The sequence below is a fragment of the Parasteatoda tepidariorum genome, chromosome 2 (genome assembly GCF_982258835.1).
Source record: "Parasteatoda tepidariorum strain Cologne lab strain chromosome 2, Ptep-v5.0, whole genome shotgun sequence".
Lineage (NCBI taxonomy): Eukaryota > Metazoa > Arthropoda > Arachnida > Araneae > Theridiidae > Parasteatoda > Parasteatoda tepidariorum.
In genome coordinates this window covers 123,714,443-123,836,338 of record NC_141756.1, presented here as the reverse complement: position 1 = coordinate 123,836,338, position 121,896 = coordinate 123,714,443, and the positions used below count along the sequence as shown (strand labels likewise).

General features: G+C 31.1%; 1 protein-coding gene across 2 annotated transcripts; it reads left to right on the top strand.

Annotated features, from left to right (window-relative positions):
- Positions 1–7,495: 7,495 nt before the first annotated feature.
- Positions 7,496–72,850, top strand: LOC107443859 (potassium voltage-gated channel protein Shal). Of its 2 annotated transcripts, XM_043054855.3 has the most exons (6): positions 7,496–8,889; positions 57,293–57,455; positions 60,294–60,476; positions 63,802–63,945; positions 66,449–66,512; positions 71,714–72,850. In XM_043054855.3, the coding sequence occupies exons 1-6, from the start codon at positions 7,772–7,774 to the stop codon at positions 71,731–71,733; spliced, it is 1,692 nt and encodes a 563-aa protein (XP_042910789.1). In that variant the 5' UTR covers positions 7,496–7,771; the 3' UTR covers positions 71,734–72,850. The 2 variants fall into 2 exon arrangements, with proteins under 2 accessions (XP_042910789.1, XP_042910788.1); XM_043054854.3 differs by lacking the exon at positions 66,449–66,512 and having other exon boundaries at positions 7,518–8,889.
- The last annotated feature ends 49,046 nt before the right edge of the window (positions 72,851–121,896 follow it).

Sequence of the window (121,896 nt, the reverse complement as noted above, 5' to 3'; positions counted from 1 at the left end):
GGTAGAAGTAGGTATACGACAAGTAATATTCGAAACAAACAAAATGCAAAATAATAATAATAGATTATTAACTGCATAGAATTGTTAGAGAAAGTCATGATAAGATGATAAACGCATTTTCGATGCAAAAGTTCTTAAACGGTTATGCTTGCAAAAGATTTGTCCGGTTTAGCGTGATTAACAAGCTTGCAAAATATTTACCTTCAGTTGAAATTGATGTGATTGACTTTCAGATACATTTATCAAGAGTGTCTCAGTAACTAACTCTGATTTCAGTTAATTCTTTCTTAGGTCTATAAAGAAAATTTTTTATTTTACTTATTTTTTGCTAAATACAGTGAATTCGCGATAACTCGAATCTGATAGGACTGACGAAAAACTTCGACATATCGGAAGTTCGACTTACCGTTCGTTTCGGTTTTGGACTTTCAAAATATTGTCGGATTATTTAATTAATGCTTATTAATTACAAATCTTCCAAATGCTTACAATATTTAAGATCATTTTTCTGACAAGCCATTTACGATAAGACTGTTTTAAGCACTTTATGATACCCTGGTCCATCGGCTGCAACTTTGCTGTCGTGTTTGGTGGGAGAAACTGCAAGTTTACTGCTTTCAAATTAGGTTGATCACTATGTTCTGTGCCTTTATCCATGAAGAGTATCACTTTTCTTTTTTTAGCGAATAATTTCCGATCCAATTTTCTTACATAGTTTTCAAATAAAACTGATGTCATCCAAAACTTTTTGTTAGACTTGTAATCCAAAGGATACGTTTTTACATTCTTGAAACATTGGGGATTTCGCTTTTTTTCCGATAACAAGTAGGGGCAATTTCTCTGTCCCAGACGCATTTCCTCCAACTAGGACAGTCAAACGTTCGTTGCTCATTTTACCCCCTGAGCAGTTTTCATCCTTAAACATCATCGTCTTATTTGGAAGACATTTAAAAAATAAACCCATTTCATCAATATTGAAAACATCATTTTAACTGTATCCTTGAAGTAAATTTAGTAACGTTTCACTTAACCACTGTTCACATACTTCAGGAGGGACAGCTTTATCTTCTCCATGAAGAGTGCGAAAGACATTGTGTGTGTGTGTTGCAAAGGAAGGGGCAAGATATCAGCTCCTAGGTTTTTTTTCTTGCTTTAAAAGATCCAAAAAAAAATCGAGTTAAAGGGAGTGAAATTCGAGAATAATTAACATGTAATTGAAGATAAAAGGGTCTGGACCTCATAAAAAAATCGAGTTATATTAATATTCGAGTTATCGTACTTCGAGTTATAGCGAATTGACTGTAATTACAATTTTATCTCTCTCATATAAAAATAAAGTAAATTAATTAAATTCAATAAATGAATTAATATTTGAAAATACTGCATTCACTATAAGTTTTAAAAAAAATTTATTTGAAGTTGAGTGGTTGGTAGTTGGTTGGTAGTTCATTTACGTCGCACTAGAGCTGCACAATGAGCTATTGGCGACGGTCTGGGAAACATCCCTGAGGATGATCCGAAGACATGCCATCACAATTTTGATCCTCTGCAGAGGGGAGTTGAGTGGGTGAATAAAAATAGGAAGGGAGTGAACTAATAGTAAGAATAGAATAAAAGAAGTACTATCTCCTAAAGAAATTGGGTTTAGTTTAGATGGAATTAAATTCGATTTTACGCTATCTATTAAAATATTCCAGGGAAATCTTATTGCTGCATTTATTCTGCTATTTATGTGCTTTACTGTTATAGTATAAGAAATTTAAAATGTCTCTGAAGCAATTAAATAACAACTGCTTCCCTAAGATAATTTTTAAGATGATTGAAATTGATTTGCAGAAAACATATTTATAAATCCTTATTTTAAGCTGTCTTTAATTTTTACTATTATTTTTAATTCATTTCTTACCAGTATCTATATATATATTTCTCTTACACGGCGATAAAAAAAGCCTCATTACAACTCCCCGAATGGCAACGCTAGAAAATAGACCAATGATTACCGCTAAAAATGTCACATGCCAAATCTAGCTAAGATGGCTCAACATATAGCGCTTTTAAAAACGGAAACTGAAATAACCAGGGAGAGCATAAGCTAGGCAGAAGTCTTTGTCGATAGATCTCTATTTTGGTTTTTTGTCGAAAGCGTTTTTTTTTCACGAATTTAAGTATTACGAATTTATTTGACAATTTTTGATTTATATCACGAATTTATTTGTTTTACTAGAATTTATTTGTTTATGCAGGTTTTTCCATTGCAATTCACTTATTTAAATTTTTAATAGACTTAATTATAGCCGAAATTTTAATCTTTTTAAAGAGATATCAGTTTTAGAAATTTTATCTTAAGATTTTATACTATAGCACATTTCTAATAGATTTAACGAATTACATGTCATTTATTTGAATTCAAATTTATTTTAAGGACTCAGTATTTACTAAAAAGATGTAATTTTTTTTAGAAAAAAAAAATGTTATATGGATTTGAATGATTGTTTTGAATTCTTAGAATTTTGTGCATTTGCAATGTACCTAAGTTAGTAGCGAGCGAAGCGAGCTTGGTTTGCGGAGCAAACCATATAACATTGCGTAGCAATTTTCGGGGGTTGGCGAGCGTTAGCGAGCAGGGGGTGCAGCCCACTAGTATATAAAAATTTAACGATGGTGTCGTAGTTTTCCATTGTTGCCGACAGATTTTTATTGGCTGGAAAATCACGTGGTAGGATCCAGTTTGGCCACATTCTTTTCTCTTATTGGCTTGGTTGTCATCAGCATGAAATTGATATAAGTTATAAAGTCATTGTTTTCCAATAAATATTTCTCCCTCCGCAGAGGATCAAAATTGTGATGGCATGTCTTCGGATCATCCTCCGGGATTTTCCCCAGACCGTCGCCAATAGCCCATTGTGCAGCTCTAACGTGACGTAAATTAACAAACAACAACAATAAATATTTTTTTTCTCCTTTATTTACCTTAATCTAATTAATTTACCTTAGCTTCCTTAATAATTACCTATTAAGTTTTTGATTTTGCTTGATTTCTAAGTAAAGAGTTTAGGAGGATTGTTTTTATTATTATTATTTATTAATAGTAATGTAACGCAACGTTACATTTTAAGAAAAAGTTATTTAAGTCTGTAGCTGATCTTATTTACCGTTTAACAATTATTATTTTTTGATGCAAATTACATTAATATACTATCAAGAATTAGGGTTAAAGTGATTCGTTAAATGAATTAGTATTTAATTTTTAGCTTCATGCACAAAGTGATAAATGTAAAAATTGAATTTAAAAATACATCCGTCCGTTTCGTGAGAAAAAATATTAAATTACAGTCGCGAATTTACCGAATTTCTTGTAACAATATAATTTTAATTTTAAATGTTATTTGCAAAAAGGATTCCTTAGAAAAATGTGAATTATGTTTACTTAATAAGTGTCACAAGGGAAATATTTGGAGGACGTATTTTTTTTAATACATATATTTTAAGTTGAACTGCTAAGAAAGAGCAATTAAAGCGAAGAGCGACAGAGAACAGGGGTCCACGTAAGATATACATAAAGATACAAAACCCGTGGGAATGTCATGTGATTGGTTTATTTTTTTTTTATAACCGTCGTTGAACAGCCGACCCAATTTCATGGGTTTACGACTACTTACGTTCAACTCCGTAGCCTTGTAATTTTGAACCAATCCAGAAGACAAGGAAACTCCTGGATCAGTACCCCCAGAGGTATTGATTTGTTGTGGGAACATGGAGGACTTTGAGACTCGACAGATTTAACGTGCATCAGTCACCATTTACTACACGGGGAGTCTTCGGCCGGCGAGGATCGAACCCACGACCTCTTGGATATGGGCCCAGCGCCCTACCGACCAGGCTATCCCGGCCCCCATGTGATTGGTTGGCATCAGCTTAAAAATTAAAAATTTTATCCCTAACTTTAATTGCCCACAATACTTAGAGCTATAAGCGATAAGCAGAGAGCTCGCCGCACTTAACTATACTCAATACTTATTTATTATCCACTCATAGTATTCATTATGTTTTTGATTTGATTATTATTCAACGCTTCAAACTAGAAGGGGGGGGGTAATTAATTTATTTTTTATTAAAAAGTGCGTAATATTACCTTATTAGGCAACATTTAAACCGGCATCTAAACTTATAAATCGTTTTAAACTTAGTAGACAGCAAATAAGTTATGTTTACTTTTATTACAAGTTTCGAGGAAAACTGTCAACATATGCTATTAAAATAATAAAGGCAAAAATTGTAAAACATTATTCGGAATAAGCACTTTTGCGGAAAGATCTCTTCAACGAAAAACATTGAACTATTAATTAATTCTTAAGTTATCAACAAATAAATGGGAGCATGAAAAGTAAATTTGCATATAAAGTTGCAAATGAGATAAATTATTTTGCTGAAATTTTATTACAAAAGATATTCGGTAACCACTTCCCTGAATATCCCGAGTAAATTCGGACACAGCAGAATTGGTTAATGAATTTACATAGAAAGAAGCATTAAAAAAATGGCGAGAAAAAGTGAAAATAATGCAGATGATTTTTAAGATTATGAAGATGTGAACCTATACAAGGACGAATATTTCATTTCTTTTTTGTTTGTTTGCCCGAGATAGTTTGAAATAGTAAACTGAGGGTAAATTAAATATTTTTTTACACGTAAAAAATTAAAATTTCAACTTAGAATTTGCGTATTATGTTTTGTTTTAGTTCCTTGTATTTATTAATGAAATTAAAAAATGTATGTCGATTTTTTGAGTTTTTGTTTTCGAAAAGATTGGTAAAGGAAGTGGTTAAACTCTTTCAATTAAATATTTTTTTTTTTAAATTTTAAGGTATCAATCTATTGAGCGTCAAAAAGAGAGAAAAATGGCGAGCGAGCAAGAGTTGGGAGTAGATTCATGAGTATTATTTGAATAGTAGAGTTTATTGCATCGGATTGTGATCTGCAGTTTACAGTACCTTTAAAAAAACATATCAGGAAAGATGTTTAATGCGTAATCATTTCTAACTTAATGCCAGAAGGAACGCATCGTTCTTTGCGTCGTAACGTTATTTTTAGAGCAAATACTGATAAAATTGTTATTTCTCATTTATTTTGAATCCTGTTTATTAAATCATAAACAAATATATGAAACAATTTTAGAATATGAGTTTTTTGTCATTAAATTATAAATATGGGAATATCAATGCAATAATGTTAGGCAAATTATTATTAACCAGGAGGCTCCGCCCCCAGCTCGCTAACGCTCGCCAACCCCCGAGAATTGCTACCCATTCCTATGTGGTTCACGCCGTGAACCATGGCTCGCTGCCCTCTCTCGCCAATGAACACAATGTTCTAGCACAAAGACATAGTATATTATCATCAAAGACATAGCACTTTATCATTAAAGACATAGTATTGTACTTATGTAGAAGAATTCTATCAATGTTCTTATTGGCTTTTAAAAAAGTATATTAGCTATTTAGATTGTACATGGTGAAAAAATCAAAACATTAGCTAAATGAGAAACATATTAGCAAAATAAATTATCAAATATTGCAGTTACTCACCTAAATTCAACTAAATGTGTATAATAAATTAGTGAATGCTAGAAATTCTGAAAGTTTTAGAAAAAAATTTTATTATTTAAAAATATAAACTTTAAACCCTAACTTTTCCTTGTGAGATAATAACCCTCAAGAAGTCTCTCATTTTCAAGAACACAAAAATTTGTTTTATCGCCAAATGAAATATTTTTTGGTGATCAGCATTATTGAAATCAGTTTCTATATTAATTAACATTTGTGATAAAGTAAATAACATTTTAGAACAAAATAAGGATGTTTTACATACAATAAATTAAAATGCATGGCTGTTAGCATTAACCGAGAAATATCACGTGGAGGTCGCCATGCTGCATTTCTAATCGGGGAGTTTTGATTTTTGCAGTTCCCCTTGCCTACTGCCAATAGAAGTTTCAATTAAATTTTTTCCAAAAAACATTTTTTTCTGCAAAGCTCTAAGAAATTAACACTAAGCATTTAGAATTTCTTTGAAAACACAATTACAGATTTGGCATCTTGGAGCAATAACTGAAAGGCTGTCAAATGACTTAACTCTTGACAGGCCAACATAAAGTTGTCCATGACTAAAAACTTGTTTAATCAATACTAAACAGATTTTCTCAAAAGTCTGACCTTGTGACTTATTTATAGTCATGGAGAAGGCCAGCCTAATTAATTCCTAATTGAGTTTAAATTAAATATTATCATGTTTTTAGGGCATGAATCTGAATTGAACATCCTGATAATGCTGACTCTGGTTATTGTTTCCGTTTTTGAAAGCGCTATATGTTGAGCCACCTCATGTGACATTTGCCATGTGACATTTTTAGCAGCAATCATTGGTCGATTTTCTAACGTTGCCATTCGGGGAGTTGTAATGAGGCTTTTTTTTGGTGCCGTGTAAGAGAAATATATATATAGATATTTAGCAAAATTGGTTAAAAATAGAATTTATATGAAGCATGAATGGGAGAATTATTTAATTTTCGATTATTAATTTGAATAAGGAAAAAAATAATATCAGAAAATTTAAAAATACTTTAACGTGAACTTTAATTACTTATTTCTGTAATTTTTCCTTTTATTGTAACGTTATTTAATTTATTATTTGTAACGAAATTGTTCCTTACATTGTAACGTTATTTTAAGTGCAAATACTGATAAAAATTATTATTTCTCACTTATTTTGAATCCTGTTTATTAAATCATAAACAAATATATGAAACATTTGTAGAATGTGAGTTTTTTTTAATTAAATTATAAATATGGGAATATCAATGCAATAATGATAAGTAAATTATTATTAATATTTAGGAAAATTGGTTAAAAATAGAATTTATATGAAGCATGAATGAAGGAATTATTTAATTTTCGATTATCAGTTAGAATAAGGAAAAAAAAACAATATCAGAAAATTTAAAAATACTTTAATGACTTATTTCATTTTATTTTATTTGGAAATATTTTTAATGACTTTAAATTAATTGTGAGATGATTTGTTCAGAACTTCTATTATCAACGCCTATTTAACATATTTTTTCTCTCTCATTGCATTGCGTACTTATCTGCATTTCGTATCAGAATATAAATAACGGGATTTAAAGTTACAACTTCAGCTTTAAATTTACATTTCTCTTTTCCCCATTTCTTTCTTTTTTCTTTTTTTTTTCTTGACAATTATATTCTGTTCTTATTTTAACTTTCGTCAATTTAAACATACTTTAATGATCTCTGTTTTAGAATAAATGAAGATACATGATTTTTGAGTGATCAAAAATAACGTTTGGAATTGGAGGAATAATGAACAACGGAGAAAGGAAGAAATTGAGTTGTGAGCAGTGAAGAAACAGGAGTTTCGGATTCCGATGACGTCACAAAGTTACCTAGGTAACGCCGGGATGAAAACGCGGATGGATGCTGGGGGCTGTTGCAGATGACGGGAGAGCGCATGCGTCACTTTCCCTGTGTGGAATAGAGGTGATCTTCTCCGTTTCCAAATGATAACAAAGATGGCTTCTTCTCGCGGAACCAAAGTCGTGTGGCTGTCATGAAAGAGCCGCCCTTGCATCGGGGAAGGTCGTCGTCACGTGGCCCCCAGAGTCACCGGTCACCACCAGTGTTGTGTGAGCCAGCCATGAAATGTGCCTGTTGCTGGAAGGTGTTGGCACCACTCCAAAAGTGTGCCGCTTGAGATGGCTTCGGTGGCTGCCTGGCTGCCCTTCGCGAGGGCGGCAGCCATCGGATGGGTGCCCATCGCCAACAGTCCCTTACCCGCACCACCCGTGACTCGAGAAGAAGAACGGAAGAAAGAAGACGAGAAATTTGTGATCAACGTGAGCGGACGTCGCTTTGAGACGTGGCGGAACACCGTCGAGAGGTATCCGGACACGTTGCTCGGTTCGAACGAGCGCGAATTCTTCTACGACGAGGCGTGCAAGGAGTACTTCTTCGACCGCGATCCGGACATCTTCCGTCACATCCTCAACTATTACCGGACGGGTAAGTTGCACTACCCGAAACACGAATGCCTGCTCGCTTACGACGACGAGCTTGCCTTTTTCGGCATCGTGCCGGATGTGATTGGGGATTGCTGCTACGAGGACTACAGGGACAGGAAGAGGGAGAACGCGGAGAGATTGATGGACGACAGGATGTCAGAAGTGGACAATCATTTTGACCTGATACACGCGACCATGCGACAGAAAATGTGGCGAGCCTTCGAGAATCCACACACGGGTACGGCTGCCCTAGTCTTCTACTACGTGACTGGATTCTTCATCGCCGTCTCTGTCATGGCCAATGTGGTGGAGACGCTACCCTGTGCTTTGGACTACGCAACCGGCGAACGCCGATCGTGTGGCTCCAACTATAAGGTGGCTTTCTTCTGCTTGGACACGGCATGTGTCATGATTTTCACAGCTGAGTACCTACTCAGGTTGTACGCTGCCCCCGACCGATGGAAGTTCATGCGAAGTGTGATGTGCATCATTGACGTAGTGGCCATTTTACCCTACTACATCGGTCTGGGTATCAAAGACAACGATGATGTGTCCGGCGCTTTTGTCACCCTCCGTGTTTTTCGCGTCTTCCGAATATTCAAGTTTTCCCGTCATTCGCAGGGTCTTCGCATTCTTGGATACACGTTGAAAAGTTGTGCTTCTGAATTGGGATTTCTTGTTTTCTCGCTGGCCATGGCTATCATTATTTTCGCCACAGTCATGTTCTATGCCGAGAAGAACGTTGAGGGAACCACCTTCACATCCATTCCGGCCGCCTTTTGGTACACAATAGTCACCATGACAACTCTTGGGTGAGTAACACTTTATTTGTCCCATTCTTAGACGCCACTGTAAGATTCTCTGCTTTACGAGACATTGTTTACGTTCGTTTTGTTAAATCAGACGATATATAATCAAGTCAGTTAATCAGACGATATATAAATCAGACGATCGTCAATTTGTTAAATCAGACGATATATAATATAAATTGGATAAATATAGAATAATTATTATATTATATGAATATATTATAATAATTAGACCCAATGATTAGACGCACTGTAGTTTTTTAATAACGACATGTTTTGCACGAGTCTGTATGCAATATTTTTATATTTAAACATACATGTAATGGGTTTTTATTCAGGAGACTTCTTATAGACTTCCTATATGTATTTATTTTCAACGTATTGCATTACAATGTTAACCCACTCATACACGAACGTAAACAAGTGCAAACCGGTTTCGTCCGAGTAAAACAGTATCCCCTGATAATTATAATTTTATGTAGAATCTTTATACTGAGTTTTATAATATCGCCAGGGACAGTATGTATTAATTTTTCGATTCAACTAGACAATTTCCAGTCAATATTCAGCCAAGAAAAAGACATTTATTTCTTCCGAGTAGAAATCACCCATATGAAGGGGTCATCTACTGTTTTTCTGCCCCTAACCACATAATTGTCTCTTTTATTCGTTCATAGTTAGATATTCTAGAGAGGGCCTTCAAGGTAAATTTTTCTGTGACTATTTAACCTAATTTAGGTTATGAATTATTTCTGACCTTGCTCCCCTTTCTTAAAATTAACCCGGAACAACCATTGAATATACTAAGCACGTGTATAGGGCACCAATGAAAAAAAAAATTCTAGAAATACTTTTTTGCACATTTTTATTCCGTTATAAGTTTTAACATACATTCATGGTTTGAACTGAATTACTATTGTGTTAAATTTATTTCAATCCCGCGGAAAACGAAAAAAAAAATATTTGTGTATTGCCATTTTCCTATCACAAAATGACCTATGCTTTTTTCATAACAGACCACCACCTACTTAGTCGGTAAATAGCTGAAAATTTTTAAATTTTTCAGCTTTTTTTTTTCACTTTATTTTCATGATTAAGTTTTTAACTGCATTCCGTTAACAAAGAAAAAAGTTCGAATTCTACATTACTTTTTAACTTAAAATATCCACGAGAGCAGTATTTTGAGTATAAGTAAAACCAGTTTAGTATAAACTGTAAAAAAATTTGCTCAAAGTCTACTAGTTTAACAAGCTGATAATTTTTCCGCGTTTTAAAGACTTTCATTTTATAGTTTTTATTTTAATAACTTAATATTTTATTAACTTTATAGTTTAATAACTTTATATTTTAATACCTTTTTCAATTACTTTGATAGTGATGCTTTCTGAATTCCTGTTTTATTTAATTACAAAGCATAGGAAACAGATAAAAAAATTTTAATTTTGAATACGGAGTGTTAAAATAAAATTTAATAACCGATTTTAGTTCAATATATAAAACAACACATTAAATTAATGCATTAGCTTTATGTATAAAAACATTTCTAATCTTTCCTTGAAATCATAATTAAATATATATATATATATATATATATATATATATATATAAAACTTCAAAAAATATTAGATTATTTATGTACATCTAAAATACTGTAGATAATAAAAAATACTAGTTAAATTATTTATTTTAACTACTGATTAATATTGAAATTGATTAGTAACAGTGCAATTGTTTGGTAACAGTCGTTTTTCAACTTTAACTGATTTAAAAGTTTTATTACAGTGAGAAAAAGGCAATTTTTCGAATTGATTAGAATAAAATTTCCTGCCATTCGCGTGTGGTCTGTCACAATATTTGCGAGTTGCCCTGCTGTCAGACAAACAGGCCAATACCAATCGTTTTAGACAAGCCAACAGATCAAGCAAATTAAGTTTTTAAAAAAAAATTTTTGAAAGAAATAAAATTAATTTAATTCACTTTTATATAAATTAAATTTAAAAAGAATAAAAACAAATGAAACTGATAGATTTTTTTTTCGTCAGGCTTCTTCTCAGACTAATTGGGTATACTATAGCCTACGTCACAGGTTGTGTTATTCCTACTAAATTTAACCCATGAACGGCATTTTCTGCGAGCCTAACTTCAAACCACAAATAAACAAACGAAGTGTTTGATCGTTTAAATAGCTGCTCGCCAGATTTTATTGCATTATAAAGAAAAGTAATTGACATTCGATTTTTGATTAATAATTGATTTATGTGGATAGTGGCATTTATGTGGATAGTGGCATAGAATTTAGCATTGCGTCATGGTAAATGTTATTCCTACTAAGTGGAAGCAGTTGTGTTTTTTTTTATATTATACCCAGTTGTGCATTTGCGGTAAAACTAGTGCTCAATACAATACAATATGAAAACATATTATACGTCATGAAATAATCGCTCTATCACTCATCTATGAAACCCACTTTCTTTTCACAATTTTTACAGAAAAGAAAACAAAGCAACATACAATCCCTGGCCGAATTCTTAAACTTACAATAATATTCTATGTAAAATCTTAATTATCAGGTCATACTATACAGCTCTATTGGTTTTATGCCACTGAAACCAGTTTGCACTTGCTTACGTTAGTGTATCAATTGGCTAAATTAGACGATATAAATATAGAAGATTTATTATATCTAGCATTATATTAGTATATTATAATAATTAGATCAAATTATTAGACGCAGTGTAGTTTTTTTAATAATGACATGATTTGCACGAGTTTATACGCAATACTTTTATATTTAAACATACATGTAAAGGGTTTTTATGCAGGATATTTTTCGTAGACTTCCTATTTGTATTTATTTTTAACGTATTGTATTACAATGTTAACCCATTGACACACGAACGTAAACAGGTGCAAACCGGTTTAAGTCGTGTAAAAATAATAAAACCTGATAATTATAATTTTACACAGAGTCTTAGAGTGCTTCTCATAATATGGTCAGGTATAGTGAACATGATATACTTTTTTAGAAACGCAAAACAGGTTCATATTACCACTTCTTGCACTTTGTCTCATTCTAATGCATTCATAACATGGGTTTCTTTTACACATGTTCTTAGATAAACTCCCATATTCATTATAGCCCACTAAGTAGAAAAGTAATTACTATATTCAGAAATTTTTTATTTTTATTTTCTTATAGGCTATACTATAAACTTTTATATTTTTAATTATACAAATTATAGAGAGTATATAAATAAATGATTGCATTCGTAAAAAAATAGAAATTAGTAATATTCATGAAAATTAAAAAACTAATAATGTTCATACCTACTTTTTTATGTTTGACTGTTATAAAAGTTCTATTATTCATAATTACTCAAATTCTAGCCAAAAATTAGAAGAAAAAAAACTTATTAGATTAATAAATACTTCTTTATATGTTAGCATTCTCATATTTATTCAAACCATGGACTTCAAATAGTTTTCAATTTCATTTTGAAAATAAAAAATCAATATTCAAATAACAGCTAGTACTGTTTTTTAGTGACTTCTCATAAAACAGCTTTAAAGCTAGGAATTGGACTTAATTATTCTTGGTTGAGTCATTAAATTATTCATGAACGTAGTTTATGACAGGCGTGATGCAGTTGCTATGGGAACGGCGTCAATTCCTAAATAGTGATATGGTAGATTGTCTATTGCTGTTTCGAAAACTAGGAGAATGTTCAGAATTACCTACTTTTTTTCTGAAAGAAATTTCTTTTTATCATAATTATTTTCGAATCGTGCAAAAGTTTTAAAATTAAAATTTAAACAAAAAAGATACTAAATATTTTTATTTGAAAAAAATTGTCTTTCCAACTATCAATTTTAAAATTGACAATTGCATTTGTTTTAAATCTTATTTGTGATTAAAACTTAAAACTATTTAAACTATTCAAAACAATTTATATAATTTTTTTTTCATAAACTACAATTTAGAAATTTTGTAATTAATATCTCAATCCATTAATTTCCAATCATTAATTTTCAGCTATTTATTTTTCATGAATTTTGGCATTTGAGGTACTGACACAAACAGTTAAGGCTTCTAACCGCTATACACATATAATATTACTATCGTCTTCAAAAATTATATGTTTTTTTTTGAAAATGTCAAATTAATTAATTGAAAAACATGAGCTTTACAATGATTTGATAAAACTTAAACCCTACATTGTATATATATATATATTCAAAAAGTTCTATTGAACTGATCAAATTTTTCTATAAAGGATATTTTTGTACTGCTTTCTTAGATTTTATTTATGCTCTCAAAAGTAAACAATTTTATTTCAAAAGAGCTTTCACTACTTGATAATGAAAAAGTTAAAGACTAATGTGTTATTAACCTTCCCTATTTGTTAGATATTTTCTTCCAAGATTGCTCCAAATGTATCTTAATCATGGTTCCAAATTTCGGCCGGCTTCAGTTTTGCTTTAATTCTATGTATAGGCATTTCTTATCAAATTAAACTAGATTTAACCAACAATAATAATGTTTGCTGCAAAAGCTGGGAAATTGAATAGATAAATTTTTATGATTCATTGATTTATGCGGCATTAAAATAGTTAATTCCTAATTATACTTCCATGAAGATGAAAAAAAAAATGTATTATTTTCCTTATAATGATTTCATAATTATTTTGCTTTTATTTAAATTATTTCGAAAATGCCCCACGTTGCTCAATTGGAACTCAATCATTAATTGTTAACTTTTGACAATTAATTAAATTATATCTCATTTCAACACATTTTTTAAAAATATTTTTTATCGTTTCTTATATATATTTTTTTAACTATCTTCCTTTTTTTAAAAAAAAGGAGGGCTTCATTTTTTTATTTTAGCAGGATAAAAGAATGTTTTTCTTTTTTAATTTGGCTAAAATTCCATTATCTCGACTACCCATAAAGCTTGTATTTTTTAATTTTTCAATCAAAATACTTTGCGACAAATGTTTCTAGCAACAAATTATTGCTTTAGTGAAAAAAATAAGAATATAAAAAAAATTTAAAGTCTACTCCAACTTAGGTCGATAAAGAAAAATTTTATTTTAGTTACTTTTTACTAAATAATTAAATTTCTTTTTCTCCTATAAAAAATAAATTAAATTTGATGAATGAATTAATATTTGAAAATACTGCATTAACATCATCCACGACAAGTTTATGATTTTATAAAGCTCTTGCAAATGGGTGTAAACATTACAAACCATGGTAATAGTGTCGGCTGCGTTCTTCTGGAAATTACGGCAGCATTTAATTTTATAACGACCTTGAACTATGGTAATACACTTGTAGTTTTCCTCTCTGTGTAACGCAAATACTGGAATTTTCCTGTCTCATGGATTAAGTTCAAAGTTAGACAGCTACAGAGTTGAAGTAGTTGTAAACCTAAAATTGGATCGGTTGTTCCATGAAATAAAATATTTCTTGCTGAGTGCTATGGAGATAGAGTCTGCCAATGAAGTGACCCGGGTTCGAATCCCAGTGATGGCTGATCGCACCAGCCACTGCGCTGGCGTAAAATATCCTCAGGGGTAGATGGATCATGGTTAAAAGTCCTCTTGTCATCAGGCTAACCGTGGGAGGGGTTCGTGATTTTTCTCTCCATGTAAGGCATATGTGGGTTAATTCCGCAAAAACACTCTCCACGAAAACAAAGTCCAAATATTCGAATTACAAGAATACTGAGTTGAACAGTTTAGTAGTAGTAGTTTAGTAGTAGTAGTTTATTAATAGTGGTAGTTTATTAGTAGTCGTAAACTCGAAATTGGGTCGGCTGTTCAACGATGGTTATTAAAAAAATATTTCTTGTTGACTGAGTTGAACATTATTAGTCGTAAACTCAAAGATTGGGTCAGCTGTGCAACGGCGGTTATAGATACATTTCTTCTAGAGAGTCATGGTGGCTCAGTGGATAGAGCGCTTGCCTCTCCGAGTTCAAATCCCAGCACCCACCATAGTGCTGACCCTAAGTTGTAGACGAGTAATGGGTTAGAGTCTTCTGGATAACTTTGGAAAGTTTTCCCCTTCATGTAACGTAAATGCGGGTAAGTTCCATCAAAAAGTTCCCCACGAAGGCTAGCATCCTCAAATGCTTTATTAAGGAGTTCCATTGTCTTCTGGGTTGGGCTCAAAACAATAAGGCTGCGGAGTTGAGCATTTGTAGTCGTAAACCCAAAAATTGGGTCGGCTCTTCAACTACGGTTATAAAATTATTAAAAATTACCGATACTACAGCTTGAATTTTCCATGAAAATGTTTAGAAATGAAATGATTAAATTAGAATTATTGGAACACAGTTTTCAATAAATCAGAGGTCTAAATGTAAGGACTTTGAAGAATAAGAAATATTTCGGTTCAAATTCATAAGAATGAAAATCATTTCAATGCATTGAATATTTTACTTTAAAAAAAATGAAATAGAAGTAAGAGCTACGAAAGAAGATATTTTAAAAGAAAGCAAAACAAACTATGTTCTGTTTTTTCTCAAATGATAGTTTAAACCGTTTCTTGAGTTGGATCTTTCATTTTTGTTACAGTAACATCATGAGTTAGTTGGCTAAACAATCATTTAGAAAGAATATCATCACATAACGGAAGTCAGGTGGAAAAAAAGAGGTTTGAATTATTTTTTAAGTTTCTGCGTTTTATTGTAAACAAATTCCGTCACAATCTGAGGTTGTCTGAGTTTAGAAACTTTGTTGAAATACAAATTGCGTATTAATTATAATCATCATTTCACACAAGCGTTGCCGATTGAATATGACGGCTTCGTTTAATAAATTTGATGTTCTCTATCATCATAAATGTCTAATTAATTTAAACATTCTATCTAACAATCTTTGAAGTGATTCCATAGTGCTGATGAAATTTCTGCTTATGCGATTTTTAGTGTTGCAGTTTTTATTTCATTACCACTACAATGGTAGAAATATCTCGGGAAAAATGGTTAAATAGCAATTTATTTAATAGTTATTTTGCCATAGTCAAACAAAACAGTTAAATAACCCTAAATAAGATGGCTTTAAAATTTCGTCTTTTATAGAAACTCGATGGATACCTGGCCGTAATATTAGATGCCAGAGTTGGCCGTCGATTACAGTAATCGATTACAACTGTAAATGATTATAGATAATCACAGCTATGTAATCAAATACTTGTAATCACGATTACAAGTAATCAAATACTTGTAATCACGATTACAAGTAATCAAATCTACTCTGATGTAATCAAAATTTGTAATCAAAATTTTTGATTACATCAGAGTAGAGCAAAAATGTAATCGATTACATTTTTAAATTACGGTAATCAATTACTTGTAATCATGATTACAAATTTTGATTGCATCTGTAATCGTGATTTCAATACTCGATTGCAGTAATCAATTACTTGTAATCATGATTATAAACATTCATAATTTTGATTACAACTGTAATCGTGATTACATAACAAATTACTGTAATCAATTACTTGTAATCGTGATTACAAATGAATACAAAGTAATCACGATTACTTGTAATCGTGATTACAAGTAATCATAATATATGATTACATGTAATCTAAATACACGATTACAAGACTATTGTATTCTTATAAATTATTATATTTTACAGTAGGTAGTATAATGTACCTTATAATGATACATTTTGTACGTATTTACATATAGATATATTTGTACAATATTGTCACGTAAGTAGTATGTACAATATATGTATGCATACATGTACATGATATGCATGTCCAATGTATGGATGTACATATACACAAAATGTTTATGTTCAATGTATGTATCCAAATATGCATAATACATTTGTGTACGATTGTACGTACATTGGGCGTACTTCTATTTACGTAGATTCATGCATACTTTCAACCTGCATATATTGTACAGATGTACATGCATACATTGGATATGCATTACGTATGCTCATACACACATTCGAGATGCCAATTAGCATACCAATACCAATTAGCATATATTGTACAGATGTATATACATATAGTGTACAGATGTACATTCATATAATGTACATATGATGTAATAAACATATAATGTTCATATAATGTACATATGTGTGTACATATACTGTACCTATGTGCATAAATATATTGGACCTAATTCTTTCGTACAAATTTTACATGTGTACATATACATGCTATCCCCATCTATGCATATTTGCAATGTATATGTGTCCAATGAATGTATCCACACATGTACAATGCACGTATGTTCCATGTATGCATCTCCATAGGTACTATCTATGCACGTACAATGCATGAATGTATGTACATACATTGTACATATTATACATACATTGTACATACATTGTACATACATTACACGTATACATATGTACATACATTACACGTATACATATGTACATTACATTTATCTCTAAATATGTGTTAACTTATAATGATTCAAGCAAGCTAAATGACAAAATCAAACGATATTTAGTTTTCAGCTTTAACTGTTCTATGTCATTTTAAAATTCGTTGAATAAAAAATTATTTTCAGGTATTTCTATGAAATGTTTGACAATACAGATTTATTTTTTTATAACATATTGCATGGTTCATAGAAATTTTTTAAATGGTGCAAAATTTTTAATGGCTTGGTGCGGTATATTTTATCAACCGTCACATAAAAATGTTTGTGATATTATTTTTTTTAAATGTGTTATCGATCATGATGTTTTCCTTTTTGATATCATTATAATCTGATACACCTCAGAAGGAGGGGAAATCACGATCTGTGATTTACTAAAGATTTTAATTATTCCGTCATATTTATGAAATTTCATTTTGCCTTATTTCAAATAAAATTATTCAATATTTTACCTTCATTTAAACTGCAATGATAAAAATGTCATTTCGGACATCCATTCCACAGTTTAATAAAATGCCCTTTTTTTTCTTCTATTTATTCCCCCCCCCCCGAGCTTATCTTAGCCAATACCAATTAGTTTATCTTAAAAAATAAATACTCGCACCTTTATTATATGAAAAAGAGTGTAACAGTGAGTAGGTAAATACAGTTTGATTAGCAAAATAGCCAAATGTTGCCGGGAGTTGCAAAAAAAAAAAATTGCTCAAATCTAATTAAACACTGCAGAAACCTACCTTAATTTTTAAATAAATTTCTACGATAAAATATTACATAAACTGCACTGGAATATGGAGCCAGTGTTTGCGTGTTCGATTCCCGACGTCGGCATGGATGTAACTTTCTCTTTCTGTGTATGTTTCTTCTGTGTGGATGTAACCCACCCTATTAACGGGTTGTGTGGTTGTATGACGTGGACAACGCTATTCCACAGTCGTGGCTTAACCACGGGAGGCCAATAGGAAAAGTGCCCGACATTAAAAAGAATGCACAAACAACACAAAGTTGTTAACTTGTGGAAATATTTTTTGATTGTCTGGATTAAAAAAAAAAAGTTATTGTCGTCGTCACCACTATTTCAGAAAATTTCGCTAAGCCTACCTCTCACTAGCGAATGAGCTAGTCTCACTCTAGAGCTATCAGGGGTTCCTACTTATTTTGATATTAGATTTCTTTTATTCACCATATATCCTAAAAAAAAAAAAAAACACTACCGGAAGTCTTGAGGTCCTCTTCTGACGTCCTAACATTACAGTGACTATTTCTTTTTTTGACAATCCGGATTTGGACTCGGAATACTTAGTTTTTCTTAATTTAATTTTGTGCCGTATTTTTGTGAGAAAATGTGTTCTTTATGTTTTAAAATATCATATAAAGATATAAAAAAAGTTCTTTGGGAAATTTTCCTAAATTGATATGCAATTACACGATAGTTAAGATGCAGATTTACGCAATTTGGTTTACACCAGCAGAAATTCTTATACCGGAAGTTGAAACAACCTCTATACCCCCTACCGTGGAAAACATGAAACGCGGTCGAGAATAAGGTGAATATTTCAAGTAGTCAAATTTGACATTATAAATAATGAAAAAAATAAATATGATGTATGTTTGATACAACATTTTATTATTTAATATATATACAATAAATTTTACTTTAATCTACAGTGTAATATATTTTTGTCAGGCCTATTAACTTTTTCCTATTTATAATATGCAGTTGCTTACAGGGCTCGAAAAACCGCCCGTCTTCGGCTGTCCAAAATTCCCAGCGGGCAACGAATTTCTCGAATCCGAAGTCAGCACGGATGGCCATTTTCCCGTTAATGTTTGTGATACATTTTCAATATTTGTTATCTTACAAGAGTTCAGCGCCTCACTTCTAAAATGACCTTCTAATCTAGAAATACAGCAATATACTGCGCATGGTGGAATTGATGTTTTCTCTGTCTGGGAGTACTGTAGCGGTTGAAAGTTGCTTTTCAGCAATGAACTTACAAAAAAACACATTACGTACTGGTCTTAAACAGAAGCGTTAAACGCAATTATGATCATCTACCTAAATGAAAAACCCTTTTCAGATTTCTGTGCAGAAACCTACGCAAATCATTAGATTGATTGTGGAACTGGCGAACGTCATATTTGATTCAGTTAAAAAACGCAGTACCCTCGGATAAATTTACATTCCAGATAGCTTGACCTTCGTCATTTAAATTATTTCATAATAGAAATACTAGGTTTTACTATTAGTAACCTAGTATTTCTTTTATTACTGTATAATGTAATACTAGTAACTACTAATTCATTGTGCAATTTATATAAATGTTTGTAATAAATAAGAGAAAATTATATTTTTATTTATTTAGAAGCGACGGGTTAGTTTCAAAGGAGTTGTTGAACTCTGGGACGGGTAAAATTTCTGAGTTTCTTCGAGCCCTGTCATTTCCTCACTGTCTCATTTAAGTATGACGAGCTTTGAGAATTAATGTTTATTTCTGAGGGCTCGAAATGTGCCAAATTTATAATTTTTTAAGAAAATGAAGTTTTTACGATACATCTTTCCACTCCTGTTTCTCGAAATTATTCATTTAGTTAAACATATGATTAATTTACCATGATCATTTTTTTTTAATTTACTTCTTTTTTCTTTTACAAAGTCCATTTTAGTTAGTAATTCTTTAGAATATTTTTTTCTTTTACAAAAATTGTTTTATATATTAATTCTTTCAAATAAAGTTTAGAGCGAGCACTTTCATAAACCATTAGACGCCATAATGTGAGATTTTGCATATTTTTCGACAAATGGATCAAAACAGTAATGAACATTTTGATATAAAAATTTTACGGGTTAACAAAGGTTTTCAAGACCTCCTGTTTTGTGATTTTTGTCTAAGAGCAGGTGTGATTTTTGGTGGTTTCGCTGCAGCGTGAAAGGGAAGAGGGGTGAGGTTGTTTATTTTTAGAAGAGAAACATTTTGTTTTGTCTTGCTTTTGATTTATTATTTTAGTCGTATGTTTTGTTGTAAGTTGATATTTTTTCACCCTACCAATTATTATTTCTTTTTTTTTTATTATTCGATGGCACTGCAACAATATCAAGGTTTTATAAACAACTGTATAAAACTTAGTATTTTTTTGGTTCGCAACAATAAAATTTATTCGAGCATTTGAAAGATATATTATGTAACTGATTCATAACTTAAGTACTGAAAAGTTCCTAAACAATAGCTTGAAGCGTAATCGATTTATAAGCTATAAAACACCTATCTATAAACAAACACTCTATTTCAATTATAAGCAATAAAGTACTAAGAAATGCTAAGCTATAAAATACAAAGAAATGTTAAGCTCTTCTCAGTTTTGTTGCGTGCAATTAAGTATTCAATCCATGTCTAATCAAATTAGTCTTTCAATTAATTAAATTTTGCATTTGCTCGTGACAGAACACCGCATAGTAAAATATTTGTTTTTCTTAATTTCCCAGTAGAAAATTCTTTAGTTAGAGAGTTTTGTGAGAGATTGCAGCAATAATGTTCCATGTGATTTAATAATGTGAAAAATATCGTAAATTATTTTAACATGTATGGACTAGCTAAGAATATATCAGTTCTAGAAATTGTCAGTTGATATTGTCTTATCAACAAAATTCTTGGAATTCAAAAATTTAACTTTAGTAATCGGCCTGCATAGTGTACTATAATTAGTATACTTAAAATACTATTGTATAGATGTGAGTAAATACTTACTTTTTTCGTATCCGTTATACTGATTGGTTGCGCAGGAATATCTGATTAAATCTGATCCTTTTGGTAAGTGTAAAATATTAATTTCATTATAGAAATTTACTTGAAATATTCGAAGTAAGAATTCATTAACTTTTTATTCCATGGCTTTTTTTTTATTTCTTAAATCTATAGTTTAATTTTTAAAAAACTAAATGCTGAGATAATGACAATTTCGTCCTTAAAATAAAAAAAAAGCGACTCAAATAGAATATAAAATTAAAAAATATTTCGTTTCCGATAATGCTAACATATTTTAATATATATTCAGTAGGATTCCAATTTATGACTAAAAAAAATAATAGAATTTGACTATTACAAATAATCACTACTGATTAATAAACTAAAAGCAAACTTAAACGAAAAAAATTTTAATCAGTTGTCAATTTTACATTCAAAAAAAGAAAAAGGAAAAAAAGAATAGAAACATTCCGAGAATCAAATTAAAGTGAATTCTCGTCGTGAAATTGTGTTCAGGTATATATCAACTCCTTTGTATTAATTAGAAAACCTTGACACGAGTCCAAAAGTCGAATCCGAAAATGCAATGAAGAAAATTCCTTCTTGAATTCATTTGGCTGGGGTGATTATTATAATTCAACTCGCTCATACCAGCATTAATCATTTATCTAGAATCATTTATCAAGAAATAAAGTCGTTTGTGCAAACGAAAATTTAGCACTCTATCCTAAATATCGTTCAAAATTACGTCTGAAAGAAGAATTTTCGCATAGGTTTGGCATTATGCATTTTTACAAATTAAACTGCAGACGCTTTTTCTTTATTAGTTATTTCAAAGCTCGCCCCTTGTTTAATCAGTTCACCAACTTCCATGGTTGCTTTGTATGCATCATTTTTCCCCATTTAAAATCAATATCAGGTCGCCGGGCTACCGAAGAGGGGGTTGCCATCCCCTGTGCAGAGAATCAAAATTGTGATGGCATGTCTTCGGATCATCCTCAAAGATGCTTCCCAGACCGTCGCCAATAGCCCATTGTGCAGCTCTAGTGCGACGTAAATGAATTTCAATTACAACAACATTAAAGTCAATATTTAAAATAAAAAAATCATTTTGCTTGTAAAACATATTATTATTCTTTTTGCAAGCAAATTTTATTAATCTGTTAATCGTAACTAAATGAACAATTACCTAGATTTGAAACCTAGATTCAACTGCATTTGAGAAAACCATTTACCTTAAGGAATGCAGATTTTGAAACTTCATGAGAAATAATAAAGAGAAGTAATTTTACTTATTAACAATCTACCGACGGTAACCTTCAAATTGGAAACGTTTTTGAGTTTATATTAATTTATATTAACATTGAGAATTAATATTTTATGATTAACTTTCTTTCAGTTAAATGATAATTTTATAAATTTTCAGTTTTTAAAATGCAATATTAATCAAAAAGTTTAATAATCATACTGTTTTCTTTTATTTTATCAGTATATTATTTGTTAACAATGCTTTATTTAAGTTTTTGAGAAAATTTTCAAAATGATTAAATTGTTTCCCTTTTAATTACTATAAAATAATTTTAGATTAGTATTATTTTTTTTAATTAGTTATTAAATTAGTTCAATTTCATTACGTTTACCATTATTTTTGTACGATTTAAAATTTTTCCAAATTAAGTTCAAATCATTAGTTAATTATCCTGTAATCTCATAATTTCATACGCGAGACATGTTAAAGCAGACTTCCAAAAAATCTATATATATATTTCTCTCACACGGCGACAAAAAAAGGCCTCATTACAACTCCCCGAATGGCAACGTTAGAAAATAGACCAATGATTGCCGCTAAAAATGTCACATGCCAAATCTAGCTGAGGTGGCTCATCATATAGCGCTTTTAAATAAGCGCTCATCATATAGCGCTGAAATAACCTTAAGCTAGCAGAAGTGAGTAGTCTTTGTCGATAGATCTCTATTTTAGTATTTTGTCGAAAGCGCCATTTTTCACGAATTTATACATTACGAATTTATTTGACGAATTTTGATTTATATCACGAATTTATTTGTTTTATTATTGTTATTAGTTATTCATTGAAAAATGAGTCTCAGTCGTGCTGTTACGTTTTAAGATTTTATAATATAGAACATTTCTTATAGGTTTAACGAATTGCATGTCATTTATTTGAATTCAAATTTATTTTAATGACTTAGTATTAACTAAAAAGATGTAATTTTTTTAAAAAAAAAAATTTTGTTATATGGATTTGAATGATTGTTTTGAATTCTTCTAATTTTGTGTATTTGCAATGTGCCTAAGTTAGTAGCGAACGAAGCGATCTTGGTTTGCGAAGCAAACCATATAAGATTGCGTAGCAATTTTCGGGGGTTGGCGAGCGTTAGCGAGCAGGGGACGCAGCCCACTAGTAATATATATTATCATTTTATTAATTTAATATTGATTTTTTCTTCAGATTTCAAGTTTTTATATTTTCTAAATTTTGTGACTTAAGTTTCCTTTTTTGTAATTTTCACAAAATTGAACTTCAAATTATGTCAAATAAAATTAAAAATAATATTGTTTGTTAACCTCTCCTATAAATTATTATCCTAAATATATAATATTATTTTCCCCATTTTAAAATTCAATGATTGTATTTATATTTAAGTTTGCTTATTTTCGCTTATTAAATGTTTTTATTTAGAGAGTAATATTTTTAAAATTTCTTATATATTTTTCAATGAGAAATTATATTACTGTCTTTAGATGTTGTTTTTTTTTCTAATAACCTATTAAAATTTTTTAAGAAGTGGAGAATTGTTGCTTTCATTCTTAAGACGTCAAGAGATTTATCGCGTTAATATTTTTATTTTTAAGTTTTAGTGATTCATTAAATTTTAAAGATCAATCGGTTATTTTATCGTCGTTTTTTATAACATTTTTTATTTTAAGTTTTATTTTAATCAATGACGTAAATTATTACATTTAAAAAATTCATTAATATTGGTGCAAATTAAGTAAATTTTTTTATGTTTAAGATAGATAGATAATGGATTGCAATATGAATTTGCACTTTTATTTGGATATAGTTTCTTGAGTGAAAAAACAGGTTATTATTGAATTTCATAAGTAAACAAATTAAGGCCGAAAATAGTGTAAAAAGTAATTAAATTAAGGTGAATGGGATCGTTAAGGTAGTACAAAGCTATCGTGCGATCACCCAATAGATTCAAAAGTTCATGAAGTGTTAGGTTTGAGCAAATTGGATAAATTAGTATCACCAAATTTGAAAGAAGAGTGGAACTGAAAGAAATCAAAGAGATGATGAAGACCTGCTACATCCAAGTACAAACTTAACATTTAATAGATGATGTTCCTAATTAAAAGAACGAACGTATGCCCAAACAAGAAAATGACAAACATGTACTCACCACAGACAGGATAATTTGATTTAAAAAAAAATAACACTAACAACAGAAGTCTTTTAATTCATTTTCTAACTCGCACACAAAAGCAGATAATTGAATATGCACTCTAAAAACTGTACCTCTGATTTCAGAGGCACATTTGAATCATTTGTGCCTCTGAATTTTAAGGGCACAACGTACCTTTAAAAATGAAAGGCACAATGTACCTCTGATTTCAGAGGCAAAATCAGATGTACCTCTTAACTTGGAAGATACATTGTACCTTAGATTTTGCTTTTATGTACCGCTCATTGAAACAAGCATTTAGTGGTACCAAAACCTGTTATTTACCAGATTTGAACACATTTTTTTTTACCTATTTGTAATTTGCTAGCACTTTATATAAAAAGGGACTATCTGTTTGGTTTGCACCATTACCAAGATATTAATTATAATAATTCTTAATGAAAAATATTTCTCAATTCTTTGAATATTGGCCACTTGAAAGTGATCATTTCAAAGGATTCCGTCTAAGGCTTTTTCATAGACAATTATAAAATATGTAAATTTATACCATTTCTTTAATTATGTAGCGCTTAATGATACTTCAACAACTACAATGATGCTTTTCTAATCAGATATAGGAACAAAAAGATAATATTTATTTCTGTTAAGTCAAGTCAATATAATTCATGAATTTTTTTTCTTTTCCAAAAAGCATCCTCAAAATGGAAATTTATTATAAATTTAGATATTTTTTTAAATATTTAAGGATTTCATAAAATAGTTTTATAAGGATCAAAAATTAAACACTAAATATCATGAAATCTAATATCTTTTATTTTCACGCATAAAGAACAATTTTACATAATTTAGTAACAGTTGCAATATGCAATTTAGTAACAGTTGCACAAATTTGGAAAAACATAGAATATTTTAAAATGATAGATGTAGATTTTGACAACTTGGATATTTTATAACATGAAATATGCTTAAACAAATGACTTAAAAAGTGTAAAATGAAAGATTTCTTTCCATTGAAATGAATTTTTTTAAAATCCAGATTTTGGCGAAACATATTAACCCGTTAGGCGCCATCATTCCCATTTTGGGAACATTAGCTTTCAATTTTTTTAGAACTAACTGTACTTAATATTATTTAATCGATGATTTTATTTGAGCTCAGAATATATGAAAAGCCTTCTGCAATTTTTTTGGAAAGCTTGTTTCAGAATTTTTTTTTTTAATTGTATTTTAAAAAACGTGAAATTCTGCATTTTTGCCCCAATCATTAAACATGCATTTGTTTTATAAATATTATTAAAATAAAAATTACTTTCGTGCTTAAACTTGATTACAACAATCGGATATAATTCTCTTTTCTATAATCCGAATTTCGATGTCTACAGTATTTCTTAAAATGTCCTATTTCACCACAATAGAAACATTCACGTTCAGATCTTGGCGAATTCCATTTCTCATTAAAATGTTCTTTCTGGCGATCGTTATTTCACGGAATAGCTTGTGGATCATACTGAAAATTGGCAATGAGATTTTCTTTAAAGTAATAATAATTATCATCATAAATTTCTGACCTTTCAGCAGGAATAAGCTGTAAAGCACACGAAAACCAAAGATCGAAATTCACACTAAATCTCTTCGCTTTCTGTTCAAAGAGTTCGAAGTACCGTCGAATTCCACACTTCTTGGCATCAATTTTAAACATCTCATTCACTAATTTTTTCTAAAGTAGGAAATCCTAAATAACAATAATATTTGTCACTAATTCTTTCAAAAACTTAATAAAACATTTCTGGAACGGATCCCACCGCTGCCACCAATTAATACATAGCGGTAGCGTATCAAGCTATATTAAAGAACTGTTCAGTTTTTTTATAAAAACATTTATTTCACACCACAACAAATACAATAACAAATATAAAGTACCCGTCACGGGATAGTTAAATCTTATAAAGCAAACTAAAAAAAGTGCCCGTAGCGGGATATATGAAAACTCACCCGTAACGGGATAGATAAAATATCATAAAACAAACTAGATAAACCCGTAACGGGTAATATGAAAACTCAAATTCCACACAAAACTAATACTAAAAAATCAACAACTTTCTGGTGTTCTAATTTTATCGTCTGCTTGTATTATTTGTATTTCGTCATAAAATATTTCATTGATGTGCGCATGCGCTTCTTCTCCGTTACATCGTACCGAAGAAAAAAAAGGGGAAGCCCATTTGAGAGGCACAGGGAACCGGTAAAATCCTTTCGTACCGCGCATTGACTCGCGTTTGCTTTGATGCCTTTCATTTCTTGTGGTGCCTCTCATTTTTAAAGGCACATTAGTTATGTGCCTCTAACGCGAGAAAATAAAGGGTACATTTAGCTCGTGCCTTTTATTTAAGAGGTACAGTTTTTAGAGTGTGAAGTTGGGGAAATTATTTTTAACAATTGCTAAGGTTTTTTGCAGAGAAATGGGCAACAAAAGCGTCATTTAGAAAAATTATGCAATCACAGGTATAACATTATATAGATACAGAAGAAAGAAATTTGAAGGGTTTTAAGAAGATAAATACAAGAGAATAATTTAAAGAAAAAAATAAGGATTTTCAAAGAAAATTCTAAGGTACAAAAGGGTAGACATTAATTCTATGATTTGATTATTATTTTAAGTCAAAAAGTAGGGAAAAAGAATTAATTCCGCATCTCGAGGAAAGGTGTCACCATACGAATGTGTTAAAGTATCGGAAGAAAAATTCGTAATAGCCGATTAAATTTCAAGAGTTTGAAAGTCACATGAGAGAGATGGGTTAAGTTAAAAAAGAAAGGCTAATTTAGAGGGGAGTACAGGAAGTGCAATGACCGCGTTGACCATCGCGGAAGGTTGAGCAGAAAGTTAAAACAAATTTAAACCGCTATTTAAAAAAAGAAGGTAAGGTGTAAGAAAATTAAAAAATTAGAAATTAAAAAAGAGTAAAATATTATGTTACGCAAAGTGACAATGCATGATATCAGAAATTTTTCGCCTACAATATTAAAATGCTGGATTGATAAAAATCATTTGTGTTTTTGAACACTTTGGAAACCTCATCAGAGTGTTTGGAAATCAGGTGATGTGAGACTTTATTTATTAAATTTTTCGAGATGACTTGAATTTGTGAATGAAATAAAAACAAATGTACTGATATTTATAATAAATATTTATCATTGGATGCACATAATCAAGAAAAGAAACTTTAGAATGAAAAGTCTGTTTTCATATGAATAATCCAATGTGTATACATTGAAGCAATTTTGAATTTTTCACAATATTTCGTTCCTATTTTTTATTTTGAAATACTAAAGTATGAAGCAATACAAATTGTTATACCTTATTATCTATTTTTTTTTAACATTTATCCTTTTTTTTATTATATATCTATATTTTTTTTGTATCATTGTTAAATAAAATAAGTGTAAAACAGAAAAAGGCAGAATTTATAATTCTACGCAAAAACAATACTTTCTGTTCATCTGAAAATACCAAGCATGAATGATGCGTAGTTAAATATGAAAATAAAATGTAGATATCTAATATTTTGATTGCTCTTCTGAAATTGATTAGGATGCAATAATTTTATTTTTTTTTTGCGTTATTTAAATTTAGAAAAAAAAACGGTATATAAGTAGTTTGTACTGCATTTTCATATTAAAAAAAATTAAATAAATAAAATTTGTTGCAGACTTTGATTTATTTTTAAAATTAAGAATAAAATTTATTTTTACCCGCACATATTTAATATTATCTTTAATGTTGGGGGGGGGGTGCTCCAAAAATATTTTTGCTTGCACTTAAAAATTGATACGAACCGTTCCTGCATTTCAGTGCATTGTAGATCAACCCGTATAGTATTTTTTTTTTTTTTACTAAAAGTTTAACAGCTGATAATTAACAAACTAATAATCGATGATGCATAAAGTTGTTAACATTTGTACAAATCGTAAATGCGTCGCATAATGGTCGTAATAATTATACGTTAAACTTATACACTGTTGCGAAATCATTTAAAATACCAAGAGTTTCCTCATGGTAGAAAAAAAACTATATTATCTTCATACTCAGGGTGAGACCACTAATTCAGTTCATAACAATTATTGTATGGAATTAAATCGTTAAAGAAATAATTAAATTTAAAAAGGGCATTTTAACGCATATAATTACATGTACAGTCCCTGGGGCCATATTATTAGACAATCTATAGGATTCTATGTAAAATTATAATTATCAGGGATTATAGTATTGGGAGTACACATTAGTTCGGTCCGTTTTCAAAAGATAGCTCTGGCTGATATGAATGTTTCATAGTGACAGCTGGTTTCGGTGGTTTCAAAGAGGTTAGACACCTGTCAATAATATTCAGTTTATATCACTTTGAGTTTCATACAAAATCCCTGTTTTTTACTTTGTGGAATATGTCAAATTTTCTGCTTTAATTGCAAGAAATGTGCAGCTGAAGAGCATCGAATGCTTGTGGAAGTTTTTGGTGACAATGATCCAACTGATAAATCATGTAGGGAAGGATTTCGGCTTTTCAAGAATGGTGAATGGTGTTGTGTACTATGAGCTACTACAACCTGGCTATTCCATTACGGGCGATCGGTATAGCCTACAATTGTTTCGTTTGAGCTGTGCATCGCGAGAAAAACGGCCTTAATACGAGCAAAGACGTGACAAAGTTATTCTTCAGCATGATAATAGTCGGTCTCATGTCGCAAAAGTCGTAAAAAATTATTTGGAAGAGCTCAAGTGGGATATTTCACTTCACCCGCCGTATTCACCGAACATTGCTTCTTCTGATTACTGGTTATTCCGACTCGTACAGCATGATTTGGCAGGTCACCGGTTCACTTCTTTCGCAGAAATTGAAAATTGGCCCCTAACTTGGATCGCCTCAAAAGACGAGACATTTTTTCGAGATGGAATTCGAAAATTGCCCGAGAGGTGGGTAAAAGTAGAAGATTAATTTGTCCATTCATTTTGTTCAAAAATAAATGTATTTTTGACCACAAAAAAACGAACCGAACTAATTTGTGCTCCCAATATATAAAAAATCTTCCGAATAAAAACCCATTACATGTATGTTTAAGCATAAAAATATTGCATATAAACTCGTGCAAATCATGTCATTATTAAAACACTATAGTGCGTCTAAAAATTTGGTCTCATAATTATAATATACTAATATAATGCTTGATATAATAAATATTCTATATTTGTATAATATATCGTCTGATTTATTGCATCGTCGAATTTATATTAAATCTATCGGCTCATTTAACCACCAATTGATACACGGGCAAACCTGTTTCAGTTGCATAAAAAGAATAAAGCTGTATCACCTGATATAATTATATTTTTACATAGAATCTTAGAGTGCGAGTCTAATAATATGGGAGTGCAGATATTTTTCTGCGGAATATCCCAGATTTGTTGACGCTACTTGATTCCACGGGAGGAATTGTACAAAAGCCAAGAACTGAAAAACATCAGCTTTCAATGAGAATGCAAGAGTGATTATTTTACGATTTCTCACCTATTTTCTTTTAAAGACTTTAATTGTCTAGGTGCTTTCTGGCAACTAGCCCACACCTTTCCCATTATTTCTTCTTCCTCCATATCTGAATTCATGTGCGCGGATAAAATCCATTGTGTTTCAACTTGGAATAAATCATAGGGTCCCCAACCTTTTTTTTTTTTTTAATTTTTTTTTAGCTCATCACCCACTTTGCTAGTCAAAAATGTTTCAATGCCCTCAATGTTAACAAACGTTTATTAAACAATTTTTAACAAGTATTGTAAAAAAAAATCTATTATAAAATAAAATAAAATCAGCAAAGAAAAATTTTGTTTTAGTTACGTTTGGCGAAGTAATTATAATTTTTCACCCATATAAAAATAAAATGAATTGATTAAATTTAATGAATGAATTTATATTTGAAAAAACTGTATTAACATGCAAGTTTAAAAAAAATGTGTGTTGAACTTGAAAAGATGTGTAAAAAGTATTCGATTGAAAATTTGTACAAGATATATAAATATACATAGGAAAAGTATAAACTAATAGTAGGATAATAGGCGCGTGGTATCACACTACTACAAAAGTATAAATTGGGTGACGTGGACCACACGTCATGTTCCTTATTGCATTTATCTGACGCAGCGAATAATTAAATGTGCGCAATAAACTGTTTTTTTATTGTTCCAATAGAGCTAAAAGTAAAAAATGATCACTGATGTTATCTTCAAAATGAGGGAAACACTGAATCACTTAGAGTAAAATTTATAACAATGCCTAACGCTTCACCCATCAGAAAATTCCATTTCGTTTTTCGCTCATCCCTATTTCATGAATGAATTAATATTTGAGTAAACTGTATTACCATCAAGTGTTACAACTACACGTTACAAAAATGTATACATTTACAAGTTACAAAAAAATGTATTTGAAGTTGAGTGGGCGAATAAAAGTATTTTAGTAACAATTAAAAATTGGAACAGGATGTAGGAAGAGTGTGAACTAATAATAAGAATTGAATAAAAGAAGAACTATTTTTTAACATTTTTGATAGGATTGCGTATTTAATCTCATCCTTATTTTATTGAATATTCTTATTGACCCATGAATTTATTTTTTAGCCTTTATTTTGTCATTTTTAAATAAAAAAAAAGACCAACATGTGAAAATCAGATGTAAATTATATCTATGCATTACCTTCCTATTTGAATAAAACAATACCCATTAAATATTATCAATTTCAACATTAAATTACATATTCTTTATAGGTTTGGGGAGAATAAGGAATAGAATTAGGTAAAACTGTGATCTTTCAATGTTTCCGGTAAATGTTGTACTCGGTGAAACATTTTTAACCTTTCAAAAGTTTTTAATTGTAATTTTAAGATATTCGATTTTTTTAGAAAAAATAAAAAATGATGAACTTTTAAATGCCCTAAATCTCTTTAAAAATTTAATTTGATTCATTTTGAAAGAATAAAACATGTTTAATTAAACTAAAGAGTATAACAGCTGACACCAAGTTGACAACCAAACAAATTGAAAAAATTTTATAAGAATTTTACCCTTCAGCAAAAAGTGAGTACTAAAAATTTCAAATTCTAAAAAGTAGAAACTCCAGAATAATGAATTACTAATCTAATAACTTCTACCACGGACGTATATAAGGGGGATGTCCATGAGGTCCGGACCCTTAGCTTGAGTTTTTTTTAATATCCATATTTCCAAATATCGCATAGAACTTCTTATAATATACGTCTTGCCTTGAAAAATAATTTTTTAAGAAATATTAGGAAAAAAAATTTCGTTTGCACCTTACATAAGCTGAGGAATGAAGGCTTTGCATGTTTCATTGAGCGAAAGAAACGAAAGTTTCATCGAGAAAGTTCCGACGAAATTGTAAATAAGTTATCAACAAGGCGCAAAAGATTAAATTTATTACTTTAAGTAATTAACATTTTTCTATACTCTTTGATCATTGTTTTCCTTACAATAAGCAAATATTTTACACACTGTATGATTACTGAAATATTAGTAGCTTATATTACATATATATATATATATATATATATATATATATATATATATATATATATATATATTGGAAATTCTCGACCCCCCCCCCTGTAAAAGCTATAGCTACGTCCGTGACTTCTACAATATTTACAGAATTTATTGCAAAATTTAAGTGAATTAATGAAATTAATATAGAGTTGCGACAGTACAATTTATATGAAGAGTATATAGAAACAACGCAAATATATATCGTTATATTATTCAATTATAGACATTTTTTGCTAATTAATAGATGATGCATAAAAAACAACAGAGAAATGCACGGAAATCTGATGTCCTGAACAAGAAACTCTTGCAATATTTTACAGAATAAATATTACAAAATTGAGAATTTCTTTAAAAAGACTAATAATATAGATAACGATGTGAACAAGACTATAATTGAATATTTTATAAAGGGAAATAATTGTTTGCTGCGAACATTATTTTAAAAATCCAAAACGATTGTAGCGTTTTGTTCATGGTAAATGAAAAAAAATATCGAAATAATTTGCTAAAAATTTATGAGAAAAAAAAACTGTTATGAAGAAGAACAAAAGAGAATCATGGAAGTTTAGTGTTGCTCTAAGCATAAAATTTTTTTTTCACAATAAATTAATAATTACTCGAACAATATTTAATGAGTCCAGAAATAAATATATTGTGGTTTTTCATTCTATATTTAAAATACTGTACGTTATACAAAACGTGGTTTTATAATAGGGTTACGAGTAGGTGGACTGTCTTTCCACTGAATTCCATAAAAACTGGGAGAAATGTGTATGATTTTACGACCGTCGTTGAACTATTTTGGGTTTACGACTACCAATGCTCAACTCCATAGCCTAGTCATTTTGAACTACATCAAGAAGACAAGGGAACTCCTTGATCAAGTATTGAGAGAAATTTGCCTTCGTTTGCGACTTTTTGATGGAACTAACCCACATTTGTGTTACATGGAAAGGAAAACCAGGAAAACCTCCCATGGTTAACCTGACGGCATGGCCACTACGGCTGCCACTGTGCACGGTTTTTTATTTTATTTCATAACCGTCGTTAAAAAGCTAACACAATTTTTGCATTTATATTATATATCGTCTAAGGTAACAAATTGATACACTTAGTGGTGTATCAATTTGTTACGTGACAATTTGTTACGTAATTTGTTACGTAACATCAATTTGTTACGTAAACAAGTGCAAACCGTGTAAAAACAACGCAGCTGTATAGAGTATCACGTGATAATTACGATTTTACACATAATCTAATAATTTAGACAGGGTCTGTAAGGATTATATGCATATCATATGAAATTTCTTACACCCGAAAAATTTGATATATTGGAACGGAAGATTTAGGGGAGGGGATTTTTTTTCTACAGTTTTGTGAAAAAAAATCGGAAAGGATAAATGAGAGCAAAGAATAACACTAAAATGTAAATCAAAACTGTTACAGAATTGTTTAAGTCTGAACTTGATTGTAAAATAGAAATTGAAAAATCTTATTATTGGTTTAAAAAAAAAAATGAAATAAAAGCTTTAAGTAACTTCCTTAAAGGAGATCCGCTTTCATGCTTTGATTGTCTTCGTATTAAGGTTTAAGTATAATTGGGATTTAAAAGACTGAGGAGAAAAGTACAGCGACTGAATTACAAAAAGAACTGTTTCAAAATGAGTTTGTCTCTGTTTGAAAAATTGATGTGAAAAAGACAGGAAGTAAGACAACAAAGAAGATCGGAAGGAAGGTGAGGTGAAAGCGTTTATAAAAATTCGTCTCCTTTTTGAGAACAGATGATTCACCTGGTTTTCTCCACGGAATCACTGGGCTGCTATTTTTAGAAATTATTCCGACGGTATCGACCAGCTGCAGCCCTCCCATAAACACTTCTACTGCCCACCCACCCACTTTGAGAGACGGACTTTTAAAAAGAGAATTCACCTGTTCCAGACAAATGACCTAATGTAGAGTATCTGTTGATGCGAAGACACCGGATTAACTCTTGTAACCTCTAAGGACAGTTCATTTATTATGAAGCTTAAAATGGTTTTTCTAAGCTTTTTCCCGGGGATAATAAAGTCTAAATAACTCGAAGTAAAGTTTAGTTTTTTTTATACATTATGTATTTGATGTCAATTTATTTTACTAGAACGCATTTTTTTTATTATTTATTATTATTGCTTTTTTTCGACATTTTTTTAAAACGCAAAAAAACATTTTATTCGAACACATTGCCATTATAATTTTTTCAGAGAATATTTTGATAATCGTTTAAAAAACAATCAACTGTAATTGAAAAAAAAAGACGAATTTAAAAAAAAACTACTTAATCAAATCCTAGTACTTAGTTAATCTTAATATTAGTTCTGCTAAATCAATAACAGCGGAAACTTGTATTTGCGTTTGGTACCAGATGGTCAAATTTGAACTCATAACAAATTCGGACATCCTGGAATTCAAAAAAATAATAAAAATGATAATTTACTTACTACTGTTTATTATTAGGAAATTATTACTTTATATATTACAAATTTAAATAAACATAGCCATACTTGTCAAATAAATAAAAAATCTAGATGAATTGGTTTGATTCAGGAAATGCTCCCAGTTGCCAAATCTTTTGAAGCAATTGCAATAGATAGTGTAGGTGGATTTAATTATTATAATTCCACTAAAAAATATTTAACTTTAATAGTTGAACACCACACTCGATATACTGGATAAATTATTAGACTCAGTATAAGATTCTGGGTAAAATCTTAATTATTGCTATACAATAAGTGATGCTACACAGCTTTATTATTTTTACTCGGCTGATTGCTCTTGTCTACGTTCGTGTATCAATTGGTTAACATAATAATGCTATTCCTTAAAAATAAATACAAATAGAAAGTATATAATAAATCTCCTGAATAAAAACCCATTGCATATATGTTTAAATATAAAAGTACTAGGAGGCTTCGCCCCCTGCTCGCTGGCGCTCACCAACTCCCGGAACTGCTTTCGCAGTTCATTTCGGATTGCTTCGCAATCCAAAGCTCGCTTTGCTCGCTCATTGGATACCTTCTTAACGTCTAGTTTTTGTATACTTTTTTGACTACTGAAGTTCCGAAAACTTTTCACTGTAGAAAATTCTAAACCTGTACATTTCAATCTTAATTTGAAATTGCAAACAGTTAATATATTTTTCTTAATCACACTATTCTAAATTTCAGTTGTTGAGAAAAGTAACTGTTGCAAGTTTTGTTTTAAAATCTTTCCCAACAGAGGGCTAAAGCCATGTGTTGTAAAACAATATGAAATAGTAGTCTGCCACTGAACGCCGGATGTAAAGCATCGGCTTTGAGGAAGATAATTTTGTATTTTTAATTCTCTGAAGGGCGCCACCTTAATAATATGGAAATTGTACAATAAATGAATATATTTTTGATTGTTGATGAAGCCCATCATTTTGTGTTTTCATCAGTGTTCAGAAGCAGAACAACTATAAGTTTTTAATTTTATCACAAAAATATAAAATGTATAAAAAACAAAAAAAGAGTAAGAAAATGAGTATAGTCATAGAAAAAGTAAAAATTATAATATAGTATTTGTCAGTTAAAATAAAACTTTTTGTTTAAGTCATTGCTAACAATTCAAATTTCTCCGAAGCAATTCTAAAGTATGAATTAAGGTAGTACTGTTAAGTTGAAACACAATATTTTTAGTTTTGATGTCAACAATACAAAACAATGGAAACAATCGTTTTTGTGAAAAATTGAAAAGTTCAATGTCAACAATTCAAATTTTTCTGAGGCAACTCTTAACCTCTAAATATTATTTTTTTTATGCACACATTTCTAAATGTCAGTATTCAACCACAAAACAACTTAAAGTCCTCAAATTTAGCATGAAGTTGTAAAATGTAATGAAAGAGGGTCATAGCAATAATGAAAGTAGAAGTAAAGTTTGTACTATAAAATTAAAACAATATTTTTAATCAATGAGCCAAGTTCTTCAAGAAGCAGTTGTAGAAGTAGGTTGTTTATTTAAAACTTTTTATAGAATTTCTTTAAGAACACAATTGTTTATTTGGGCATTTGGCGATACAACACTTTTAGAATTGAAGGATTTGTTACGTTAAGCGCTCAGGTATCATAATTTTGATCTAGTTGCGCTTCTATGTCATTTTGATTTATGTTGCTAAGTTAACTTTCAAAAAATTCTATGGCTGGCAACAGCATTTTTATTTTAAGTTGTTTATTTTTATTTCTTTTAGAATTCGTTCTTTTTTTAGCGAAATGTGTTTTAACCTAACAGAATTCTTTGCCGACCATTTTCTCTATAAATGAAGAAAAGAAAGTAAATATTTAACTGTTGTGAAAAGAATCTTATTTAGTTGTACGAAGTACTTCAGTCAAAATTTGGGAGCCGCGTAAGAGAATTATATATATTAGATCAGAAACACATCATTAAAAGGCAGAATGCTTTGGTGTTTTCAAAACGTAAACAAAACAAAGCAAACGTTGCCACCGGCGGAAAAGAAATACAGCCAAAATTTGGGAGCCACGTAAGAGAATTATATATAAAAGTATCACAGATAAACTCGTGCAAATCATGTCATTATTAAAAAAAACTACAGCGCTTCTAATAATTTGATCTAATTATCACAATAGACTAATATAATGCTTGATATAATAAATATTCTACATTTATATAATATGTCGTCTCATTTATACAATTGATACGTAAACATCTGATAATTAAGATTTCACTTAAGGCTTGGTTTCTTAGGACAGGACGCCGTCAGCTGGAAATCAGCGCTAACCTTTGATTGGTCCATTTGTGAGCTTGATAGTATACGTCATCGAACGCTCATCTTGAACTAGAATTGCCGTCCAACTCAACTGCAGTTGGATTACAACGTGACGTTAACCACAGAAGCAATGGCGGACAACATCCAACAGCACATTGAAATCAGCCAAGATTTTGATTTTGATATTAAACATAGCTTCTTCATTAAGCATAACACTCTTCATTTAGCTCAGCTATAATGTGTTTCTTCTTGGACAAAGTCATTATTTGCTCTCTAAAACACTGGTCGACAATAACAAAATCAATATAAATTCAAAATAAATATTTGTTTACGTTATCAACGCATGCGCAATGAGAGATAATGTCTGCGTTGGACGAACTGCTCACGCTGAGCTAACAAAAAATTTTTTTTTGGCGTCAGCTCTACGTCAACTTTCCGCTGACGCCCAGATAAGGCGCTAGTTCTAAGAAACCAGGCCTTGAGCTAACAAACCAGTATTTTGTTGGCGTCAGCGTGACGTTGACGTCACGCCGACGCCCAGATAAGGCGCTTGTATTAAGAAACCAGACCTTTAGAATTTTATAGTGCGTCTAATAATTTAGCCAAAGACTGTATGTGGTCTTTTGCATCTAAATCAATAGCAGCAGAAACTTATGTTTACTTTTGATGGTCAAATTCAAACTCTTGAAAAAGTTTGAAGTGATCGAAATGCAGCATTTACTTCTTCTCAGTTTAGTAGATGTCTGAAACATTGAAAAATCAAACAATTATTGACTACAGCGCATAGACCGGAAGGTTGAATGCTTAGAACAAACCATAGTAACGAGTTTGAAATGTAAAATTAATGATTCTTCCAAAAAAATTCTTTAAACTCACTTGAAAAACAAAGTTTGTTTAATTATATAGTCAAACCTCTCTATAGTGAACTTTCAAGGAACCGAAATTTCGGTTCACTATATCCGGGAGTTCGCTCTGTCCGTACTGCGAACAATTTTAACTCATTATACCGAAGTACTAAATTTCATGACACATTATTTAAATCAATGACCCATAAAAAGAAATACAAAAATGATTAAAAAACAATATGTCGCAACAGAAAATGTGTTGACTTTTATTTTTTATTATTCTTCGTCTGGAGTACAAAAGAATTTAGGGATGGTTTTTATTTAGGAATGGAAAAGTGTGATAAAAGAAGCAAACAAGAATAAATGCTTTATGGCTACATTCAACTCAATAGATGGATTTAAAAATCAGTACAGTGCACTCCCGATTATCCGGGTTAATCACCGGGACAGGTCGCACGGACAATCGAAAAACACGGATAATCCGAAAGCTCATTTTATTAAAGAAAAAATCAATACCAATACAAAAAATATAAAAATTAATGACATTTGCTTGCTGTATAACATTAGACTAGGAATTTTCCTTTTAAAAAAATGTGCAATGCGCCATATATTGTCGCATATTTTACGAACCGCATTAATGTCACCGTAATCAAATACTACTCCCATATAAACTAATAAAGTTTCCACAGAGCAGCAGAATGAGAAATTGTATTTCCCTCATTTACTACATCTTCTGCACCAGTTACTATCAACATTATTTGATTTAACAGCATAACGATGTCCTCATCTGTCAAATACTGGAAGCCAGGCTCACATGCATCACTTTGAAATCAATCTTCTAAATTTTCTTCATCAAGAATTTCGAAACCTTCGATTTCTGCTTGTTCAAGAATACTATTATTATATTCTTCTTGAATATCCGAAGAAGATTGTTCAACAAGAGGTACCATCTTTCTCCACGATCGTGATAACGTAGACGATTTTACCTTTGGCCATGCTGCTGATATTCCATATACAAGCAATCCAATAACGAATATTGTTTCCAAAAATTGGGTAGTGTTATAACTTCATGTATCAAATTTTTTTAATCTTGAAAAAGTTTCTCTTAAAATATTTTGTTGAGTCCGGAATGAGCACTGATAATCCACAAACCGGATAATCCACGCACGGATAATCGAGAGTGCACTGTATATGCATTTTACAAAGAAATTTTAAAATTAACAAAAAAATGCAGAAACAAAATCAGTTGAAGGCAAAAAAAAGTTCATCCAATTTCCTCTCTTGTAATGGTTCACTATAACAGCAAAAAATAGTATTACACGTGTTATAATAATATTATACGTATACAAGGCAAGGGAGCGAGCATTTCGTTCATTATATCCGGGAGTTCATTATAAACCATGTTCACTATAACGGGGTTTGACTGTAATAAAAAAGTAAGTGAAGAAAATTATTTGTCTCCACATTCGGTATCTAAATTTTCCATTTATTAACTCTTTATCAGATGAAATTTATCCTCCAATAGAACAAGCTAAAAAAATTGCTGTTGAAAGAACAATACAATGTCATGAAAAAAAAAAAAATTATTATAATCCAAGATTCGCTCCTATCGAATTTTTTCTTAACGATACTGTAACGTATGAAGATTTTAAACACCATAATGCTAATAAACCTACCTTTAGTGGTCCATACAAAATTCTTGAAAAGATTTCTGAAGTTAATTACAAAATAAATAAAAAGAAAGTACAGAAGTATCAAAATTGCTAAGGTACCAACCACCTGACAAACTAAAATTGTCTCATAAGTACTAAACAAATGTAATAATCTGAATACTAACATGGCTACACCCAAAATTGTAAAAATCCCTTGAAAAATCGCTTTTCTAATGTTGACCATTTTATATTAATTAAATGATGCACATGCAAAAAGAATTTTTCGTATTTGAGCATTTACGAGCAAGTTAATTACGCTTTCTCATGCCACTCCTCTTTGTTTACATTTCTACTGTTACCTGAAACCTTATAATTTTTAGTACTTATATTCATTATTACTAGAGCCCGGATTTTGATGACCTAAAAAATCTCAACTAATGCCCTTAAAAAGTGCAAAAAATGCCCTTAAAAAGGGCAAAAAATGTCCTTAAAAATCCAAAAATTGTGCAAAAAATGCCTTAAATAAAGTAAAAATATTGAATTAAAAAATGTTTTGCTCTTTAAAATTATTATGAGTCATTTAAAAAATATAAAGCAATGCAATACTTGTTCTACGTTCATTAAAGTTTGAAAAATTTGTTTTATATCCTAAAATAACAAAAAAAGGAAAATATATTGACACCAAAATATTTTTATTTTGTATAGAAACTTTAATGGATATAACAACTTCCATCTCATAATATTACTAAATATCAGAATTACATTGGATTATTAAATGTTTTTTGATAATTTGAAATGTAAACGAGCGTCTCTTGTCTGAAAGTAAATTTTCATTCCTGCAGAAGCTTCTTTCAACGTCTACTGATGTTATAGGTGCGTACTTGAAAAAGACGGTCTCACTTAATTACAATTCTTCTTCAATTTGAAAAGATTTTGCTTCACCTGTTAATATTCTATAGATTTTCCTCATTGTTTGGAAGCCAGTGTAATAATGGAAATTGATAAAAAATAATACAAATTGGAAAAAATTAACAAAAAACTTTAAAAAATGCATTAAAATGCAAAATACGCCCCAAAATTTAAAGAAAAATGCCCTATAAATCTAAAAAAATGCTCTAAAAGACAAAAAAATGTCCAAAAATGCAAAAAAATGCAAATGTCATCAAAATCCGGGCCTTAATTATTACTTATAATTTAGTGTTTATTACTCATAATTCTTTAATTCCTTACGATTAGATATATCAATTTTGTTTGTATGTTATCAAAGTTCAAAATTTCAATGAGCAAATTTATGAAAAATAAAATAATTGTGTATTTTTTGGCAATTTTTCTGATTCTTTTTATTGTAATACCGTATTGGCTTCCACCTTAGTTTCTGAATATCTACTACCTAAATTTGCTAAATTTATATAAAAGTAGTTGGTTCTGATATAAAAATACATATTAATTATTAAAACCATAAGAATTTGTAAAACATTTTACAATATTCGTGTTATTTTGCTTTTGTATGACAAAAACTTTCTTTTTTACATGGAACTGGAAATTGAAATAGTTCCATGCGCTATGATTTTGTTGACTATCCCACGAAACTTTTTTGACACACTCTCTAGATCAATAAAAAAAACTTGTTGAGAGAAAATTTCAAAATAGGGTGTCACATCATATTTAAGAGTCATTTCAATGTTCCAAAAGGTTCATAGAGGGACGATTTTCATGTTATTGTTTTTGTGTGTGTGTGCTGAAACTTGCTTTTTCTACTCTATACGGAAATTAGTAGTAAAATGTGTAAATTTCTTTCCTACAATTTGAAGATAAATGTAAATAGAGGTGAAATTAACAAATAATTTTTGAATTTAAGGAAAAAGTTTGTGCAATGAGCTTATTTAAACTTAATATCTTAACATTAATAAAACTTAATTTTAATAAAACTTAATATTAATAAATCGACTATCTTTTTAAAAAAATATTCAAATTTTTCATGTTATAGCATGAAAAATGTATAATTTTTTTTTATATTCTCTATTTAAATTTAAACAATCTCTGCAAGTTACAGCAATGTAACATTATTTTTGAAGAAAAACTTATTAAGAGCCCCTTGTAGCCTTAATAATAGAATCTATTTAAAATTTAATCTTTTAATGTATATTTTATATTAAATTTAATGCTTCAATGGTTTTTCATTGTTATATAATAAATCAAATTCTAAAAAAAATTTATATATATACCGAATATGACCTGCCAAAACATGACCTGTCAAGAGCTTAGTGTTTACCCTTATTTGATAAAAAAATGTTATGGGATAATGAATTTCATTCCTTCTCTATTAATCATTAGCACCACAAATAGATAAATTTCTATTATGTATATCTTATAATGTAACCATTGCCCGGTATACATTTGCCCGATATACCCTACACTGATGTTTTTTGAGGTCAAGTATCATTGCCCGGTATATATTTGCCCGGTATACCCTACACTGATGGTTTTTCAAGGTCAAGGGCCACTGCCCGGTATTTGCTCGTATCTGCCCGATACTCCAAGCACTGATGTTTCTTCTAATCTATCGTCAGTAAGTATTAAAATATCGAATAAATGTATTTATATCCACGAATAAATTAATATCAAATCGGATGTCATAAATATTTCGCACATTCACCAAAGCGACTGTGTGATTGTCAAAATTCACCGGTGAAAGTCAACAACCACCGATTTCGGTCATTCACAGTAACATGCACATCATTTACATAAATAACCTCACCAGGACGTTTATTTTCATACTTTGCCTAAATAGCATCCGGCATTATATATAATGCCTAGGCAAAGTATGTAATACTTCTCATATTTCATACTTTGACTAAAAACATCAGGCATTATATATAATGCCGGCATTTCATACTTCTCCGGTCGCATATATATTTCAAGTTTTTGAAGAAGTTTTACATTTTTCAAGAGGATTTTCATTTTTTTCTATTTTGACCGAAAGATTTATTTGAATTGTAATGATATTTCTCAATATTTCTCAGAAATAATATTTCTCAGTGAAAAACTTTATCGTGAACTGTAAGAAAGGCTTACAAACGAAGATTAAGTTGTTCAAGCACTAATTAGTAGCACTAGGATAAAAGAAAAAAAATTCTGCAGCATTTTAATTGGGTAAAATTTTTATCATTTTTGGAAAAGAAGTGCTTAAGTACATTTCTTAATAATTTTATGCATTGATTGTATGTTAATAGTATATTATAGTTTTTTGTCTTTTCGTGAGAATTGCGTTTCTCATATAAGAAAGTTGTTGCAAGTAACTTACAATTTTTTTCATTTAAATTTTTTGTTCTTAACTTTTAAAGATAAACAAAAAGGAGAGATTTCCATTCATTTTCAAGAGTCATTTAAACTTTGTATCTCTGTGCTAAACCGAAGAACTGGTTAGTTATTTTATTTTATAACCGTCGTTGAACAGCCGACCCAATTTTTATGTGTTTACAACTACTAACGTTCAACTCCGTAGCCTTGTCATTTTGAACCCAATACAGAAGACAAAGGAACTCCAGGATCAAGCATTGGGAGAAATTTTACCTTCGTAGTGAACTTGCCGATGGAACTATCCCGTATTTGCTTTATATGAAGAGGAAAACCACGAAAACCATCCATGGTTAGTCTGATAGCAAGGTGATTTTAACCCATGTTCCATCTACCACTGAGGGTATTTTACGTCAGCACTGTGGTTGGTGCGAGCCGGGTGCGGAATTCGTATCCACCAGCTATCGCTAGGATTCAAACTCGGTTCACCTCAATGGGAGGTGAGCACTCTATCCCCTGAGCCTCTACTGCTCACTGGGTTAGTTATTAACTGAGGGAAGCAAGTTGTAAGTAACCATCCTCAAGATTCTCTCACTGTGTCATGGGGAAAGGAAAATCCAACCATTGCTGAGATGGCAATTTTATTTTATATTATAACTGTCGTTGAACAGCCGACCCAATTTTTATGGGTTTACAACTACTAACGTTCAACTCCGTAGCCTTGTCATTTTGAACCCAATCCAGAAGACAAAGGAACTCCAGGATCAAGCATTGGGAGAAATTTGCCTGCGTGGAAGACTTTGAGGATGGAATTGTTGGCAGTACAAGTATTTCTGTCATGCTGTATTTAAATCAAACGAATGCCACCGACTCGCCTCCTTCCACAGCCTCAAATATCCATAAATAATAGAAGAGACAGAAAGAATGAATTGGGTCAAAGCACATGTGGGTAACTACGCGGGTGGACGAGAAAATGCCGCAGGAAAAAGGCCAAACGAAAACAACACTGGAGAGACATGAAACTTTGGAAAATTATTGGCAAAGTCAGTAAGAGTGGCAGGAGGACTTTTTTTTTAAATATCCACACTTGAAAAGTTCAATTTCTACTTGAATCAACTAAGAATGGTAACGGGTTGTTCAGTACTTCAAAAATATTTTAAAAAGCTTGCTCGTATTGTGGAACATTTGAGAAGATAATGTTTCAGATACCACGTGACTGTTTCATGGAAAATAATACCGATGAGCTGCTATGGCATGTGTGGGAAGAGTTGTAATCGACGATGTCAACCTTCACCTATAAAAAAGTAACTCATCATGGAATTAACGTCTTATATGCTTTTGAGAATTGTAATTATAATTTTGCAGACACACTACAGTACTGCCCAGCCAGAAATATAGCTGTGATCGAATTCGGTGAATGAATACCACTAGTTGAGTCATTGCTGTCCTGTGAGAAGACGGGAGAGCTGTATTAAGATCACCGGACTTTTTGAGTGCTGATAGAGAGAGCTGTATTAAGTACACGGTCGTGGTCGCTACTGTGCTGCCTTTAGCAGTCGAGTAAATACGTTGTGCGTGATCGAGACTGAGTAGCAACAGCGCGAGGAGGTGGATCATGTCGTAGTCACAAGTCAACTTTTCATTGAGTACCATCCCTCGAGGTAGGCGTGTTCAAATCGTAGTCTGTCAAGATAGGCACGATCGCATCATGTCCGAAGTGGGGTTATCGACATTGTCAAGCTTCGTCTATGAAAAGTTAGCCCACCATAGAAGCGAGTTAACATGTCTTATATACTAGTGAATGTTGTAGTGGTAGTCACACTACAGTATGCAATTTTGGTCTACAAAATGGTTGTTATAATACATCAAACATTAAAAGATCTTCTTGATCTCATAACTCCGTTACCTCCAATTATTTTTACATCTACTATCTGCTTTAAATTGTTCCTTAGACTCTGAAAGTTTTACTGTGGGATTTTAACAGGAATCTATGATTTTTTAAAAGAACTTTTACTATTTAACTAAGCTCTTACCGTGAAATTTTACACGAACTTTTATTTACTTAACTCTAGTTTATTTACTTAAAAACTTTTAAATGTCATCTTAACACAATGATTTTAAATTCTTTTTTTAAAACTTGCTTACTATTTTGAATGTCTATTTACTTATAATGTTGAACTACTTTTAATGTGTTTTGGGGACTGTTAATGCGAGAGATAATAATAGTTGAAAGTCACATGCGTCAGGAATGCAAATGTGTGTGCAAATAATTTCAGAAATATTGTGAATATTATGCTAAGAAATCATCAGGGAATCCTTTTTTTCAGAACCCTCAGAACCCTTTCAAAAATTAAAAACAGTTTCTTAATATATATATATATATATTATCAATGACTTTGCACTACTTTATATAATTAAAGTATTTGTTTTGATGTAGAAATACCTGTTTGAGAGTAATCAAAAATACTTGTACCATATTATTTGTATGTAAATGTTATTAATATTTCAAAATCTTACATAGCAGACTTACATTGCATGACTTTTATAAAAGAAACTTTTGTTCAGCTTGTACGCAGGGTAAATTTAATTTTGAAATTCAATAACATGATGTACTTCCAATGATGTTCCCAAGTTAATAAATCTTTGTTGTAATATAATATTACTATTCCTTAAATTCTTTGCTTAATCTTTGTTTAGTTTGTTTTGAAATTGTTATTAATTGATAATTCTATATATACATACTAATAAAAAAGTTTAATTTTTTTTATGCAAAGCATGAGTCTGTATATAACTTATTACCCATTGGCAAAAGGAGTCTCGGTTTGGATTTGAGGGTATCCTCAAATTCTTCAACTACAATAATCAAGAGTAATAGTAAACAGTGCACATGCGTCATCATTGCATACGTTGCTATGGCGACCGCTGCTGTTTGATAATATTTTTAGAATTCTTTTTTTCACTTTTAATATTGCTATGCATTAAGTTGGTGAGTTTATTTTTGATATATGGGACCAGAGAGATCCCATAAATACTCCTTGAGTTGCGAATAAAAGAGAATTTCATCATTTGAGCAATATTTTTGTTTTAATTAAGAATCAGAAATTCTATCCTACGGTTCAAACTGGATCGTTTTCAATACTAATTCAGGTGAATATAACAAATTAAGAAGGTCCAAATTGATTGACACGGTCCCAAAAGTTAGAGTTGAAACAAGAAAAAAACAATGCCAAGGCCTAAACTTACCGAGGCTGGAAAAAACCAAAGAACGTAGACGGGAATACACACACAAACGGAAAAAACGAAAGGATTCCGTTCAGAAAGGTAAGCAAGAAGCCCGTCCCTCACTAAAGTATCAAAGTAGTTGAGAGAATTGAATCCTACTGAAGAGCGAATGGTGCCTCTCCGAACCCCTTTCGAGAAAATACGAGAGCTGGGTGTTGATCACCAGTTAGGGATAAAAGAATCCATTGTCAACGTACCCAATAACTTGCACAAGACCGTAGACTGTCTCCCAAACAATATAAATGATTCATTCACTATTTATGTAAAATTGAACCTTATATTCATCTTAAATCCATAAAATAAAAATATATTATACAGAAGCGTGAAAACAAAATATATTTTAAACAAAAATATAAGGATAAAATTTAAAGTAAACTAGATATCAATAAATGTGTTATTAACATTGACGACGCTATTTTAATTTCTGTAAAATATATCTGACTTAAAACGAAGAATTGATTTATTTTTGAACAAATTGAGGAGAATTATATTATTAAACATTAAAAATTGAGGAGAATTATAAATATTAAATTAATAATTGTTTTATAGCCGTCGTTAAACAGCTGACCCAATATTGGGTTTGCGACTGCTAATGTTCAACTCCGAAGCCTTGTTATTTTGAGCCAATCCAGAAAACAAGTAAACTCCTGGATCAGTGCCCCCAGAGGTATGATTTGCCGTGGGAACATGGAGGACTTTATGAGTCGACAGATTTGACGTCACCATTTACTACACGGAGAGTCTTCGGTCGGCGGGAATCGAACCCACGACCTCAGGTGGATTATTTTTCTAGGACATGGGCCCAGTGCCCTTCCAACCAGGCTATCCCGGCCCGGAGAAACGGGGAGGAGCTACAAAAAGAAGAGAAATTCCATTCAAAACACAATCTGTAGTTGGTTACAAGTATGAGGAATGTTTCAATGCACCTTTTATTTGGTCCTAGTGTGTTAAAAGGAATGTCTGCTCTTTGCCAATCAGAATTCTCTTTGATTTTTTAAATTTCGTCCCTTTGTTAAGCGCTTCCCTGATTATCCCGAGTTAACTCGGGTATCTATATATTGCAAACATTTATTATCCCGAGAAAACTCGGGCTTAGCAGAATTTGTCAGTCCATTTTGTTTTATCCCGTTTTAACTCAACCCGAAAGAAAAAATAATCTGCCGTGATTGGTTTGACAAGTTTTGTTCGGAAGATTTGCTGTAGGATTGTGGGATTGCACACGTGTTCTGTACGATTGTACACACGATGGTTGCCGAATTTAAATAGAAAAAAAAATGGCTTGTCCCTTCTCCGGTGTTTGAAAAGTATCACTTTGTGTTCTTCCTTGCTTTAAGAACTATTATACAAACTAACTTATTTCATTTGCCCCGAGATAACTCGGAATAGTAAACTGATGGTGAATTAAATGTTTTTTTACGCATTTAAAAATGTGAATTTCAAGATTGCGTATTATGCTTTGTTTTGGTCCCTTGTATTTATTAATGAAATAAAAAAATATGGTGATCTTTTACATTTTATTTTAACAACAAAAAAATGGTGAGGGAAAGGGTTAAACGAGTCTCTTGCATGTCAACATCCATTCACAGTCGCGTTTCCAAATCGGAAGTTCTTCCAGTGCTGATTATTATGTGAACTCCATCCAAAATCCTCTTCAACGTTTGCCAACTATTATATATTTTTTTTTAAAGATGAATTGTTTTGTGGATTTACTTGGACGATTAACAAGAGAGAGAGAGAGAGAACAAAGATATTTTCTGAAGTTTATGAGATAAAAACAACAGAGTGTTTTTTTTATTGTAGGAAAACATTTTATTCCGGGGTTTCTTTTTGTTCTATGTTATTTAACTCTTTGTTCCCGAAGTTAATATATTGAATCAAGAGCAAAGGATGTTCTACATTCCAATCGTGTTTATTAATTCTTTTTGTTCGTCTGTTCTGAGTTATTTAACTCCTTGTTCCCGAAGTTAATATATTGAATCAAGAGCAAAGGATGTTCTATATTTTAATCGTGTATATTAATTCTTTTTGTTCGTCTGTTCTATGTTATTTAACTCGTTGTTCCCGAAATTAATATATTGATTCAAGAGCAAGAATGTTCTATAGTTTAATCGAGTTTATTAATTCTTTTTGCTCGCATGTTCTGTAGTATTTAACTCTTTGTTCCCGAAAATAATATGTTGATTAAAGAGCAAGGGTGCTCTATTTTAATCGTGTTTATTAATTTAGATCCAGATATTTTTTATTTTAAAGGATGCTTCAGAATTAAGGGCTACTTGACAACAAAGATCTCTTTTTTTTAAATTCTTTTCCTTGGTTCATTTTTCGAATTTATGTTAGTATAAAGGGCAAGAATAGTGATGTCGAATATATATTGTGTCTTCAAATACTAAATTTTAATATTTAGCATAGAAAAAAGAGCATTTTACATCAATTGAAAGAGATGTTTATAGGTTTCATATAAACATTCATATTATAAGATTTATATTTTTAGAGCTTCATTTAAAAAAAAAAAGAATATCATCATACTTACAAAGTTCGATTAAAACAAACACAGAATCCAATGAACGAACGAAGTGAGCTTGATGCTAGTCTTAGATCAAACACTTAAGCGTATTTCCTCAAACAGATGAAGTTACTTTTCTCATTCACAACAAAGAACTGAAATATCAAGCGAGTGAACTGTCATGAGAGTGAAAATGGAATACAACTTCTAATATGACTCCCAAATTTAAAATTAAACTATTTCCATTTAGACATTTCTATCGTAGGCAAAGAAATATAAAAAGCTGTGAAAAAGGTAAAAAGACCTTATTTTCTTTTTATTAAACTATGCAAAAATAAATTTATTTTGCATTGATTTTTTTTCAAAAACAATCACGTAGAAGAAAAATAAATGATGGAATGAGTTACTATAAATGAAAGAAAATATAAATTAAAAGCAATAAGTTTTGTGAACAGCATATGACCAGCAAATAAATGAAACCTTTAATATAAGATAATTACACAAAGAAAATCAGAAAAAAACACAGAAAAAAAAGAGTAAAAGACAAAACAGTGAAAATAAGTATTAAAAATAAACTCAGTGGTGTAATGGCCGATGGCGGGCAAAGGCTTACAGTGACATGTCAGAAAAAAAAAATATATATATTTATATATATATAGTAAACGCAGAAGCAGAAGTTAACGTTTTCTAGCATTATATTATTATCGCCTAAGTAAAATGTATCGACTCAATAGCATAACAAACACTAAAAAACTTAAACCTATTTTTCGTTAACTTAATTTGAGAAATGAAAAACAATAATAAAAAAAAACGAAATAAAGCACAATAAAGAGAAAAAGGGGAAAAAAGAGAAAAACGAAGAAAATTAAGAAGTTTTACTTACTGCTCATAAGCTGCAAGTATATAGAGCTCATAAAATAAATTAAAAATGATAGAGAAAACATAGAAAATAATAAAGATAGAAGAAAAACTATTAAATAAAATATATTTAAAAAGTCTCATATTTGAACGAAAAGATAATTCCTTTTTTGTACGTGATTTTTTGCAAGAGATCATCAGTTTAGGATTTTCTCTAACATTTATAGAGAAGTGCTTCGATTTTGTGTGATTCGCTCCATAATGCCTTAATAAAGATTGATTTTTTTTTCTGGCCTCTGCCTACTCTTATAGCTTGTCCCGATTAATTCCGCTTTTTTTTAAAAAAAATAAAAAGGTCAGAAAGCAAAATAAAGAAAAGATATAACCTCGTCGTCAGCTCACACGTTTATATTCTCAAATTAGAGTGCTTTCTGATATTGCATTAATGTAACTGAAGCAAAATATATCAATACAGTAACAGAAAATAAAACATTTAAAACAAAAAAAAAATTAAAAAATGCAGAATTAAAAGCAAATTATAAAGTACGAAGTAAGAGTAGCGAAATAAAACTTCTTCTTACCTACTGAAATCTTGCAAATATGATTTTGAAAAATTTTCGTAACTAGTTTACCAGATTACAAATTATTAAATTAAAGCGCAATTGGGTATAATATGAAAAAAACACAACTACTTCGATTTAGTAGGAACAACATATGACGCAATGCTAAACGAATGGAATTTAGTTGTTGTTTATTTAGTTATTGCTATTAATAGTTGTTGTTATTTGTTTTAGTTGTTGTTGTTTATTTAGTTTCAATAACTTTTCTTTATAATGTAATAAAATCTGGCGAGCAGCTATTTAAACGATCGAACACTTCGTTTGTTTATTTGTGGCTTGAAGTTAGGCTCGCAGAAAATGCCGTTCATGGGTTAAATTTAGTAGGAACAACACAACCTGTGACGTAGGCTATATTATACCCAATTAGAGAATATTGGAATATATTTTATGGCGCGTTACTGACGTGCGGAACCACATTTGATTTGTTTGTTATCTAGGATTGGCCCGAAACTGGGTTTGTGCCAGGTAATTATACTATACTGAATCATCATCACTAAGGCCCTGATTTTGATGACATTTGCATTTTTTTTGCATTTTTTGCATTTTTGGACATTTTTTGTCCTTTAGAGCATTTTTTGAGATCTATAGGGCATTTTCTTTAAATTTTGGGGCGTATTTTACATTTTAAAGCATTTTTTAAATTTTTTGTTAATTTTTTTCTAATTTTTATTATTATTTATAATTTTTTATTATTACACTGGCTTCCAAACAATGAAAAAAATCTCTAGGATATTAAAAGGTGAAGCAACATCTTTTCAAATTGAAGAAGAATTGTCAGTAAGTGTGACCGTCCTTTTCAAGTACGCACCAATAACATCAGTAGACGTTGAAAGAAGCTTCTCCTGGTATAAAAATTTGCTTTCAGACAAGAGACGCTCGTTTACATTTCAAAATATTAAAAAAAAAATTAATAATCCACTGTAATTCTGATATTTAGTAATATTATGAGATGGAAGTTGTTGTATTCATTTAAGTTTCTATACAAAATGAAAATGTTTTGGAGTCAATATATTTTCCTTTTTTTTGCTATTTTAGGATATAAAACATATTTTTCAAACTTTAATGAACGTAGAACAAGTATTGCATTGCTTTATATTTTTGAAACGACTCATAATAACTTTAAAGAGTAAAACATTGTTTTAGTTCAATATTTTTACTTCTATTTAAGTCATGTCATAAGGCATTTTTAGCGCAATTTTCGCATTTTAAGGGCATTTTTTGCACTTTTAAGGGCATTTTTTGCACTTTTAAGGGCATTTTTTGTACTTTTAAGGGCATTTTTTGCAGTTTGTAAGGGCATTTTTTGCACTTTTAAAGGGCATTAATTGAGATTTTTTAGGTCATCAAAATCCGGGCTCTAATCATCACCAATGGCTCGACAGGCTAAGGTGGGTCTTGGCCTTCTCAAGAAGTTTTTCCCACGCCAACCTTTTTCCTGCTGGTGTTCTCTAGTTTTTAGTTTTGAAGAGCAAGAGGTATTTTTCTAGGCCATCTGTCCATCTCAATTATGGCCTACCTTTTTTTTGAGATCTGACATTGAAAACTCTTTTTGTGATACGGTCTTCGTCCCTTCTTATAATGTGGACTGTCCATTTTATTCTTTTATTAAAGTTAATAATGTCAGGTTTATTATATGAATGATAAAGCTTCTAAGCCATTCCTCCAAAAATACTTCTCAGCATCTTTCTCTCGAAGATACCCAACATAACCTCATCCGTACAAGATAGGTTCCAGGTTTCACAAGCATATGTTAAAATTGATCTTAAACAGAGATTTACATAATAAAACTTTTGTTTTTCTATCAATTACATTAGATTTTATGCATTTCCGAATTCCAGTAAAGCATTTATTGGCTATAGTAATTCTTCTTTGTATTTCCATTGTGGTATATTGTTCCTGTTGTTATACTGAATAATACAAACATTATAATTAACAAAAGATCGAATTCTAAGTAGAGCATTTTAATTTAGATGATTTTTAGAGAAATTATTAACATTCATTGAAAAAAATCCTTTATTAAATATTAGAAGAATTTGAGCCAGGAATAATAATTATAACACACAATTATCTCAATTTTACACCGAGCTTAATTGCAAATTTTAGAAAAGCTTGACAATTTTTTCTTTTGCTAAATAAACAGAGCTATGTCAATTTCAATATGAAAAGCATGATTCTGTACAATGATAAACTCAAATTGTTCAAGAAAGCGTTAATTTTATGAAGAAAAAAAATATTAAACATGATTTTCATGTAGGCTTCTGTCTATTGTGCAGTAATCCATTGAAAATTCCGGAAATGTGTCAAGTACCTGTATGGAAACAATTCAAAGAAACTAGTTGAAAAATATTATATTTTAATGAGTTTTACAAATGCAGTGCAATTATGAGATAATAAACTTTAAAATTTTTAAATGAAAAAAAAAATTATTGCGTATTAGTCAAGAAAAGTGTAATGGCTAAATTTCATTTTATAGACGATTATGAACAAGCTTAGACGAGTCTTTTTTTAATGTGATTATCCCGACTGTCGAAAGAGATGAGCATGTGTTTCTATTTTATATCTGACTATTAATGTTCAACTCCGTAGTCTTGTCATTTTGAACCCAGAAAACAAGGCAACTCTTGGATCAAGCATTGGGAGACATTTTTGATAGAAATAACCTACATTCACGGTTAAATGGAGTGAAAAACCACGAAAACCTCCCAATGTTAGCCCGATGACAACGGAATTCTAACCTACGATCAATCTACTACTGAAAGTATACGTCACTACTGTGGTCGGTCTGAGCCGGGTGCTGATTCGTAACAACCAGACACAGCTGGGATTCAAACCTGACTATGGGAGACAAACGTGCCCTTAGCCTCCACGACTCTATTAACCATCCATTTAATTTTTTAACCATCGGTTAAACAGACGACCCAGTATTGAGTTTACGACTACCTATGTTCATCTCAGTAGCCTTGTAATTTTGAACCCACAAGACAAGAGTTAACAATTTATTTTGCATTTTATTTTGTAACCTGTGTTAAGCAGCAGACCCGATTCGAACTTGGCAATTATCAATGCGCAACTCCGCGGTCTTGTAATTTTGAGTCAACCCAGAAGACAACGGAACTTCTCGATAAAGCATGGGGAAAAACTAGCATTCGTAGGGGACTTTTTGATGGAACTGGCCCATACTTGCGTTACATAAAGAAAAAAACCACGAAAATCTATCACGGTTATCCTGATGGCGAGAGGAATCCAACCCTTGATCCGCCTTCTACTTCGAATATTTTACTTCAGCGTTCTATGGTCAGAGTGAGACGAGGGCTAAATTTGTATCGACTAGCCATCGCTGAACCATTTATTATTATTATTACAACTGTCGCTGAACAGTCGACCCAATTTTGAGTTTACAACTACCAATATTCAACTTCGTAACCTTGTAATTTTGAACCCAAACTAGATGACCAGTATCAAGTATTGGTTTCCATTCGTGGGAGACTCTTTTGATGGAACTAACCCGCATTTGTGCGGTACATGGAGAAGAAAACCACGTAAACCTCCCACGGTTAGCTTGACGGTAAGTGTATTCCAATGCATGATTCGTCTACAGCTGAGGATATTTTACATCCGCACTGTGGTCGGTTCGAAATTCGGGTTCAGAAATTCGCATCGACCAGCTATTGCTCCCCCTCAATGGGGCGGCAATATCTTTTAGTCCAAAAGTATACATTACTAATTTTAAAAATGGGCGCAAAATTAAAGAAAAAAAGTTTATTCTGTTTCCTTTCAGCAAATATCTTCAGGGTTCTAGGGGCTGACCTCGAATATGTGATGCAGACGATATTTTAAGTTTTAAAATAAGGCACAAAAACGTTTTTTTCTTCTTTTTTTTCAGTTTAATAAAGAGAACGTTAATTTTACTTTTTTTGCGTATTTCACGATATCTAGCTATTTTTTAGGCGAATTGCTTTTTTTGCCACGACAATTGAACATTTTTGCTGGCAAATTATGAATTTCGTTTATCCCAAAATAATTTTATGCAAAACAGAAATTTTTGTAATTATTTATTTATTTTTTTAACTAATAAAAATCGAAAAATTTTTTTTATCGAAAAGTCATCATCATAAATAATACGATTTTACATGATAAAATACGAAATTTGAGTTAGTTTGCTCGGATAGTTCCTAAAAAATCGCATTTTGAAAATACGACTTTTTTTAAAAATTGATTTCTCAGCAACTATTCGGCTGATTTCGTTCAAACTTTGTATTTTCCCATGTAAGAAGTGCATCAATAAAAATAATATAAAAGAATTGTATACTTTTCAATTCAAAAGTTTTTCGACCATTATTAATTATTAGAAAATAATTAATATTTACAAAAATTTATATTTTTCATGGAATTATTTTGGGATAAACGAGTTTTACAATTGTGTGCAAAAATTTTTCAATTCGCTCAAAAAATTGTCGAGATTTTGTAAAATACGCAAAGAAGTAAAATTAACGTTAAGGGGTCAAAACTTTGGGTCACTTTCCTGACCAAACTGTTGGGACCCTATTTCGGCTATCCGTCGCGGGTCAGAAATCGAAATCTAACAAAAAAAAGGGTATGTTTATTCAGAGAAAGTACGTTTTTGTATTTAATTTCATAACTTATATTGTCTGCTTTAATTAATTAGAATATTTGTGGTTAGTCCCTCGAATCTTCAAGAGAGAACATGAAGGTGCGATCATTAGATCAGAAGTTATTGAGTATTTTATTTTGCCCACTGTGCATAAAAAAAAAAAACGTTGCTTTTTAACCGCAAGAAATAATAAGAATAAACTTATAACAACATAAGTATGATGCAAACATGTATTACAATCATTGTAATTTAATTTTTAAAAACATCAACACAAACAATCAATTCATTTATTTAAGGTGCATCTAAAAAAAAATATGAATAAATGTCATAACACTCGAAAAAGAATATATTTTTTTCCCTGCTCCAAAATGCTCGAGTTCGCAATAGCAGAAAAACAAAGATGTCAACAACTTAAATGTCGCGCAATGTTGATGACGCTTCATTTAATTCGTTCCATACCAGAAGAGCAGAGGACGAACGTAAAATGATGCTCTTCCTTGGCTGCAGATGAAGTCCCTGAGAAAATAAAGACCAGATTTAAGAGTAAATATTTATGGCGCCATCTATCGATTGATTGCTAAACTAAATATATGCTTGCAGGATTTTTGTTTTGTTAGTTATTTCCTATGCCTTGCCAATTTTTTTCTTCAATTTCAATTGAGATATTACAACAAAAAATTCATTTAAACGAAGCTATTGAAAAGTAACAAGACTTGGCAAGCATATAAGCTTTTATTTTTATTTTTATAATCACTAATTACCCCTTTTATGTCTTACGTTTTTACTATAAGTATAGGTTCATACCTTAATCCCCCTAATTTTATCCTCTATATCAGGGATGGCGAACCAATGGCACGCGTGCCACTTATGGCACGAGACACAATATTTTGGGCACGCCACCGATCACAAAGTTCACTATGAAGCATATTAACAATTCAATTAAAATTCACAAAAAAAGAACAATTAATGCCAAAAAGTAGTTAATAACCATAAATTACAAGCGAACAATAAATAACTAGTATAAAAAATTAACAGTTCTGCTTAAACTAACATCTTACAACCTAATATAAGTTATTTGTCATCTAATCTGCAACAACAGAAGTCACACTTATGTTACTTTAAGTTGAATTACGCGTATAACTGAGACATTGCAAAAAAAATTTTTTTCGTACTAAATAAAGAGTTTTGAGTTGATAGTATTTAGTATTATTATTTACCCAATAATCACGAAGTCAAAACTATTTGTCGGCACGTCTATGACCTCATTAAAATACATTTTAGAAAAAATGGCACGTTGGTGCATGAAGGTTCGCCACCCCTGCTCTATATTAATCCCCTATATCAGTCTCTGTCATCCTAGTCGGAATTATTTATTGTTGAACGAAAGTATTCAGCAGGAATGAGCGTTCAACAATATTGTTGTAATATCAACAATATTATTAGTTCAACAATAACAAACCAGTGATGTCGGAAAACGTTGTCACGCCCAGGGCGATACAGAAAACGGTGCTCTTAACTTAATTTTGGAACTTAATTTTCTCTTTTATTTATTTTTTTAAATCCTTGAATCGCCTTGCTGGGGTAATCATATACAGTTCCTGGCCATATTATTGGACTCACTCTAAGATTTTATGTAAAATCTTAATTGTGATACTTAAACAGCTTTATTGTTTTTATGTGACTGAAGCCGGCTTGCGCTTCTTTACATTAGTGTATCAATTGGTTAAATTAGACAATATATAATATAAATGTGATGATAGGATAAATTAGCCGATATCTATCTATATTATATAAAACGCTAATACATACGTATGTATGTATGTATCAATAAAACCGATGATATTTCTTTTCTCGCGCTGGCAACAGTTTTCATTTTTAATTGTTAGGTTTCGGCGCGCAAGAGCACGTAGTGAGGAACCAGATAACAATAACCAGAGTGAGCATTATCAGGTTGTTCAATTCAGATTCAGGCACTAAAAACATGACAATATATAATTTAAACTCAATTGGGAATTAATTAATTAATTGAAGTGAGAATGCTTTAAAAGGCCGCTGTTGAATTGATATTTTTCTACTGGGAGTTACCTAAACGTCTAAAAAACGTTTAAGTGTTTGTATTGAATGCATTGAATTTTTTTTTATATTTCGCGTTTATTTATGCATTGAATTTTCACGCTTTAAAATGCAGAATATTAGTGAAGCAATATTTGATAATTTATTTTGCTAATATGTTTCTCATTTAGCTAATGTTTTGATTTTTTTACCATGTACAATCTAAATAGCTAATATACTTTTTTAAAAGCCAATAAGAACATTGGTAGAATTCTTCTACATAAGTACAATACTATGTCTTTGATGATAAAATACTATGGAGAGCGTTAGCGAGCAGGGGGCGGAGCCTCCTAGTATTATAGAAATATGGAATACTTATTATATCAAACATTATATTAGTATATTATAATAATTAGATCAAATTATAAGCGCACTGTAGTTTTTTAATAATGACATGATTTGCACGAGTTTATAAGCAATAATTTTACTTTTAAACATACATGTAATTGGTTGACTATAGAATAATAGCATGTTATGTATGCTATCATTCCAAATAAAATATTTGCAATTGTGTGTATGATAAAAATTAATTGAGTTTTAAGCGAATAAAAAGTTATATTTGTTTATCACTTTTTAGCCCTTTTATGAACCAAAACTATCATTATTAATTGTTTCGACTGATTTATTTCAGGTACGGAGACATGGTGCCCGCAACGCCCACAGGGAAGATAGTTGGTGGCGTTTGCTCCTTGAGTGGAGTACTCGTCATTGCCCTTCCTGTACCCGTCATCGTTTCTAACTTCAGTCGCATCTACCACCAGAACCAGAGAGCAGATAAGAGAAAAGCGCAGAAGGTAAACACCCCTTCCCTTCAACTTTATTTTATAACCGTCAATTCTGGATTTACGACTACCAATGTGCAACTTGTAATTTTGATCCAGAAGAGCTCCTGCCTTCAGTACCACAAGAGGCATTGATTCATTGTGAGAATATGGAGGACTTTGTGACCAGATAGATTTAACGTGTCACCATTTACAACAAGGGGGAATCGTCGGCCTGGTTGGGATCGAATAAGCGACTTGCCCTACCAACCAGGCTATCCCAGCCTTAATTAACTCATTTTTTATATCCATCGTTGAACAGCTGACCTAATTTCGGGTTTACGACTACCAATGTTCAACTCCGTAGCCATGTCATTTTGAACCGAATCCAGAAGACAAAAGATCTCCTGGATTGGGAGAAACTTGCATTCGTGGAGGACTTTTTGTTGGAACTAATCCGCATTTGCGTTACATGGAGAGGAAGACCACGAGAACCTCACTACAGTTAGCCTGACGGCAAAGAGACTCTAACCCATGTTCCGTCTACCACTGAGGATATTTCACGCCAGCATTATGGTCAATGCAAGCCGGGTGCGATTTCGTATCGACCAGCCATCGCTGGATTCGAACCCGGTTCACCTCCTTGAAGGAGAACGCTCTATCCCCTGAGCCACCGCTGCTCAAGAATTAACTATTTAACGAGTTTCTGGTGATCCCTCCTTTGATGCCCTTACCTAAATATTAATCCAGAATATGAATTTGTACTGCTTACGCATAGCCGACTCCTATCTGAGCTTCTATGAGTTAGGGTTCGAATCCCGGCATGAACGTACTTTCCCTATCTTCTCTGTACTATGGGAGCAACGTTGGTCAAAGTAGTAGGGTGTCCCTGAAAGAGTGATCAGAAAAATCTGTTCTTCTGATACCCGAATGACGAATGTCAATATCCGTGGGGGGAAAAGAATACTTCTTTCGATTTTAAAATTTTATATGAAAGCTGGTCCTTACGGTGCACCCCATACACAAAAGTTGGGCCATTTTAATCTAGCATTATTTATTTATTTATTTGTTTGTGCTAATCAGCTTTTAAGACTTCCTCTGAAAACTTGAATAGTAATAAGGCATTCATTTTTATACTGAATATTTATAAATTAAATATTAAATAAATAATCCCACGAATTGAAGCTGTAAGATATTGTTTGATAAAAATCTTCATTCGTTTCAAAAATTTACAAATTGGAAATAACAGTCGACAGGTTTCAATCGCTCTAAAACAGGCGGACGTTTTTAAAACTTGCCAGGCGTGAATGAAAAGAACCAAAAGTGATTTGAAATATAAAATGAAAAGTTTCCAACGAAATAAAAAGTAAAAGTGATACAAAAAAATGTAAAACCACAGTGGCCGAGAGGGGCAAATCAGGGTAAAATGCACTTCCAAGCTCCAAAGAGAGGTAGGGTGAAACTACAGTCGTTACCAAAGGAATCAACATTCATATGAAGAAAAACAAAACGCTTCTAGGTTTTCAATATTAGCTAATGGGACCGGGGTGGAAATGAAATTGAATGGGCAGCAACTCATGATTTCTCGTATTATTGATAACGGGGAATTTTAAAGCGCGTCTAGTTTGTTCGATGGTTGCACAAACAAGGAATGTGGTAAATGCCCCCAACGATTATCAAAACTAATAGGATCTTTAAGAGAATTTAATTTTGTCAGCAGGCCTAAAAATGATTTTGAAACCAAAACGGGAAAGAATATTAGAAATTTTATAACTAACAGATAAGAAGAAAAAAAATGTTAAACGAACAAATTCTCAGTAAGGATTAGAAGAAGAGTGGGAGTTTAACAAGAGTCCGCAACGAAGGAAGTTAAGTTCGGAGCTTAAAGGAAAGGCAGAGCTAAGGAAAACGAAAGAGGGATCAGACAATTGAGGATGATTAGAATTAGTATGAGGAGACGGCAAAATGTTTACGATAAACCGAGGTAGGAAAAGGATTAGGGTATTTAGTGACATCTAAGAATGTGAAATAAATCAAATAAATTGAACGTTGGGGTCAACCTAGATGACAACAGAAAGTAACTCCTTACAATAAGTATTATTGTCTACTAAAACAAACGTATCGTCAACCTTCCTTGTTAGTACAACCTTGACGAACAAACTAGACGTGCTTTATAATTTAGATTCAGACCGCTGTAAAGAAAACGAGAAATCAATAATGGAGAATTCTTGGGCATAAATTCAATTTCGACAATACCAAAATGATCTCCACTTTGGTCACATCAGCTCAGATCGATGCCCTGGAATCTTGCTTTATTCATATGAATGCTGATTTAATTATATGACTTCCTCACCACATCTTCCTTGCAAAAGGAAATGCCTTCTACTCTCATTTGCCTCTGTCTGCCACTGTGATTTTTTTTTTGTTTCATCTCTTTCTTTCTCCGTTGTTGTAGTTTTCCTAATTTTGCTGCTCTCCTTCATTTTTCCTTTTTTCGTTGGCAACTTTTGTTTTGTATTTCAAATCACTACCACTTTTTTTTTACAATTTTATTCACGTCTGGCAGGCCTTGAAAAGGAGCGTCTGCTTTTGAGTGCTTGAAATCCGTCGACTGTTGATTCCTATTTGAATATTTTTGAAGCGAATGAAGTTTTCAATCAAGAAATAAATAACGTATTAGGTTTCACTATACACTGACTGGAATACCTGATTCAGATTATTACCAGCACTGTAATTTTAAATGTGTTGGGTGCATGTACATTTTACTGTATGTTGTTTATTTTAAAAGTTAGAAATAACACTTTTCCTTGTAGTTATTAACCCCCTCATAATTTTATACAAGCTAGTAAGAATGTGTATTGATTATTGCAGAAGGCTCGCATGGCCCGCATTCGCATCGCCAAAGTGACGAGCGGTGCAGCCTTTGTGACGAAGAAAAAAGCAGCGGAAGCGAGGATAGCGGCGAAGGAGAGCGGACAAGATATCGACGACTTTCCCGAAGATATCTTTGAGATGCAGCACCACCATCTGCTGAGGTGCCTCGAAAAGACCACGGTCAGTATATACACTTATATATATATATATATATATATATATATATATATATATATATATATATATATATATATATATATATATATATATATATATATATATATATATATATATATATATATATATATATATATATATATATATATATATATATATATATATATATATATATATATATATATAGGATTTTTTTCCTTTGTAGTTTTGTTATTTTTATTATTATTTTTTACTTTTTCCCTTTTTTCATAGTTCTGTAATTTTTTCCCTATTATAAATGAAGTTAAGCAAGTATAGCTGATCTAAAAGCTGATTAATTCACAAAATGTTAGGTTGTGGACCTTTTCTTTACTACAATACTTTTTACTACAGTACTTTTTACTACAATAGTTTCCTTAATACATTTAAAATTAATTTTAAAAGCAAGAAGAAGAAAAAAAGAAAATATTTCTGCCATTTTGTGAGACTGCTCCGGATAAATGTATGTCCTTTTAACCACTCCATGTTATAATTATGTCCATGTTATACATTATGTCCATCCACTCCTATCATAGACCTGTATGTGGAGTCTCTCTAACAATGTCATGCATCTAGAGAGAGTCTGTGATTATTTTTGCCTTCTTTTTCTAAATCATTTAATAGGTTATCCATTCTTACACTGTTCTCATTTGGAAGTAGGAAAAGACTTTAAAATGCGTATTTTTCTCCTTTTATTTATTTATGTATTTATTTATTTTGTATTGACGTCAGTTTTTATTTTTTTTACCCATTGTAACCTTTGTTGCAGAAGCAGTCTTAAGATCCATATGGAATGATGCACAGTTTCACGTTACTCTATCACACCATTTCAGAGCATTTGTATTCCTTGGAAAAAATCTCAAATACTTAAAGGAGTCCGTGCAACTGACAAAATAGCTTCCCTAAAGAGCGTTGTTTATTAATTGCTTACGTAGTACCTTTGTGCAAATTTTTGTGATCTTTGTGTAAATATATAGTGGCAGAATTGAAAAAATATAGGCTGCGTAACTTACAGTCCTGGCCAAACTATTAGACGCACTATAAGATTCTATCTAAAATCTTGATTATCAGCCTATACCATACAGCTTTATTGTTTTTGCACTTGTTTACGTTCGTGTATAAATTGATTAAATGGGATGATATATAATATAAATTCGGAGATTATATAAATTAAACTATATATCATATAAATAAAAAATATTTGTTATAACAAGCATTATATTAGTATACTAGGAGGCTTCGTCCCCTGCTCGCTGGCGCTTACCAACCCCCGGAACTGCTACCCAGTTCATTTCGGATTGCTTCGAAATCCAATGCTCGCTTAGCTCGCTCATTGGATACGTTCTTAACGTCTAGCTTTTGTATACTTTTTTGAATGCTAAAATTCCGAAAACTTTTCACTGTAGAAAATTCTAAACCTGTACATTTCAATATTAATTTGAAATTGCAAGCAGTTCACATATTTTTCTTAATCACATTATTCTAAATTTCAGTTGTTGAGAAAAGTAACTGTTATAAGTTTTGTTTTAAAGTCTTTCCCACCAGAGTGTTAAAGCCATGTGTTGTAAAACAATATGAAATAGTAGTCTGAATAGTGGAGAGAGAGAGGGAGAGAGAATTTCTTTAAAAACACAATTGTTAATTTGGGCATTTGGCGATAAAACACTTATAGAATTGAAGGATTTGTTACGTCAAGCGCTCAGGTATCTTAATTTTGATCTAGTTGCTCTTCTATGTCATTATGATTTATGTTGCTAAGTTAACTTTCAAAAAATTCAATGGCTGACAACAGCATTTTTATTTTTTAAGTTTTTTTTTTATTTCTTTTAGAATTCGTTCTTTTTTTAGCGAAATGTTTTTTAACCTTACAGAATTCTTTGTCGACTGTTCTTTCTATAAATGAAGAAAATAAAGTAAATACTTAAGTGTTGTGAAAAGAATCTTATTTAGTTGTACAAAGTACTTCAGCCAAAATTTGGGAGCCACGTAAGAGAATTATAGATATTAGATCAGAAACACATCATTAAAAGACGGAATGGTGTTTTCAAAACGTAAACAAAACAAAGCAAACGTTGCCACCGGCGGAAAAGAAATACAGCCAAAATTTGGGAGCCACGTAAGAGAATTATATATAATAGGTTATAATAATTAGATCCAATTATGAGATTCACTGTGGTTTTTTAATAATGACATATTTTGCGCCAGAATATATGACCGTATTTCGGTGGAAAATGAGCCGATATAGAGTTTAGCATAGATTCAAAACAATCATATCGCCATATGAACTCTGATAAATAAGATTCCAAATGAAATAACATTTCCAAAACGTACGTTTACCAAGATAAAGTTTCATGTTGTGGGAACTGGTGCATTTTCGTTTTTTCGGTAAAATATTTCCCTCCTGAAAAAATAAAATTGCATCTTGTTTTGTTTTTGGCAAATCCCAAAGACGAATTTTCGTAGCACTAAAAATGGCGACAAAAAAGAATTGTTTTTTTGTTTTTGTTTCGTCAGCATTCTTTATTTTACATTTCTTAGTTTCTAAATAATGATTTTTATTGAAACTTGAAATTTTTTGATAAAAATTGTTGTCAAAAAACTTTGTTTACAAAATTAAATTTCATAAAATTATGAGGCTTATGTATACTTTTCGTTCATTTTAATTTTTGAAGTAATATGATTCTTAAAACTATAGAATGTAAAGTTTAAATGGGTCTTTCATGTTATATCATTAAATTTAGTAGTACTATTTCTCGGGCATTAGGTTTTAACTGTTATAAGAATATACATGTTTTTTTTCTGTTAATGTACAAATATTTTTCCGATGTGTTTTGGATATTCCTTCTCTAATAAAAAGAGATACCATTTTGTTTTCGTTTGCATAAGAAAGAATATCAAGCATTTTTCTTTTTTAAATTTAATTAGCCACAATAAAGAAGGAACGTTGCAATGCTACGTGCTACATTAACGACGTCTCTAGAGTAACTGAATGACTGTTCATATAGAAATCGCAGGTATTAGTCTCATACAACAACGCCCCCTATAGTTCGTTGCGATCGCGAATACTTTTATATTTAAACATGCATGTAATGGAATTCAGGGGATTTTCTTATAGACTTCCCATTTGTATTTATTCTTAACGTATTGCATTATACAATGTTAACCAATTAATACACGAATGGAAGTGCGAACTGCTTCAAAACAATAAAGTTGTATAGGATTTTACATAAGAATCTTTTTATAGTGAGTCTAATAATGTGTTGCCATGGACTGTAAGTAATATTAGTAACGCATGTAATTTTCCTTTCAGGATCGCCAATTCGTAGAATTGGAGGTGCCCTACAACGGACAACCAAACCGCCCTTCTTCGACGCCGCCCCTATCTCCTGCCCCTTCCTTCTCCTTCCACGAAAGAAGACTCCTCACATGCTGCTGTGGAAGGAAGAAGTATCAAGTAAGTCCTCAACATTCCCTCACATTTACTCTCCAATTCTCTTTCTTTTAAAATTAACAATTTTAACTTTTTTGGCAGTTGCCAAGTTTTTAGATTTTTTGAATGCAATTAACATTAAAAGAATTTTTTCAGTGTTATTCTAATCCGTTCTCATCCGTAAAAAAATAAAATTCTCAAAGTTTAATTTTAGTCGTGTAGTTTTAAATTGCTTACTCAAAACACAAAATCGTATCATTTTATTGCTTTAATGTTTTAAGGAACCATTCATACGAGTATTAAGAAATTATCAAGCGCTATTTTTTCCTAATCTAATCAATTTATTTTCTATCTTTTTAAAAAGGAATTGCAATGTCTAATAATATATCATCAAAAGTTCAAAAAATATATCACGAAAATACAAATTAAAAATTTAACCTAAAATCCGAGATGGCGAGGTCTCTTAAATATCCTGCCAGGCACCATTTCTGATTCAAAGAGAAATATGCTTCAAATGCATTTTATATGTTCAAATAAAAATTATTTTTTTAAAGTCTTATTGAAAAACAAATGTTGATTACGTTTTCATAATGAATTTAAGCACTTTTTTTTCAAGAGTTTTAAAAGTCTTACAAATCGAATTGCATCTGTCAGTAATATGCTTTTTTAAAATAATTATGTTTGATGGAGGTAATGTTTGGGAGGATGACGACGTCGAATATTAAAAAAAAATGTTATTTTTTTTTGCTCGTGTATCAATAACTAAGTAAAAGTTTGCAGCTTCTATTTCTAATAACCACTGTGGTTTTTGGAGACATGTTCTTCCTCATTGAATACAAACTACTCTGAAGAAAAAAACTAAGCTATATTAGATTAGCCAAGATAATAGCGGGTAAGCCAAGATCTGCTGCTTAGATAAACTTATCCATTTCATCGTGGCCAGTGTAAAAAATAGTTTTAGTTAGCTTTAATTTTAAAAAATAAACTCATTAAAATGATAGCAAGAATTTGTTTTTGCTCTAACATTAAATTTAAAAATCATAAATTTTTTTAGTGATTAATTACAAAGCTGATAACTTTGTTAATGGATCAAATTGATTATTTAAATACTCTAAAGTGGTTTACTTACATAAGAAAATTTTTTTTTTTAAATGCGCACTATTTATGCTCTTTAAATTTGTAATGAGCCTCACTTATTTGGACTTGAATAATCAAATAATCAATAAAAAAAGAAATCTGTTTATTTATAAAAATTAATATTAACCTATAAATCTATTGCTATTTGAAATTAGAATTTTTATTACGAGAACTATTTTTAAATACAATATTAATGTTCACCACTAAGTGTTAAAGGATTTTAGAACATTAGATAAGATGTTATGTGTTTATGCTTACCGTATTTTTTAATAAAATAATTTACTTATTATATGTCAGCTAGTAGATGGCAACGAGTAGACTTTTGTAGTTGCTATGGTGATAATTTTGGAACGTAAATAGTTTTTGAGAGAGTGTAAGATTTTTTTTTTCGGAATGGCAATACTGTGATTTTGCTGTTGAGTTAATGAATCTTCCCTTTTATTAAACGTAATAGTAGAATTTTCTTAATTATTTCATTCGAAGTCCTTTGAGTTATATTTTAGGTTATTTTGTATTTTATTTTTAGGCAATTAGCAATTTCTTCTATTTTATTTTCACTCTCTTTTGGAAATTCTCTAATGTGAAATGTTTAGATAGATTTATTACACAAACAATAAAAAGTAATTGAATTTTTTGGAAAAAAATTTTTTTTTCGTTCTGTGAAGTTTTAAAAAGAAATATATTTCCAAATGAAAAAAAAAATCATTATTAGACTATTAGCGCTGAATAGGTTCAAATAATAAAAAAAAAGAAAGAAAAAAAAGCGAAAAATTTTTATGAAACAATTGTCGCAATGTGATATTTTTATTGTCTCCATAAATTTATTTATGACATTTTGTGCATGAGTATAATGTGTAAGACTGTGTACAATGTGAGTAGATGTATAATAATATATGTATATAGCGCTGATTCACAAAATATTTGGGTTCTAGAGTAAAACAAAAGTTTGTTTTTAAAGCTCCACTGTCTTATTAAGTTTTAGACGTCTGAATGTCCGGTTTAAATTATTTCTTAGAGAATTTTTTTTCTTCTTTTTAACAATTCTTATATGCAAAAATTTGAACTTGCACTACAGTGCTAGCAAAAGAAAGAAGTTACACTTTCAGTTCAAGTGAACTTAACAAAATGTTTTTATTTATTTATTACATTAATTCATTTTATTCTGTTGTTCTTATTTAATTTTTTTCTCTTTTGTATTATCTTTTATTTATTATTATTTTATTTTTTTAAATGTTTATTTAATTTTTTTTATTTTATTGTATTTTAAATTATCTACTTTATTTATTTTGGTGGCACCAATAACTCAAGAGGTGAACTGTGATTAATTTAAACACCATTGTGTTATTAAATGTTTTGTGTGCTTGCTGACTCTTTATGTGTTTGTGTGTAGAGCGTGGATTTGGAAGCCAACGTTTATCACGCCTCCTACCATAAGGCCGATGAATGCGTCGAAAGTAAGTGGAAAAAAAATTTCTCTCTTAGAGGCAGAAGTAGAAGTAGAGTAGAAGCAAGCTTTTCTCAATTCGAAAACAATGGAATTTTATCCTAAAAACAAAAATCTGAAATTCTTCTTTAAAATTTCTGAACACTGAAATTTTCAACAACATTTTCATATGGCTGAAATTTTCTTTACTTTTTATTTTCAGTTAGTTAAAAATTCGAATTTTACATTTCTCTTAAAGAAAGCTGTCGTAATAAATATTACTTTTTTTAGTCTTTTGCTTGAAGTTGGCCGCAATTGGGTATAATATGAAAAAAACACAACTACTTCGATTTAGTAGGAACAACATATGACGCAATGCTAAACGAATGGAATTTAGTTGTTGTTTATTTAGTTATTGTTATTAGTAGTTGTTGTTATTTGTTTTAGTTGTTGTTTATTTAGTTGTATTTAGTTTCAATAACTTTTCTTTATAATGCAATAAAATCTGGCGAGCAGCTATTTAAACGATCGAACACTTCGTTTGTTTATTTGTGGCTTGAAGTTAGGCTCGCAGAAAATGCCGTTCATGGGTTAAATTTAGTAGGAACAACACAACCTGTGACGTAGGCTATATTATACCCAATCGGGCAGCTCGAGGAGAAGTAAAAAGTGATTATGTCTAACCATGAGATTTAATTGGATACGTGTGAGCGACGTCACGTGTGTGTGTCGAACATGTTTGGCTTCTGAATCGACAACTGCCACGATTTACCTACGATGGCGTGTCTTGCAGGTTACGTTGAAGATGATTAGTTTGAGAAAATTACTTTCTTCGGTTGCATTCCCTTCACCTGCGCGTAACTGAGAAAGCGCAGATTTGCACAGTCAAATCAGAAAATAAGCACGTCCTCCTTTTTGTTTCAAAACACTATCGTCGTTCTTACAGAAATAAGACCACATGTTTAAATTTCAAATCTTATTTTAAGACTTAAATTACAATCATAATAACAACAATGCTTAGATATGTACTTATCTATGGATGAAAAATATTTAAAAAAAAAATATATATATCATCATCATCAACAATGACTCGACAGGCTAGGGTGGGCCTTGGCTTTCTCAAGAAGTTTTTTCCAGGCTAACCTTTTTCCTGCTAGTGTTTTCCAGTTTTTTGTTTTTAAGACCAAAAGATCTTTTTCTAGGCCATCTACCCATCTCAAATTTGGCCTGCCTCTTTTTCGTATGCCAACTGGTCTGGCATTGAAAACTCTTTTTGTGTTACGGTCTTCGTCAATTCTGATTACGCTGCCTGTCCATTTTATTATTTGTCGTTTATTAACTTTAATAATGTCAGGTTCATTATATGAGTGATAAAGCTCTAGATTTGATCTTCTAAGCCACTGACCATCTTTTTTAAGTTCCTCCAAAAATACTTCTCGAAACCTTTCTCTCGAAGGTACCCAACCAACATAACCGTACAAGATAGGGTCCAGGTTTCTCAAAATCTGATAAACTAATTACATTTTTGGATAGATTAATTGTGGGCTATAAGATAAACACAAGGAGCCCAAATGGAATCCTATTTTGAAATATCACAGTTCTTCATCAAGGCCTTCTACTTAATACAGTTTACAGAAGCTGATCGAAAATACTTTATTACTGCTTTATAATAATCTATCAAATTTTTGAATCATTTGTAACTAACAATACTTGTTATGCCGGGTAATACTATGAATATTTGGAAATGAGTGAGGATAATTGTTTGAGTGAGGAATTAAATTTGTTGTTCCCAAATCCACCTTTATTCTCCTGCTTGGCACAATGTCTCAAGATTTGCTCCAATAAAATGTCACCAATGAAGGACAGCCTATAACAACTGACCGGTTACACAAACGGGCACGTAATGCGTCTTTTTAATTAAAAAATATTTAAAATTATTACCCATTTTGCAAAATGGGTCTTAATTTGGATCTGATGGCGTCCACACACTTCTCAACTGTGTTCAAGAGCAATAGTAAAACAGTGCGTCGTCATTGCACGCGTTGCTATGGCGACAGCAGGTTTTTTTTCTTCTTTTTTTTCACTAGCAGGCATTTTTAAGGTATTTACATAATAATAATTTCAAATATTTTTATATCCTTTTTATTATTAACTTATAATTACTGGCTTGATGGTGATTTCAATACAAATATGAAAGCTGAAGAAGGAAAAGTATTTTGTGACGTCTAAACACGTACATAGGCAGGACATGAAAATCCATCCGACGACAAACATCCATTGAGACGGCAACCCATGATTTCAAATGTTGTGGCGTTTAACGAAGTCAATCCGGAAAGAAAAAGCATTTGACCAATGGGCAATCGTAATAAGGCAATCATAACTTTTTTGTTGATTCTTTTTTTTATATCTTTTTTTAATTTCCTCTTCTGGGTTCGGTTTAAAATTGTTCACCCAGATCAAGCAATTTAACTAAGTTGGTCTTTTTTATTTTTCATTTTTTTTTAAGTATAAGACTTTGCCATCAGGCTCGATACTTTGATGGAGAATATTGACTCGCATCTAAGAAACGCAACCTCGATAATGCAAATCGGTCCTTAAAAGTTTTGAAAAAGAGCATGGAGAATGTCAATATGAAAAAAGAAGGATGATTATATCAATATCCCAGCAAATCTCTTGAAATATTTATTCCATATGCAACTCTTCACTTAAACCTATACTTCATGAATCTCACAATTTTTAATGACGTGTTTTCTTTCAAAACTACTTTTGGTATGAATTTTGAGACACCCTAAGCGACTTGTGGGAGATAATAATTATAGACAATGTCAACCTTTATCTATGAAAAGGTACCCCGAATCGAGTTAACATATCTTATATACTTGTGAATTGAAATTATATCTTTGTAGTGGTAGAAACACTGCAGTACTCCCCCACCAGCATTATATCTGTGATGGAATTCGATGAACGAATACCACTAGTTGATGCGCTGCTGATTTTCGTGAGAAGCCGGGAGAGCTGTATTTAGATCACCGTACTTTTGCTGATTGTGAGAGCTGTATTAAGTTCACGGTCGTGATTACTCCTGTGTTGCCATTAGCAGTCAAGTGTACACAGGCCAACGTTGTGAGAGATCGAGACTGAGAAGTAACAGCGTGAGGAGCACAATATCGCAGTCACAAGTAGCAAGTCAACTGTTCAGTTGTGGTTCATCCATTGAAGTAGGCGTGTTCAAATCGTTGTGGGCGTTTCTGCTAAGGTAGGCGTGTTCAAAGGTACTCCACCATATAATCGAGTTAACATGTCATATATACTAGTGAATTGGAATTATATTTTTGTAGTGGTAGAAACACTACGGACTTACTGGGTGTCTTTCGTTATAAGTCGAGGCTTTCTTCATATAAAGAGAAAAATTGGAATTTTTTTCTTCAAATATCACAAATAGCATGCGAATGCATTCAAATCGCATGGCTGAGAATGAATACAAATTGCATGGCAGTAATATTAGATTGCATGTCAGTAGTATTAGATTTTTTCTATAAGAATTACTCAAACAAACAATGCTTATATTTTCTAATCATCGCTCTTAATGTACAATTATTAAACAGTAGTGAAGATCGAAGCATTTTTTGATTTTTCTATTCTTTTAATGTACAATGTACAATGGCTAAATGTACAATGGCTTACCCGGTGTATTTTTCCGGTAGGTGCAAATTCACAGCAGTTATAAAAATAGCATATTATTCGCAAAACAAAAGTATTTTATATTGCGAGAGAGCCTTCCTACAGATTCAAATGCAATAACTAACGGGTGAACTGATATTCAGGACACAGCTTCCTGCTATAGAAATCGAACCCAACAAAGATCTTTCAAGTCCATCTAACATTATTAGTTGCAACATTTTTCTTTCAGGAGGTTTCAAAAAGCTCGTTTAACTAATATATTTGATCACTCAGTATAATTTTAATAAACAATAAAAGTAAATGATTTGTACATGTAAGATTAAAAAGGAAGCATTTAATATTTTCACAGTGATTAATAAAGTTACAGAAATACAGAACGAAATTTGGAACATTATCGTGCAGCATATGGAGGATCAATTTCACTCATTTACGTTATGATGCTGCTCAATGCGCGCATGCCCATCGGTCAATAGTTCTAAACAACACGTCTCTATCAAAGTCTGCTACGGCAGCGTTTGAGCAGTACTTACAGCATTGTGGTTACAGTTCATCATTTTAGTCTATGTAGAAAAATAACAGCTTCGTAATCTGGCAACAGCCGCGGAATATCAGTCATTCCAAGTGTGTCAGTTCTCAAGGTGGTAAAAATTGTGTTCCAGTAAATACCTCTCACTTTATTGAACTTCCAGTTGTAGTGCAATAAGGTGCATAGTATGGAACCAGAAGTTTAATGAATTTATGTACTGGGTGTCCATTCTAGGACTTACTGATTTTATAGACATAGAGGAAGGAAGTAAACTGTATGTTTATTGTGAAAACTTCAAAGTCTTTATACTGAAAATTTGTAATTTAATTACATAAATCGAAAACAGATGGTGCTATACAATATACAAAAGTCTTAAAAAGAATACAAATTTTGTATGACTAATCGAATCTGTGTTATTCCAGTACCAGAAGCGCACGACGTTTAGTCGAGGGTAGAAAGCGAGACGGAAAAGAGGAAAGGCTGGTAGTAAATAAATCTTCTCAGTTATAGCTAGTTTTTCGCAGGAGTTTACTTATTCTTTTTTGAAATTATTTAACAGTATCTACTTTATCTTGGAAAAGAAGCAGTTTTATTTACATGCTTAAATTATAAAAGAAATCTTGATAGTTACAGATATTTTATTTTTTTCGAAAAAAAAAATGCTGGAAGGAAATGTGTTACGTACCAGTTTTTTCTCTTTTCCGTCTTGTTACATAAGGGCTCTCACCCATGCACTTAGTAGCCACACTGCATGCCATGCAATCTGATTTCACGTTTCAACTCTAGAATTAATTATCCAGTCATCAATGATTTGCGGTGACATGTGTTGGTAACTTTTGTAACTAACTACCGAAATTTCAATATAGATTTTTTACAGCTTTCACAATAAGCACAATTTTTACAGCTTTCTCACGATTTTCCTCGCGATTTTTAGTTTTGAAATCAGTCAGTATTCAAATGAATCATGAATCTAAATGAATCATTTAAAGTATTTCTGCATATTTGATGTCAAATCTCTCTTTCAGCATCGTGTGACAATATGTGATCAGGAAGAGGAGATGAACGCGATGCCAAGAAAGTCTTCACACGATTCACGTGAGTTGGTCAAAATATCCACACTCTGAAGAACCTTTCTCTGCGCTTCAGAATAATCCGCTGGCTCTGTTTGGTCTACTGCGATCTTCCTTATTGAAACAAAGAACAAATTTCCCTCTATCAATACCCCCCCTCACATGTGCCCAATCAATATACTTTTGATAGAATATCAAAATATATGATTTTCGTGATATTTTAAACCTCTATTGCTTAACATTATTTTAAAGACACTTCTTAGTTTGTTTGTTTTTTTAATAATAATATTTTTGCATCAATAAATGTCATGAGTGGAAATTTAAAAATTTATTTTTTCCTGTTTATTGGTTCAGAAATTAAAAACTAATGTATAACATTCATTTTACACAAGTTTTTGAAAAGATAAAGCTATACGAACACAGGTGAGTTATTTCTGGATGAAATAAAGAAAAATATGTAATAAATAACAGTAAAATATTGAATATTTGGAATTTTAAGCATTTATATTGTACTGATATTGATTAAAGTAACTTATTAGACTAATTGTGTTTAATAGTAAGCAGTTAATATTATCATATTTAAAAGTTTTGAGTGAACAATTGGCATTAAACTGTTTAAAGCTTATAGAAATTTTTTGATGCTGGGGTATGAAATTATGAGCCAAGTTAATGAATGTTTTTCCAAAATTTAGAATAAACAATGAAAGAATTTGATTTTTGTGAAGATTTCAGTCAGTGAGATTTCTCGTGATCTTTAAATTGAAATCATTGTATTGAGCAATAGAAGTTTAAAAAAGTACAGTTTCCATGTGCCAGAGTTTCATTTGGAAAAGAAAAGCAAAAAAAAATTATCCTTATTGCATGTTTTCTGTGTTCAATTTACGATGGTAAATATTTAAAACGAACGACTTTCAAGAGTGGCACAGAAATTTGACATTCCCAAATATGAGGTGCTGCTTTCGAGAGTACTTTTATATAATGAATTGTGGATCATTGGTGAGAGGGAGACACTCGATAAACAAATCCTTCTGTCCTTTTTTTCCAGTCGTATATCGAAGTGTTCTCCCTAACACACAAAAATGGTCTTCAAAAGATGCAAACAAAATGAAGAGCGGGAATATTTTTGTAATTTTTGTGGAGACGCCTGCGCTCGCACTATTTTGTTGTTCTCCTTCTTTTTCTATGGTGACTGTTATTCTTGTTAATTTATTTAAAAAAATATTTAAAAAAATCTGTATATAAGCTAAGACAATGAAGTGTCACCACAACTTTACTATTTGTTGCATAATAATTTATGTATGTCTGTGTGGCATTGATATACACTTGTACAGGTCGTATCCAAAAGACAGATTTTTATTTTAAAAATTAATTTAGTTTAACCCTTTATGCTCCTTTTTTTGATATAATGGAGAACCTGTTTACAAGGATGCAAAACTACTAACTATGCAATTTAAACGTCAGAATAATGGGATTATTTTTCTGACTACCAAAAAATCCCACTTCAATATTTTTAAATGATTCCTTTTTTTTTCATGAACACATAAATTTTGAAACTATTTCATTTTAAGTATATGGATGGTGTTTTCTACACTAGGGACAGCTGCAGACCGCCTATACTTCCGGGTTACTGTTTCCGTCGTATTTTAAAGCCATTTGGGTCACAACGTGATCACTGTGTTTTGAGATTCTTACAAACGTGGTATTACTTATAAAGTTAATCTTGCTCCTCGAACAATATGCTAACACTAACGTAAGATGGTGTATAGCTTACAACAAATAATAAACAAATAGAAAGAGGCCAAATCAGGACTGCCAAAAAAGCGAGTTATTCAAAATCTAGCAACCATGTCAAATTTTTTAGCAATATATCTATAAATAACTAAAACAAATTTTCGCTTCAAACTCACCAGAATTACTTAATAACATTAATATCTTATGAAATAGTGCAGATTTGAGCTCAGAAATGATCTAATTTACTTCTTTTATTGAAAACAAAATTGTCCGTTTGAAAATATCGCCAAGTAGAGAAGGCTGTAATAAGCAGTTGTAAACTTTCTAACCGGAACTAGAGCAGACTCGAGATTGCTAATCTTTACATTTATATTGAAAACACCATCCATACAATTTTTTTTAAATCATGCAATTTAAATATTCACACATTAAATTTTTTAAAGCATTTGAATGAAAATCTCTTTTGCAAAAGGAAGAAAGTATCCTGCTTACAGAACAAGAATTTGAATTTTGCTGTTTACAAATAATAATTCAAATAAGTGGAAAAAAATTACTGAAAATTGATTTAATAAAATATATTAATAAATAAAATAATTAAATGCTTTGAAAATAGGAGATTATAATGATAATTAAGATTATAATAATTTAGATAATTTAATAATGAAATAATGTCTTATCATATGTTTATATTTTATAATATCTTAATTATGTTTATATACAAGTTATATATCATTATGACTGAAAATGTGATTTCAAATCGACTAATTGACCTTCATAAAGGGATAGCTTTCGTTTTGTTTGAATGGCACGTTTTAAAGAAATGTTAAGACTATGTTAAATTCTTAAACTAACTGAAAATAGTAGGCTTACCTTAAAAAATATTGGATATTTTGGACAAAAATAAGCTAATTAAGAAAATATATTTCAAGCCATTAATCGGAGCATAAAGGTTTTTTCTTAAGGGAAGTTTTATGTACCATCTCACATCTACTTAGCAAGGAAAGAAATACTTAAACTATGTTAAGTTCTTAAACTAACTGACAATAGTAGGCTTAACTACAAAAATATTGGATATTTTGATCGTATTCTTGTAGATTATGTTGGTACATTTAAAGAAAAAAAACGACGACAGGAGATGCAATTCGTTCATTTTACTTCACTTATTCGTTTTTTATCCGATATTTGTGCTTAAAAAGAAATAACTTTTGGAACAACCTGTATATTGCTGCTCAAGTCAATTAGGGGATACGCAAGACTGGAGCAAATAATATTTTTATAATGCATTTTAAATCAAAGTATGATTATTATATAAAATTCTTCAGATGGTCTAAAATGAACGATTGTATTATTCGAATTAATATGAAAAATATAATGAGAGATGATACATGAAATACAATTGCATTGAGAACAAATTTTTTATTTATTAAATACAAATAATAAAAAATTTCATTCTTATTATGAAAATCTTTAAACTTGTTGTAAAAGTGTGAGAGATTATAGAATGCATTTTTATATGATGCATATTGGAAAGCTCCAATATTGTATCGATGTAAATTAGATAGTTGTTGTTGACGTATATATGCTGCAAATATTTGATTCAAAATAATTCCTTTTAAATTATTTTGTATTGTAAATATAGGGTGTCTCAAAAAAATGTGCATACACTTCGTGGGACCAACTTCTATAACAGGAAGTCGGGGTGAATTTGAAGAGGTCTTTATTTTGTATAACGTTTTTTTTTTTTAATTGAAGTATGATATATATATATATATGAAGTATGATACATTGATTGAATTAAAAAATAATATCAAAAGTGCTGCAAGCGTTCAGCTCAAATGTATTGGAACTAACAAAATTACAAAGAAAAGTTAAATATATTTTCGAAACATAAATATTTTGTTTGTCTTTTTTCTTAAAAAAATGTGTATATTGTTAGTTTTTTTTTTAAAAAAAGGTTAAACAAAATACCTTTTCTGAATATGTTTTTGTTCACTTATCGAATTTTCTTGCATGCATTTAATCATGCATTTTGTAAATTCAATTAGAAACTCAAAAACCAATGAAAGCTATTTTATTTTTTCTCTTGATTGTGATTAAATACGCTGTTTTTTAATCGAAACTTCCATCAAAAATCCTAATTTTTGGGAATTAAACCCAGAATTTTGAAGGCAATAAAATTGATATAAATTTCTAGTATAAATAGAACTAAATTAATTATGAACTAAATTATGAAAGATGAATTATGAATTATGAACAACAAAATTATGAAAGAGAAAACGATAGCATTTAAGCAACTAAGAATACTTTTTTTTCCTAAACACTTCATTTCAAAAATCTAGCAAAAATATCAACTTTTAATTTAATATAATATAATTTTAAATTTATTAAAACGATTACTGATTATAATTACTTTAAAATGCTAAAAATTATTAATTAAAAGAAAATTTTCTAACCCAAAATATTTTTAAAAAAATTTTATTTCTTCAAAATATTTTTTCAAACAGAAAGTTAATATTTCCTTTTAAAAATGCATTAATCCTAAGAATAAAAAAGAAAGTGATTTCCAAAAAAATAGGTTAATTCCGCTAAATACATAAAATAGATTTTTTGTCCATCTATTGCATCTATATGGCATGTCTAACGATATACACGTTTTCAGCAAGAACGTACTTGTCTAAAAGAACTATTGATTCGATTGTTGTTGTATGTTTTGACACCGATTTTGTAACTGCTTGGGGGTGTGTACATTTTTTACTGACACCCCGTGTATTTCAATGAGTTTTATGTAAAGATTTCTTCGTGAATATAAAACTGTGTCGCATTTTCACAGAATTTTGATTCAATAAAACGCACATATAAAATAAAACTAAAATTTCGCGAGAACGTAGTAAATTATTTTTCTAAAAAAGAATGATCGGTTTATATCAAACATTATTTCAGAAAAGAAACAAAAATCTTGAAGATTTACCTGGAAAAAAATGTCTTTTAAAAATGAATTTCCAAAGGATAAAATGAATATAATTTTAAAAAAAATGTACATCGTTTTTTTAACATCAAAATTTTTTTTATAATTCCTAATCAGCATCATTTTGATAAAAACGGAATTCATTGAATATTATTGAATTAGAGACAGCGTCATAAAAATGTTGTACACCTATTGTCTAAAAGAAACTAAGAACAAAAGAGAATTTTTTAAATCCAATTACAAAATGGATCTGGTATTTCAGGAGGGTTGTTCTCCGAACAAGTAGAAGGGAAAATAAGAAAAAGTAAGATATATATAAAATTTAATGTAATTCACTACTTTGGTATTGAAACCGATGTGAGAATTCGATCTAACTGTTATAAAGAAATTTACTTGACCACTCTGCAGAGATCAAAATGTCAGATTTTTCTCTTTCCATTCATTTGGGATATAAAAATCAGAGAATAGACTTTCACATAGTTTTGGTCCAGCAAATGTCAAATTGAAAAAGTATGAATAGAGTATGGGTGCATAACCTCGGGCCACGTGTGGCTCACCGACTGTTGACGTGCGGCCAGCAGCAATTTCTGAAAGTAATAAAAAATTTCTTTTAATTTTTTTTGAACATAAATTTTCTTTAATTAAAATATTTAATTCAAATTTATAATACTCTATAAAATGCGAATATTTTTTGCACTTTCTTTCTGTAAGATTCCTTTTGGTTAGAATTTATATCCTCCCAATATAATAATATATATATATATAATAAATTATTAAGAAAAATGATAAAAGTTTTTTTTAAAAAAAGAAATATTTTTTTAAAATAAATTGAAATCTTTAAGAGTATTTAATTTTCTGGAAATATATTATTAAGTTTACTGACAAAAATATTTAATGCTTAGAACACTATTGTTTTTATAAAAATTATCATTTTTGCCACTAACATGACTAAATATGCGTGCGGCCCTTCGTTAATCTACCTTCTGTGCAAGTGGCCCTTCACTCAAAAAGGTTGTGCACCCTTAGATTAGAGTGAGACGAGAACAATCTTCGCTTATTCGAAAAATTATCGCAACGAGAAAATAAAGCTAATTGAAAAAAAATTTAGACAGAGTTAAAATTAAACTTTTAGTTATGTATTCATATAATAGTTGAATTTATTTACAAAAACAATTTCATTAAAATGTGCGTTTGGAAAAAAAATCCTTATAAGTTTTTACAGCCACGAGAATTTTAACTATTGTGATTAGATTATAGTTTTGACTTTAAATTCTCAAGTATTCAGAAACATTAACACATTAAAAAAACATTTCCGTCTTTCGTATGTGAAAACGCCGTTACACTTCTTTTAAAATAGTAATAAACTGAATTGATTCCCTTGACTATACTTTGTTCAGAGCACCAGCAGATGTAAATTCAGGATGCATCTTCTATTTACCCTAAAGTCATTTACACTGGTTTTAATAAGCCTAAAAATATTAGGCAGACTGAAAAATACAGGAGATTTTTTTTTCTCAGTTAGCCTGGCGCATTGTTGTATTCTTTGCAAATAGAATTTGGCTTCAGAAGATTACGTGATTTTCTCTTCTCTGTAACCATGGTATCTACGAATCTTGCTTTTTTCCCCCCCCTCGACGGTATATTCGATTATATTGTCGTGAGAGAAAAGCAAGATTTGTCGAAATGACAGTTTGGAGAAAAGTGTGGAGAGTTGCGCAACCTTGAAACGCTAATAAAGTGGTAGCGACAATTACAAATTATTAAATCACATTTTGTGACGCTGTCTTTTGTGCTATTAGAAAACCGAATGAAGGTTAGAGAAGAATTTTTTTAAAAGCTAAAATTCGGTGTAAAGTGTGCAAAACAACGCTTTTAGCTGTCACAAATTAGTATTCAATGTGTTTCCGGAAATGAGTAATTTAGAACCATGAACTTAGAATTCCCTATTCAAAGTATTGTAAAATAAATAAGATTTTCGCTGTTTCGTGTTCAAAGAGTGTTAATTCGAATTACTTTTATAACTAAAATCAAATAAAAATCTCAAAAATGTTAATCTTAATTGAATACATTATGCGAACAGGGCACCTACTGGGCATGCTATTTCCAATCAATCTGAAAATAGACGGGCTAATATGTTTTACAGTATATCAATAGTTCATATGCCTACTTTTATGTTTTGTAAAACATTATTAGTTTTATTTATTAATTTCATTTTCTATGATTGTCATAAATTTATGTGAATAATATAATTAGAATGTTCTCATAGATTTTCAATATCCTGTATAAGTATTCTATAATAATTTTGAATTTCTTTATTTCAGAATAAGGTAATATTGAAAAATTTATACAAGTGTTTCTAACATTTCGAATTTTTTTTTTTTAAGTGTGACGTTTATAATTAAAACTTTTTGATTTTGAAGCATAAAAATGGCCATTTCTAAAGGGGGGGAACTGTTCTCAAGTTCCTCATAGTAGGGCCCTGTTAGTGAGTTGAATTAAATTTTTGATAATCTAAAAATCTTGGATTTTAACAAGATTACTATAAAAACTTAAAAAAGTCTTCATGAAATCAAGGATGTTACATTAAGGTATCCGACTACCTTAAAAAAGAGGATTTTCACAAAAAATCACTTTTTTATTTTATTGCTTTATAATAATGCCCAATTTTTCTAGTTTTCAAAACTGTTTTGTTTTTGAATGCACGTCAAACGGAAATTTAGTTATAGCTATTTTAGTAACAGATGACAGCTGTCCAACTTACCGGAAATTACAAAAATGAAGCCGGTAGTAGGTAATAGTTTCGGTTCCATTTCTATTTGTGTGTTTATTTTTCTTAGATATTTAATTTTTAAAAGCTCTTAAACTCTCGGCTAATAATCTGAATTATATTTTAATTAGATTTTACGTTTCGTGGTTACTGTTTGTGGGTAACATGAAAAGTTAGCATATTTTCTGATAGTTTGTTTACATTTGAAGCGTACTTTCTATATCTTGATTTTGATTTGTTTTGAAGAAATTTATTGATTTCTTTCAAAAAAATTTGTTATTCATTTTGATAAATTTATTGAGATGGGTAAAGGCCGTACTTCTCGATCTAAGAAACGTAAATATTACGGTAACCAACAAAAGCGATGATTTGAGTAAAGTTGATTATACCATTTATTCAAAATTGTGTAAAGCAGATGAAACTATTACTTCAAGCTCTTCAAAATTATCTATTTCTATGGATGTCAATAAAGAACTGATGCCTTTGGATAAAAACAATCTGTGTGGCAATCGAATAATTGATATTGAGATCCTGATGATGATATTAGCTTCATTATGTTGTCCGGTTTGCTATGATAACAAATTGCATTTAGAAGAAAATTCTAGATTTGAGCTATTATAAATATTATAAAAAATATTTTTTACTTCCAATTATTAATAAAAACTATATTTAGACATATATATTAAAGTGTAAAAATACAGTAAGATGGTTGTTTAATAAAAAATTGTTTCTGTGTTAAATGCTTTATAAGTAGTAGACTTTTGATGTTATTCACTAAATACTTTAAAATATCGCTAAATAATACGTTAAAATATCGCTACGTTAAATAAAACTAAGAAAATGTGTGAAGGATTGTGCCCCCTATAAAATATAATAACTTCCTACTGACAAACATTCATAGTTTTTAGAAAAAATGTAATTATAAACTTTAATTGTGTTTTTCTCAAAATGAAAATTTTGCTGTTTTTTGTCTACGGAAAACAAGATAACTCAACTAATTATAATAAATTTGTCTTCAAACTTTCAGAGATTGTTTCTTGTATTGGTGGTTATGTAACAGACCTCCAGAATTCAGATAACTGTATTATTTTTTGTTTTATGAGATATTTTGCCGTAGATAATGTGAAGAAAATGTGAAAAAAAATGGAAAAATATGCTTAACACTCCATAAATTTTTTTAATTTCATGATATCATTTAAGTTGAGGTTCATAACACTTCAGAGGGTTATACGAAACGGCTCAAGAAGTTTGATAGCTGTATGTACAATAGTTTTTTGTGTAGAGTGCTTTCCATTAATGAGTTATTTTCATTGAAATTATCTAAAAAATACTCTTTAAACAAAAAATTTCCTGTATATTAAAATTTTCTCTATTAAATATGTTTATTTAAATTAATATACAATATAAATTGCAATAATGTTGTGGAAAATATTTATTTTTCAAAAATTTTGTCCCGAAGGTAGTCGGATACCTTAAAATATTCTGAAGATGTAAAGTAACGAACTTTTTCAAAAACGGGTTTCATTACAAATGAATTTAACTATGCAAATGAAAAATAATACAGTGTGATTCCTTCACATTAAGATATTTATCAGTGTGTATTTGTTTCACTCTCATTATCAGTGACTCTCAGTAAACATTGCCTGTTTCCAGTATTGTCTATTTTTAACCCTTTCGCTATTACATTTTTTTACATTAAAAGAGGAAAAGCAAAGTGGTTTTAATACATATGAAATAAAATAAAAACTGTTTTGGTTTCTTAAAAAAAAATTTATAATTTATTCAATTAATAACTATTTAATATTACTTAGTGTCATAAAAATTTGCACGCCTAGATAAAAGTTGTCAGAATGTAATGAAATTTTACATATATAAGTTTATTATAAGTATATGATCTAAGCAAAATAATCATTTATTGCACGGAACAATACAAATGAATGGATCTTGGGGCCACCTTCAGTGATACAGTAGAGGTCCCTTTTGATGCAGTGCTGCCATCCCAGATATGCTGGTTCAGTAACAAATCAGGGGATCGAGATGACGTGACAGCCCCGCAGCTTGTTGGCATCTCTGAGATGAGTGGCAGCAATATTAGTGATTATCGTATGTGCAGGGTATCTGCGCACCTGGAAAGTCATGAAAAATCATGGAAAGTCGTGAATTTCGATAGTGAACACAATTTGTCATGAAATGTCATGATTTAAACTACTTTCTTTAAAAAAAAAAACATGGAAAGTCATTGATTTAAGTCGCTGAAAAATCTAATTTTAAAAACGAACCCCCTCCCCCCATTTCATGGTGTTCCAGATATATCCAGATATATTTTAAACAATATGAAGAATTCGAATCGTGCATTTGATTAGTTAATTTTTGAGGCAATAATTCTATTGAATTTTTGGCAGTTATTGCTATTGATTTATCCATAGTTTTTAAATCCGATATTACTTATTACAACAACCTAATCTCAAACCGAAACACGCATTTGAGAAGTCCAATTAGTACAGGCAATTAGTACAGGACATCCGCGCACCTGGAAAGTCATGATTTTAACTATTTTTTTAAAAAAAAATCGCAGAAAGTCATGGATTTAGGTTGCCAAAAGTTTTTTCAGAAATGGAATTCCTCCCCCCCCCATTTCATGGTGTTACGAATATCTGAATTTGTAACAAAATCCCCACTCAGTCATATTTTATTAAAATGTTTTTATCATGTTCTTTCCAAAAAATAAAGGAAAAAACAAATTTCTAGAGCGAATTATCTTTTCAACGTCTCTGATTTCAGAATTATTATTATTATTATTTATTATTTTTTCATTTTATCAATTTAAAATTCTAGCTGAAGTAAGTCAGTCATTATCGATTTTTTTTAAATTTTGAAATGAGAACTGAAAGATCGGGAGCATTTCTTTCCTCTCCGATGAACAAGAAAAGTATTTTTAGAATATAATTCTGCAGAAAAAGGAGAGAAAACATTATTTGCTTTTGTATTTTTTTTAGCTATTTTATCGCTTCAACTCTTTCTTTACTCTTTTTTTTAAATTTAAAATCTATAAATATGAAGATGCAGAGTATAACAGTTTTGGTTATACCTATCATTTCAATTAATGTTATTATAATGCTTTTTTAAATTTACTGTTGCGTTTTTGTCGAAGAAAATAGTAATTGCCTTAAGTTGTGAAAAATTCTTGGAATTAGTCATGAATTTGAAAATCTAAAATGTGGCATGTACCCTGTATGTGATGACACCCCCTACTATCTGTCGAAGAGTTGTGCTACTGTCCATTTAGTTGGTGTTGATAGGATTAGACTATATCGGAACTAGGGTCCTCTTCAGTGAGCACCTTTGTGTGGGAGCCCCATGGTGAGTGCCCTTATCCTGTTTACGCCGTACACTGCTTTTGCAGCTGGTGTGATGGGAGCCATTGCATACGTCCCGCAATATTGATCCCACGTGTGTTGCCACTCATGGCAATATTCCTAAGAGTCATTTTTCAGTAAGACAATGCTCAGAAACACACAGGAGTAGTGTCATATGAATGCCTCTGCCACATTACCTGTTTACGTCTATGGCCTGCTAGATCCCCAGATTTGTCTCCGAAAGAGCATATCTGGGTAGGATAGCCTCCGAGTTTAGTCGATTTGGAGGTATTTTTATAGCAACTGTGGAATAGGATATGATAAGGGATTTGTATTGCCTCTATGCCCGAACGTATCGAATCCTGCACTCGCACTAGAGATGGCCCAAGAGGGTTCTATAACCCACATTGATCTTTATTTTTTCCTGCATTAAAATGATCATTTTTCTTTTTCCTACATTAAAATGATAAATTCTTTTCCTACATTAAAATGATCATTTTACAATTACTTGCTTATATCAACACTGAACTTACATATGTAAAATTTCGTTTCATTCTTTCAACTTTTATCTAGTTGCTGTAATTTTTATGACAATAAATGTATAAATTAGTTAGGCAAAAAAAAATATGTAATAATGAAATAAAAATAAATGAACAATACGTTTTTGAACCAAATAGAAATATTAAAAATAAAAAAACATTTTGCGGCGCACGTTAAAATAACGTCTAAGTTTAATTTTTTTTTCCTCTCTAGAACTCTTAAGAATCTCTGATTCTCTTTGGAATCTGTGCGTCGAAATTATAGCAAAAGGGTTAATGTGAAAACTTGTTTCTTTTAGAAGTTGCTTATAACATTGTGTAAGCGAACACCCAAAAATTAGCCGAAACTTCGATCTTGAAGTATGCAATAAGTTTCTCTGCTGAATAAAAATGTTGAAAATGACATGTGTAAACCTTTTGAAATGTTTATTAGTTTGATTGTACAGAAATGCAGAATGACGTCAATTATGTGAGTTGTTGATGATTCTGATGTCATTCGAAGCTGAAACTTTTTTCATCTGTTACGAAAATTTAGACTCTAGTCGTGTTAGCTTTTCAAAATAAATTTAAAAAGATCTTTTTCTAGGCATTATCTGTTACAAGAATTTTGCTGAGGCAAATGTTTTTTTCAGTATCTAACGGCTACAAAAATTAACATCCCAACTACTTTAATTCTGCAAATCAGACGATTTGCAGAATTAAATAATTTACAGACGACAGTTATAAAAATTATATTTTGTCAATAAGTAAGTAATAAAAATTTTATTAAAGCTCATTCGAAAAGATTCATTTAGTGAAATAGATATCTGGCCAGTGTGTTCCACCTCTAAACAAAATTTTTATTTAAGTAATAACAGATTTAATTAAACAAAGTTCCACGTATGGCAAAATAGAGAAATATTAAATAAAATTGAAACAGAAATGAATTTAACAAGAATCGTTTGAATGAAGTTTATGAAAAGGTTTTGGGTGTTCGGTTTGTATGAAATGTATTTCATTTGACTACAATTGCTTAAAATCTTTATTGTATTTCTATATTCTTTGTAAATAGAACCTTAATATGACGTGATTTCACACTTTTCTTCTCTTCATTTCTATGGTATTCCGTAACCATAGTAATAGAGAGGTGAAATGTGAGGAGGTTGCCAATCATGTTACCTTAAACACGTCTATTCTTTTTACAAAAAATATGGTCCGAAAATTTTCTATTTGATTCGTGAACTAAAGGAGAATTATTTTTAAAGTGCAACATGAAATAAGCAACATATTTTTGTCTTCATCAGAAAATTCTCCGATTGCTTTGAGCAACGCATATTGTATAAAGTTTGCAATTTTCGATGTGTGTAAAAATCCGATTTGTCATTTTGAGATTTTTATTTTCTCTTAAAACCTCTGCTTGCCTCACTGAAAACCTCATACTCTACCATCTCCGCTGCCAAAAAAACGAGTGGAAAAATTTTTGCAGTCCATGTTACTACTAATAATTTCTAAAAAATTAAGAATCTATCGATTCTTCTTCACACTTGTTGAGTTGATTTCACATTTTTTTAATAAATAAATAAAATGTCCGATTTCATAAGAATTCTAAAATAAACGCGATATAAAAGTGGCAAAAAGTATGACGTCATCGTCATTATTTTTGACTCGAAGTAAATATTTGTTACTATGTTTTACAATGCAAGGTGGAGGGTCTGCATTTTTAACCCCTCCCCCCATGCAAAACTTAAATTTAAAAAAATTCATTATAAGTTTAGCAACTATATAACTACTGTATACATTTTAACAAATATATTTTTTAAAAATATACGTTTGAATTAATTTGTCTAAAATATATATCATATGATAATTAATATTTTTAAAAACAAAAATCAACTATTTTAATACTTCTTGCAATACTAATTTATTTTATTACACAAATACTATGAGAAAATTCATGAAACACTCATAATTACCCAGAGTTTACCATTCATTAGTTCAACAACCTTATGATTGATATATTTCCGTGTACAATTAAAAAGTACACACTAGTACGCTGGATTTTAAGGTTATTGAATAATGTATTTAATTTGTATTGAATGTTATACATTATAGTAAATTACCACAATTATGAGAAAATCTGACAATTTAATTTGATGAAATGTTTACACGCATATATGAATGCCAATTTTTAAAAAAAATGCAGTTTTTTTTTTGCATAATTCATTAAAATGCAGGCATTAATTCAAACGAGCACTTGTTTAACGAAACTCGTAGAAATTAAGTTTGAACTTTCTTTTGCATTGAAGAAAGATGCAGCTTATTTGATTAATGTAATATAAGGGTAAAAAGGGCATTTTCTAAAAATTGTGCTTTTCATACACTCAGAGGTGATAATTTTGACAGACTTTTATAAAATACAACTACTCCGCCTTTAAGGATTGTGTGCTGCTTTCTTATTTTTTACTCATTGCAAGATACTCTAAAATTTATATAAGCCCCAGTACGATTCGTATTGCGTCAAATTTTCAATCTACTCAATTTAAAAAAAAATTGGAATCTTTCTCAAGGAAAATGTTCTATCAAAATATGTAAAACTGAGAAAACTAGAATTTTTTTTTTAAATATTTTATAGAGATTTTTCTATTAGAATAATTTTTTACTTGACGCTAACATTTGATAAAATATGTTTAAAATTGGAAGATATTTAAGTAAAAAACTTATCTAGTATTTTTGCTAAAACAAAATTCTGTTAACAGATAAACTTTTTTTACTTAAATAAAAAGCTATTTGTAATTACTGCAGCATCTGTGAATATGACAAAAACATTGCACTTTTTGTATAAAAATTTTTATAAATTCGTAATATTGATTTTGAAACGAAAAAAATTTTCTTTTTCAGTACTTATAACAGATCCAATTTTTTAACTCATCTGCTTCATTCCATTTTTGAATTCCCTTGTCTGTAAATAAAATTAAAATAATTCTTAGAATTTTTCATAATTAATCATAATTTTTTAAGTATTTTTCTTGTCTATTTTGTAACGAATCAATTTTATTCATGCAAAATCCCATTGAAGATATGAAATTATTTTTCGCCTCTTCATTTAACAGCAACAAAAAAATAACGAAAACTATTGTCCAGATTTCAATCTTTTTTAATACGTTCTATGTTTTATTTTCCTTAACAAAATAAACAGTAATTCTTCCAGAGTTATTTCCTAAGTATAAGGCAAAATTAGGAAACTTTGTTACCGGTCAGTGACATATTTAAAAGTGACCCCTCTTGATACCATGTGGTCACTTTTTCAAAAAGTGAAAATTTAAGGTAATTAAAAAAAAAAAACTATGGATATTATTTTAAACGTTTTGGATTACAAATGATAACTAATAAACAAATTCTAAATCACAATTTTTTTTTTTGTATTTAGTCGCCAGGTCTCAATCTTAAATTTTGTCTTATACTCTTAAAAATCTGTTTTAAAAATAAAGCAGAAATTTTATTGTGAATCGTATACATATGCTGAATCATTTAAATCATTCTGTCCGCAAAGCAATCATGAGCTTAAACTTCTCTCCCCCCCCCCTTCTTTATTTCTCTTGAAGGGAGAGACAATGCTTTGTCCGTATGTCCGAGCTTAATCTTCTACTGCTAGTGAAGCTCCATTTTTGAGACTCAGAATTATAAAATTACGGAATTCTTTTCTAAAAATTCCAATTTCCGTCTTGAAATTCAAAATTTTTTTTTAAAAATATTCTCCAAAATTCTTTCTCTTTATTTAAATGCACGTTATATTTTTTAAAACTCAGATTTACAAAATTTTCCGATTATACGTGAAATATTACTACTAAATAGCTAACTATTGAGTACGAAATAATACAATCATGATTCAAAACTTATAAGTCATATTACAATTAAATAAGTATAAGTTTATAAGCATATATATTTTAATCAAAATTGTAAGGAAAAAATTATGGGAATTTAATTATATTCGTTCAATTTCTCAATAGAAAAAAATATTCCTTTTCTTTTCCCTGTAAAATATTGATGCTTTTTTTAGTTCAAAATAAAATAAATAATTTAAATATGCTTTTTTTATATTCAAGCTTATTGTGAAAGACAGCAAGCTTCGCGAATTTTAAAAATTAATTTTTACATAGTTCTCATCAAAAACATGATAATATTAAATGGAGGATATCGAATGTACAGTGAGCAAAATATAATTAACCCTGAAAAACGTTTGATCAAATGATCGGATCTTCTTGTTCTAAGACTCAATCGTTCACAGAGGTGAGTGACCTTAAATATGTTAATTAATTAGTGCTAACGATATTTTAAGTTCACACACAAAAACGTGCTTTCTGTAAATAATCATGTCTTTTTTTTTGGACGAATTACTGACCCTCAAAGTATAGGGGATAGCCACAATCAGTAAAACAATAGCTTGGGCGGTCCTAAGTTTAACCCTCTTAATTTTACTTTTTACGTATCTCAAGTACTTTTTAAACGAATTTCTTCGTACAATTCCATTAACCAAAGATAATTACATGCAAATTATTACTACAAATAATTTTTTATCGCTTTATTTATTAATGATTGAAAAGATTTTGATATATAAGGTATAAAAATTTTAAATAATGTATCTTTACATGGCAAAATACAAAATTTCTTCAAAATCAGCCGAATAGTTCCTGAAAAATCGAATTTTTAAAATTTGATTTCTCAGGAACTATTCTACCGATTTCGCTCAAGTTTTGTATTTTGTCATGTAAAAATACATTATTTAAAATTATGTACCAAATTTTATACCTTAACAATGCAAAATCGTCTCGACCATTATTAAATACATTTTAAAAATAATAATAATAAATATTTAAGAATTGTTATTTTCTACATGGAATTATCTTTGGAGAAATGAATTTTTTATAGTTGTGTGCAAAAATTTTACAATTTGTTTAAAAAAAAATTCGAAATAGGGTAAAATCAGCAGAAAAAAATAAATGTAACATTAAGGGGAGCTTTTCTGATCTCGGGAGATCATATATCCCAGATAGCGGCTACCCCTTATATTTTAGGAGTCTGAAATGGCAAGTACCTTTCTGTATGTGATTTTGTAACTTAAAATAACTTCTGTTAGAATTAATTTGCATATTTGAGGTCAGCCCCTCAAGCCGATAAGGCCTAGAACGAAAAGAGCCCGGCATAGATCAAAAGTGTTCCGTTTATTTATTAGCGCACTGTACTGCAGCCATCTTCACTTTCACACGATTCTCACTCTCTCGTATAGATTTACAAAAATGGTGTTTTTATGAACTTTACAACGACTTTGAAATATACAAGAACTGTTCCACCAGTGGATCTCAAAAACAATCTGTGCATAAAAATTCCATTTGATCGGCCGCGTGATAGTATCTGCGCACCTGCAAAGTCATGAATTTAGGTATTGAACAAAATTTGTCATGATTTTAACAATTTTTTTTAAAAAAAAATCATGGAAATTCATAGATTTAGGTCACCGAAAAATCTAATTTTAAAAATGGAATTACCCCCCCCCCCCAGTTTCATGGTGTTCCGAATATCTGAATTTGTTATAAAATCCTCATACCAGTACTCTTGCATTTTGTTTCTATTCCTTTAATTATACTGCAAAATGTTCTCCTTTACAATGTGATAATGTTTTTAAGCAAGCTAAAATATATTTTTTATGAAATGAATTTTGAAAATTTATACCGGATAAAAAATTTTGTATTTTTTTATACTTTGAATATCAACACTTGTATGCAACTGCTTTCTTCTTTTTCAAAAAGAATTCAAGACTATGAATTAACAGTTGCTGTCCATGGTATTTCTTTTTTTTTTTTTTTTAATAACAATACTCTTCTTTTTTTAAAAAGAAAAAATATTTGTAATGAAAATGGCGTTCCTCTTTTAACCATGTTAAGCGGCAAATTTGTTGGTAGAGAGTGAGGTTTTCAAAAATAAAGCGATTTAACGAGCTTGAGAATCTCTTTGTATAGCTCATTATTTCGTTATAAAAAAAAGTGATGTTTTTGAATTAAAGTTGGCAGAGTAAAATCATCTTGTAAAATCTTCTCAATGTCACCGATTAAAAAGGTCTTTCTTATAAAAAGAAAATGTTGTGTTGTCTGATTTATGAGTCACAAGTAACAAAACTGCTTTATAGTTTGTCTAAGCTAAGAACTCCTCCCGCCACAAAGTCTAAGGCTGTCTGGTGCTAAGGAAACAAGACTGGCTTCACTCTAGGACTGACACAATAGACCGAAGAAAGATATTCCCTGTCTCTCGCCGTACACGGAACCACTTCAAAAAAGTGACCCCGCAATCCTACTTGAAATAGTTATACCTGGTTACCTTAGTCCCCACCATAGGTCCAGACGAATGTCAGGGGCAGTTCTTATTTTAGACAAACTATAGTCATTACTTTGTAGTGTAACGCGATTATTTGGAAGAAGACCACTTGAAAGTGTGGTGGTGTTTGTATGTAGCGATTCGTTTGCTGCGTTCGTTTTGTAATGAAGCAAAAACTGTTTTATTGAATGTAGTGCAAAGCCTTCAAAAGTCCAATAGCGGACGAAATGAAAATGTTCCCGGTGTATTTTTTATTTCAACTTAAGTTTTTTTTTAAAAAATCATAAATATTGAATAATTTTTTAGCATTTCTTTAAATAAACATTCGCTGTCAAAGTTAGAAGGTGTTGAAATCGTAATTAATAAATTGTCTCATTTATTAAGCTTAAAGTAGTTCCCAAACTATTGAAATTGGACACTTCAATTTCTAAGGCAGGGTAACTGACCCAAGTAACTATTTTGCTGGTTGAATTATGCTACGGAGTCGGTGTAATCTTTTTAATTTGTAAATTTTTGGGATCCAAGCTAAAAACAAGAAGTGATCGAAATAACATTTTAAAGTTTATGACATTTAAGCTTTATATTTCGAGAATTGTGACCCATAAAAATACGAATGTTTTCACTTTAAAAAATATTTAAACCTCAGAGACGATTAAATATTCCCTATCCTGGAGAAATTTTTATCTATGCGCATAAAAAGAAGTGTATAAAATTTCATAGTTTACTTATTTCTAAAATGTATTATAATTCTAGTCATGCTTTTCCATTTATTGTTTTTAATTAAATATGCAGGGTGTCCAAAAAGTACGAAAGTATCTCTAGAAATAATCGTTGAAACAGAAATGCTAGTAAAAAAATATTTCAAAAAGACTGATACAATGATCCCTAGGTGGAGCACCTTTAAAATCTGAAATAGGAACCTTTTATATGGATTTTATTTTATTGCGGATTTGTTTTCTAGAAACAAATACAGCGATTTGACTTGTAGGTCTTTGAATAATAGTTTACAAATGACACTGTAATCGCAAAAGTAAAATGAGGTAAAAATTCATATAGGCCCGATGGAAGTAATTGAAATCAAACTACAAGTCTATTTCTATTTTAGCTATTTGGCATACATTTTTCTGACATATCTATATTTTAAACCATATTAACTTTGCAGTTAGAGTGTAGCCTATATCAACCAAAATACAGTAAGCTATGTCATATTAAGTTGCTTTTTCCTAGAAAATATTGATCTGGAATAAAATGCAGGGGTCCCTAATTCGAATTTTTTTAATTGGTTGAGCTTGGTAAGGTGAGATAAAGGGTGAAATTGGGGAGTCGAGTTTAGTATCAGTGAAAGCATCTTTTGGAAATATTTCTTCTTTGCATTTTTAGATCCGATGCATAATTGAGGTATTTGATTGTTTTCATGCATTTTCTGCCTGGGATATCATTAAGGGGATATAAACTTGACTTGAGACATCGCAAGTCACTTCCAGAGACGAAAATTGAAACGACGCGCGTAACATTGGCGATCGAAATGGCCTACAGGTGGCGTAGAGCCGAACTCTTTTCCCTTTGGCAACACTTCGCATACTTTCATCTCATCATTAGCGTGTGGTGAGTCATAGAAGAAGGAAGAACGTTAGTTTGTGTCTTGATTTTCAATTAGATTAAAATCTTTTAAGTTAAGAAACTATATGGAATTGAAAACTACATCAAACAGTTCTAAAAGAAAGCGTCATGGAAATTTTGATAAATGTTTTTAACAATTAAATATTTTATGTCCGTCGTTGAACAGCTGACCCAGTTTTGGGGCTTATGACTACTAATGCTCAACTCCGTAGTCCTGTCATTTTGAACCAATCCAGAAGACAAGGAATCTCCTGAATCAGTACCCCCAGAGGTATGATTATGGGAACATGGAGGACTTTGCGATTCGATAGATTTAACGTGCATCGGTCACCATTATACCAAGGGCCAGAGTCATTATGTTCTTAAGAACATCAATGGCCCTTGCACTTATGAAATTTTGATGCTCCTTAAATGTTATTAGGAACATCAATACAAGTAAAAAATATTTTTATGTAAATAAAATTAAAGTAAATTTACAAAAATAAATAAATTTATATAATGGTCAAATTTTTGCAGATGATCTGGTGGAAATCAAAATTTTTTCAATTAATTCTTTGAAGGTATTTCAACGCTAATTACGTATTTTGCGATTTTAGAGCAAAATTAAACTAATTTTGACGTTACTGGTGTTTTATTTTTCTCAAAACATTTCGTGACCCACAAAATTTTTTCTTTTCATTTCAATACTACAAAATATAACCTAATCTTTTACGCAAACTCTTCGGGTGTTTTTTAAAGTCTTCTAATATGTTTTTAAAAATTTTGCTGAAAAATTTTTTCAATGTGGGTTTCAAGTAAAATTCGTGTAAAAAATATCGAAAGCGAATTTTTATGAATAAGAGCTCAAATTCAGTACAAAAAACTGATTTAATAATCAACTCTTTTTTTAAAAAAAAAAATATCTCTGAGAATATTGGAAAACCTATGAGAGTTCTCCGAAAATATATAAAAGTTTTCTTACTACCATTTATTATTATTATCAACGTAATTAACTCAATTTCGTGCTTGTAATGATGGTAACTCCTTGTCTCCGTCCCTTTAGAAAGGGCGCTCAACGTTTCGTGTTTTAGTGACACAAAATCGATTATTTTCCTCCTCGCTCACTTGAAAAGCGTGGTAACACTATTAACACTGTTATTTTATTTATTACAATCAATCAAAAATAGTAATTTAATATGTTGAATGTTTTTATTTTTAGCAGCAGAACTTGATGTGTACATCATTCGCTGGAGAGTTAAAACACTCCGCACAAATAAAATAAAAAATTAAAACATTCGAAATACAAAAACAATTAGAACAAAGAAGCATTAAATAGAATATCAACAATAGAAATATAAACGGAAAATCAGACTGTTAAAACACTGCCTGCCCTAGCATTCCAGTATCTGTCACAGATGTCATCAGTAACTGCTGGGCAAACTCCCAGATGCTCTTCATTTATTAGGGAGTCCTCCCTGCACAAGACACAATTTGGATCGGGGAAGATCTTAAGTCTATGGAGGTGAGCGGCAAAGCAGTCGCGTCCGGTTTCCAACCTAAAGGCAGCAACTCGTGATCAAGAATCTTATTCAGAGTCTCCCTCCTGACTTTGTCACCAATTTGCTCATTTAAATTATTTTCATAGTTATTTCATCATTATATAATTATTTTCATCATTTCTCTCTGGGAGCTCCGCGAAATACCAGTTCCTTTTTTAGCTGGATGTTCTGCCATCTCGTTTCCGTAGATATTACAATGAGAAGGAACCCACTGTAACACAATAATCTTTTTTAAGGCCAAAAGTAGCCTAAAATTCTCTTTACAACTCCTGATTCCAAGATAGTCGGTAAAAACAACCCCAGAAAGCATGTAACCTTACGACAACCTTGAGTTTTAACTTTACTTTCATTGTTACGAAAAGGTTTGCGGTAAAAACCTTTTTTCAATGACGCAAAAATATTGCAATTTCCAACCTTTCCTCCTTAAAGGAAAACTAAATGATTTTAAAATCTTTTTTTTAAAAATATTGTTATTTATGTTAAAAAACAAGCAAATTGTAAACCTTATTTTTTGCATTTTTGTTTGCTGTCATGATTAGATTAGCAGAAATATTAAGCGAAAATCTTTTTCAAAGGAAACGAAATAAAGCAAATATTAACCTTTTCAGCGAAAATATTAATAAATAATAAGAAAATATTTTGCAAAGGGCCTCATTTAAAGGAAAGCAAATAAACGAGTATAAGACAATGAGTTTGGATTGTTTTTTTAAGGTCCGCGAAAGTACAATACGAAAACTTTCTTTGAAAGGTTTCTCGACACAAGTATAAGTAATAGTTCTTTTTTAGAAACTTTTCATTCGAACAATCTCATTAAAATAATAAATAAAATTTGAATCTGGAGTTTAAAATTGACTCTTTAATATTTTGTTACATATTTTTTTTCCTTCTCGAATTTGGCTTTAGGGTTCCTATGCGTTGCGGTTCCTTTAAAATGTGGGGCCTTCTCTCGTTCATTTTACCTTATTGCAAACCTAATTATGGTATAGCAATAAAATATTCGCGAGAAGAGAATTTTATTTAAAATATTTATGTGCAGAAAAAATTCGCCCAACAGTCTATTGTGAGCTAGAGGGTCATCGATATTAAGACTTCACGATTTATGACTAACGAGGAGTGGTGGTGAAAATAAAATCAGCATTGTGCACCTACCGCCTTTATTTCCCTGACAAGCTGGAACCCGCTCTACAGCTGGGAGGATTTAAAACCTAGACCCACAGTTTTTTTCATCATATCTTTGGAGTAAATTTAAGAACATTTTGTTCACAGAACTCGATGTATAGTGTAAAAAATAAAAGCCAGACCACCCTGAATAGATGTTGATCTAATGATTGAATTTTCACGTTTTATAAATCAATCCTAATATACCAAACAATCGTACCAAAGGGAATTTTTATACACTATTTAGGGGGCACATAAAGAGCCAAAATAGATTTTGTTAATTAACCGGAAGGAAGTTTTTTAAGCTATATATTCGAGGAAGCAACATGTGAGTCGTGGTGTGGTTGTTAGCGCCAAGGGTAAAGAAGTTTGTAGACACGGTGGTCAGGGGTTCGGTTCTGGTCACGGATTAATTTTTAATTTTTTTTTCTACTTACTTTATTTTATTTTTTAAAATTTATTTTTTGATATTTCAACGTGAATAAAGTGTTATATATATAAAAGTAATTATTTTTCTTTCGGAAAGAGGGAATAATAGCTGAAAAACGGATAAATTTCGACTCCAGAGTTACGCACACGACTCACTAAGTAACTCCCTTTAAAATTAACTTATAATTTTCAAACTCTGCCAGGAATTAGAGTTTTATATACCAAACAATCGTAATAAAGGAAATTTTTATACACTAATTAGGGGGCACATAGTGGGCCAAAATAGATTTTGTTAATTAACGGGAAGGAAGTTCTTTAAGCTATATATTCGTGGAAGCAACGTGTGAGTCGCGATGCGGTTGTTAGCGCCATGGGGAAAGAAGTTTGTTGAATCGGTGATCAGGGGTTCGGTCCAGGTCACGGATTAATTTTTAATTTTTTTTCTATCTACTTTATTTTACTTTTTAAAATTTATTTTTCGAAATTTCAACGTGAATAAAGTGCTATAAATATAAGAATAATTATTTTTCTTTGGGATAGAGGAAATAATAGCTGAAAAACGGATAAATTTCGACTCCGGAGTTTCGCACACGACTCACTAAGTAACTCCCTTTAATATTAACTTATAATTTTCAAACTCTGCCAGAAATTAGAGTTTTATATACCAAACAAACATAATAAAGAAAATTTTTATACACTAATTAGGGGGCACATAGTGGGAGAAAATAGATTTTGTTAATTAACGGAAAGGACGTTCTTTACTTTTTCGTTACTTTGAAAAATTCTGAAGATTTCGGTACTTATACCAAATTCTGTTGATTTCGGTACTTAGAAAATTTCTGTCGGTTTCGGTACTTAGAAAAATTCTGACGATTTCGGTACTTAGAAAAATTCTGATGATTTCGGTACTTAGAAAAATTCTGAAGATTTCGGTACTTTGAAAAATTCAGCCGATTTCGGTACTTAGAAAATTCTGACGATTTCGGATCTTAGAAAATTTCTGACCTTTTCGGTACTTAGAAAATTTCTGACGTTTTCGGTACTTAGAAAAATTCTGTCGATTTCGGTACTTAGAAAACATTTAGAAGTTTTCGGTACTTAGAAAAATTCTGTCGAATACGGTACTTAGAAAAATTCTGTTGATTTCGGTACTTAGAAAATTTCTGCCTTTTTCGGTACTTTGAAAATTTCAGACGTTTTCGGTACTTAGAAAATTTCCGATGTTCTCGGTACTTAAAAAATTACTGCCTTTTTCGGTACTTTGAAAAGACTCAGAAGTTTTCGGTACTTAGAAAATTTCTGACGTTTTCGGAACTTAGAAAAATTCTTACGATTTCGATACTTATTAAACATTCAGAAGTTTTCGGTACTTAGAAAAATTCAGACGATTTCGGTGCTTAGAAAATTTCTGTCTTTTTCGGTAATTAGAAAACATTCAGAAGTTTTCGGAACTTAGAAAAATTCTGTCGATTTCGGTACTTAGAAAAATTCTGTTGATTTTGGTATTTAGAAAAATTCTGTCGATTTCAGTACTTTGAAAAGACTCAGAAGTTTTCGGTACTTAGAAAATTTCTGACGATTTCGGCACTTAGAAAAATTCCGACGATTTCGGTACTTAGAAAATTCTGACGATTTCGGAACTTGGAAAAATTCTGATGATTTCGGTACTTAGAAAAATTCTGACGATTTCGGTACTTAGAAAAATTCTGACGATTTCGGTACTTAGAAAAATTCCGAAGATTTCGGTACTAGAAAAATTCTGATGATTTCGGTACTTAGAAAAATTCTGACGATTCGGTACTTAGAAAAATTCTGCCGATTTCGGTACTTAGAAAATTCTGACGATTTCGGTTTTTAGAAAAATTCTGGTGATTTCGGATCTTAGAAAATTTCTGACCTTTTCGGTACTTAGAAAATATTTGACGTTTTCGGTACTTAGAAAAATTCTGTCGATGTCGGTACTTAGAAAACATTCAGAAGTCTTCGGTACTTAGAAAATTTATGACGTTTTGGGTACTTAGAAAAATTCTTACGATTTCGATACTTATTAAACATTCAGAAGTTTTCGGTACTTAGAAAAATTCTGCCGATTTCAGTACTTAGAAAATTTCTGACCTTTTCGGTACTTAGAAAAATTCTGACGATTTCGGTACTTAGAAAACAATCAGAAGTTTTCGGTACTTAGATAATTTCTGATGACGTTTTCGTTACTTAGAAAAATTCTGAAGATTTCGGTACTTAGAAAAATTCTGTTGATTTCGGTACTTAGAAAATTTCTGTCGTTTTCGGTACTTAGAAAAATTCTGTCGATTTCGGTACTTAGAAAAATTCTGTTGATTTCGGTACTTAGAAAATTTCTGCCTTTTTCGGTACTTTGAAAAGACTCAGAAGTTTTCGCTACTTAGTAAATTTCTGACGTTCTGCCTTTTTCGGTACTTTGAAAAGACTCAGAAGTTTTCGGTACTTAGAAAATTTCTGACGTTTTCGGTACTTAGAAAAATTCTGATGATTTCGGTACTTAGAAAAATTCTGCCGATTTCGGTACTTAGAACAATTCTGTTGATTTCGGTACTAAAATTTCTGCCTTTTTCGGTACTTTGAAAAGACTCGAAAGTTTTCCGTAGTTAGAAAAATTCTGACGATTTCGGTACTTAGAAAAATTCCGACGATTTCGGTACTTAGAAAAATTCCGACGATTTCGGTACTTAGAAAAATTCTGACGATTTCGGTACTTAGAAAAATTCTGTTGATTTCGGTACTTAGAAAAATTCTGTCGATTTCGGTACTTAGAAAAATTCTGTTGATTTCGGTACTTAGAAAATTTCTGCCTTTTTCGGTACTTTGAAAATTTTAGACGTTTTCGGTACTTAGAAAATTTCCGATGATCTCGGTACTTAGAAAATCTCTGCCTTTTTCGGTACTTAGAAAAATTCTTACGATTTCGATACTTATTAAACATTCAGAAGTTTTCGGTACTTAGAAAAATTCTGCCGATTTCGGTACTTAGAAAAATTCTGTTGATTTCAGTACTTTGACAAATACTGTCGATTTCGGTACTTAGAAAAATTCTGTTGATTTCGGTACTTAGAAAATTTCTGCCTTTTTCGGTACTTTGAAAAGACTCGGAAGTTTTCGGTACTTAAAAAATCTCTGACTTTTTCGGTACTTAGAAAAATTCTTACGATTTCGGTACTTAGAAAAATTCTGCCGATTTCGGTACTTAGAAAACATTCAGAAGTTTTCAATACTTAGAAAATTTCTGCCTTTTTCGGTACTTAGAAAATTTCTGACCTTTTCGGTACTTAGAAAATATCTGACGTTTTCGGTACTTAGAAACTTTCTGCCTTTCTCGGTACTTAGAAAATTCTGACGATTTCGGTACTTAGGAAAATTCTGATGATTTCGGATCTTAGAAAATTTCTGACCTTTTCGGTCCTTAGAAAATTTCTGACGTTTTCGGTACTTAGAAAACATTCAGATGTTTTCGGTACTTAGAAAATTTCTGCCTTTTTCGGTACTTAGAGAATTTCTGACCTTTTCGGTACTTAGAAAATATCTGACGTTTTCGGTACTTAGAAATATTCTGTCGATTTCGGTACTTAGAAAACATTCAGAAGTCTTCGGTACTTAGAAAAATTCTTACGATTTCGATACTTATTAAACATTCAGAAGTTTCCGGTACTTAGAAAAATTCTGCCGATTTCGGTACTTAGAAAAATTCTGTTGATTTCGGTACTTAGAAAAGATCTGTCGATTTTGGTACTTAGAAAAATTCTGTTGATTTCGGTACTTAGAAAATTTCTTCCTTTTTCGGTACTTTGAAAAGACTCGGAAGTTTTCGGTACTTAGAAAATCTCTGACTTTTTCGGTACTTAGAAAAATTCTTACGATTTCGATACTTATTAAACATTCAGAAGTTTTCGGTACTTAGAAAAATTCTGCCGATTTCGGTACTTAGGAAAATTCTGACTATTTCGGTACTTGGAAAATTTCTGACCTTTTCGGTACTTGGAAAATTTCTGACCTTTTCGGTACTTAGAAAAATTCTGACGATTTCGGTACTTAGAAAATAATCAGAAGTTTTCGGTACTTAGATAATTTCTGACGTTTTCATTACTTTGAAAAATTCTGATGATTTCGGTACTTATACCAAATTCTGTTGATTTCGGTACTTAGAAAATTTCTATCGGTTTCGGTACTTAGAAAAATTCCGACGATTTCGGTACTTAGAAAAATTCTGAAAATTTCGGTACTTAGAAAAATTCTGTCGAATTCGGTACTTAGAAAAATTCTGATGATTTCGGTACTTTGAAAAATTCTGAAGATTTCGGTACTTTGAAAAATTCTGCCGATTTCGGTACTTAGAAAATTCTGACGATTTCGGTACTTTGAAAAATTCTGCCTTTTTCGGTACTTTGAAAAATTCTAACGATTTCGGTACTTAGAAAATTTCTGACGATTTCGGTACTTTGAAAAGACTCAGAAGTTTTCGCTACTTAGTAAATTTCTGACGTTCTGCCTTTTTCGGTACTTTGAAAAGACTCGGAAGTTTTCGGTACTTAAAAAATCTCTGACTTTTTCGGTACTTAGAAAAATTCTTACGATTTCGGTACTTAGAAAAATTCTGCCGATTTCGGTACTTAGAAAACATTCAGAAGTTTTCAATACTTAGAAAATTTCTGCCTTTTTCGGTACTTAGAAAATTTCTGACCTTTTCGGTACTTAGAAAATATCTGACGTTTTCGGTACTTAGAAACTTTCTGCCTTTCTCGGTACTTAGAAAATTCTGACGATTTCGGTACTTAGGAAAATTCTGATGATTTCGGATCTTAGAAAATTTCTGACCTTTTCGGTCCTTAGAAAATTTCTGACGTTTTCGGTACTTAGAAAACATTCAGATGTTTTCGGTACTTAGAAAATTTCTGCCTTTTTCGGTACTTAGAGAATTTCTGACCTTTTCGGTACTTAGAAAATATCTGACGTTTTCGGTACTTAGAAATATTCTGTCGATTTCGGTACTTAGAAAACATTCAGAAGTCTTCGGTACTTAGAAAAATTCTTACGATTTCGATACTTATTAAACATTCAGAAGTTTCCGGTACTTAGAAAAATTCTGCCGATTTCGGTACTTAGAAAAATTCTGTTGGTATCGGTACTTAGAAAAGATCTGTCGATTTTGGTACTTAGAAAAATTCTGTTGATTTCGGTACTTAGAAAATTTCTTCCTTTTTCGGTACTTTGAAAAGACTCGGAAGTTTTCGGTACTTAGAAAATCTCTGACTTTTTCGGTACTTAGAAAAATTCTTACGATTTCGATACTTATTAAACATTCAGAAGTTTTCGGTACTTAGAAAAATTCTGCCGATTTCGGTACTTAGGAAAATTCTGACTATTTCGGTACTTGGAAAATTTCTGACCTTTTCGGTACTTGGAAAATTTCTGACCTTTTCGGTACTTAGAAAAATTCTGACGATTTCGGTACTTAGAAAATAATCAGAAGTTTTCGGTACTTAGATAATTTCTGACGTTTTCATTACTTTGAAAAATTCTGAAGATTTCGGTACTTATACCAAATTCTGTTGATTTCGGTACTTAGAAAATTTCTATCGGTTTCGGTACTTAGAAAAATTCCGACGATTTCGGTACTTAGAAAACATTCAGAAGTCTTCGGTACTTAGAAAAATTCTTACGATTTCGATACTTATTAAACATTCAGAAGTTTCCGGTACTTAGAAAAATTCTGCCGATTTCGGTACTTAGAAAAATTCTGTTGATTTCGGTACTTAGAAAAGATCTGTCGATTTTGGTACTTAGAAAAATTCTGTTGATTTCGGTACTTAGAAAATTTCTTCCTTTTTCGGTACTTTGAAAAGACTCGGAAGTTTTCGGTACTTAGAAAATCTCTGACTTTTTCGGTACTTAGAAAAATTCTTACGATTTCGATACTTATTAAACATTCAGAAGTTTTCGGTACTTAGAAAAATTCTGCCGATTTCGGTACTTAGGAAAATTCTGACTATTTCGGTACTTGGAAAATTTCTGACCTTTTCGGTACTTGGAAAATTTCTGACCTTTTCGGTACTTAGAAAAATTCTGACGATTTCGGTACTTAGAAAATAATCAGAAGTTTTCGGTACTTAGATAATTTCTGACGTTTTCATTACTTTGAAAAATTCTGATGATTTCGGTACTTATACCAAATTCTGTTGATTTCGGTACTTAGAAAATTTCTATCGGTTTCGGTACTTAGAAAAATTCCGACGATTTCGGTACTTAGAAAAATTCTGAAAATTTCGGTACTTAGAAAAATTCTGTCGAATTCGGTACTTAGAAAAATTCTGATGATTTCGGTACTTTGAAAAATTCTGAAGATTTCGGTACTTTGAAAAATTCTGCCGATTTCGGTACTTAGAAAATTCTGACGATTTCGGTACTTTGAAAAATTCTGCCTTTTTCGGTACTTTGAAAAATTCTAACGATTTCGGTACTTAGAAAATTTCTGACGATTTCGGTACTTTGAAAAGACTCAGAAGTTTTCGCTACTTAGTAAATTTCTGACGTTCTGCCTTTTTCGGTACTTTGAAAAGACTCGGAAGTTTTCGGTACTTAAAAAATCTCTGACTTTTTCGGTACTTAGAAAAATTCTTACGATTTCGGTACTTAGAAAAATTCTGCCGATTTCGGTACTTAGAAAACATTCAGAAGTTTTCAATACTTAGAAAATTTCTGCCTTTTTCGGTACTTAGAAAATTTCTGACCTTTTCGGTACTTAGAAAATATCTGACGTTTTCGGTACTTAGAAACTTTCTGCCTTTCTCGGTACTTAGAAAATTCTGACGATTTCGGTACTTAGGAAAATTCTGATGATTTCGGATCTTAGAAAATTTCTGACCTTTTCGGTCCTTAGAAAATTTCTGACGTTTTCGGTACTTAGAAAACATTCAGATGTTTTCGGTACTTAGAAAATTTCTGCCTTTTTCGGTACTTAGAGAATTTCTGACCTTTTCGGTACTTAGAAAATATCTGACGTTTTCGGTACTTAGAAATATTCTGTCGATTTCGGTACTTAGAAAACATTCAGAAGTCTTCGGTACTTAGAAAAATTCTTACGATTTCGATACTTATTAAACATTCAGAAGTTTCCGGTACTTAGAAAAATTCTGCCGATTTCGGTACTTAGAAAAATTCTGTTGGTATCGGTACTTAGAAAAGATCTGTCGATTTTGGTACTTAGAAAAATTCTGTTGATTTCGGTACTTAGAAAATTTCTTCCTTTTTCGGTACTTTGAAAAGACTCGGAAGTTTTCGGTACTTAGAAAATCTCTGACTTTTTCGGTACTTAGAAAAATTCTTACGATTTCGATACTTATTAAACATTCAGAAGTTTTCGGTACTTAGAAAAATTCTGCCGATTTCGGTACTTAGGAAAATTCTGACTATTTCGGTACTTGGAAAATTTCTGACCTTTTCGGTACTTGGAAAATTTCTGACCTTTTCGGTACTTAGAAAAATTCTGACGATTTCGGTACTTAGAAAATAATCAGAAGTTTTCGGTACTTAGATAATTTCTGACGTTTTCATTACTTTGAAAAATTCTGAAGATTTCGGTACTTATACCAAATTCTGTTGATTTCGGTACTTAGAAAATTTCTATCGGTTTCGGTACTTAGAAAAATTCCGACGATTTCGGTACTTAGAAAAATTCTGAAAATTTCGGTACTTAGAAAATTTCTGACCTTTTCGGTACTTAGAAAAATTCTGACGATTTCGGTACTTAGAAAATAATCAGAAGTTTTCGGTACTTAGATAATTTCTGACGTTTTCATTACTTTGAAAAATTCTGAAGATTTCGGTACTTATACCAAATTCTGTTGATTTCGGTACTTAGAAAATTTCTATCGGTTTCGGTACTTAGAAAAATTCCGACGATTTCGGTACTTAGAAAAATTCTGAAAATTTCGGTACTTAGAAAAATTCTGTCGAATTCGGTACTTAGAAAAATTCTGATGATTTCGGTACTTAGAAAAATTCTTACGATTTCGATACTTATTAAACATTCAGAAGTTTTCGGTACTTAGAAAAATTCTGCCGATTTCGGTACTTAGAAAAATTCTGTTGATTTCAGTACTTTGACAAATACTGTCGATTTCGGTACTTAGAAAAATTCTGTTGATTTCGGTACTTAGAAAATTTCTGCCTTTTTCGGTACTTTGAAAAGACTCGGAAGTTTTCGGTACTTAAAAAATCTCTGACTTTTTCGGTACTTAGAAAAATTCTTACGATTTCGGTACTTAGAAAAATTCTGCCGATTTCGGTACTTAGAAAACATTCAGAAGTTTTCAATACTTAGAAAATTTCTGCCTTTTTCGGTACTTAGAAAATTTCTGACCTTTTCGGTACTTAGAAAATATCTGACGTTTTCGGTACTTAGAAACTTTCTGCCTTTCTCGGTACTTAAAAAATTCTGACGATTTCGGTACTTAGGAAAATTCTGATGATTTCGGATCTTAGAAAATTTCTGACCTTTTCGGTCCTTAGAAAATTTCTGACGTTTTCGGTACTTAGAAAACATTCAGATGTTTTCGGTACTTAGAAAATTTCTGCCTTTTTCGGTACTTAGAGAATTTCTGACCTTTTCGGTACTTAGAAAATATCTGACGTTTTCGGTACTTAGAAATATTCTGTCGATTTCGGTACTTAGAAAACATTCAGAAGTCTTCGGTACTTAGAAAAATTCTTACGATTTCGATACTTATTAAACATTCAGAAGTTTCCGGTACTTAGAAAAATTCTGCCGATTTCGGTACTTAGAAAAATTCTGTTGATTTCGGTACTTAGAAAAGATCTGTCGATTTTGGTACTTAGAAAAATTCTGTTGATTTCGGTACTTAGAAAATTTCTTCCTTTTTCGGTACTTTGAAAAGACTCGGAAGTTTTCGGTACTTAGAAAATCTCTGACTTTTTCGGTACTTAGAAAAATTCTTACGATTTCGATACTTATTAAACATTCAGAAGTTTTCGGTACTTAGAAAAATTCTGCCGATTTCGGTACTTAGGAAAATTCTGACTATTTCGGTACTTGGAAAATTTCTGACCTTTTCGGTACTTGGAAAATTTCTGACCTTTTCGGTACTTAGAAAAATTCTGACGATTTCGGTACTTAGAAAATAATCAGAAGTTTTCGGTACTTAGATAATTTCTGACGTTTTCATTACTTTGAAAAATTCTGAAGATTTCGGTACTTATACCAAATTCTGTTGATTTCGGTACTTAGAAAATTTCTATCGGTTTCGGTACTTAGAAAAATTCCGACGATTTCGGTACTTAGAAAAATTCTGAAAATTTCGGTACTTAGAAAAATTCTGTCGAATTCGGTACTTAGAAAAATTCTGATGATTTCGGTACTTAGAAAAATTCTTACGATTTCGATACTTATTAAACATTCAGAAGTTTTCGGTACTTAGAAAAATTCTGCCGATTTCGGTACTTAGAAAAATTCTGTTGATTTCAGTACTTTGACAAATACTGTCGATTTCGGTACTTAGAAAAATTCTGTTGATTTCGGTACTTAGAAAATTTCTGCCTTTTTCGGTACTTTGAAAAGACTCGGAAGTTTTCGGTACTTAAAAAATCTCTGACTTTTTCGGTACTTAGAAAAATTCTTACGATTTCGGTACTTAGAAAAATTCTGCCGATTTCGGTACTTAGAAAACATTCAGAAGTTTTCAATACTTAGAAAATTTCTGCCTTTTTCGGTACTTAGAAAATTTCTGACCTTTTCGGTACTTAGAAAATATCTGACGTTTTCGGTACTTAGAAACTTTCTGCCTTTCTCGGTACTTAGAAAATTCTGACGATTTCGGTACTTAGGAAAATTCTGATGATTTCGGATCTTAGAAAATTTCTGACCTTTTCGGTCCTTAGAAAATTTCTGACGTTTTCGGTACTTAGAAAACATTCAGATGTTTTCGGTACTTAGAAAATTTCTGCCTTTTTCGGTACTTAGAGAATTTCTGACCTTTTCGGTACTTAGAAAATATCTGACGTTTTCGGTACTTAGAAATATTCTGTCGATTTCGGTACTTAGAAAACATTCAGAAGTCTTCGGTACTTAGAAAAATTCTTACGATTTCGATACTTATTAAACATTCAGAAGTTTCCGGTACTTAGAAAAATTCTGCCGATTTCGGTACTTAGAAAAATTCTGTTGATTTCGGTACTTAGAAAAGATCTGTCGATTTTGGTACTTAGAAAAATTCTGTTGATTTCGGTACTTAGAAAATTTCTTCCTTTTTCGGTACTTTGAAAAGACTCGGAAGTTTTCGGTACTTAGAAAATCTCTGACTTTTTCGGTACTTAGAAAAATTCTTACGATTTCGATACTTATTAAACATTCAGAAGTTTTCGGTACTTAGAAAAATTCTGCCGATTTCGGTACTTAGGAAAATTCTGACTATTTCGGTACTTGGAAAATTTCTGACCTTTTCGGTACTTGGAAAATTTCTGACCTTTTCGGTACTTAGAAAAATTCTGACGATTTCGGTACTTAGAAAATAATCAGAAGTTTTCGGTACTTAGATAATTTCTGACGTTTTCATTACTTTGAAAAATTCTGAAGATTTCGGTACTTATACCAAATTCTGTTGATTTCGGTACTTAGAAAATTTCTATCGGTTTCGGTACTTAGAAAAATTCCGACGATTTCGGTACTTAGAAAAATTCTGAAAATTTCGGTACTTAGAAAATTTCTGACCTTTTCGGTACTTAGAAAAATTCTGACGATTTCGGTACTTAGAAAATAATCAGAAGTTTTCGGTACTTAGATAATTTCTGACGTTTTCATTACTTTGAAAAATTCTGAAGATTTCGGTACTTATACCAAATTCTGTTGATTTCGGTACTTAGAAAATTTCTATCGGTTTCGGTACTTAGAAAAATTCCGACGATTTCGGTACTTAGAAAAATTCTGAAAATTTCGGTACTTAGAAAAATTCTGTCGAATTCGGTACTTAGAAAAATTCTGATGATTTCGGTACTTAGAAAAATTCTTACGATTTCGATACTTATTAAACATTCAGAAGTTTTCGGTACTTAGAAAAATTCTGCCGATTTCGGTACTTAGAAAAATTCTGTTGATTTCAGTACTTTGACAAATACTGTCGATTTCGGTACTTAGAAAAATTCTGTTGATTTCGGTACTTAGAAAATTTCTGCCTTTTTCGGTACTTTGAAAAGACTCGGAAGTTTTCGGTACTTAAAAAATCTCTGACTTTTTCGGTACTTAGAAAAATTCTTACGATTTCGGTACTTAGAAAAATTCTGCCGATTTCGGTACTTAGAAAACATTCAGAAGTTTTCAATACTTAGAAAATTTCTGCCTTTTTCGGTACTTAGAAAATTTCTGACCTTTTCGGTACTTAGAAAATATCTGACGTTTTCGGTACTTAGAAACTTTCTGCCTTTCTCGGTACTTAAAAAATTCTGACGATTTCGGTACTTAGGAAAATTCTGATGATTTCGGATCTTAGAAAATTTCTGACCTTTTCGGTCCTTAGAAAATTTCTGACGTTTTCGGTACTTAGAAAACATTCAGATGTTTTCGGTACTTAGAAAATTTCTGCCTTTTTCGGTACTTAGAGAATTTCTGACCTTTTCGGTACTTAGAAAATATCTGACGTTTTCGGTACTTAGAAATATTCTGTCGATTTCGGTACTTAGAAAACATTCAGAAGTCTTCGGTACTTAGAAAAATTCTTACGATTTCGATACTTATTAAACATTCAGAAGTTTCCGGTACTTAGAAAAATTCTGCCGATTTCGGTACTTAGAAAAATTCTGTTGATTTCGGTACTTAGAAAAGATCTGTCGATTTTGGTACTTAGAAAAATTCTGTTGATTTCGGTACTTAGAAAATTTCTTCCTTTTTCGGTACTTTGAAAAGACTCGGAAGTTTTCGGTACTTAGAAAATCTCTGACTTTTTCGGTACTTAGAAAAATTCTTACGATTTCGATACTTATTAAACATTCAGAAGTTTTCGGTACTTAGAAAAATTCTGCCGATTTCGGTACTTAGGAAAATTCTGACTATTTCGGTACTTGGAAAATTTCTGACCTTTTCGGTACTTGGAAAATTTCTGACCTTTTCGGTACTTAGAAAAATTCTGACGATTTCGGTACTTAGAAAATAATCAGAAGTTTTCGGTACTTAGATAATTTCTGACGTTTTCATTACTTTGAAGAATTCTGAAGATTTCGGTACTTATACCAAATTCTGTTGATTTCGGTACTTAGAAAATTTCTATCGGTTTCGGTACTTAGAAAAATTCCGACGATTTCGGTACTTAGAAAAATTCTGAAAATTTCGGTACTTAGAAAAATTCTGTCGAATTCGGTACTTAGAAAAATTCTGATGATTTCGGTACTTAGAAAAATTCTTACGATTTCGATACTTATTAAACATTCAGAAGTTTTCGGTACTTAGAAAAATTCTGCCGATTTCGGTACTTAGAAAAATTCTGTTGATTTCAGTACTTTGACAAATACTGTCGATTTCGGTACTTAGAAAAATTCTGTTGATTTCGGTACTTAGAAAATTTCTGCCTTTTTCGGTACTTTGAAAAGACTCGGAAGTTTTCGGTACTTAAAAAATCTCTGACTTTTTCGGTACTTAGAAAAATTCTTACGATTTCGGTACTTAGAAAAATTCTGCCGATTTCGGTACTTAGAAAACATTCAGAAGTTTTCAATACTTAGAAAATTTCTGCCTTTTTCGGTACTTAGAAAATTTCTGACCTTTTCGGTACTTAGAAAATATCTGACGTTTTCGGTACTTAGAAACTTTCTGCCTTTCTCGGTACTTAGAAAATTCTGACGATTTCGGTACTTAGGAAAATTCTGATGATTTCGGATCTTAGAAAATTTCTGACCTTTTCGGTCCTTAGAAAATTTCTGACGTTTTCGGTACTTAGAAAACATTCAGATGTTTTCGGTACTTAGAAAATTTCTGCCTTTTTCGGTACTTAGAGAATTTCTGACCTTTTCGGTACTTAGAAAATATCTGACGTTTTCGGTACTTAGAAATATTCTGTCGATTTCGGTACTTAGAAAACATTCAGAAGTCTTCGGTACTTAGAAAAATTCTTACGATTTCGATACTTATTAAACATTCAGAAGTTTCCGGTACTTAGAAAAATTCTGCCGATTTCGGTACTTAGAAAAATTCTGTTGATTTCGGTACTTAGAAAAGATCTGTCGATTTTGGTACTTAGAAAAATTCTGTTGATTTCGGTACTTAGAAAATTTCTTCCTTTTTCGGTACTTTGAAAAGACTCGGAAGTTTTCGGTACTTAGAAAATCTCTGACTTTTTCGGTACTTAGAAAAATTCTTACGATTTCGATACTTATTAAACATTCAGAAGTTTTCGGTACTTAGAAAAATTCTGCCGATTTCGGTACTTAGGAAAATTCTGACTATTTCGGTACTTGGAAAATTTCTGACCTTTTCGGTACTTGGAAAATTTCTGACCTTTTCGGTACTTAGAAAAATTCTGACGATTTCGGTACTTAGAAAATAATCAGAAGTTTTCGGTACTTAGATAATTTCTGACGTTTTCATTACTTTGAAAAATTCTGAAGATTTCGGTACTTATACCAAATTCTGTTGATTTCGGTACTTAGAAAATTTCTATCGGTTTCGGTACTTAGAAAAATTCCGACGATTTCGGTACTTAGAAAAATTCTGAAAATTTCGGTACTTAGAAAAATTCTGTCGAATTCGGTACTTAGAAAAATTCTGATGATTTCGGTACTTTGAAAAATTCTGAAGATTTCGGTACTTTGAAAAATTCTGCCGATTTCGGTACTTAGAAAATTCTGACGATTTCGGTACTTTGAAAAATTCTGCCTTTTTCGGTACTTTGAAAAATTCTAACGATTTCGGTACTTAGAAAATTTCTGACGATTTCGGTACTTTGAAAAGACTCAGAAGTTTTCGCTACTTAGTAAATTTCTGACGTTCTGCCTTTTTCGGTACTTTGAAAAGACTCAGAAGTTTTCGGTACTTAGAAAATTTCTGACGTTTTCGGTACTTAGAAAAATTCTGATGATTTCGGTACTTAGAAAAATTCTGCCGATTTCGGTACTTAGAACAATTCTGTTGATTTCGGTACTAAAATTTCTGCCTTTTTCGGTACTTTGAAAAGACTCGAAAGTTTTCCGTACTTAGAAAAATTCTGACGATTTCGGTACTTAGAAAAATTCTGACGATTTCGGTACTTAGGAAAATTCTGACTATTTCGGTACTTGGAAAATTTCTGACCTTTTCGGTACTTGGAAAATTTCTGACCTTTTCGGTACTTAGAAAAATTCTGACGATTTCGGTACTTAGAAAATAATCAGAAGTTTTCGGTACTTAGATAATTTCTGACGTTTTCATTACTTTGAAAAATTCTGAAGATTTCGGTACTTATACCAAATTCTGTTGATTTCGGTACTTAGAAAATTTCTATCGGTTTCGGTACTTAGAAAAATTCCGACGATTTCGGTACTTAGAAAAATTCTGAAAATTTCGGTACTTAGAAAAATTCTGTCGAATTCGGTACTTAGAAAAATTCTGATGATTTCGGTACTTTGAAAAATTCTGAAGATTTCGGTACTTTGAAAAATTCTGCCGATTTCGGTACTTAGAAAATTCTGACGATTTCGGTACTTTGAAAAATTCTGCCTTTTTCGGTACTTTGAAAAATTCTAACGATTTCGGTACTTAGAAAATTTCTGACGATTTCGGTACTTTGAAAAGACTCAGAAGTTTTCGCTACTTAGTAAATTTCTGACGTTCTGCCTTTTTCGGTACTTTGAAAAGACTCAGAAGTTTTCGGTACTTAGAAAATTTCTGACGTTTTCGGTACTTAGAAAAATTCTGATGATTTCGGTACTTAGAAAAATTCAGCCGATTTCGGTACTTAGAACAATTCTGTTGATTTCGGTACTAAAATTTCTGCCTTTTTCGGTACTTTGAAAAGACTCGAAAGTTTTCCGTACTCAGAAAAATTCTGACGATTTCGGTACTTAGAAAAATTCTGACGATTTCGGTACTTAGAAAAATTCCGACGATTTCGGTACTTAGAAAAATTCTGACGATTTCGGTACTTAGAAAAATTCTGTTGATTTCGGTACTTAGAAAAATTCTGTCGATTTCGGTACTTAGAAAAATTCTGTTGATTTCGGTACTTAGAAAATTTCTGCCTTTTTCGGTACTTTGAAAATTTCAGACGTTTTCGGTACTTAGAAAATTTCCGATGATCTCGGTACTTAGAAAATCTCTGCCTTTTTCGGTACTTAGAAAAATTCTTACGATTTCGATACTTATTAAACATTCAGAAGTTTTCGGTACTTAGAAAAATTCTGCCGATTTCGGTACTTAGAAAAATTCTGTTGATTTCAGTACTTTGACAAATACTGTCGATTTCGGTACTTAGAAAAATTCTGTTGATTTCGGTACTTAGAAAATTTCTGCCTTTTTCGGTTCTTTGAAAAGACTCGGAAGTTTTCGGTACTTAAAAAATCTCTGACTTTTTCGGTACTTAGAAAAATTCTTACGATTTCGGTACTTAGAAAAATTCTGCCGATTTCGGTACTTAGAAAACATTCAGAAGTTTTCGGTACTTAGAAAATTTCTGCCTTTTTCGGTACTTAGAAAATTTCTGACCTTTTCGGTACTTAGAAAATATCTGACGTTTTCGGTACTTAGAAACTTTCTGCCTTTCTCGGTACTTAGAAAATTCTGACGATTTCGGTACTTAGGAAAATTCTGATGATTTCGGATCTTAGAAAATTTCTGACCTTTTCGGTCCTTAGAAAATTTCTGACGTTTTCGGTACTTAGAAAACATTCAGATGTTTTCGGTACTTAGAAAATTTCTGCCTTTTTCGGTACTTAGAGAATTTCTGACCTTTTCGGTACTTAGAAAATATCTGACGTTTTCGGTACTTAGAAATATTCTGTCGATTTCGGTACTTAGAAAACATTCAGAAGTCTTCGGTACTTAGAAAAATTCTTACGATTTCGATACTTATTAAACATTCAGAAGTTTCCGGTACTTAGAAAAATTCTGCCGATTTCGGTACTTAGAAAAATTCTGTTGATTTCGGTACTTAGAAAAGATCTGTCGATTTTGGTACTTAGAAAAATTCTGTTGATTTCGGTACTTAGAAAATTTCTTCCTTTTTCGGTACTTTGAAAAGACTCGGAAGTTTTCGGTACTTAGAAAATCTCTGACTTTTTCGGTACTTAGAAAAATTCTGCCGATTTCGGTACTTAGGAAAATTCTGACTATTTCGGTACTTGGAAAATTTCTGACCTTTTCGGTACTTGGAAAATTTCTGACCTTTTCGGTACTTAGAAAAATTCTGACGATTTCGGTACTTAGAAAATAATCAGAAGTTTTCGGTACTTAGATAATTTCTGACGTTTTCATTACTTTGAAAAATTCTGAAGATTTCGGTACTTATACCAAATTCTGTTGATTTCGGTACTTAGAAAATTTCTATCGGTTTCGGTACTTAGAAAAATTCCGACGATTTCGGTACTTAGAAAAATTCTGAAAATTTCGGTACTTAGAGAAATTCTGTCGAATTCGGTACTTAGAAAAATTCTGATGATTTCGGTACTTTGAAAAATTCTGAAGATTTCGGTACTTTGAAAAATTCTGCCGATTTCGGTACTTAGAAAATTCTGACGATTTCGGTACTTTGAAAAATTCTGCCTTTTTCGGTACTTTGAAAAATTCTAACGATTTCGGTACTTAGAAAATTTCTGACGATTTCGGATCTTAGAAAATTTCTGACCTTTTCGGTACTTAGAAAATTTCTGACGTTTTCGGTACTTAGAAAAATTCTGTCGATTTCGGTACTTAGAAAACATTTAGAAGTTTTCGGTACTTAGAAAATTTCTGTCTTTTTAAGTACTTAGAAAACATTCAGAAGTTTTCGGTACTTAGAAAAATTCTGTCGAATACGGTACTTAGAAAAATTCTGTTGATTTCGGTACTTAGAAAATTTCTGCCTTTTTCGGTACTTTGAAAATTTCAGACGTTTTCGGTACTTAGAAAATTTCCGATGTTCTCGGTACTTAAAAAATTACTGCCTTTTTCGGTACTTTGAAAAGACTCAGAAGTTTTCGGTACTTAGAAAATTTCTGACGTTTTCGGTACTTAGAAAAATTCTTACGATTTCGATACTTATTAAACATTCAGAAGTTTTCGGTACTTAGAAAAATTCAGACGATTTCGGTGCTTAGAAAATTTCTGTCTTTTTCGGTAATTAGAAAACATTCAGAAGTTTTCGGAACTTAGAAAAATTCTGTCGATTTCGGTACTTAGAAAAATTCTGTTGATTTTGGTACTTAGAAAAATTCTGTCGATTTCAGTACTTTGAAAATTTCTGCCTTTTTCGGTACTTTGAAAAGACTCAGAAGTTTTCGCTACTTAGAAAAATTCTGTCGATTTCGGTACTTAGAAAAATTCTGTTGATTTCGGTACTTAGAAAATTTCTGCCTTTTTCGGTACTTTGAAAAGACTCAGAAGTTTTCGCTACTTAGTAAATTTCTGTCGTTTGCGGTACTTAGAAAAATTCTGTCGATTTCGGTACTTAGAAAAATTCTGTTGATTTCGGTACTTAGAAAATTTCTGCCTTTTTCGGTACTTTGAAAAGACTCAGAAGTTTTCGCTACTTAGTAAATTTCTGACGTTCTGCCTTTTTCGGTACTTTGAAAAGACTCAGAAGTTTTCGGTACTTAGAAAATTTCTGACGTTTTCGGTACTTAGAAAAATTCTGATGATTTCGGTACTTAGAAAAATTCTGCCGATTTCGGTACTTAGAACAATTCTGTTGATTTCGGTACTTAGAAAATTTCTGCCTTTTTCGGTACTTTGAAAAGACTCGAAAGTTTTCCGTACTTAGAAAAATTCTGACGATTTCGGTACTTAGAAAAATTCTGACGATTTCGGTACTTAGAAAAATTCCGACGATTTTGGTACTTAGAAAAATTCTGACGATTTCGGTACTTAGAAAAATTCTGTTGATTTCGGTACTTAGAAAAATTCTGTCGATTTCGGTACTTAGAAAAATTCTGTTGATTTCGGTACTTAGAAAATTTCTGCCTTTTTCGGTACTTTGAAAATTTCAGACGTTTTCGGTACTTAGAAAATTTCCGATGATCTCGGTACTTAGAAAATCTCTGCCTTTTTCGGTACTGAGAAAAATTCTTACGATTTCGATACTTATTAAACATTCAGAAGTTTTCGGTACTTAGAAAAATTCTGCCGATTTCGGTACTTAGAAAAATTCTGTTGATTTCAGTACTTTGACAAATACTGTCGATTTCGGTACTTAGAAAAATTCTGTTGATTTCGGTACTTAGAAAATTTCTGCCTTTTTCGGTACTTTGAAAAGACTCGGAAGTTTTCGGTACTTAAAAAATCTCTGACTTTTTCGGTACTTAGAAAAATTCTTACGATTTCGGTACTTAGAAAAATTCTGCCGATTTCGGTACTTAGAAAACATTCAGAAGTTTTCGGTACTTAGAAAATTTCTGCCTTTTTCGGTACTTAGAAAATTTCTGACCTTTTCGGTACTTAGAAAATATCTGACGTTTTCGGTACTTAGAAACTTTCTGCCTCTCTCGGTACTTAGAAAATTCTGACGATTTCGGTACTTAGGAAAATTCTGATGATTTCGGATCTTAGAAAATTTCTGACCTTTTCGGTCCTTAGAAAATTTCTGACGTTTTCGGTACTTAGAAAACATTCAGATGTTTTCGGTACTTAGAAAATTTCTGCCTTTTTCGGTACTTAGAGAATTTCTGACCTTTTCGGTACTTAGAAAAGATCTGTCGATTTTGGTACTTAGAAAAATTCTGTTGATTTCGGTACTTAGAAAATTTCTTCCTTTTTCGGTACTTTGAAAAGACTCGGAAGTTTTCGGTACTTAGAAAATCTCTGACTTTTTCGGTACTTAGAAAAATTCTTACGATTTCGATACTTATTAAACATTCAGAAGTTTTCGGTACTTAGAAAAATTCTGCCGATTTCGGTACTTAGGAAAATTCTGACTATTTCGGTACTTGGAAAATTTCTGACCTTTTCGGTACTTGGAAAATTTCTGACCTTTTCGGTACTTAGAAAAATTCTGACGATTTCGGTACTTAGAAAATAATCAGAAGTTTTCGGTACTTAGATAATTTCTGACGTTTTCATTACTTTGAAAAATTCTGAAGATTTCGGTACTTATACCAAATTCTGTTGATTTCGGTACTTAGAAAATTTCTATCGGTTTCGGTACTTAGAAAAATTCCGACGATTTCGGTACTTAGAAAAATTCTGAAAATTTCGGTACTTAGAAAAATTCTGTCGAATTCGGTACTTAGAAAAATTCTGTCGATTTCGGTACTTAGAAAAATTCCGACGATTTCGGTACTTAGAAAAATTCTGAAGATTTCGGTACTTTGAAAAATTCTGCCGATTTCGGTACTTAGAAAATTCTGACGATTTCGGTACTTTGAAAAATTCTGCCTTTTTCGGTACTTTGAAAAATTCTAACGATTTCGGTACTTAGAAAATTTCTGACGATTTCGGATCTTAGAAAATTTCTGACCTTTTCGGTACTTAGAAAATTTCTGACGTTTTCGGTACTTAGAAAATATCTGACGTTTTCGGTACTTAGAAATATTCTGTCGATTTCGGTACTTAGAAAACATTCAGAAGTCTTCGGTACTTAGAAAAATTCTTACGATTTCGATACTTATTAAACATTCAGAAGTTTCCGGTACTTAGAAAAATTCTGCCGATTTCGGTACTTAGAAAAATTCTGTTGATTTCGGTACTTAGAAAAGATCTGTCGATTTTGGTACTTAGAAAAATTCTGTTGATTTCGGTACTTAGAAAATTTCTTCCTTTTTCGGTACTTTGAAAAGACTCGGAAGTTTTCGGTACTTAGAAAATCTCTGACTTTTTCGGTACTTAGAAAAATTCTTACGATTTCGATACTTATTAAACATTCAGAAGTTTTCGGTACTTAGAAAAATTCTGCCGATTTCGGTACTTAGGAAAATTCTGACTATTTCGGTACTTGGAAAATTTCTGACCTTTTCGGTACTTGGAAAATTTCTGACCTTTTCGGTACTTAGAAAAATTCTGACGATTTCGGTACTTAGAAAATAATCAGAAGTTTTCGGTACTTAGATAATTTCTGACGTTTTCATTACTTTGAAAAATTCTGAAGATTTCGGTACTTATACCAAATTCTGTTGATTTCGGTACTTAGAAAATTTCTATCGGTTTCGGTACTTAGAAAAATTCCGACGATTTCGGTACTTAGAAAAATTCTGAAAATTTCGGTACTTAGAAAAATTCTGTCGAATTCGGTACTTTGAAAAATTCTGCCGATTTCGGTGCTTAGAAAATTTCTGTCTTTTTCGGTAATTAGAAAACATTTAGAAGTTTTCGGAACTTAGAAAAATTCTGTCGATTTCGGTACTTAGAAAAATTCTGTTGATTTTGGTACTTAGAAAAATTCTGTCGATTTCAGTACTTTGAAAAGACTCAGAAGTTTTCGGTACTTAGAAAATTTCTGACGATTTCGGCACTTAGAAAAATTCCGACGATTTCGGTACTTAGAAAATTCTGACGATTTCGGAACTTGGAAAAATTCTGACGATATCGGAACTTGGAAAAATTCTGACGATTTCGGTACTTAGAAAAATTCTGACGATTTCGGTACTTAGAAAAATTCTGCCGATTTCGGTACTTAGAAAATTCTGACGATTTCGGTTTTTAGAAAAATTCTGGTGATTTCGGATCTTAGAAAATTTCTGACCTTTTCGGTACTTAGAAAATATTTGACGTTTTCGGTACTTAGAAAAATTCTGTCGATGTCGGTACTTAGAAAACATTCAGAAGTCTTCGGTACTTAGAAAATTTATGACGTTTTGGGTACTTAGAAAAATTCTTACGATTTTGATACTTATTAAACATTCAGAAGTTTTCGGTACTTAGAAAAATTCTGCCGATTTCAGTACTTAGAAAATTTCTGACCTTTTCGGTACTTAGAAAAATTCTGACGATTTCGGTACTTAGAAAACAATCAGAAGTTTTCGGTACTTAGATAATTTCTGATGACGTTTTCGTTACTTAGAAAAATTCTGAAGATTTCGGTACTTAGAAAAATTCTGTTGATTTCGGTACTTAGAAAATTTCTGTCGTTTTCGGTACTTAGAAAAATTCTGTCGATGTCGGTACTTAGAAAACATTCAGAAGTCTTCGGTACTTAGAAAATTTATGACGTTTTGGGTACTTAGAAAAATTCTTACGATTTCGATACTTATTAAACATTCAGAAGTTTTCGGTACTTAGAAAAATTCTGCCGATTTCAGTACTTAGAAAATTTCTGACCTTTTCGGTACTTAGAAAAATTCTGACGATTTCGGTACTTAGAAAACAATCAGAAGTTTTCGGTACTTAGATAATTTCTGATGACGTTTTCGTTACTTAGAAAAATTCTGAAGATTTCGGTACTTAGAAAAATTCTGTTGATTTCGGTACTTATTAAACATTCAGAAGTTTTCGGTACTTAGAAAAATTCTGCCGATTTCGGTACTTAGGAAAATTCTGACTATTTCGGTACTTGGAAAATTTCTGACCTTTTCGGTACTTGGAAAATTTCTGACCTTTTCGGTACTTAGAAAAATTCTGACGATTTCGGTACTTAGAAAATAATCAGAAGTTTTCGGTACTTAGATAATTTCTGACGTTTTCATTACTTTGAAAAATTCTGAAGATTTCGGTACTTATACCAAATTCTGTTGATTTCGGTACTTAGAAAATTTCTATCGGTTTCGGTACTTAGAAAAATTCCGACGATTTCGGTACTTAGAAAAATTCTGAAAATTTCGGTACTTAGAAAAATTCTGTCGAATTCGGTACTTAGAAAAATTCTGATGATTTCGGTACTTTGAAAAATTCTGAAGATTTCGGTACTTTGAAAAATTCTGCCGATTTCGGTACTTAGAAAATTCTGACGATTTCGGTACTTTGAAAAATTCTGCCTTTTTCGGTACTTTGAAAAATTCTAACGATTTCGGTACTTAGAAAATTTCTGACGATTTCGGTACTTTGAAAAGACTCAGAAGTTTTCGCTACTTAGTAAATTTCTGACGTTCTGCCTTTTTCGGTACTTTGAAAAGACTCAGAAGTTTTCGGTACTTAGAAAATTTCTGACGTTTTCGGTACTTAGAAAAATTCTGACGATTTCGGTACTTAGAAAAATTCTGCCGATTTCGGTACTTAGAACAATTCTGTTGATTTCGGTACTAAAATTTCTGCCTTTTTCGGTACTTTGAAAAGACTCGAAAGTTTTCCGTACTTAGAAAAATTCTGACGATTTCGGTACTTAGAAAAATTCTGACGATTTCGGTACTTAGAAAAATTCCGACGATTTCGGTACTTAGAAAAATTCTGACGATTTCGGTACTTAGAAAAATTCTGTTGATTTCGGTACTTAGAAAAATTCTGTCGATTTCGGTACTTAGAAAAATTCTGTTGATTTCGGTACTTAGAAAATTTCTGCCTTTTTCGGTACTTTGAAAATTTCAGACGTTTTCGGTACTTAGAAAATTTCCGATGATCTCGGTACTTAGAAAATCTCTGCCTTTTTCGGTACTTAGAAAAATTCTTACGATTTCGATACTTATTAAACATTCAGAAGTTTTCGGTACTTAGAAAAATTCTGCCGATTTCGGTACTTAGAAAAATTCTGTTGATTTCAGTACTTTGACAAATACTGTCGATTTCGGTACTTAGAAAAATTCTGTTGATTTCGGTACTTAGAAAATTTCTGCCTTTTTCGGAACTTTGAAAAGACTCGGAAGTTTTCGGTACTTAAAAAATCTCTGACTTTTTCGGTACTTAGAAAAATTCTTACGATTTCGGTACTTAGAAAAATTCTGCCGATTTCGGTACTTAGAAAACATTCAGAAGTTTTCAATACTTAGAAAATTTCTGCCTTTTTCGGTACTTAGAAAATTTCTGACCTTTTCGGTACTTAGAAAATATCTGACGTTATCGGTACTTAGAAACTTTCTGCCTTTCTCGGTACTTAGAAAATTCTGACGATTTCGGTACTTAGGAAAATTCTGATGATTTCGGATCTTAGAAAATTTCTGACCTTTTCGGTCCTTAGAAAATTTCTGACGTTTTCGGTACTTAGAAAACATTCAGATGTTTTCGGTACTTAGAAAATTTCTGCCTTTTTCGGTACTTAGAGAATTTCTGACCTTTTCGGTACTTAGAAAATATCTGACGTTTTCGGTACTTAGAAATATTCTGTCGATTTCGGTACTTAGAAAACATTCAGAAGTCTTCGGTACTTAGAAAAATTCTTACGATTTCGATACTTATTAAACATTCAGAAGTTTCCGGTACTTAGAAAAATTCTGCCGATTTCGGTACTTAGAAAAATTCTGTTGATTTCGGTACTTAGAAAAGATCTGTCGATTTTGGTACTTAGAAAAATTCTGTTGATTTCGGTACTTAGAAAATTTCTTCCTTTTTCGGTACTTTGAAAAGACTCGGAAGTTTTCGGTACTTAGAAAATCTCTGACTTTTTCGGTACTTAGAAAAATTCTTACGATTTCGATACTTATTAAACATTCAGAAGTTTTCGGTACTTAGAAAATTCTGCCGATTTCGGTACTTAGGAAAATTCTGACTATTTCGGTACTTGGAAAATTTCTGACCTTTTCGGTACTTGGAAAATTTCTGACCTTTTCGGTACTTAGAAAAATTCTGACGATTTCGGTACTTAGATAATTTCTGACGTTTTCATTAATTTGAAAAATTCTGAAGATTTCGGTACTTATACCAAATTCTGTTGATTTCGGTACTTAGAAAATTTCTATCGGTTTCGGTACTTAGAAAAATTCCGACGATTTCGGTACTTAGAAAAATTCTGAAAATTTCGGTACTTAGAAAAATTCTGTCGAATTCGGTACTTAGAAAAATTCTGATGATTTCGGTACTTTGAAAAATTCTGAAGATTTCGGTACTTTGAAAAATTCTGCCGATTTCGGTACTTAGAAAATTCTGACGATTTCGGTACTTTGAAAAATTCTGCCTTTTTCGGTACTTTGAAAAATTCTAACGATTTCGGTACTTAGAAAATTTCTGACGATTTCGGATCTTAGAAAATTTCTGACCTTTTCGGTACTTAGAAAATTTCTGACGTTTTCGGTACTTAGAAAAATTCTGTCGATTTCGGTACTTAGAAAACATTTAGAAGTTTTCGGTACTTAGAAAATTTCTGTCTTTTTAAGTACTTAGAAAACATTCAGAAGTTTTCGGTACTTAGAAAAATTCTGTCGAATACGGTACTTAGAAAAATTCTGTTGATTTCGGTACTTAGAAAATTTCTGCCTTTTTCGGTACTTTGAAAATTTCAGACGTTTTCGGTACTTAGAAAATTTCCGATGTTCTCGGTACTTAAAAAATTACTGCCTTTTTCGGTACTTTGAAAAGACTCAGAAGTTTTCGGTACTTAGAAAATTTCTGACGTTTTCGGTACTTAGAAAAATTCTTACGATTTCGATACTTATTAAACATTCAGAAGTTTTCGGTACTTAGAAAAATTCAGACGATTTCGGTGCTTAGAAAATTTCTGTCTTTTTCGGTAATTAGAAAACATTCAGAAGTTTTCGGAACTTAGAAAAATTCTGTCGATTTCGGTACTTAGAAAAATTCTGTTGATTTTGGTACTTAGAAAAATTCTGTCGATTTCAGTACTTTGAAAAGACTCAGAAGTTTTCGGTACTTAGAAAATTTCTGACGATTTCGGCACTTAGAAAAATTCCGACGATTTCGGTACTTAGAAAATTCTGACGATTTCGGAACTTGGAAAAATTCTGACGATTTCGGAACTTGGAAAAATTCTGACGATTTCGGTACTTAGAAAAATTCTGACGATTTCAGTACTTAGAAAAATTCTGCCGATTTCGGTACTTAGAAAATTCTGACGATTTCGGTTTTTAGAAAAATTCTGGTGATTTCGGATCTTAGAAAATTTCTGACCTTTTCGGTACTTAGAAAATATTTGACGTTTTCGGTACTTAGAAAAATTCTGTCGATGTCGGTACTTAGAAAATATTCAGAAGTCTTCGGTACTTAGAAAATTTATGACGTTTTGGGTACTTAGAAAAATTCTTACGATTTCGATACTTATTAAACATTCAGAAGTTTTCGGTACTTAGAAAAATTCTGCCGATTTCAGTACTTAGAAAATTTCTGACCTTTTCGGTACTTAGAAAAATTCTGACGATTTCGGTACTTAGAAAACAATCAGAAGTTTTCGGTACTTAGATAATTTCTGATGACGTTTTCGTTACTTAGAAAAATTCTGAAGATTTCGGTACTTAGAAAAATTCTGTTGATTTCGGTACTTAGAAAATTTCTGTCGTTTTCGGTACTTAGAAAAATTCTGTCGATTTCGGTACTTAGAAAAATTCTGTTGATTTCGGTACTTAGAAAATTTCTGCCTTTTTCGGTACTTTGAAAAGACTCAGAAGTTTTCGCTACTTAGTAAATTTCTGTCGTTTTCGGTACTTAGAAAAATTCTGTCGATTTCGGTACTTAGAAAAATTCTGTTGATTTCGGTACTTAGAAAATTTCTGCCTTTTTCGGTACTTTGAAAAGACTCAGAAGTTTTCGCTACTTAGTAAATTTCTGACGTTCTGCCTTTTTCGGTACTTTGAAAAGACTCAGAAGTTTTCGGTACTTAGAAAATTTCTGACGTTTTCGGTACTTAGAAAAATTCTGATGATTTCGGTATTTAGAAAAATTCTGCCGATTTCGGTACTTAGAACAATTCTGTTGATTTCGGTACTTAGAAAATTTCTGCCTTTTTCGGTACTTTGAAAAGACTCGAAAGTTTTCCGTACTTAGAAAAATTCTGACGATTTCGGTACTTAGAAAAATTCTGACGATTTCGGTACTTAGAAAAATTCCGACGATTTCGGTACTTAGAAAAATTCTGACGATTTCGGTACTTAGAAAAATTCTGTTGATTTCGGTACTTAGAAAAATTCTGTCGATTTCGGTACTTAGAAAAATTCTGTTGATTTCGGTACTTAGAAAATTTCTGCCTTTTTCGGTACTTTGAAAATTTCAGACGTTTTCGGTACTTAGAAAATTTCCGATGATCTCGGTACTTAGAAAATCTCTGCCTTTTTCGGTACTTAGAAAAATTCTTACGATTTCGATACTTATTAAACATTCAGAAGTTTTCGGTACTTAGAAAAATTCTGCCGATTTCGGTACTTAGAAAAATTCTGTTGATTTCAGTACTTTGACAAATACTGTCGATTTCGGTACTTAGAAAAATTCTGTTGATTTCGGTACTTAGAAAATTTCTGCCTTTTTCGGTACTTTGAAAAGACTCGGAAGTTTTCGGTACTTAAAAAATCTCTGACTTTTTCGGTACTTAGAAAACATTTAGAAGTTTTCGGTACTTAGAAAAATTCTGACGATTTCGGTACTTAGAAAATTCTGTCGATTTCGGTACTTAGAAAAATTCTGTTGATTTCGGTACTTAGAAAATTTCTGCCTTTTTCGGTATTTTGAAAATTTCAGACGTTTTCGGTACTTAGAAAATTTCCGATGTTCTCGGTACTTAGAAAATTTCTGCCTTTTTCGGTACTTTGAAAAGACTCAGAAGTTTTCGGTACTTAGAAAATTTCTGACGTTTTCGGTACTTAGAAAAATTCTTACGATTTCGATACTTATTAAACATTCAGAAGTTTCCGGTACTTAGAAAAATTCAGACGATTTCGGTGCTTAGAAAATTTCTGTCTTTTTCGGTAATTAGAAAACATTCAGAAGTTTTCGGAACTTAGAAAAATTCTGTCGATTTCGGTACTTAGAAAAATTCTGTTGATTTTGGTACTTAGAAAAATTCTGTCGATTTCAGTACTTTGAAAAGACTCAGAAGTTTTCGGTACTTAGAAAATTTCTGACGATTTCGGCACTTAGAAAAATTCCGACGATTTCGGTACTTAGAAAATTCTGACGATTTCGGAACTTGGAAAAATTCTGACGATTTCGGAACTTGGAAAAATTCTGACGATTTCGGTACTTAGAAAAATTCTGACGATTTCGGTACTTAGAAAAATTCCGACGATTTCGGTACTAGAAAAATTCTGATTTATTTCGGTACTTAGAAAAATTCTGACGATTCGGTACTTAGAAAAATTCTGCCGATTTCGGTACTTAGAAAATTCTGACGATTTCGGTTTTTAGAAAAATTCTGGTGATTTCGGATCTTAGAAAATTTCTGACCTTTTCGGTACTTAGAAAATATATGACGTTTTCGGTACTTAGAAAAATTCTGTCGATGTCGGTACTTAGAAAACATTCAGAAGTCTTCGGTACTTAGAAAATTTATGACGTTTTCGGTACTTAGAAAAATTCTTACGATTTTCATACTTATTAAACATTCAGAAGTTTTCGGTACTTAGAAAAATTCTGCCGATTTCAGTACTTAGAAAATTTCTGACCTTTTCGGTACTTAGAAAAATTCTGACGATTTCGGTACTTAGAAAACAATCAGAAGTTTTCGGTACTTAGATAATTTCTGATGACGTTTTCGTTAC

What these genes read in the sequence shown, in the direction of transcription:
- LOC107443859 (XM_043054854.3), top strand. Translation starts at nt 7,772, where the DNA reads ATGGCTTCGGTGGCTGCCTGGCTGCCCTTCGCGAGGGCGGCAGCCATC. An exon ending in ATAAGAGAAAAGCGCAGAAG is followed by an intron (nt 57,456 to 60,293) that starts GTAAACACCCCT and finishes TGATTATTGCAG; the next exon opens with AAGGCTCGCATGGCCCGCAT. An exon ending in GGTGCCTCGAAAAGACCACG is followed by an intron (nt 60,477 to 63,801) that starts GTCAGTATATAC and finishes TTTTCCTTTCAG; the next exon opens with GATCGCCAATTCGTAGAATT.